This window comes from Martes martes (assembly GCF_963455335.1).
Source record: "Martes martes genome assembly, chromosome: 13".
Lineage (NCBI taxonomy): Eukaryota > Metazoa > Chordata > Mammalia > Carnivora > Mustelidae > Martes > Martes martes.
In genome coordinates, this window is record NC_137901.1 from 588,674 (window position 1) to 714,270 (window position 125,597).

General features: G+C 63.5%; 1 protein-coding gene across 2 annotated transcripts; it reads right to left on the minus strand.

Moving 5' to 3' along the window:
* Positions 1-14,577: 14,577 nt before the first annotated feature.
* NFATC1 (nuclear factor of activated T cells 1) lies at positions 14,578-107,475 on the minus strand. 2 transcript variants are annotated; one of them, XM_080821717.1, is made up of 11 exons: positions 107,383-107,475; positions 97,397-98,489; positions 85,597-85,756; positions 69,739-69,941; positions 68,980-69,152; positions 67,256-67,396; positions 59,725-59,780; positions 55,433-55,565; positions 42,633-43,006; positions 42,326-42,521; positions 14,578-16,261 (listed from the first exon to the last, which is right to left on the minus strand). In XM_080821717.1, exons 1-11 carry the CDS (start codon positions 107,465-107,467, stop codon positions 16,212-16,214), a joined length of 2,664 nt encoding a protein of 887 aa, XP_080677843.1. In that variant the 5' UTR covers positions 107,468-107,475; the 3' UTR covers positions 14,578-16,211. The 2 variants fall into 2 exon arrangements, with proteins under 2 accessions (XP_080677843.1, XP_080677842.1); XM_080821716.1 differs by having other exon boundaries at positions 14,579-16,261; positions 42,326-43,006.
* Between the last annotated feature and the right edge of the window lie 18,122 nt (positions 107,476-125,597).

Consider the following 125,597-nt stretch of genomic DNA (forward strand, 5'->3'; position numbering starts at 1 on the left):
TAACGGCCTTTGGCGAAAGTGACCCAGATTTCCCACGTCTCGCTCCCACGTCCCAGGTGTCGCCGCGAGTGTCCCTCCGGTCCTCCAGGGGCCCTTAGAGTCCGGTCGGAGGGGCCGCCCGCTCGTCCCGGCCCCTGCGGTCCCTTCCCGTGGCTTGACCCCTGCCCCGGCCACAGTCCTTGGGGGCCGGCCTCAGACGGAAGCAGAAGGTCAGCAGGGTAGCTTTGCCTGGACGGTGCACGGAGGAGACGTGTTGATGCCGGCCCTCCCTTTGGGGGCCAAGGAGCCCATTCCTGCCCGGCCGAGTCACGGGCAGCCAGCGTTCTCCGGAGCCCCCTGACCCGCATGGGGCGCCCCGGGAGCTCTGGGGCCGCCAGCTCAGTACCCAGAGGCAGGGGTGGTGCGGCCGGGAGATGCCGGGAGCCCGGGGCGGCCTGGGTGCCGGGCAGCTCACCCGCGCGGCCCATGCTGGTGGGCTGGGTGACGGGAGCCCAGGCCCCGGGACCAAAGCCACCGTCTCTTTGGGCTTTTCCATTCTTGGACTTGGTGAGCCAACTGCAGGCCTGGGCAGGGAAGCCAGTCCTGCACGGCCCGGGACGGCGGGCCCGGCTGGCTCCTCGGACTTCTGGGGCTGGACGTGGAGTCGGGGCTGACTGGCCCAGGGGACGCAGGACGCCTCAGGCCGTGTCCCCTCGTGAGGTGCACGGGGGTTTAGAGCACAACTTGGGCTGCACGCCGCCCCCCCGTTGCTCCTTCAGCCCTAGTGGGAGCGACCGGGCTCCGCCCCTGTGCTCACCTGCTCCTGGAGGGCCCTGGCCCAGGCGCCGGGGCCGCACAGAGGTGGTGGGGACCCACCTGAGGTGGCCCGCAGCCAGGCAGTGTTTCTGGACTTTTTGAGCAAAGTCCTGTCTCACTAGTCACTTTTCTTAGAACAAACGAGGATTTTAAAGAAAGATCGTATTACAGAATAAACTCACGTTCGATTGTCTTCCGTGTGAAGCTGACGAACTTCTTTGTGGTAAAAAGCCCCCTGGAGAGCAGCAAGGACAGAGAGGAAGGAAGGCGGCAGGACGGCCGGGACCCACGGGGGACTGGGTCTTGGGGCAGGAGAAGGCGCGGAAACTGCTGTGCGGGTCGAATCCAGCTGGGCCCATGGGAGCGGGGGGGGCCGCCAGCAGCGCATCCTGACCCACGGGCCATCAGCCCGGGGAGCAAACCGGCCTCAGACTGCCGCAGGGGTGTGATTGCATCTCCCCCAAGTGCACGTGCTGGTCCCGCGCCAGGACCTCACACGGGGCCCTTCCTTGGAGACGGGCCGACGCAGGTGCGACACGTGAAGACGTCGTGCCAGGGCTGGGGGCCTCTTCCAGTCGGGGTGCTGTCCTTAAGGGAAGGGGACATTTTCAGAAAGATGCACACACTGTGTGGGAAAAGGCCATGGGATGACACAGACAGGGATGGGGGCGCCCCGAGGGTTCCGGGCGAGCCCTGGACGCCGGGCGAGGCTGGACCACGTTCTCCCTCGCAGCCTGGGAAGGAACCAGCCACCCACACCCGGTCTCCACGTGTGGCCTCCAGACTGTGAGCTGATAGGCGTTCGCTCCGAAGCCGCCCAGGGTGGGGACTTCCGTGCGGCAGCCCCGGGACACTCACACGGTCTCCACTGAACCCTCTATCTCCCCGTCCTTTCCCTAGTGCCCTTCACAGCGCAGCAGGCACCTGGGCGTGGGCTGAGGCAGGGAGCCCACAGGGATTGCAACCGCGCTAATTGGAGCTAATTTGCCAAAGTTCCCGGGCAGGTCCCAACAGGAGGTGCTGGAAGAACAGTCAAGAGATTCTGGTGACAACCAACAGGCAAAGCAGAAGCGGAAAACATGAAAGAACGATGTTCGCCCCAAATCTGGGCGGCCTTCGGCACCCAGGACTTCCGGGCCCCGCGGTCGGAGGCGGGACCCTGGGTCAGGGAGAGTGCCAGGCCCCCAGGTACTCAGAGCCCGGCCGGAGCGCCGGGCAGAAGGGCCGGGCGGCCTCTCCCTCAGGCGGCAGCTGAGCCCACCGTCGGAAGAAGGCGGGAGCCCGGCTGCCTTGCGACCCGGGAGCTCCAGGCCCTGTCTCTGCGCCCGGATGGCATCGGTGCGTGGGCGTCGGCCGCCGCCAGGAGTCTGCCCTGGCGCCCAGGCACACTGAGCCTCGTTCAGCCCGTCCCGACATGCTTCTTCCTCCCCGAGACCCTCGGCGCCGGCCTGTGGCCACCTTCCTCCCAGAGTCCCCACCGCAGCCCGGCCTACGCAGCCCACGAGAAAAGCTCCACACACGGCTCACCCGGGCTCTCCGGGTGGGGAAGCCGCCCACCCTCGTCGTGAGCGCCGGCGCCCCGCATCCCGGCACCTGTCGCCCCCCCGTCGGCCTCCCTCGGCAACGGACCCGTGGCTCCGGGCTTCGGGGGCCGAGCCCTTGGGGCTGTGCCACTGGGAGCACCCGCAGGCTGGAGCGGCGAGCTGGGTCTGCCCGCGGGCCGCGTGCTCTTCCCCGCGGGACATGGCTCTGCGGATGGGGCGCCGAGGGGCCACCGCTTCCCCGGGCTGCGCCGGGCTGAGCTCAGGGCCGGGCCGCGGACACGCGAGGACTCACGCCCCGCGGACCCGGCGGGCTTCCCGGGTTCCCTCGGCCGGCGGAAGGCTCAGCGGGTGCCGGCTGGCGCTCCCGGCAGAGTCGGCTGTCCTTTCCTCCCGAGCTCGGAGGGACACGGCCCCTGGTGACCCCCCGCCACTTCCTCTCCTGGAGTCCCCCTTCCTCTGCGGGTCCATGGACCTGAGGGCGGGATCTCCCCTCCGCCTCTCTCTCTGGCAGCTGGGGGTGGCTCTCACCCAGAGGAGGGCCTTGAGGGGACGACCCTGAGGGAATGGACTTGGACGGGGACACGCCCCAGAGCACTGAAGCTCCTTGGGAGAGCGGCCACGTGGAGGGCGTGAGGGAGCCGAGACGGGCTCTCCTTCTGCAGGGTCAGGAGTGGAGCCGCAGGCGTCTCAGCAGCGTCCACGCCGACGCGGGTGCTCCCAAACCAGAGCCTGGCTCCCAGGCGGGGCCGCCTGGCACCGAGCTGCCGTGACACTGGGCCCCTCCGCCGGGACACACGGGCCCGTCCGTCCCCTCGATCCTTCAGCTCGTGTTTGCTGAGCACCTGCTGACCGTGCGGCTCCCGGGCCTCGTTCCTGAGGGACACACGGCATCCACGGAAGCCACGTGCAGCCGGCCAGCAGGTCGTGGTGACAAGTGTGAGGAGAACGGGTCACCAGGGCTCGTCGCAGAGGGATCGGCAGCCGAGCTGAGGCAGACGGCCACACACCCCAGCTCCACCGCCGAAAACTCTTGCCCTCGGCTGTGGGACCTTGGACATCACTTGTCCTTTCTGGGCCTTCTCTCCTTGCCCCAAGACAAAGCAGGGGGACATGTGTCTCCAGAGAGTGATCCCGAGTCCCTGGGCCGCGCTGGTGGGAGGAGTGTCCCTGACCTGCCGAGGGCGGCAGCATCTCTAGGCGGACACCTCGTGTCGTCGGAGCGCCGCTCCTGACAAGGTCCCGGGGAGGCCAGGAGTGTCCGAGGGGGAGACCTTCCTCCTCTCAGCTCGGCCACCTGCTCTCGCTGCACTTAGGCTCAGGGCACTCCGGGGCTTTACTACGGGGCTCGCAGTCAGCCCGGGAGCTCTGAGGACGTCCACTCCGAAACCCGCTTTTGGAGCGAAACCAAATGTGGCCTCCGGAGGCCGACGCCGCAGATCGTATGGGCGCGAGCCCGCCGGGGGCCGTGGCAGACCGTCCGCAAACCACAGCTTTCGCGCTGGGAAGAGCCGCCGGCGCGCCTCATCCCTCCCTGGAGCCGCGGGCAGGTCCAGTCAGGGCTCTCAACAGCGTGTCGCCGGGATCTCAACACCCGGCCACCAGCAGCCCCGGGCACTGGCGCTGCCGTGTTCCTGCCGCAACCCCGCCACCCCAGGCCCGGACTCGGCGGGGTCGGGCCTGTGCTCAGCGCGGCTCCCTCCGCTTGGCCCCGAGCGCCCCCACCCCAGGCGGCTCTTTCTCGGCCCACGGCTGCAGGCCTGTCTGGCTCTCGCCCCACGCGGCCGTCTCCCCGCTCCCTGGCTCTGCGCAGGCGACCGCGGCCCAGCGGGAGTCGCAGCGCACACAAGGCCTCGGCAACGTGAGCGAAGTCTCCGACCACCCGGGCTCAGAGGGAAGGGGTCGGCGGAGCGCGCGGGGCGGCCAGCAGGGCGGGTCTTTGAGACGCCACAGACATGCACGGTGACGCTACTGCGGCCCCACGGAACCGCGTGTCCACGGCTCCGCACCTGCAGCTCCAGGCCGGGCTTCGGCGGGGGGGCGGGGAGAGCGCCGGGGCGGGAAGGAGGGAGACGTCTGTCCCCGTCTAGGGCTGGCGACAGTTCTCGCTGCCCAGCCGGGAGCGGGAGCCGCTGCCCCGCGCCATCCCCTCCTTGGCTCTCTCCCTTGTGCCTCCCAGTGCCAGCGAGGACCCGGTGTACGCTTTCTTCTGTAACAACACCTCCCCAGCCGGGCCCCAGGCCGGCACTCAGACCCCACCCGGGATCGCCCCAAGTCTGAGCGAAGGTTCTGTTTGTCCAGCCGATGCCCCGGGGTCCTCTAAAGCCCTCCGTGCAGCCCTCGTGGTCCAGCCCCAGGCCCTGGGCTACAGAGCCAGGCGCCCAGCCGCGGGTGGTGATTTCTTTATGGAAGGAGGAGGAGGGGTCCCACAGGCTGAACAGAACTAGACTTTTCCCCTGGAGCCGAGGCGTCCTCCGCACAAACACAGATCGTCCTAATGGGAGTATCCTCTGATCTGCGCTCAGCTGGCGACCTGCGGCTGACCGCTGTCCACAGCCAGGCCGCTCCTGCTCTGGGGTCCAAACCTGACCCCTAGCTCAGTCCTCCGCCGGCCGCCTTCTCACCGCCAGCACCCCCTGGGCCTGCTCTCCGCAGCCAAGCATCCCCGGGGGCCACCCCATAGCCTGGGTGTGACTCCTTCGCGGCAGCCACCCTGCTCAGTCCACGAGGCTACAGGTCCTGCGTCGCAAGGGGCGGACCCCCACTCCCTCACGGAAGAACCGCCGGCCGGGGGTTCCATCCCAAGACACCAGAGCGTCTTCCAGGACGGTTTCAGTGATGGGTCATCAGGAGACGGACGGTCTGCTCGGTGGGCTTCCCGGTCAGCGGAGCTGAACACTCGGTCGTTGGGGGTTGTCCCCAAATGTCTCCCTGCGCTGCCACCTTCAAGCCTGCGGCCGTATCGCCCAACCTCGCCGACCCCAGCCGGGCCCCCGACAGAGACAGGCAGGGCTTCCCCAGTCCGGAGAAAAGACTGCGGCCGTTTTTTATTTGACAAAAATAAATCGGCACATTTCAGATCTGCGGGCGTGAGCGGCTCCCGCCTCTGAATTACAGGGAACGCTTGCTCGGCTCTGTCCCTGGGGCGCAGGGAGGCTGAGTGACGCTGACGGCCCGTGGCAGCGCATATGGGGAGCCCGCGGACGAAAGGGCTCCGTCTCCCCTCCAGGGCTGGGCGGGGGGCTCTTTGCTGGGAGCGGGGGTGGGGGGCGGGCCGGTGGGGCGGGGAGGCGGAGCCTGTGGGCCTCTCCCGGAGCCGGAGCCGCGGGCGCAAGGGGGTGAGGTTGCAAAGCTGATTCCGAAGGTGGCCCCACCCGCTGGAAAACCTCGAGGGCAGCTGGGAGAGGCTCCGCCCACCCTGCCCCGCCGCGGGAGTGACCCGCAGGGGACGGGGGGCCGTGACCACATGGGCAGTGGAGCCGGGGTCCGGGCCACCCCACACAGGACATGGCCTACTCTTGCCACTGTCCCTTCTTCTGAGCCTCTCTCCGGGACGCCCCGACCCGGGGGAGTCTCTCTGCTTCCGCCGTCGGCTGCCGCTCCCGCCGCCACGTCCCGAGGCAGGGGAAGGCAGGTGGCTGAAGCCCTGTCCCAGCCGGCTGGGCTCCCACCGGCTCCCCGAGGAGGAGTCACCTGGGAAAAAGCCCATGGGGGCTGACAGGCCACGGCTCTGCCTGCAGCTGCTTGGAGCCACTGGCCGGCCACCGCCTTTAGGACCGAGTGAGAGCTCCCATCTATTCAGCTCCTGCCCAGGCCCCCATCCGCACGGTCCCCTCAGCACGGACCCCGGGCCCCGGTGTGCCACAGGATGGAGTCGCCCAGGACAGAGTCGCCCGGGGGACGCCCCACCCCCCAGGACCCGCTGTCCCGGCCTCTGGTCTCGCGAAGCCCCAGGCGGGCCGGCTAGGTCTCCACCTCCTGCTTTGCTCTGGTCGAGGAATAAAAGGCGGTCCAAGCTGAGGGGACGGTGGCCGTCCATCACCCACATCCAGGACAAGAGGGCAGCACGGCCGAGGGCACCTGGTGGACAGACACGGGGAGGAAAGGACCAGGCCTGCGGGGCCGGCCGCCCTCCGCCGGGACTCGTACGGCCTGGAAACGACGACCGGCAGACCCGAGGAGACCTGAATCTCGCTGCCACGGGAAGGACAGCGGGAGGGGCCCCGGCTCCCAGCAGGGAGCAGTCACAGGGCCTGAGGAGGGGTGAGGTGTGCAGGGTGAGAGCAAGCTCGAGGGGCCCCTCTGGCTAAGGCAGCCTGTGGGGACAGGGGAGGACAGCGGGGTTCCCGAGACAGCCGAACCCAGAGCCTTCACCCCAGGCTGTCCTGGGCCCCTCCCCCTCTGGCTCAGCTCCCACTGCCGGACGTCCAGTGCCGTCTCGGTTCACTGACGGGGCCGCAGGCAGAGCCCGATTTACTTCAGTCAGCGGACGGCTCTCCGGGCCTGCCGGCCCCGCCACGGTGAGCCACAGCCCGACTGGGCCGTAACACGCCCGCTGGGGAACGATGGCAGAACCCCAGCGTCAGCCGTGTGGGGAGACGCCAGTGAGCAAACTCTCATGAAACACGTCAACTTAGTGGGGCTGGGCAGATGGGGGGTGGGCGAGTGGACGGACGGACGGACGGACGCATGGACGGACGGACGCGTGGATCGTGGAGGGTAAGAGGGCGGGAGGAGGAGTGGGCGGGTGGGTGCTGGGTGCTGGGTGGGTGGAGGGACGGATGGATGACGGACAGACGGACAGGGGATGAGTCGGCGAGTGAAGGTCACTTTCTCTCTTCCAAGCACCGTGCGAAAGCTCTGCAGGCCCAGGAGCCCCCGTGAGGCGCGCCCCGCCCTCCAGCCCAGTCTCGGGAACTCCTCTCTCGGGTGCGGTTTGGCCTCGCCTTGTCTGCCTCACGGGGCGGGTTTGAGGGTCAAATGAGGAGCAGCACCGGAGCCTCGAAAGCTGCGGCGGCCGACGTGCCCGGGCCTCCCGCGTTTATCATCCCGATGAAGCAGCGCCTCGATGCGTGAAAACCTCGGGCTGGGGCTTACACTTTCTTAAAAGTGCTTTATTCCTTTCAAGGATCAGCCGTTACAGAGACGAACGACTAATAGTGCACTTCCACGCTGAAGTCCTACTGGCCTGCTTCAGCGACGAGGAAAAAAGTCTCGTAACTGGCGGCCTCATCTGCCTGCAGACAATGGACGTCCCTGACGTCCATCAGACTGGTGGAGGACTGACTCTTACACCCTATTTTAAGTGATTAAATTGCCTGGCAAACCCGTTTCTCACTAAAAAGTGGAGAAGCGATCTTGAACCAGCCAAATACCATTAACGTCCCATCATCCCAGATTCTAAATTAAGGCAGTCTCGGCTCATAGTTTTCCGGGTACCATCCATGAAAACACGAAGGCAGAAGCAGCCACCAAATTCAGCGGTTCTCGTTCTCCGGCTACAGTTCACCTCGTTTCTGGGTTCGTGTTTTCAGCACGAGATGGTTCGTGGCCGTCCCGAGGGAGCGGCCTGACCTCCGAGAGGCTGCGGCGTGAGCCCGGTGCGCACGTGTGCCGTGGGGGACGGGGAGCTCAGCATGGGCAATCCCGTGACGTCAAAGCCATGAGGGGAACGTTCCCGCACACCTGAACACGGACGCATTTCCGCTGGTCGCTTGTGCGACGCCAGCAGACCCGCCTCCTCCTTGGGACCCTTCTGTCCTTCCTTCAGGTGAAAAGCACGTTTGGCAGCCGGAGTTGCTTTCTGGCCTCCGTTGGATGCTCCCCTGCCGATCAGAGTAAGTGGGGTCCGAAGGGTTCCCTCGTGATCACAAGCCGCTCCCTTCGCCCGACGTGCCGTGCACCGTTCTGTGGCCCGAATGCAGGGAACCTGGAAGGTGGGCTACGGCCCCAACGACCACGTGCCAGGGAGGCTGCGAGGGATCCGGCGCCACGACCTCGGCGTGTGGCCACGGCGCACTAGCAGGGACCAGCCTTCCCCCCTCCCCCAAACAAGCAGCGAGGGAAGCGACCCCAGACAGGGACAGACAAGGTGGGCCCGGCAGGTCGTGCTGGGAGTGCGGGTGGCCGGGGAGAGAGCCGCCCGGCGGGACAGCACCAACAGCTGCAGAGCGTGAGTGCGGGGGCATGTCCCTGGAAGACAGCCTCCCGGGGGACTTGGGGGCAGTCCTGGACCTCACACAGGGCCCCCCAAATGGAAAGCTGTGCAGTTCGCAGGGCACCCGGCCGTGTCCTCAGAAGGGTTTTTACCTTAATATGGGACAGATTAGCCTAAGACTGAACGTTGCTCTGGTCCTACCGAACAAAGCTGACAAGTTTCCAGTTCTCTCCAAATTGGTCTATAGGGTTAATGCGATTCCGATAACACCCAACATGGCTTCTCACAGACACAGGCAAGTTTACTGTAAAATGCACATGGGAAGACCCAGGACCTGGGATACTGGGGCAATTTTGGAGAAGGACGCGGTGGGAGAAATGACTCATCGGGATTTCGAGACTTGTAGGAGTGCAGACAGCGTGGGGCTCGGGGAGGGGCTTGATCCGTGGATCGGGGAACAGAAGACAAAACCCAGAAATAGACCCACAGCAATGGGTTCAAAACCACCGATGAGCCTTTTCCACAAATCAGGTGTGTGAGGGGAAAATGAAGCTCGATTTCATGACTCATACAGAAAATCAACTCAAAAGGGATCATGGACTTAAAGTAAAACACAAACCTGGAAAACTTCTAGGACAGAACACGGAAGGAAGTCTTCGGGGCACTAAGAGCGTGGCCCATCCAAGGGAGCGCGGCCCATCCAAGGGAGCGCGGCCCATCCAAGGGAGCGCTGACCAGCTGCGTCTCCACCGAATACCAAGTTTTCCTTTCCTAACGCTCTCTCCGGAGGCCAAGAGGACAAGCTGCCGACGCAGAGGAAACCCTTGCGAACTGCGGCCCTGACGGGGGCGCGTGCAGAGTGCGTCAGGAGCCGCGGCAGCAGAACCGAACAAAAGCGGTCCGGTGAGAAGATGGCAGAGACAGAAGGAGACTCTTCACGGACGAGGCCGCACGGGGCCGCAAAGGGCGGGAATGGCGGCCGCGGCAGCCCTGGGTGGGGTGGGGGGCTCGAGCGTGCCAGTGGGGCGGGAGACGGCGGAGCCACGTGGGCACACACTCGGGTGGCTCCACGCACGAGGCCCGTGACCCGGCGCTTGCTCCCCGGGGCCCGCATCCCGGGAACGGGACGCTCACCCGAACCCACGCCGAGGGCGCTCGGGCACCGGCCCGGGGCAGCTTCAGTCAGGCAGCCAAAGCCCCAGAGCCCGGACGCCCACCCACGCGCGCTCCCTGGACAACCGTGTCCCTCCTCCTGCTCAGCGATGACAAGGGATGGACGGGTGATACGAAAGCAATGTGCCGCACGACAAAGGCCACTCTGGGAAGGCGGCGCACGGCACATTCCATGGACGAGAGGAACAAGACCGTCGCTCTGTTGGGAGCAGGCGAGCGGACGCGGGGCAGGAAGGTGCTGGCGGGGCCACGACCGCGAGGCTCGGGGGGATGGTTGTGTCTTTACACTGGTGGCTACTCGGATCTCCAGGACAGCCGAGACTGCACGGGATCACACACACAGTCTCACTCACACACGCCTGTCAGACCCGCGGGCACACACCTACGCACGCGCACACTCACGCACACGCACCTGTCAAGCCCACGAAGTCTGAGTGTGTTCCACACATTGTGCCAATGCCGGTTTCCTATTTTGGGTGGAAATGTGAAACTCCAGTGGGACCTCTTTGTACATTTTTTGGGCAATTTCTTGGGAATCTATGATTATTACTTTTTAAAAGATTTTATTAATTTATTTGTCATAGAGAGAGAGAGAGAAGAGTACAGAGGGAGAAGCAGGCTCCCCGCTGAGCAGAGAGCCCGATGCGGGGCTCGACCCCAGGACCCTGGGATCACGACCTGAGCCGGAGGCAGATGCTCACTGACTGAGCCACGCAGGCCTCCCGGGAATCTATGATTATTTTAAAACAAAGTTTAAAAAAAGCAGACAAAATGAAAGTGTTCCACGTACACAGACTCTAACTTACCACCCAGAGAGCGGCCCTCCACGAGCCGCTAAAGGAAGCCATCGGGAAGAGGACGCCAGACGGAAGTCTCCGTCCGCGCTCAGGGACGGCCGGCACGGGGCTGGCAGCTATGTGGGGAAGCGCAAAATACTTATGATTTTTAATCATTTAAGTCTGTGTAAAGGCTAATTCACTCCTTGAAGGAAATGAATAGCGACACACTGTGGCGTTGGTGACACACAGAGGGAGGCGTCAGACGCTAACAGCACGGAGTCTGGGAGCCGGGAGGAGGTCCCACACACAGCAGCCGGCGGCTCGCCACGCGCCCAGGAAGGTGGACACCAGGTGCGTGGCAGGTTGCCCCTCGACCCAGACCGACCACGGAAGAAACAACAAAGAGCCGTAGCTTGTAAGCCCAAGAAGGAGAAAGAAGTGGGATCAGAGCAATCACTCGGCCGTAGCCAAGAGAGGCAGGAGAAAGGAGAGCGTGTGGCTCACACGGAAGACGGGTCCCACGTGGATGGGTTTAAATCCAACCGCGTCAGCAAGTCCATTAGCTGCCATGGTCTGAGAACCCCCCAGTTAGGAGACAAGGGGGATAGGATAGAATAAGTAAGCCCGTACTCCCTGCCTGCGAGAAACCTAGTGTCTGAAACCCACAAAGGGCTGGAAGTTCAAAAAATGAGAAACGTATACATGTTAACACTAAGCAGAGATTACTACCAGACCACGTAGATTTAGAGCAAAGAGTTTTCCAGAGATAAAGAGGGTTACATCCTGACAAGAAGTGGGTCCATTAAAGCAGAGCACAGGACTGTTCTAAATAACGTGGCCGCCCCCCGCCCCTGTCCGTGGGAGAGACGGACGCCGGCGTGAGGAGCGGCAGGTGAACCCACGCTGTGGGCCGTCGCGTCAGCCCTCGCCCTGGCCCACGGACACACCGGCACACAGACAGCCACGAGTGTCCAGCGCGACCGAAGCCCCCCGTGAGCCGCGGGACCTCATGTGCGTTTCCAGAACACGCCGCCCAGCAGCGTGGGACGCCCATGTGTATCCTGTGCTCAGGAGCTCGCACGGAGACAGCCCACATTCTGCAGCAAACAGTGAGGCTCCACGGGTATAAAACCGAAACAACAATGGCGTTTGGCCAGAACTCTGGAAAATCCCTCAGTATTGGAAAACTAAACAGTTCTCAGGGCCAGAAAGGTCAAGTGGAATTAGAAATTATTTGAATAAGCTCAGAAACCCGGGGATGTGGCCCGGGTGGCTCCTGTGGGACGGACTGACCCCCAGCCCGCGCGAGGGGAGGCCTCGGCGCCCACCTTCAGGAGCGGCTGAGCGAGAGCGAGGGCACCCAGCGTTGGAGCTCGTCTCGGAAACCAGAGGGGGACGGTCAGCCAACGACAAGCCCTGCGCCAACTGGGCAGGAAACAGGAGGAGAGAAGACACAGGGGCCAAGGCCAAGCAGGGCGACACAGAGCCACTGTGGGCACTACCGTGTGGAAAGGACAGTAGAGGGACATTGCGCCCAGCTTTACGCCAACAAACCCCACGACGCAGATGAAGCGGACAGATTCCCCGAAAGACACGAACGACCCAAGTTCAGCCAAATGACCAGTAAGCTAAGAGCCGCTCCGTCTGTAAAGGAAACGGAGTCTGTGTTCTTCCCACAGGGCGGCCGCGGGCCTGCATGGCCGTGGGGCCGAACCCACCCGCCTGCTCTCTGCCTCTCCCGGTGGGTGGGCTGGGGGAGCTTCCCAGCGCTTTCCCTGCGGCCGAGTTCACCCACCCACACCGACCCGGCTGCCGGCAGACAAGGGGGCTTGCGGTTTCAACGGCGTCACAGCCACGAGCAGTGGTGTCCCGGCTCGGAGCGGACATCCGGGAGGGCCCCGGGCGCGCACACACATCCTCTCGCCCCCTCGCACCACACAGGCTCCCGTGACCACCTCCCGGCACCGCCACGTCGGGGGTGGGGTGGGGTGGGGGGGAGGTTGGCGTTTCAGTGCCGGAACTCGGGACGCGCACGTGCGGCCCGGGACAGATGCGAGAAAATCTCAGCGCTGGGACGGAGGGCCCGTCCTTCGTTTACAGACTTAGTCAGCTGAGTCCCCGGGGACACGGTGCCGGGCAGACGCGTCCGACACCTACACCGTGTGAGCAGAGCGAGGCTCCCAAGTATGTGCGGCAGAGCAGGCCCAGGGTCTCCGCGCGGGGCCGCCCCAGCCGTGTCTCCTCTCCAGGCCGCCCCTGCATGGGTCCTGGACCGGACCCTCCCACCTTCACCAAACCGCCCTGGTTAGTGTGGCCTGGAGTCTTCTGATCCCACTGCTCGCGTCTGTGCTGTGCCTTCGTGATCGCTGGTGCCCTCACAGAACTGCCTGCTCCTTCTCCGTCTGTCTCCGCTGGTCTGTCCTCTCTTCCTCTCCCTCACACGTCTGTGGGTCTGTACCCCTCCCGGCCTCCCGTGAGCGGCAGGAGCAGCTGCCCGAGGACCTTTGCGCGGTTCTTTTTTTTTTTTTTTTAAAGATTTTATTTATTTATTTGACAGACAGAGATCAGAGGCAGGCAGAGAAGCAGGCAGAGAGAGAGGAGGAAGCAGGCTCCCCGCTGAGCAGAGAGCCTGATGTGGGGCTCGATCCCAGGACCCTGGGATCATGACCTGAGCTGAAGGCAGAGGCTTAACCCACTGAGCCACCCAGGTGCCCCAACCCCCACACGGTTCTAGGCGGCCCTTTAATCCGACTGAGCAGAGGCCTCCTCGTGATGTCATCGGCTGGTGCCCTGCACAGGGAGGCCGCAGGATCTGCAGAAGCCAAAGTCACTACGGGGTCCGTCCCTGAGGCCAGAGTGGGGGCCCCGGTGCTCAGGTCCGGGGACCCCGTGAAACAGAGACCAACATGCTTGAATTTTTAGGCCTGGCTGCCGTTGGCCGCAAGGAGGGACTGGACGCTTCCCGGGCTCTTCCCGGGACACACGGTCTCAGACGTGGGAGAGGCTGGAACCCCAGCAGCGGAGGGAGGACAAGCGAGCCAGGGTCTGCCACACGGCCCCGGGCTCGGCTGCTCCCATAGCACACGGTTTTGGGGGACGTGCTGCGCGATCCCGGCCGCTGAGGGAGGTGAGGGGAGGGCTGGCAAGGGGCCCCGAGGCTCCAGAGGCCCGGCCAGCTTGGGTTCGGCCGACCTCGACCCCGGCTCCCCGGGGGACGTTCTGGTCTCCGTGCACCCGCGCCTTGCTGGAGGTGAGCCTGATTACACGAGGTCCACCTAAAAGAAACGAAGCCACGTAAACGGTGTCCGCAGAAACACAGACTCTCTGCAGTGCTTTGTTTCTGGAATATAAACTTCTACGCTGAGAATGGGGGGGAAGGTTTAGAAAAACTCGCTTTGAAATTAATAGCTTGCCAGGTATTCTTGAGGGAGTCAAGCCCAGCTCCGGCGGCCCCGTGAGCCCGGGATGGACAGAGCTCCTGATTCCCTGTGTATCCGGCAGGCTCTGGGGTTCCCCGCAGGCGCCCTCTCTTCTCCACGGCCCCCGCCCGCCCCGCGACCCGCACTCCCCTCGGAGGCCCCTTGGCCGTGGCGGCTCTGCCTCCCACGGGGTCGGGCTCATGGCAGCCACACACGCTAGGTGATGAGGTTCCTCTAGAACTTTGCCTCAATCTTAGCAAAAGAAACAGGAAATCTCCCATTTTATAAAGTCCTAAAAGCAAAATACTATTTGACAATTCAACAGTAACTGCTGGAGAAGTTCTGGGTTTCGTCTGGTTTTATCAACACCGAACACCGTTTCCCTGCGTGAGCCTGAAGCGGCTCTGGGGGAGACAAGGGCCAAGCGGCTCCGAGGACCCAGTGGGAGGCGCGGACGCCCGCGGTGCCCTTCTGAGCAGACGTGCTGGAGCGTCCGGGCGCGCGGCCGCACGTCCCCTCCCCGGTGGCGGGCTTCTCCGCGCATGTCTAGGAGGAAGGCCAGCCCGCCGCAGGGGAGGTGCCGGGGACGCCAGTGCCGCTCCGGGACGCGACCCTCCACACAGACGGCAGGAGCACGAGGACCCGCAGCAGGAAATCACTTAGAACCCAGCAGCGTGTTCCACACAGGTAACAAATCGCCGGCAGACTAAGGTTGTCCAGCAACAAATATTGCTTTATTGGGTCTATCTCCTAACTAAAGGACAGCGGACACAAACACCAAACGGTTCCTTCCCACAGAAAGCCTACTGAGAAGAGTTTCATGCGAGTCCTAGGGCACTGAGGGCAGGCCGAGGTCCGGGCGACAGGCGGGCCGTGGCCGGGGAGCAGCCACACGCCGGCGTTCTCACGGTGGTGTGCGAGGGTACAGATACGGCTCTCAGGCTTGTGTCCTTCCCGGGAGTCCAAGAGAAACGGCCCGTGCTCGTACAGGAGGACGCTGCGCAGATCATCCTGCGGGAGCCTTTCCAGCCTCACATCGTGCTGCGAGGTCAGGACCCACGCCGCCCGCCCGCGGGTGCAGCTCAGGCGTGTCCCGCGAGGGGCAGGGACTCCTAAGGCACAATTTTCAGGTGAACCATGTTTTAATGAACCATGCTTTTTTGGTTACGTGGAACGACGGGTCCCGGCGAACAGTCACGTGGTATAGGCTGTTGCCGGTACAGATGCGGGAGAAGCAGCGGCATCTACGCTGACCTGTGTGTTCACAGCGGCTAGTCGGGCACACACGGCAGGCGCTGCCTAGGAACCCATTTCTGGTGACTGTTCCCTTAGATGAAGCGCGGTCGGAAGGCTTCCGTGCAGGGAAATCTCACAGCGGAACGAACACGTTACATCCTCCCGGACGCTTGGTACAGCCGCTTTCCACCTGCCATTCGGGCCCATCTGGGCACCGAGAACGCACCTCTCCTGGCTTTCCGACGAGCTCGGCCCGCCGCGCCCCGCAGGACGGTGCAGACCCGGCGGACGGGAGATGCGCCCCGGGGACGTAGCCAGAGAGCCGGGTTTTGTCTTAGATGCATCTTCCGGAACGGACATGGGATATGGCCAACATGGCAGCCCCTGCGGGGTGAGGGCCGCACGTCGCCCCCTCCGTCACTCTGCATTTGTGCGTAAATGCATGCTGCTGGCCGTACACACATGCAAACGCCAGGTCTGTCCTGGGCACACAGACCTCCTTCTCCGTCCCGCGGGGTATCCTGTGCTCTCATCTTACCTGCACCACGTTCAAAGCCAGATTAAAAACAAAACCCCAGCATGCTACGGTCAACAATCCTACTGTTTTGGTAACATGGGAGGGAGCAGGGGACGCGAAAGAGGACGACGGAAAAGATCCCGAAACGCGCTGAACGAGGCAGCAGGTTGCAGGGAAGCAGAGGGAGCTTGGAAGTGGGGCTGGGTCTCCTCGCAATGCCTCGCTGGCCGGGTTCTCCCAGCCCACACAGAAGAGACAGCCGCACGGCCACGTGTCTTTACAGCTTTCGCTCCTACACATGCTCTCCTGGCGGCAGCCGCCTCACTGTGCCCCGTGGCGGCCTGGCGCTGGGTCCGGTTAATAAGGCACTTCCAGCATGAAAGCCCGGGGCGGGGGCACCCAGGGCCCACGACAGGTGCACCGGTGGCCCCGCCCCCTTCGGTCCATCCTCCTGGGCACAGAACTACTTGGAGCACTCGAGGCAAATCTTGGGTTAGCGGGAGCCGGGCCGGCACCCGGTGTGTGTTGGGTGTCCCCGGAAGTCCTGGTGTGGGAGCGGGACCGTCGGTGGCCGAGCGGGCTCCAAGCAGCCAGCTACGATCGGATGTTGGTGCTGGAGAGATCGTTCCGTATTATTTCATTTACTGCAAGAAAACACAATAGAGTGACCGTTAGGGAAACACCGCTCTGCCCAGAACTGTTTGTAAGAACCAGAAATCCCATCAGCCACGCCTTCAGCCCATGAGGAGGAGCCTTCGCCCCGAGGGACGGGACTCCTTCCCGCGCCCCACCGTGGGCCCAGGGTGGCCTGAGCCGGCAGCACGTGGCTGCCCGGGGCCCCTGCTCTGCGGCTGCTGGGGCTCGAGGCGGTCAAGTTGGCGACACACTGACGCCTGGATCGTGGGCCCCGGGAAAAGGCTCCCGGTGCTGGTCGGGGGCCGTGAGCATGTCTTCCCCCCGCGGGCGTCTCCACGGGCTGGGCCAGCAGGGGCGGCGGAGGCACGTCCTGGAGGCCCAGGCCCAGGAGAGCCTCTCTCTTTGGTCTCATGGTCGGACAGACCCCGTCCAAGAGGTGGACCCACCACGAGGCGGCCGGGGCCTCCCTTTGTTCAGGCTCTTCCTCCATTCCTGCGTCCTCGCCCGTGACCACTATCTGCATGTGGCTTTTGGCAGCGGGAGAGGAAATGAGCGAAGCTGGCACAGGCCGCCGTAAGCAGGCCGCACAACATCCCTCTCTCCACCCCCAGGTCGGCCCCCAGACAGGGCATGCGTCCCCACGGCCCACTTTCCCAACAGAACTGGGAGGTGGGGGACAAGTGCTCACGTCACGGAACTGCCCAGGCTTCCCTTTGCCGCCCAGATAAACTCCCTGTGTCTCTGCAGAGGCCCCGGCATGTCCCGGGGCAGCTTCCTGCAGCGACCGGCTGGCACACCTGTCGTCACCCGCACGACCCCCCCCCGAATGCCCTTTCAACACCCCCTGCTACTGTGAAGAATAACAATAACAAAACGTGGCCAGGAATTGTGTCCCCGCTGCTGATAACGGAGTCCACTGGCACCAGCTTCACAAGCAGGAGCCCGGCGGCAGAGCCCCAGGCCCGCCCGCCCCCCAGCCCAGCCCGGGTGGAGGGCGGTGAGTCACGGCGCGCAAACACCAGGAGCGCACGGTGGGCCGGGGTGGGCACCAGGCCAGCCAGCCTGCGGAGGACACATCTGCCGGGGACACGGATGGGAGGCACGACCCCGGTCATGCAGCCACACCTGCTCTGAGGACACCACTGACGCACAAGCGGAAACAACGGGAGGGGCTGGGGCTCGCCGGCCGGCCCGGGGTCCCCTCCGAGCGACCGCTTATGAGGCAACAGTGAGGCCTGGCGCGCAGACCCGCTCTCGGGACGACACCCGTCCCAGGAGGGTCCTGTGGGCAGCTTGTCAGCGGCCGCTTTTCTGTGATACTCTGGCAGCCCGCTAGAGACCCTGACCAGTGCCTGGCCACGGCCCACCGGAAGGCAGGGCACGTTGGATCCCCTCCTGGGCACCGCGCAGCTACCGTCTCCGCTGACCACACGGCATGCCCTGCCACCCGACCTGGCGTGCACCCTTGGCCTCGGGCGCCGCGCTCTGCCGGGGTCCCAGGGCACAGTGGGAAGGGGGCAGGCCTGGGCCCACGCTCCTTCCCACGTCACTGTTTGCCTCCAATTTTCACTCTGCAGAGCCGCTGTATCAAAGAACGTGGTGACAAGGACAAAGAACAAATCTGAGCATCCCTAGGACACTGTCTCCCCGAGGAGAGGCTTCCCGGCAGAGCGGGCTGGACATCCTTACGACCATGCGCGGCGGGCACCGCGGACGCGGCGGGGACAGCAGATTCCCCACAGCTGTGGCCGGTGTGGCGCGTGGCCCCTTCAAGCTGCCTCACGGTGACCCTTCTCATTTCCTCCTGAGCCCTCGCCGGGCCACAGGCACGGCAGGTCTCCCTAACCTCCTTCAGATTCAGCAGGAGGTCCGAGGGCACACGTGGCCACTGGGGCCCTGGCCCAGCGGGTGGGGGTCTGGGGGGAGGTGGCCCAGTCGCCACCGCCACCCCCGAGTCCAGGGCTGCAATACTCAGCCGTGACACCGAGGGACGAGGCCTCCAGCACAGTCACCACTGAGGGTCGGGGCCTCCCAAGGACATACACCAACACCGGGTCGCCACGCTCGCTCCACCAGCAAGGACAGTGGTTCCCAGACCAGAAACCCCATCCAGCAGGGGCAGACCCCGGGTGGTGGGAAAGTTCTCATGGGTGCTAACGTCAGGGGAAAGGGGGGCCGGAGGGCAACAGTGATGGGAGGTCATAGAGCTGCGGAATCAGGGAGGCTTAAGCAAGGCGGCCCAGAGCCTCCCAGTTCCTCGGGGTTGTAGAGACCACGGGACAAATAGCACACGTCTGACAAGATAAAAGGGGAAGAAGGGTCAGAAGTGGGCTTCCCCTCACTGCCCACAGGGGCAGCTGGGCCTGGCGGGGGAGCCCGTGGTGGGTGGGAACGGGGAAAACCCCGAGCCATCTGGGGCCCTCCTGTGTGCCGGCACCTGACGGGCTCCCTGTGACCCCCCGCCTGGCCACCAGGAGGATCTCGGGAGAGCGGGCAGCACTCCTGCTCCGTCACTGCGATCTGCCGGGTCCTGATGAGCCACCAGGACTGCCTGCCGCCCAGCAAAGGTCAGCGGGACACAGCAGGTCGTCGGACGGCCCTTTGGTCCAGGCCTGGCACCGGGACGGAGGGTCAGGGTGGGTCAGACATCTCGGGAGCACAGTCAGAACCAGCACACATGCGCGAACCCCGTCAGACCTGCCCCAGGTCCCCTAGGACTGTGTGGGGCAGCTGACAGGAGGGGCGGGTGGCCGGCGTGACCCGCACAGCAGACACGCCCGACTGCGCACACGACCGAGGACGGCACGGCCAGAGAGCCACGCTCTCCGGGCAGACACAGACCGCGCCGCGGCCCTGCAGAGAGCCGCGAGGGTTCCCGTCCCCAGACAGACGGCGAGCAGGGCGCGCGCATCGGGGCCCCGCCGGCCCTGGCCTCGCCCTGCTCACGGCCTCCCACGTCCCTTCCATGAGGTCACGGTTCCAGGTCCCTGTGAGAGCGTGGCCGCCCCCAGGGGGCTGTGCTGGTTATTTCGGGGGTGGCTTTCTCTGGGACGGTTTCCCACAGTGTCTTCTCTCGGCCGATACTTTCCATCCTCTTATTCAGCTTTTCCACCGACAGTCAGGGTTTTTCTTAGTCAAAGTATTTTGAACTGCAGGTAACATGTGACCCTTGGAGCTCGTCGGAGACCCGAAAGAGGAACCTTCGCTTTGCCGAGTGTCAGATGTCCCTGCGACAGGATGTGGTGAGCTGTTACACCACAATTTAATTTAATGAGAAAGGTTTTTCCCCTTATATTTCAGTTTTCTCTAAAATGCTCCCAAGGTGGAAACTACTGTTTTTTTCCTAAAACTTATGTGGCCACTTGAGTTTTGGTTTTCACCTGGGATCCGTACGCAGGACACACAGACACAGGCCTACACCACCTCTTTGCGTGTAGCTGGAACGGAGTGAAGAGAAAACTAGTCTTTTATGACATTTAAAAACTCAAACGTGAGCCGCACAGGCACAGCCCTTCGCGGGCGCTCACGGCATCTGCGGACACGCACTATACCGTTCCGACCACGCAAACGGCTCGCGGCTATTTATAAAGAAGCAAATTTACTAATCAGGTGGATGGTCCTTTTTTAAAGCAAAATTTCGGCACTTTCACATAATGAGTTTCTTTTTCATCACCATTTTGAAAAAATTGAGCTTAAAACTTCATGTCGGGGGCACCTGGGTGGCTCAGTTGGTTGAGCGTCTGCCTCCGGCTCGGGTCATGATCCCAGGGTCCTGGGATCGAGTCCCACATCGGGCTCCCTGCTCTGCAGAAGCCTGCCTCTGCCTCTCCCGCTCCCCCTGCTTGTGTTCCCTCTCTCGCTGTCCTCCCTCTCTGTCAAATAAATAAATAAAATCTTTAAAAAACAAAAACAAAAACAAAACTCCGTGTCGTAGTGAAATGCCTCACCTCATCCTCCGGCTTCGCTCACGGGCTCTTGCCGGACCCTCCTGAGACCGTGGGACTCCAGGGGGTGGGGAGGGCCCGGATCTCATTTTTAGACATTCTGCTTTTAAGCCAAGTTTCCCCATGTTTCTGAACTCTTGGTTCCCAAAAGCGGCTAAGGTTCTCAAATCAAAATTTCAGGAATGAGCCGCTCCCCTTGGTGGCCCAGCATGTTCACGGCCCCCGTGGGTCCTAAGCAGGGGACCCAGGGACTGTCGTCAGCAGCCCCACGAGGGAGGGAAGGCAGACTTTGTCGTTACGGGTTTTGTAAACAGAGGGTCCACGGGAGGGTCGGGGAGGGGAGACACGGGCCCTCGGGCTCACAGGGGAGGGGAGCGCGCTCCGCCAGCCCAGGGCCGGCACCTGCACCCACCAGTCCCCCTCCTCCCGCCCCTCCCCTGCACTCTGTCCCTCTGTGTCCGGCCCCGGGCTGGCCTGCGGGGCCGCTCAGCACACAGAACCTGGTGTCCGCAGCGGAGAAAGGCTGAAGGCAGAGCCCACACGTCCCCTGCAGGGCCGCGTGCGTCTTCAAAGCCAACACCCGCCCTGCACCCGCCCCGCACACCCAAACACGGCGTTCTCTTCTGCTGGAGCTAAAACGACGATGTTTTCAGTCATTTCTCCTGGACTAGCCATTGCCTTAAACGTACGTGTATTTCCATATGGAGGAGAGACAAGTGAGCAGGGGACACACGGGGTCCGTCTGGCCACCTGCGGTCCAGGGAAGCTCCTCTGCACGTGACAACGAGGGGGTCCGGCCGTCCTTGTCCGACGCGGGGCCAACGGCAAAGCCAGAGGAGACCCGCGGACACGCGACATCAGAACCCTCCTTCAAAAGTCCCAGCAGCATGGCCCGGCTGTCCCAAGGGCCACACACACGTGAGGGCTCTGAGAGGGCACCCGGCGCTCACGACGCACAGACGCCCGTGGCTCAGAGTCCGCGTTTCGGAGCTGACACTGAGAGCACCTGGGCCGCCTGCCGGGAGCTCTCGGCCTCGGAGGGCGCCTGCTCGTGGCCGTCGTGATGATGAGGGCACCGGGCCTCTTCGCGGCGCCCTGACGTCGTCATCCGGTGTCCTCCTTCTGACTCCAAGGGGAGAGGCGGCAGAGTGGACGTGCCCGCGGGACTCTGAATGACGGGGCGGGAGGAGCGTGACCCTGCGTCACTGGGACTAGAAAGGAAGCCTGACACGAAGTGTGTCTCTGAGGACGTCACATGGTCAGCGTGAGCACATCAACAGACTCTGGGAGGAGAAGCAGATCCTAGAAAGAGCCAGAAATGATGAAGAGAAGATCCGGCCGGACCTCCTAGTCTCCAGAGGGGCCCGGCGGTGAGCGGACCCACGTCAGAGCCGACCACCCTGACGATCGGCAACCTTCTGACTTTCCCAAACCTCAGTTCTCCCACGTTCACACCACGTCACTCAAACGATCGATCAGATCCGTGGACTACGGGAGGCCGTGACCTTCCTCTAGAAAACCGACGGGAGCCGTGCGCGGCCCGGACCCGTGCTGTCGGGGGTGAGGGGGGGCCGGCGCGGCTGGGGGCTGGGGGGCGGGCAGAGACCTGGGTCCTGCCCTCACCCCACCTCCGCACCAGGCTACAGCCTGAGGGTGTCCTCGTGCAAATGACGGCCCGGCCACTATCCCTTTCTGCTCCCCGAGTCGGGGGTCTTCCGTCATCTCGAAGGGAGAAACACAGCCTCCCGCCTGGGGTTCTGGGTGCCGAGCGTTATCCACGGCAGGAGCCTCCCAGCGGCACCCCCCGTCCGCCGGGGAGCTGGACACCGTTCCTGTTCCTCACTTGAAGACAGGCCCGGGGAAGGCAGGAGACAGGTCTGTCACGGAGCGCCGACGGCGCGGCTGGCCTCCCCCCGGGCGCAGCAGCCCAGGTGCCGCCCAGGGCACAGCGAGGGGAAGAAGGGCCTGGGGCCGCACGGGGGTCTCTGTCTCTGTCCCTCGGCGGGAACCCGCCAGGGTCGCGGAGCCCACATGCGGGCTTTGGGAAGGGAAGGCACAGGAGGGAGGCACAGGAGGGAAGGCACAGGAGGGGCGGGCTCCGGCTGTCCACACCGAGGCCGATCCTACGTTCTCAGGAGCCGGGTCTTGGCCTGGGAGTGAGGGATCTAGTTCAGCAATGTTACCCCAGCCACACTGCATCATCCTCGCTAAAGAAGTTTACTGAGGATGGGTGAGGGCCCTACTTTGCTAATCATACACGTGTGCCGGTTTTTTAAAAAAACACAGTGACAGGGCGCCTGGGTGGCTCAGTGGGTTGGGCTGCTGCCTTCGGCTCGGGTCATGGTCTCAGGGTCCTGGGATCGAGCCCCGCGTCGGGCTCTCTGCTCAGCGGGGACCCTGCTTCTCCCTCTCTCTCTGCCTACTTGTGATCTCCGTCTGTCAAATAAATACATAAATAAATCCTTAAAAAAACACAGTGACTGCTGCAGGCGCATGTCAGCCCGGCCACACAGCCCAGCTCCGAAGCGTCGCCTCCTTTCCGGCAGGTCAGCTCTCGTGAGGGGACCCCGGCCTGCAGATTGTGAAAGATCAACCACCCTCTGCTCCTTGGCCCACTGCCGGCTGCACAGGGATACTGTCAGCTTTTCACCTCCGTTTGTTTGTTTGCTTGTTTGTGGGCCTTTTTACATTTTATAAAAATTTAGATTCACTTAGTTTCTGACATAGTGTCCAAGGACCCATCAGTTGCGAATAACACCCAGGGCTCATCACGACTGGATACCACGTCACCTTTTCACGAAGAGAACCACTTTCTAAAAGCCGCCTTCGTCCTTTAAACAAGCAACGTGGGTGACAAAGAGGCCGGAATGATCCACGGGGACTGCGTTCCCGGGCGGGTTCCTGCAGCCACATCCGCGCTGCGTCCTGCCCGTGGGCCCCTCAGCACTCACGGTCACACGAAGGACCGCGTGTAAAGACATACAGAAGAGTCATGGGCTTACTCGGTGTTCCTGTGAGGGCCAGAAAAACCCATGTTCCTCACACAAAACAAACCATCAGAAACCTTTTTATTTTTAAGGGAAAGCCAAAATAGCTCTGTGAAGAGCAGAACAAAACAGGACGACCATTCTTTCCCATTCCTATAACTAAAAGATAATTTTAAAGAAGTATTTGCTAACTTTCCCAGAAAATACACCTTTAGCTAAAGTTAGTGTTGTAACCCGAGAGCATAATCATTCAGGCAGACGGTCGTTGAACCAGAAATATCCGCGACCAGGTCGCGTCTGTCGTGCTCACCCCTTACAACGGGCAGGGATCCGGGCCAGGGAGGGGTGCGGACTGTCTCACTGGCACGCCCTTTGCAGGGGTGCGAGCTGTGGGCTTCCCGTGGTGCATAGTTCCTGCCGACCGGGGTGCGCGGGGTTCACGTGCCGGAGCACGAGCTTCCTCGGTCACGTAAAGCACCTGGCGCAGGGGGGACACACGTGAGAACACCACGATGAAAGCCGCGATTCAGAAACCAGGAAGCAAAGCAGAGAAAACGTGCTTTTGTGCTCCTGGAGCAGGTGCGGCTCTGGGCAGCGACGCCCGGGCTGTGGGCACCGGGGGAAACTGAGGCAGTCTCCCAGGTGGGGGGGTGTTATTTTTTGGAAGAGGCAAGCGTCTCACCAAGTCTGCTGTCCACATGCCCCCGTTCGCAGGCCGGCGCTGTGTCCACGGCCCGGCAGGGACGGCGGGCTGGGCGCCCACATGGCCCCGAGTGGCCCCCCGGACGACAGCAGGCCTGTCGCGACCACGCTGACTCTGAAAATGCAGAGCTGCGACCTCGCCAAAGCCCCTGCTTTACTTTTCTGACTTTTTCAAAGACACTTTGTGAGGTGGCGGGAAATGAGGCCGTCTCTCAAGTTCCATTAAGAAGCGAGTTCTGCGCCACCTCGGGTGTCCGGGACCCATTTCAGCCTTCACTTATTTTTATCTTTTTAATCATAATAAGCCACTGCCACGGGGCCTGCTATTTTTGGAAAGAGGGAACGGGACGGTGGAGTCTGAATGACAACAAGTCACGGTTTAAATAAAACATGACCCTCCCGAGTGCGTGTGGGGCTGTCACTGATGGGCACTGTTGTCACACGGGACTGTCAGCCATTAAAACAGAATAATTTTCCTGCCTTCAGCGCCTGCTTCCTTATTTAGCCTGAATCCTCCAAATAATGCGAAGGCCTGTGTGGAAACTCCAGCCTCCACGGGGACCGGCCGGCCACGTGACGGGGCTCCGCGGGCCGCCCGGCTCCTTCCGCACTGTGGCCGGCCTGGGCTCCCGCAGCATCGGGCCCATTTTTTCATCTACCCAAACGCATCCCACAGTCGCTAAACCATCAGCAAGCATTTTCCCAGGGCTTTCCTTGTGCTGCTAAAAAACACATTCCCCCCAAATGAAGACATTTCTATTCACACAGAATTAACAGAATTGAAAAAAAAATAGATGAAAAATGCCCCTTAATTAAAAAGTAACAATGTCACGTGGACAGAGGGAGGGGTGGGGTGAGTGGCCGTGCAGGCCAGCCAGGCTGCGGCCTCCAATCACTCCGTCTGGGGACACGCGTCGGGGCTAACGACACGGGTCCTTCCCCTCCACGGGCAGCGGAGGACACCGTCACGCTCCTGGGCTGGTGGCGGGAAGGGCCACGATCCGTCAGCTCAGCCTGCCCGTCCACCGGGCACAGGCCAGGTGCCCACCACCCCCAGCAGCTGCCCGGTTTGCCCGGAAGAAGCTGCTCATTATGGAGGCAAAGGAGAGGCTCGAGCTGCCTGTTCCTGGCTTCAGGGGAAGTGAAACCTTCTGACAGGTTCACGTGAGTTTGAAGTAAATCCTCACCTTACCAGAGGACCACTAGCAATTTTCTTAGGTGTGACTGTCACGCTGAGATCACGAAAGAAAGCGGCCACTTAATAAGGCGTCCGTACCGAGGGACGGCGGGACTCAGATGCAAGGTCCGGGACCTGGTCCCTCACCATCCCAGCAACAACCAGCACGCGGGCGGCTGAGGGGACGGCGCCCCGTCTCACCCGCCCTGACTGTGGACCTTGGCGGGGGCACGTGGGAACCGCCTGTACCGTTTACTACGCTCTTGGGCGCATCTGACTTTGCCGTCGTTAAAAACCCACACCGCCTTCAGAGAGAGGCTGGAGCCCAGGAGAAGCTGGTGGCGGCCGGGCAGCCTCGGCCTCTGGCCTGCATTCCGGCAGCTGCTAGGAGGCCGGGCCCATCCCACGGCAAGGCGAGGACCACCCCCCGCTGTCCAGCTGTGCACCTGTGCCCAGAGCGCGGCCGGGATGCTGCCGCCCAGGGCACCCGTGCCCTACTCCTGGCTCTGCCGGCCGCTTCAGGAAAGGCCAGAGGGTACTTCGCCCGTGCACACGGGAAAGATCTGGACAGAAAGATCACAGGAGGCCAGGGACTCCCAGACACTCCCAGTTCGGGGAGCGACAGAGCAGAGGAGGGGCAGAGCCACAAAATGCAGGCCGGGGAGGCGGGTCTCCTGGTTTCTAGGACATACGGACCCTGGAATGGAAAAGCACCCAAGATTGAATTTTTGTATCGATTATCCAATTACTAATCTTTACAGAAGCTATTGCAGCGCCGCACACAATGAGTAATTCATCACAGAGCACGAGATGCCGCAGGAGCTGAACTCCCCGCAGAAGGCCATTAAGTTTCTCGTAATTGCCTGTTACTGGAGCCTTCGCGAGTCCTAATCAAATCAGCACGGCCGGCACGAAGGCGCTCTAATTGACTTTATGTCATAAGCACACGCCCCTGGCGGTCACCAAAATGGGCGGCCTGGCCGGATCACCACGGTCCCAAAGACCGCGTCCCAGCCCGAGCTGGAGCGGCCATTTCCAACGGTGCCTGAAGGGACAGGTGCGAGTGGTCCCCTGAGTGTGGGAGGGGAGCACGTGGCCGGACCCGTGACCACGGAGGGGGGGCAGGGCTGCCGTCTGGGGCAGAGCCGAGCGCTCCCACCGGCAGACGGAGCCCACGGCCTGCCCACGGTCCCGTCCCCCGGAGCCCGCCCACCGTGCGAGGTGGCGTTTCCCATGAGGAGCGGAGACTTGCCGTCGGGGACCCAGGACGGATCGCCATTGAAACTCAGCTCCTGTCCTTTTCCTCCAAGAAGTCCTCCCTGAAACACGGCCTGGGTCCTCAGACTCCGGGCGCAGGTGCTGTCCACGTGGCAGCCGGCCGCTGCCCGCCGGGAGCACAGCCCTGTCGGCTCGAGCGTCACTCACTCTGGCACCATGCCCCGCTGCCCTCGGGGCTTTCCAGCGGCCAGAGAATGGACGCGTGCGCGGGTCCCAGGGGCCCTGCGACGCCGGGACAACGTGAGAGTCTGCAAATACTGACCGCTACGGCCTCTCCTGAGAGCCGCGTCGACCCTCCCAGGGGGTTTCCAAGAGACTGAGCACAAGGAGGACAGAGCCGAGGCCATGGCTTAGGCTGCGGCCACGTCGATGCCATGTCGGCGGGGCGGCCTCCTGCCTGTGGGATTTCTCCGGCTCCGTCCACGCCATGGACCATCGTGTGGAAAACCTCGCATCAACTCTCTGTTCCACTGACTCTGAAGGAGGCTTAAAATGTGTCCTCCAGGGGCGCTGGGGCAGCTGTGTCTCCTGGGCGTCGACTCTTGGTTTTGGCTCCAGCCGTGATCTCGGGGTCGTAGGACGGAGCCCGCGTTGGCTCCACAGTCAGCGGGGAGCGGACAGTCTCTCTCCCTCCGACCCTCCCCCGACCCGCCTGCGCGTGCTCTTTCTCAAATAAATTCACAAATACAAATAAAGACGATGTCCTCACAAGAAGGCAGTACATGGGGAATGAGCGGTTTACATGCATTTGTTCACAACAGGTGGCGACCCACACCCGACGGGGGCTGCAGACTTCCCAGCGAAGCCGCGTCCGACTTTGCCGAGCTCCTCCTTGCACGGAGGTGAGGCTGCGGCCATGCCCGCAGCACAGAGCGCTCCCGACCGCCCCCCCACGATGGGAACGGGGGTCCCCAAGCACCGTCCAGGGCTGGGCCCGAGGCCAGCCCGGCACCACAATGCCAGGACGCACGCCGTCCGCACAAGCTGCCGGAGGCCCGGAGACCCCCCCGTGCACGGGGCACAATGAGACGACTCATCAAAAAGCTGAGCTCGGGGGGCCCTGGTCAAGGGGACCCAAGATGCTTGAAGAATCCCCCAAGAGTGTAAAGACGCTCCCGGTGCCCGGGGCCGCCATCGGCAGGGATGAGCGGATGTTTCCAAACCCACAGCTCGGCTCCACACGGCCGGGGACACTGAGGGCTTGGGAAGAAGCCACCCAGAGGGTTGTGCCCTTTTTTTTTTTTTTTTTTTAAAGATTTTATTTACTTATTTGACAAACAGAGATCACAAGTAGGCAGAGAGGCAGGCAGAGAGAGAGAGGAAGGGAAACAGGCTCCGTGCTGAGCAGGGAGCCCGACGCGGGGCTCGATCCCAGGACCCTGGGATCATGACCGGAGCTGAAGGCAGAGGCTTTAACCCACTGAGCCACCCAGGCGCCCCGGGTCGTGCCCTTTTAAGCTCTCCTCACCTTCCCGTCATTGAATGAACGTGCTGGGTGTCCCTGCTGAGTGAGGCTCCTACCCCAGGGCCCTGGCTCCTCCCAGGGCAGAGGGGCTCTTCCCGGCTCTAGGAGCCGCCGCCGTGCCCGGCCCCCCCAGGGCTCCCCAACAGCAGGCCGGGACGGCCGCTTACGGTGGGCGCCAGAGCTCCCCGACCCCGCTGCCCACCTGGCCTCGAAAACCCAGAAGCAGGAAACAGAGCAGAGGAGGAAGTGTCAGGCCAGCGAAGGGCTGGGTCCAGTAAAGGCCTCGCGCAAAAGCCCAGGTCAGAGCTCACCCCTAGGGAGCCCAGCACACCTCCGGAGAAACGCCCGTCAAGGTCATCCATCACCCGGCTTCCCTGCCCCCTGCCCGCTGCGCTATCGGGACAGGAAGCTGCACGCGGGGCGGAAAGCCGGCGCTCGTCCCGTGGAAACCACCGTTTCCATCTCCGCGGGGAACAGAACGTCAACACCGCGGTTAACGGTGATGAGAGATAAGGACCAGCGAGCAGAGGGGGGCACGGACACCCTTGCCGGCGTTCGGACGAGTTCGGAAGGACAGTCCAACGTGCGCTTTCCGTTCTCTGCATCCAGAGAAACAGCCAATGAGCAGGCAGACCCTGACGCAGCGTTTGAGCTCGTTCCTGAAATCAGAGCGCGTATAGCACCGTGGGCCAGCCCCAGCCCCGCCACAGACGCGCTGGCCTGCACCTGCTTTCCCGAGCGTGGCCGCAGACCTTCCCGCCGGAGCCAGAGGAAGCCCGCGGTGACGGATGGGCCGGGCCCGGCGCTGCCGCCTCCCTCCCCCGCGCCCCCCTCTGTCCGCCAGCCTTTCTCTGTCCAGCCATCTGCCAAGAGGAAATAACTCTGCTGTGCTGGGAGTCTGGGGATCCCAGAAAACAATCTCAAATCCACAAAAAATAACTGTTCACTTCTACTGCACTGCTCAGCTCCTTTCTGATTTTTACTACAATGTCAACAAGAGTTTGATTTGTGTTAAAGTTTAGGTTCTTAAATCTGAGTGATATACAGTAATTTACAGCTTGCTGGCAACAGCTACTGTGGAAAAAAACGGAAAGTGCATATAAAGGCGATTCTAAGTTTGACATTGGGAAGACGGGGAGCCAAAAGCAGCGGCCTGCGTGGCGTCCCCCAGGGCACGGCAGCCACGCCACGGGCCAGGGGCACACTCCCTGCCACCAGCCTGGTCCGGGGACGGCAAGTGAGAGGAAATGTCCTAAAATGCACTTTCTCGAGCGAAATGCTCTCGGATGTCAGCCAGGTCACACGTGGCACCACCGTCTCATCTGGGGTCTCTTCTGGAAAGCAGGTCCTGCAAAATGGCCTGAAATGCCCCGAAATGCCCCGAAATGCCCTGCTGGGGAAGAGAGGCGCTGCCCCCACCCCTGAGGTCGTGCCTCTCAGCTGCCCAAAGGGTGTGGATGCGGACGGTGGGCTGAGACACTCCCCGGTGTCCAGCCTCGCTGTCGCTGGGCTGGAGCCCCATTAGAACCGTCCGCACAGACACACAGGACCGCACACCGGCAAACTAGCCCGTTTGATGGGCACAGAAGACAGAGGGCAGACCAGGCCATCCCCCAGCACTGACTTTGAAACCGCCGCCTGTGGGCCCCACCTCGGCTCTGGGCCCCGCTGCCTGCTCTGCGTGACCAGACGAGGCTCCAGGGGCCGGCAGAGCTCGCCCACGCCTGCGGCACCTGCCCCTTCCTCCTGCCACGGGCTCGGGCTGGAGGCAGACCTCGGGCAAATCACAGGCCGGTTTCTGGATGTTGCTGAGGCCCTGAGCTGCCACCGTCCTCCAGGCCCACTTCCTGCCCTATCTACAGTAACAGCAGCTGTGGGGCCTGATAGGGCCAGTCCCAGGGAAGCCTGCACCCTTGGGTGGGAGAGAGGACGGCCGGGGCTGATAAGGCCGCCCCAGGCTCCCGGGCCTGATGACCGCATCCTGCGCTGTCTGCCTGCTTCCGAACAAAAGAGAGCCGGTGGCGGGCTCTGGGAGCGATAGCGCTGGGAGGGGAGTGGTCTGGCTGACTGGCCTATTGTGCAGAGTATCAGGCTCTGATTAGCGGGGGTCCCCTGGGCCCGATAAGGGCGGATGCATCAGAAGGGAATAGACCCGCTTTGTTCTTTACTGTGTGCCGGCGTCCACGCTGTAATCGGGAAGGAAGGGCCCTGCTTTAAAATTCAAGCTAAAAATCAAGGCAAAGGGACTCACAGCTCCACGCGCCCAACCGAGAACCCGCGTCGCTCGTGGCCAGAAAACGTGGCCCCCACCATGTGGCCAGAGGCGGAGGGGCTCCCGCTACACTGTCCGTGTCTCCCACGCAGTCCTTAATTCAGCAAAACAGGAGATAACGCAGAAGCGCACGTATTTTCGTTCCCTCAGAGCAAGTCTACTGTCGGCGTCATGTCTGCGCCACAGAAAAACGGGACTTTTCTCCTCACGCTGCTTGGAGAAGGGGTCCGGGGGCTGTACATGTGGCACAGGGGACACCTGGCAGGACACACACAAGCCTCGCACCAGGGCAGCGGGGTCTCTCCTCCCGCGCCGAGTGATTAGCCCTGAACGCTTGTGAAGGGAAGCCCCTCGAGCTACAGCAAAGACGCAGACGCCCCCTCCCAGGGGACAGTCCCACGCCAGGGCACTGCTGCCTTCTGAGGTCGGGTTCTGGGGACGCTTTCACGTAGACGGAGCCGTGGAGGACGAGCGGCTCGTGTCTGGCTACTCTGACTCCGCCTCGGTTTCCGAGGTCCGTCCCTGGCGCGGCGTGGCCAGCACCGCTCTCCTCCTCCTGTCTGTGTGCGGCCTTCGTGTGGACGTGGGTGTGGACTTCTTGTGGGCCGACACCTAAGAGTGGGATGGACGGGTCACACGACGCCGTCACGGCCCTCCGAAGACACCGCCACGCGGCCGTGGCACCCAACGTGTCTGCTGGTGACGGCGGGGCTCCCGCCCGCCCCACCTTCTCGCAAGAGGGCTCCCGTCCCTTCTGCCGCCTGCGGCCGCGCGGACAGGTGGGGGCGGAGCTCTGCGCTGCCGTCACACCTGCTTTCCCGGATGACTGATGCTGCGGAGTCTGCGTCTGTGTGTTTAGGAACATTCACACACCTTCTTTGGAGAAGTGTTTGCTGGCATCTTAAAGCCCGGTTTCTGACTAGGTTGTCTTCTTAGCATTGAGATCAAAGGTTTTGGTATATTCTGGATATAAGCCCTTTATCAGACCCGTACTTTGAAAATATATCCTTTTGGTTCATATACTCTTTTGTTCATCTTCTCACTATCATAACAGTTCTTTCGAAGCAGGAAAAATGTGAATTTTGATGGGGTCTCGTTTGCCAGTGTTTTGATATTGGACTATGTTTTTGGTACCATACCTAAAAAATCTTTGCCTAATCTAAGGTCTGGAAGATGTTTCTCATGTGCTATCCACTGCATGTTTTACGGTTTTAGGCTTCACATTTAATTCTATGACCAATTTTGAGATTCTTGTGTACGGTGTGGGGTTAAAGGTGCAAGTTCATTCTTCTACGTGTGGACACCCAGTTGTTACGTCCTCGTTTGTTAAAAGGATATTCTTTGCCCTGGTTAAATGGCTCGGCATTTTTGTTAAAAATCAATTTACCATAAATAGAAGGATTTCTGAACTCCAGATTCTGTCCATCGATCTAGATGTCTTCTGCTAATATGACACTGTCTTGATTATTGTAGATTTATAGCAAGTCTTGAATCGGGAAGTATGTCTTCCTGCTTTGTTCGTTGTTTTCAAAATTGTTCTGGCTACTCTGGGAACCTTTGAAATTCCATATGAACTTTAGGATCATTTTATCATTTGTCATGTTCCTGAAAAGTGCAAACCCAAAAAACCTGCTTGAATTTTGATAGGGATTGCATCGAATCTATTCATTAATTCCATTAATTCCATTGTGATCAGAATTAATTCTTTAAAATTATTCAGGCTTGTTCTATGACCTACTAGAAAGTCCGTCCTGGAGAACGTTCCACAAGCACCGCATTCTGTGGAGGGTTTCATACATGGCTTCCAGGTCGGTCTAGCTGCCTGACGGTGCCGTTCAACTGTTATACTCTTGCTGGCTTGGTGTCTAGTTGTTGTATTACTGACTGTTCTGTCTGTTACTGACAGTTTGTAGCGAGATCTCCAGATACTATTTTTTTTAACTGTCTTTCAGTTTATCCCTTCAAATCTGGATATTTTTGTTTCATGTATTACGTGGTTCTATCTTTTTAGGTGCAAAAATATTTATAGTTATTATGTCTGCCTGCTCAATTTACATTCTAGTCATTATAAAATATCCCTTTTTGCCTCCAGCAACACTTTCTTTGGTCTTAAATTGATTTTGTCTGATATTAGTATAGAAACTCCAGATCTCTTTTGTTCACTCTTTCCCTTGTACAATTATCCATCCGTTTAATTTCAACTATTTGTGTCTTTAAATGTAAAGTAAGTCCTCTGTAGATAGTGTATAGTTGGATCTTAATTTGTTTGTTTTTTCCCCTAATCCAGTCTGACAACCGTCACCTTTTTTTATTGGAGTGTTTGGTTCATTTACATTTAATGTAATTTTGTTGTAGGATTTACATTTGCCACTTTGTTTTTTGTTTTCCGTTTCTTACGGGGTTTTGTTTGTTGTTTGGTGGTTTCTATCATCTTTCATTATTGCCTTCTTCTGTGTTAAACAGATGTTCTAACATATCACTTAAATATGGGTTTGGTGGGTTGGTTGGTTTGTTTGTTTTACTCTGTATATTTTTAAGTTAGTTTCTTTATGGTTCCTCTAGAGATTACGATACGCATCTTAACTTAAAAATTCTATTTCAGCTAATAACACATGGAAGTTTGTTTTACTACGGCTTCCTTCCCTACCCTTTCCTTTCTGCTGTTGCTACCACACCAATGACATCTTGATATAAACCCATCAAACATTTTTGTCATTTTTGTCTCATGTATTTTCTTTTAAATGAGTTAGGAGGAAAAAGGAGTTTAAAAATATGTATCTGTCTTTATCTACATAATTACTTTTTATCGATGCTTTTTATTTCTTTGTGTGGATCTGAGTTGCCAACAGCCAAGAGGACTCCTTTTAATACTGCTTGTAAAAAAAAAAAAATACTGCTTGTAGGTCAGGTCTGCTGGCAACAAAGTTCCTGACCCAGCAATGGTTTTATTTCTCCTTCTTTTTTAAAGCTAGTTTTGCTAGATACAGGCTTCTTGATCAACGGGCTTTTTCTTTCTTTCAATAGTCTTTTTCTTTGCAGCCTCTGTGATTGCTAATGAGGTCAGCTGTTAATCCTACTGAAGGTGCCACATATCTGATGACTTACTTTTTCTCTTGCTGCTTTCAGGACTGTTTTTCCTTGACTTTCGACAGTATGGTTATAATGTATTTAGATGTGAATCTAAGGGTTTATTCTACTTGGAATTTGTTGATTTGGGGGGATGTGTACAATTTTTTTTAAAACAAATTTGGGAAGATTTTAACCAATATTTCTTCAGATGAGTTTTCTACCCTTCTCCCCCCTCTTTCTGCATTCCCAGTATGCCTGTGTTGGCACGTTTTACAGTGTCACACATGCTCAGTTTTATTCTTCTTCTTTTCTATTCCTCAGACTGGATGAGCTGTAGACATTTCTTCAAGTTTGTTGATTTTCTTTCTCTACCAACTCCAATCTGCTGTTCAGCCCCTATAATGAATTCTTCATCAGTTTCTGTACTTTGCAAGGCTAGAATGTCTACTTAACCCTTTTAAAAACTTTCAATCTCGTTATTGATATTCTCCATCTGGTGAGCCATTGCTGTCCTACTTTCCTTTACTTCTTTAAACACACTTTCCTTTGGTTCTTTGAACGTATCTACAGCAGCTGATTTAAAGGCAGTCCTGCTACGTCCCACACCTGAGCCCTCGCAGGGACATGCAATCTATGCCTTTGGGTTGTTTCTTTCTCTTTGGCAGGGACATGTTTTCATCTTTCTTTGCGTGTTTTGTAATTTTTTAGTTGAAAACTAGACAGTGCAGACGATACATATTGTAGCAACTTTGGAATTAGACTCCTCCCCCAGTAGGGTTTGCTATTATTGCTTGGCTATTTTTTTTCTTCCCTTGATGCTGGATGTTTGATGAGTGACTTTTCTGGACTCATTCTGTAGGGGGTCCTGTGTTCTCTGCAGTGTGTGGCCACAAAGTCCTCTATTCCTCTTTTAAAAATCCTTGTTTTTATTTTTCAGTCTGGCTTCCCCAGGGTCAACCTTAGGGTGAGCAGCGCTAACGGTCAGCTATCCGTCAGGAGGTTTCTCTAAATGCCTGAAGTCTCCATCTTCTGTCAATGAGATCGAAATGCAGGTGAGCCACGAGTCAGCCCTAGCTCCCACTTCTGTTTTTGTGCAGGTCTCCAGGCCGGCCGGAGGTGACGGACCTGGCCCTTCCTTTTCCCATGTCTTTCCTGAGCATGTGCACGTCCATATGCAGCCTCGCAATTCCCAGGAATGTGCTGGGGCTTTTCCAACCCCCCTGCAGGCACTGAGGATGGCTAGGCTCCCGTCTGCCCAGCTGAGATCACAGCCTTGGCTGCTCCCGCAAGCATGAGTCAAGCCACTTGCTGTTTTGGTCATGGCCTGGGAAGACGACTTTTCCGGGGAGGTTCAACGTCAGTCAGATACTGTTTGCACGTTGGACAGGGTTTTTAACAGAGCCCCAAAAGAGGCCAGTCTCCTTCACTGTCAGCGAAGCTGCTGGCTTTCTACAGCTGCGCTCTGGGGGCTGGGCAAGGCGGACGGGAGTGGCCCCCCTGAGACCACTGCAGATCCCACTCTTCTTAGCAGGATCTAGTTTTTCTTGAATAAATGCTTTTCAGTTTGTTCTGCCTCTTTGGTGAATTTCCAGATTGTGAAATGATTGATTTGATAGATCTCAGTATTTCTGTTGCTTTTTGGGGGAGTGCTGGCTCCCCGAGGTCCTTCCCCTCACACTCTAGAAGTCCTGCCTGTCTTTCTTCCTGTCCTTCCTGAGCCACCAGAAAGTGCCTCGGGTAATGACCAGGCGTTCTCCGACCCAGAAGAAAATACACGGCAGTCCCCTTGAGCTTGCAAGGCCAACTCATACTTGAAAGCCGGAATCTGAAGCAGGGATCTTTGCATATCACACGTCTAGAAGAGGAAGAAATCCTCAATAATGGAGCCGAACCCTGGGAGAGCAGAGAGACTGTTTAAGTCAGAGTCGGCAGATCCCCACGGTGCTTCTGACCCGTCCCGTGTTCAGTGTGGTTGTGAGCAGGTCAGCCAACCCTCGTCTGCAAGCCCGTCTCCTCTGTCTGTGGGGTCCACGCCGCCCGTTCTGGCCACGGGACTGCTCCAAGGTTGAAAATGTAAATTGAGAAGATATACGTAAGGTCACTTTGACAAGCACCAGAGGCCACCCATCCAGTGCTGTGACTGGCACTCGGGGTTTCTATTTGTCAACAGGATGCGTCACACCAGACTGGGAATGGTTCTCCCAGCTCTGGCGGGAAGAGAATTCCTACGATTCCAAGTGCCCATGTTCTTCTCTGCCTGGGCTTGGTCGACATCTGTGAGCCAACGGCCCTGTGCTCCTCAGGGATCCATAGGGAAGAATACAGTTTTGTATCCGGGAGGTCACTTGAAAGTGTCCGTGCCTAGCTGGCTCTGTGCCGGAGCTCCAGGGGCAGGGGAGCTGAGTGCCTGGCTTGAGTTACAGGGCCCCGGCCGCTCTTGTGAAAACACAGTTGTCTGACAGCTGTGGGCAGAGCCCTCCACTGCCCTGGTCCCCACTCTCCCCAAAGAGGTGTCTGGCTCGGACGGTCTGGCTCCCACTGTGCTTTCTGAATGTGGCCGTTGTGTTTGCAAACACCGGGCCTTATGGCTTCACGCTTGAGTGACGAGACACAGTGGTGTTATCTGCGGGCTCACGGACCTGCGGGCGTCTGGGAAGAGCACTCCTTCTCAAGTAAGAAAGCCCCACGAGCATCGGAGAAGGAGAAGGTGCAACGCCCAGGCCAGCGTCGCACGACTTCACCTGTGGGGAGACAGAGCCGTTCTAAGAACTGTTGGAAACAGGCTCACTTCTTCGCAGAAGAAACCAGCATTCCAGTCACGAAACGTCCACACACGGACACTCCAGGCTACTCCGAGCTTGCCTGCGACCCAGGACAGAAACACGCGAGCGCGTCCCCGGCGCACAGCCCCGTCCGCACGTCCGGGCGGCCGCTCTCGGGCCCTCTGCACTCCCGCCGCGACGAGTGCCGTTCGGTCGCGAGCAGACCCGAGGGCGCCGGAGGTTTCAGGCTCTTCCTGCGGGCCTCCCCCGGACGCCGCCTCCTCGTCTCCGATTAATACTCACGGGGAAGCAAGCTAGTGCCTGTGACGGGGCGGGCACGGCCGGCTGACACCCGCGGGGAGCAACGGAACTCAGGCCCCCCCCAGGACACAGAAAACACCCGGGCCGCACGACTGGAAACACAGCGCGGCCCGAAGCCCTTCCCGCGTGCGGCTGACATCCCCACGAGGCACGATGAACAAGGGCGCCCAGAACAGACACCTCAGCTCCGGGGTCCCGGGAGCGGAAGGCCCCCTCCTCCCGCTCCCCCTGCTGCCCGTCGGAAGGGACAGCAGGGGCTCCGATGTCACAGCCCCACAGCTTACGGGGCTGGGCGCTGGGGGCAGCACCGGCGTGTCTGCGCCCTACACCGCCCTCCGGGAGCCACGGCTGCCCTCCCCCTTCCTTCCTCTCGGAGGGCGGCCTCCTGAGCGCTGCCCTCCTGGCCGTGCAGAGGACGCGGGCCTCCTGCAGGGTCTCCAGATAAGCCGCTCACAGAGCCCGCGGCCCCCGTGCCCGCAGTGCTCTGTCCCCGGGGGCGTGCGGTGGGATTTTCACGCTGGAGACCGGCACGCGGACACGCCGGTGCGTGCAGGACAGGCCCTGAGGAGCTCCCCGCGTGGCTGCGTCCGTCCAGCCGTCTCGCGGCAGCCGCCGTCGTAATATTAACGACTCCACACGTCTGGTCACCGCGACGCAGACGCTTCCCATGTCGTGAGGAACGGGGAAGGCCCCAGCCCTGGGCGCCAGGCCAGGTCAGTAACACTTTCCATGAGGAGAGATTGTGTTCTCTCCCGGAGCAGCCTGGGCTCAGGGACGAGGGGGAGCAGAGCGGGGCACACACGGCCCAGACTCCTGCAGACGCGATCCCGGCCGCCGGGTCCACCTGCTCGTCATGCTAACGACACAGAGACTTCCGGAAGCCTGAGCGCTCCTGGCAGGGCTGAAAGGGCTGACTGTAGTCCAGGCGGCTGGGCGGGTGGGGTGACCACGCGGCTAAAGCACGGACGGACCCACGCCTGGCCCGCAAGCGCGTCCCTTGAGAAGCCCCGCGGAGCTGTGACTCAGTAGCACAGCCGCTCCGTCCGCGGGGGTCCCCTCGCACGAAGCCCGGGACAGCCCGTGGCTCCAGAGGTGTCGAGAGCGCCTTTCCTGCAAACGCCGCGTGCGAGACCGTGCCCCGTGACACGTAATCGTGTGTGTGCACGCGTGAATGGCCCACATTTGCACATCAGCGAATGAAAGGATGGCCTATGGCGGCCGGGGCAGCGTGGCTCCGGTGCACACACGGGCCCCACAGAATCACGGCAGCGAATCGCTCATGTGTGGCGTTCACGGCCCGGTTCAGAAATCTACATTTAAAATAACACGAGGCCCGTAAAATGACTCTTTTAAAAACGTACCCCCGTGGTTCTGCCCCAACTGAGAAGTCTGAATTGAGAGTTTAAGTCTTGTGAGTGTTGCTGGACCGAAGAGAAAACTACAATTCGTTTATTTATGGACCAAATACTTGTGAAACGAAACCAGAGAGCAGACTCAACCGAGAAACAGAACCCAAGAGAAAGCGGGATTCGTCTTCCGGCAAGTCGTCGTGTGCCCCCACTGAAGAGCGAGAGAGGTCTGGCAGGTGTAGGCACGGCTGCACACGATGGCTCGCGCACCCGCACGCCCCCGCTCTCGGCCACCGCACGGAACACCCCATTCTCGATTTTCTCATTCTACGTTCCTGGAAAACAAAACGCCCAATGAAACTCCACCGGGGAGCTCAAACGGCCGCCCCCGACTTCTGAACAGGATCTTGCTCTTAAAAGCAGCAGTGGCTGCCGTTAGGCAAGCGGACGGGCTCCCAAAAACGCTGCTGCCGTGCAGGGAAAGGCCAGGGGGAGCACCTTTGCGCTCCCCGGCATCGAGCGGCTCACCACGGGGGCCCGCCTGCCACTGACCGGGCCCTGCGTCCCTCCCCATGGTGGCTGGAGAGCTGTGTGTGGATCCTGGCGTGCAGCCTCAGCCCCTGGGGACCCGGGGGGAGAAAGCCTCACCGCCACCAGGTTGTCACGGGGCCTGTGGTCCCGCTGCCCCACCACCGACCGGTCTTTCCGGGAAGTGGGCACCGACCCCCCAACGCGAAGCCGCCCCAGCCTCCCGCCCCTGCCGGCTGAGCCGTGTGCGGAAAGCCTTCCCGTCAAGGCCACTTTGCGTCCATGCCGTCTCACGTTCTAACCGGTTTTCGCCGTTGTTTCCGTTTCCAGGCCGCAGTTTCCGACCTGAGACACAAAGGGAAGACCCGTGCCCTGCAGGGGGTCCCAACGCCCCCGTCCCATGCCACCGGCCACCACCATTGCCTGCCGTGGATCCCGAGACATGGCCTCACATGCCAGGAACGACCCTCCAAGCTCGCCGATCACACCGAGCCCGACGGGTGAGGGGGATGGGAGAGGCTGAGACACGGGTCGGCAGAAGGCTACAGCTCCAGCAGGGGACGCGCACCCCGCTCCAGAAAGGCTCCTGCGGGGGCTGGGCAGGGGGCGCACCTGGACGGCTCAGACACGCAACCGCAGGGGCAGGCCCTCCACGCCGTCCCCTCCCCCGCCCCCCCCAAAATGGGTGGTTTGTAGATATTCTCCACAAACTTCCTCTGCCCCAGAACAAGCAGGAGCTTTGACATTGCCCTGGTTTGGCAAGTTCATTTCCAAAAACCCCGATCACGCAGACCATTAAAACGGGGGGCTGGCAAAGGACCACATTGTTGGTGCCGACTCAAGTCCCGCAGGGTTTCCAGGAGCATCCCGAGGTCAGGCCACACGACCACGACACTTGCGAACCCCTCCCATCAGCCCCCTCGGGAGAGCACCAGTTAGAGCCAGTTCCCCGGCCCCCCGGGGTTCAGGTGGGAAGCTCGGGGCTCAGGGCCCCGTGTGCACGACGGAAGCCTTTAACCTGCACTGACCAGTCTTCGGGGACTGACTGACTAACTTGGCGCAGGCCACATCCGCATCAGCGCTCTGCCAGAGGCGGGGTTCCAGGGCACCAGGGTCAGCGGACGGTCCCCCAGCCTCTCAGGAGGGAGCCTCTCTTGCTCCCCTTCGAGAAACAGCCAGGCCCAGTCTGCGTCCTGCCTGCGGACCCGGGGTCTCCAGCTGCGTAGACACGGCAACGAACGCCCCGTCCGTTCTCCTGCCAGCAGAGAGACGCCCGTCCGGCCCACGTGTATGTTCTGGTGGCTGGGAGAGAAATCCCAGCGCCCGCCAGTCTCCGCGGTCCCCTCCTGTGCACGGCCATGCAGCCTCCGGGCCTGGGAGACGTACAGCAGGGAAGCCTGAGCCGGGGCAGGCTGTGCGCTCCCCACCGGCCTCCCTCAGCCTCAGGAAAGGCCACTCGCGGGGGCATGCTGGCCGTGTCCATCACATCAGCTCCGGAAAGACGCACGGAGGACACAGGACAGCCACTCCCGTAAGGGGTCCACGGCCAGCACGTGCTCCCCGGCTGCTCGGGGCTCTGGCTGGGCCCCCCAGAGCGGCAATGGAACAGCACGCGTGGGTGTGTGTGCAAGAAAACGTGCGCACGTCCATATAAACCCGTCGTCCGCCTCCTACGGGGCCTCCTGCTGCGCCGCCCGTGTTCTGACCAAAAAATTAAAAAAGCAAATAAAGAACAACGAGTGTCTTGTAAATGCTGTTGTCAGCTAAAGCTGAAAACCTTTCTTCACACCTGGCCTGGGGTTATCGGGCCCATATTTCCAGCCCCAGAGGCAGAGAGAACATATTGCACACCGGGCCGGGCTCAGAACCTCAACCTGGGGAGGCGCTAGGGCCACAGGCATGGCCGGGAAGCGCCCGCGGGCCCACGGGTGGCTGTCAGGGGGGCGGGGCCCGAAGCTCAGAGCAGGAGGGGAGGCGCCAGGAGCTCCCAGGAGACCATGGCAACGTGGCTGGGGGGCGTGGGACCCTCCAACGCAGGCAGCAGCTAGTGAACACGGGTGTTCACGATATCGGGGGTAGTAACGCCAGGGCTGCCGTTGGCAGGTGCCCGGGAGGAAGTCTGAGCTGGGGGCCGGCAGGGAGGCGGTGGTTCCTGGCAGAGAGCAGCCCCACAGCCCTGCTCCCCAAGCCTGCACGGGGCTGCTGCACCATGAGGCTGGTGGCCGGAGCCCTGCCGATGCGCGTCCACACGGTGGGTTTGCGGCCGGCAGCCCACAGCGACGAAGGGTCTGCAGGGGGACCGTCGCGTGGAGGTTTGCCCTCCGGACCAAATCCTTGCCCACGCAGGTGAGCTCCGGTGCCGCACGGTTCAGAGACGCGCTGGGGCCACGGCACCTTCGAGGGCAGACTGGCAGCTATGGGCTCCCCTGGGGCAGGACACCCCCTTCACACGTCACCTTTCCCCACCCTCACGAGGCTGCCTCTTAGCACGACACCCTTGGGGCAGCAAGACAGACGAGGAGGCTTGCCCGGTCGGTCACCCGAGCTCCCCTGAAAACACCGGAGGCCGCGACCTGGAGGGGAGCAGTGCACATGCCTCAGGCCCTCCCCGCTGCTCACAGGGCCACCCCACAACCCCCTGGGGCACAGCCGAGCTCACGGGGGAGCCAGGCAGGGAGCACGGCCACCATGGGCCTCATGGGCCTCGGGAGACAGAATCCAGAAAGAGGCTGCTGCCACTGAGTTCTGGGGTGTCTCCGACAGCCCCCCGGGGCCTGCACCTCAGGGAGGGAGGACAGGGACCCACACCATAGGCTCCAAGGACATCCCCAGGCTCAGGGACTGACCGTCTACGGAACAAAACTATGTGGGAGCTTGCAGCCCTGAGTTAGGGACGGAGGAACCCGGGGCCAGCCCCGTGTTCACTCCTGTAGAGCAGAGTGTGGGCAACCCCGAAGCCCGGGAGCCCCGTCCAGCCTGGGGGCGATGGCTGGCGGCCAGACGCTGTGGCAGAGAAGGCTCCCGTGTCCCCCGGCCACCCTGCCCTGCAGCCTGGGAGAGATGAGCCCGGTCGTGCCACTCCCTCTGGAACGGTAGCCGTAGGTGCGAACACCCTTCCAGAAACACTCCTCGCCGGCCTGGCCCCAGGGGAGCACACGGAGCACGAACGCGGAAGAACTGCGATGTCTGCGGAGACAGCGGTGCTGGGAGAAATGAGCCTTCCTCGCTTGGCTGTGACTTTCAAGGAAAACAGCTAAAGGAGGCTGCAAGGCGCCGACCCCAGAGACAGAGGAGGCCAGGGTGGTGTGCCGGGGAGGCGGGGGGCCGTGGGCCCACACCGTCCCGAGCTCACACCCCCACCTGAGTCCAGCAGCCAGGGAGATGGGCATCCGGCCCTGGAAAGGCTCACGCTCAGAAGACATGAACTGCCAGTGACGGGGGCCTCGGCACCCACATACACCACCCACGCAGGGCTGCGAAGGCGCGGACTGGCCTGACCGTCCTGGCCAGCCCACGGGGTCTCCGGTCACAGAGCTGACCCACGAGCAGTCAGGGAACCAGCACACAAGAGGGCCGCCCACCTCCACGCGGCTCAGGTGGCGCCTCGGCCCCAAGGAGCGCGACCCTGCAGGGTCGGCGCACCCGGAACAACGCAGCGTCATCCCCTGATGCGGGGGGGATCCGGGCTCTGGATTCCAGCACGCGGCCCACCAGCCGGTGCGGAGAGCTCGTCCTCCAGCACCCTGACCCGGCACCTGCAGCCACGGTCCCGCCCCGAGGGCCGTGTGCTCCGTGGGTGGGGCCCCCCGGGGAGGCTCTAGTCCCGGTTCCGAGCGCCCCAGCCTTACTCTCCCGCCCGGGGGCACCTGATGGGCGTCCCGGCGCCGCACGTGAAAACGCTAACCACCCTCAGTCTGTGTCCGCAAATCGCTTCCTCAACCAGTGACGCTCTCACGATGACCCCAAACAGGAGGCCGGCCCCGGAGTCCCGCTGCCGACGGTGCCTCGAAGCGACCGTGGCCTCGTGTGAGGCCATACCGTGCAGCTTCTGTCCTGTGGGACCCCCGCCACGGGCTCCGTGGAGCCTCCGGCTGAGGCGACACGGCCCGGGGCCGCAAGACACACTGCCTGCACGGACGTGTGCGCCGGTGCACACTCCTCGTCACGCACGCACATACAGCGCCAGGCGGCGTGTGCACCTAAGGCCCCGGCACTTACCGTCGTCCAGGTACAGCTGGTCCAAGTCCTGAGGCTCTCGCTTGACCGTTACGGGAATGGGGGCCAGACTACGACTACCGTCCTCACACACCTCGGGCGGCGGCAGAGGCCGGGGGGCTGCGGACTCGCTCCTCGGAGCCTTCGGCCGTTGGGGCAGCTGGTGGCCCGTCGCGGACGGGCGGGCAGGGCTGCGGGACTGCAAACAGGTCGGCGCTTGGGTACCGGGCGGTGCTGAGGAGCAGGGGCCGTCGGGACACAGAGCGGGCCGGCGGCCTGGGGGACGGCGGACACTGAGCTGGGGACTCACCTGTGGTCGCAGAAGGGCAGGGGGCGGCGGCTGGGGGGGTCCGGGGTGCACGCCCACGAGTCTCGGCGTCTCCTCGACGGTGAGGACCCCTCCGGCCGGCCCCGGAAGTCCGAGGCCCGGGCCGGCCACGCCCTTGCTGTAGGCGGCGGCAGAGAGGTCATGGAGCTTGGGGCTGGCGCTGGGGGGCGGAGACACCATGGTGCTCCTCGAGGGACACGGCAGGAAGCCGGGCAGCAGGCAGGAGCCCGGGTCTGGCGGCACGGCCAGCGGCTGGCTGTAGCAGGGCTTCGGGAGCGGGCTGAGGCCCTGGCTCATTGGTCCGCAGGCCAGGGCAGGCTCGTAGTCGTCGGTGGGCTCTGTCTTGATGGCTGGAGCTGTAAGAAGCAAGACACGGGCGTGAACACGGGCTGCGGACGGGCGTGATGGACGGGCGGGCTGCGGCGGGGGCACCCCCGGAAAACCAACAGCGTCTTGACTGAGTCCCGGTGTGTCCGCCTGGGTCTCCCACCCAATTAGGAGGAGGCGTGAGTCACCGTCTCCAGGAAGTAGCAGCTGGTCCTAATACTGAGAACACTGTTGTCCTTGGAACCCCCCCAGCACTCATGTGCTATAAAAACCCATTTGCAAACTGCAGTAGAAGCTCCAGACCCAAGGGCCCACGGATTTGTAGGAATCAAAGCAAAAATGTTAACTTGGACGTACGGCTGCGTTCCTCCCGCTACTGATGCCCTGAGGAACGTCTGCCCCCTCGGTGATCCCGCACACGCGCTGGGATGGCACAGGGCATCCGTGAAACCCAAGAGAAGCTGTGGGCGGCGATCACGGTTGGGGAACACACCCTCCCAGGCTCTACGTCGCAGCGACAGGCCGTCCCCGACACACAGCCCCGCACAGCTCTGGGGTCCTCCCGTCCCACCCTCGCCAGGAATCGGGGCCATGAGGCCGACAGCCGCGGGGGGCCTGTCCGACTCTGCGCCGGGCAGAACACAGGCAGGCGTGCTGAGGGGTGTTTGCAGGGCACGCGGTCTCCCCAGGCGGCCCCTCCTGACCCCGCGCACGCTCTGGGCCCCACCTGCTCGCCACGGTGCCCGGCACGGGGGGCCCCGTGCCGGGCACCCGTGCTGAAGGCCTCGTGGGTACCTCCCGCCCCGCATCCACCTCTCTGTGGTGTAGACGGATGCGTGGCAGCCTGGGGGCCTCGTCCATGGGGCCCCAGCCTTCACCTGACACAGAGCAGGGCACGGCTACGTCGTGAGTGCCGCCGGAGCCACGTCAAGGACGGGGCGTGTCCTGCCCAAATGCGAGTGGCACTGGCGTCCCCTCACCTCCCGCTTGCGGGTGCTGCCGGCGCTCCGTGAGCAGCTCCCGGGGGCTGTGGCTGTCTCAGGGCCCAGCACCCAGCTCCCGGGGTTCTCCACGGCTCCCAGGGGCTGTGACTGTCCTAGCACCCAGCTCCCGGGGTTCTCCACGGCATCGCTCTCCTTTGCTTTCCTTCTTGGGGCAGGTGAGCCCCACAGGGAGCAGCACAGTGAAGGGGGTCCTCACGCCAGGCCCCCGCGGGGCACGGGGCTGGTCGGCACCCCCACACGGCCCCCGCTGTGTCCGCTGTCAGGAGGGGTCAGTGCACCCGCACCACTCTCCCGCCCCTTCGCTGGGAAAGCGGTTTCTCTCTCTTTCCCGGAACTGGGGGTCAGGGCTCTGGCTGAGGGCGAGCCCCAGCAGAGGAGTGTCTAGAGGAAAGTCCCACCGGTTGCAGAAGGGACCTGAGGAGAGCTGGCCCTTCCCTGCGTGGCGTCTATCACGCACGCCCTGGGTCAGGTGACAGGTGCCCGGGAGAAGCCAGAGCCACGGAGGGCCCAAGCGCATGTCCAGAGGAGCCTGCCACTCTCCTTATGGAGGCCACAGTGTCCCCTGGCTCCAGCAGACAGTGTGCAGCTCGGGCAGCAGGGCACCGGGGACCACGGAGACCCCCGGGCTTGTCCACACCCGGGACGCAGCACGTCCCTGGGCAATGGCGTTCCCATGCAGAAACACGGCAGCTGTGTCAGGTCGCCCCTCAGGTAGCCCCCGTGCCCCAAGGGACTTTCTGCCCACTTACAGGCCACCAGCAGCGACCACCCCTGGCCCTGAAGCTACTGAGCCCTCTGCCCCTCCCCCCAGGCCATGGCCTCCAGCTGGGCAGCCCCCTGGGAGAGACTGGGCAGCGCAACCTGACGCGCCCCTATCCCAGAGGTCCGCGTCCACAGACCAGCGGGGTAGACAGCTGGACCCCGGGGTTGCTGGCACGGAGCGGGTGTCCCCACGCTGAGCAGAGCACAGAGCTGGGCCCTGCTCCTCTTACGTGGAGAGAGGGAGCTGTGCGGCAGCCGGACATGTCACCCAGCGGGGGGACCGTCCCACCCACTTCCAGTACGTTGACAATCCAGAAACGGCAGAGGGGATGAAGTCAGCCCGAGAGGCAGACGTCACCTTCTGATGTGGCCCCGAGGACACCGACCCCACGAGACGCCGGGCTGAACGGAACGGTGAAGGTCGACTTCTACATCAGTTCGGTAATTCTCAGAGTTCGTGACCTCAGGAGTATTGACGTAGGTCTGGCAGATTAAACTGAAACCCACCTGGGACTCGGCCTTTGCTGTGCTGATTTCCACCACACGTGGGGGCCAACTTGTCTCTCCCATGAGGTGTCCCGAGCTCCTTAAAAAACTCCCACCCGTCTCCACTGGGAAACGCCAGCGCGCGTGACGCCCCTGCCGCGGAGGGACGGCACGCAGCGAGCGGCCGGGACCAGCGGTTTCAGGAGGCGGGTCGGAGGCTGCCCGCCCTCGGTGGTAGGAGCGAGCTGGCGCCGGCCCCCTTGCGCACGACCGGCGGCCTCTGTCGTTATGACCTGTTTAAGGCTGCCCGGTGGCACCGGCAAGAAGCAGTCCGCCACCGGGCTCCCCGAGGCCCCTTCTGGGAGAGACCCCGCAGCGGCGTCTTGCAGGGCCTCCGTGCGGGCCCACGCCCACCGCCGCCAGGGGACACAGGACGCGCATCACCTTCTGACGGCCGGCGTGGGGGCCCAGGGCAGGGTCACGGCAGGGCCGGCGCGGTGAGGCCGGACCCGCCCGGCACAGCGCTCCGGACCCCACCCGGCTGGGCCTTGTCTGAACAGACGTGCTCCCTCCCTTTGTTTGCAGCCGCTGCCGCCTGCCGGGGTGGGCCTGACCTCTGCCTGCGGCCCCGGGGACAGGCGCCTTCGGGGGAGAGACGCGGGGGCCCTTAACTGACGCAGTGATCCCTCCGCAGGACGACGGGTCTGGAGCAGCAGCGCAGGCAGACCCCAGGGGCTCCGGCTGGGTGGTGGGCTCACAGGATGAGCCCGCGGACCACAGGCCAAGGGCAGCAGACACAGGAGCCCTGGGGCCCCAGGGACATGGCACAGCCTGGAAAACAGCACCCGCTGCCCCCGTGGCCCCCAGAGGAGCTCAAGGGCGCGGACACGCGGCATCTAAATTGCATTTCTCGCGTGGACTCAAAGGAAACGAGCCCCGTCTGTAAACGGGAGCCGGGAGAAGGCTCCTCCTGTCTCCTATTAGCGGGGGACGAGGAGGCTGCGTCCCGCGCGGGGGCCTGGCGTGGTGCAGAAGGCTGCCGGCGGCCTCGTCCGCGGCCCAGAGCCACTTCCTTCCAGACCGGCGCTTGGCGTGACGCAATGTCTGGTTCCCTCCCGGCGTCCACCTCGCTGGTCGGGGCGGGAGGGCAGTGACAGGAGCCCCCGCCCCTGCGCCAGCCGTGAGCTTACGATCCAGATTTATTGCGGCACGCAAACGTGTGAAAGATTAATGCTAATCTTGAGGGCGGCTGCCACGTACAAAGCCTGTTCTCATGGAAAAGGTGCGGTGCCCTCTGTGCCGAGCTGGCGTTCACACCCTGGAGGGCTCGCTTAGCACAGCGGCTGCGTCCCGTGGAGACAGCATGTGTGCAGGAGACCGGGGAGATGTCCCCTCGGCTCCCAAAGCGACGTGCCCTGTCCTCAGTCAAGGAGCAGCTGCTTCAGGGAGGGGCCTTGTCCCTGAGCAGGGACCCCAGGCCCCCAGAGCCAGGCGGCAGCACCTTCTCTCCTGGGCCACGGGCGGACAGAGCATCCGGCAGCAGATGCAGGGCACGGCAGGTGGGACAGGCCTCTCCCCGAGGGGCCCCACGCCACCCAGAGCACCCACGAAGGCTGGCTGTGGGCCAGAGAGCATTCCAGAACAGCCCGGCCGGCCTCGAGGAAGCCCCACGTCGGCACTTGGGCTCCGTCCCGCACGGCAGGGACTCCCGTTCCCGTGAGCACGGCAGAGCCCCTCCTAGGAGCCCCAGCTGGGGTCGGGGGGCTCACGGCAGAACAAGCCCCTTTCCAAATCGCACAGATTTAGGCTCAGGGGCCTTGCAGTTCACAGATTTGGGCTGTGCGGCCTCGACTCACAGACGTGATCAAGAAGCATGTGCCTTGGGGTGCCTGGGTGGCTCAGTGGGTTAAGCTTCTGCCTTGTGCTTGAGTCATGATCTCAGGGTCCTGGGATCGAGCCCCGAGTCGGGATCTCTGCTCAGCGGGGAGCCCGCTTCCCCCTCTCTCTCTCTCTCTGCCTGCCTCTCTGCCTACTTGTGATCCCTGTCAAACAAATAAATAAAATCTTAAAAAAAAAAAAAAAAAGAAGCGTGTGTCTTGTGACACCCTATCCCACCTCCTTTACACGTCGCTTGACACCGAGTGTGCAGCACACAACCCGGCCAGGCTCAGGGGCTCCCAGGACAACCAGCGTCTGGGTCACAGCTGCCTGGTTACGCAGGGATACGACACACGTGCTGAATGTCCACCACTGGCTGCTTCCACAGGGGAGGTGAACGGAGACAGCCAGGGACCCCGGGCTGACGCTGACGCAGCCCCAGGCCAATAGTGGGACCCAGGAGTAGGGCCTTGACCCCCAGGGCCCCGCCTGGATGCAGATGGCAGCGGTGGCCAGGACTAGCTCCCGCAGGCGGCTCGGAGTGACGTGACGGGATTCCTGCCGGGCAGCGCTCAGACTGCCCCAAGGCCTATGGGACCGCCATCCCCAAGCACGCACGGGGACACCATCCCCTCTTACATGTATCCATCCCTCCCGTGTGTTCCCTGTGTCCTGCCCGTCGTCGGGCGCAACCTGTCTTCTAGCTGAAGGGCCAAGTTGAGCAACTCACTCTCGAAGTGCTGTTCAGGCCGACGCTCTGGCCCAGGGGCCGCCCGAGGCCTGAGGTGGGGGGAGACAGACGTTCTTCCCGCTCGTAAGGGAGACGTCTGGGGACTGGGTCACACTGAGCACCAGCACCTCACGCACCCCGCTCTTTTCTCCAGAAAATCACGATGGCACCCAGCAGACACGGACTGCCGAGCCGTTCCGCGCATCCGTGATCTCGCGCCCAGCGCCCAGCGCGGAGCCCAGATGCGAATCACACAGGGGCGCACGACTGAAGGGTTCTCCGGCTCCGGAGCGGCGTGAACAAGGACACGCCTCCGCCTGCGCCTCTTCTTTCAGACGCTCCCTCTCAAGCGCGCCGTGTCTGCACACGCGGACGGGTCGCGGCCACAGCTAGGGTGAGAAGTCCGTCCCTCGGGGACAGTCACCAGCCCGTCGCCCTGAGCGTTCCGCCCAGAGGCCCCAGTCCTGTAGGGAGCCGCAGACTGCAGGGCGCTGAGGCTGTGGACCCCCGTGGGCCTGTGTCCCTGGCCCCACGACAGATTCCCATCTACCCAGCAGATGGCAAGGGCCACCCACAAGCAGTCCATGTGTCTCCATGTCCAAATCATTGCCTCTAGCCGGCACGGGGAGAAGCTGGGGACCAAGAGTTGGGGTCCTCCTCCTTGGTCTCAGACAAGCCAGGGATGTTGCTACCGACTGAGTCCTGTTCCCCGAACCCAGAGACGGAAAGCCCGACTTCGCTGTGGCTTTATCTCGAGATAAGGCTTTGGGGGTGGTTATAACTAAACGAGGTTCTGGGGGTCCCTGATCCTACAGGGACGTGCTCTGAGAAGAGAAAGAGAGAGATCTCTGTCCGCTGTGTAAGGATCGGTGGGAAGGTGGCGTCGTCCCCTGGAAGCCGTCCTTCCCAGATCTGAGCCGCCGGCCCTGAGCCCCCAGGACGTCCAGCCCCAGACCCGAGCGTGGCGGACATCCTGGCAGACTGCCCTTCTTCTGCACAAGCCCGGGGTCCGTGGGTGGTGGCGCACGCCGAGGAGCCCGGGATGCTGCAGGGACCTGCGGCAGGAGCCGCCCCGGCCACGCCCTTCTCCCTGCGCACACCCGCCGGCCCCTCCCAGGGACGCTGCACGGTCCCGCACAAAAGGTGTTTTGTCCTAAGCCCCCGAGAACAAAGCTCAGATTGTTTTCTGTTTGTTGCATGACATTAAAGGCCCAGTTTACCATCGGTATAAACACCCACGACGAGAACTTCAGGGCCTTTTTCAAATAACGAGAACGGAGAGGCAGTAACGAGCCACGGGAAGTACCAGCCCGAGGCGCAAGGCTGCGCCGTCTCTCCACGCCTACGGCCCACAGTGAATTCCGGGGCGGTTGGGGGCGCAGACACCAGCAGGCGAGCGAGTGCACACAGAGGACACTTTACCTCGGATCCCGTCTGTCTTCCTTTGGGGACCTGCTCCCTGTCCTTCCCACAACAGCTTCACCAGCGTCCACGCCCAACACGCCAGGTTTCCAGCAAGGGCCGGGCCTTGGGGGTCAGGTTGTGACAGTGTGGCCGTCCCCACTCCACTCCAGTGACAGAGGGCTGGCAGGTGTCAGGGATGGGGCTGGCTCCCCGACGGGGCACCAGCCCCCACCTCCCCCGGACTCCCAACCATGGAAGCTACGACCTGCTCAGGCCGACGGCAGACCACGGTGAGAACGGGCCACACACGCCAGGAGATGCGTCGAGCGTTCTCATCCGAGAGTCGCCAAAACTGCCTTTGCAGGGCACAAGATGCGCAGTGCTGGGTGCCGCCCCGCAGCCGCTCCGAGGCGGGGTTCCGGGCAGAGCCCCGAGACCGCACCTCCCTGACCGCTGGCGGGAGCAGCTCCCGGGAGACCGGACGCCCACGTGCATCATGCAGTGTCAAGTTTTCTCCACGCACGTCCCTCTGTGTTCGGAGGCCCGTGCCCCCCCCCCCGCCCCCTCGGCCCCCATTTCCTGGCCTCCAGTGTCCCCTAGACGTGTTCCCAGAGCTCTGTGCCACTCCACTGTTCCACGGACGGGCCGGATCCCCGCTCTTCCGCGTGGCTCAGACCCAGGCTCCCCGTCCCGCAGTCGCTCTGGTGCAAGTTCCAAGTCTTCTCCCCGTGGCTGGGACGCCAGGCAGCCTGAAGTTAAACGCGGTCCACGTCCGCTTGCCGGGAGCCCACAGCCGACAGCAAGGTGAGCGCCCTACAGACCAGGGGGAGAAGCCGCGTCCCGAAGGTGGTGCAGGACGTGGTCCCCACACCCGCGCCACGGAGCTGCGCCCACGCGGGAGGAAGCCGGCCCACCTTCCCGAGCCCAGGGACGGTTCCCGAACCCTCGCGGCCCGCCAGCGGCCCCCTCACCGCTACACATCTGGCTGAAAACGGGAAAGGGACATTAGGGTACAGGCCCCCCATTTTCTGGCTAAAATAGCAAGAGAGTCAGACTTACTAAAAACAGCGTCACGCCGGTCGTGAGAAGCGCTGAGGAGGAACGCTGGAGTGTCCCACCTGACCGCACGCACTGCTATGCGCTGACCCTGTCCCACCGCTGGCAGGCTCGCTCCCGCTGAGCTCACCACGTGGCGGAGCTGACGTGGGGAGAACGTTCCAGAATGTCCATGACCGCGGCCACAGCAGGCCTGCAGGCGGGCGTCCCGTGTGGGCCAGGGCCGTGCTCTCTCTGCCCAGCACCTCCTGCCTGCCTCCCACCGCCAAGGCCAGCTGTTTTGCCTTTAGGAGGGAGTCCCTGGGATGGACAGCCCCTCAGCCACCCGGGCTGACCTGACCCTCCACACCGGTGGTCAGAAATGTGGCATCATCTGCTTTATTCGGAACCTGCAGGTCTCCTGGGCCAGGTGAAACTCCGGAGGAGCCTGTCCAAGGGCGCGCTCCCACCCAGCCCGGGCAGGGGGGCCGCGCGGTCCCCGAGGCGTCTCCCGATGGTCTCCCCCACCCAGCTTCTACATGGACCGTGTGGAGGCCATAGCTCTGGGATGAGGCTTTAATGCCGAGGTCTGGGGGGTCCCTGTGAAGGCAAAGGCCCCGGGGGAACCAGCGCGGCCCCAGCCACACGCCCAGCCGCCCCCGAGAGCCGCGCGTGCGCAGAGCTGGAGCAAGGACGGTCCTGGCCGTCCGGCCCGTGGGCCCCTCCAGGCTGGCTCTTCCCGCCGGCAGCCGCGGCTCTGGGGTCCACTGCCCAGGATACCCGGAGCTGCCTGCTGGGCCCGACACCTCGACGCTGAGGGTTTCTGGACTACACGACGCAAACAGAAAACAGAACCGACCCCCTCTTCCACCCGTCCCCGTCTCACGAGGGCCACGGACGACTGGAGGCGCACGTCCGTCTGGCGGCGAGCAGGGAAGCGTGGTGCTCCGCTCCTCGTGCGGCTCGCGATGGGCCTGCAGAGCCCGTCCCCGCCACCTGGGCACCTTCCCTCCCGGCGGGCGGAGGCGGTTTCCTTCCCACAGTCCCGAGAGGGTTTGTGAGAGCAGCAGCCCCACACTGAGGACCGTGTGTCCTGCCCACGAAGGTCAGGCAGGCCCCGGACCTCCGACTAAGGTGTGTCCCCAAAGCCGTCCCCGGCCAGGGGCCCCAGGATCCCCACCTGCTCTGCTGCCCGCCGACAGGGCCCGGGGGCCATCACAGGGCCCTGCTGGGAGACCCCCTGAAAACACCTCAGACGCAGAGACGTGCACACCAAGACTCGATCACGGGTCAGGATTCATCTTCTCATTTTAGAGACAGACGGACTCTGGAAGGTACGCGGGGCCCTCCTTGGAACGTCCCATTCCTTCCCGTCCGAGCCCCCGCCCCCGGCACCGGGGGGCCGTCGGGAACTAAGCCCAGGGCCAGGAACCGCGGCGGCAGCGCCGGCTCTCTCAGCCCTCCCTCCGGGCGGGGCGCGGGGACAGCTGTGGACCGGACCCGCTGGGGCAGGGTCTGTCTCCAGGACGGGACCAGGGCGCCCTTGGCTCACAAGGCCCGACCGCAGATGGGACCCTCCCCTTCCGCGAGACCGCACTTGGGCACGAACGACAGCGGCGGACGAGCCACAGGAAGACGGCTCTGGCTCCGTGTGCCGCGTGCCGTGTCTTCCGGAACCGCACGGAAGCTTTCCACTGTTGCCGTCAGCAGCCGCCCCGGGGATGCCACGCGGGCAGAGACTCTGCTCTGTCCTCATTCAGCCGGAAACGTGCCCCCATCAACACTGGGCCAACCCCGAGGGGCGAGGGAGCAGACCAGCCGCCCCAGACGCGGGCCGACCGGAGCCCGCCTCCCTGCTGGGCCGTGCCCAGGCCCACCGCGGACAACCGCACCGACGCGGGGTCCCCTCGGGCGGCTGAGGGTATGGGTGGAGGGTGAGGTGGGTGCCATCCCGGGCAACGGAGCTCAGTTTGCCTGCTGTGACCAGAAGCGAGGAAGGCGACGAGAGGGGGACACGGGGGGCCCCCATGTGCCCCCAAGCCACGAGCACTTTGATCCTCGGCCTTCCCTGTGCTCCCACGGGCCGCACGGGGGCAGCGAGGGTCCCTGCCGCTCCGTGCGAGGATGGCCTCCCGGGGGCACTGCCTCTTGGGGTCCCAGCTGTGAGAGCCCACAGTGTGTCTCCCACCATGGGGAGACGTGGGGCCCCACCACCCCCTGCGCCCACGGCTAATTCTGGTGGAAAACCTGGGATGGCACTTGATTTTACATATCTGCTCGTGAGAGTGACCTTGACAGGTTTAAGTGAATTTACTTCCCAGGCCTTGCACATCTCAACAGCAGATTCAATGACCTTGAAAAGCCTGTGCCGTTGAAATACGCCGCTGGAATATGGCCAGGGCTCGGCTGTACCCCCCGCCAGACGCCAGCACGCCTGTGAAAGGACCCACCGCCCACGGGAGCACAGCGGCACCTCACAAACGGGGTCGCGGAGGAGAAGGAGCGACCGCGAGGAACTCAGAATCCGCTGGGGGTCTTCTGGCTAAGTGTCCCTGCAAAGCTCTCGTCCGCACGGCACGTGTCGCCCGAGGTGACGGTCCGCTGTCGGGGGGCTCGGCCTGGCGCGGCGAGGCGGGGACACTCTCTGAGCAGCACGCCCGGACGCAGACGCGCTGGGGCTGAGCACGCGGCCTCCGCGCCTGCCATCACCCGGGCGGGCCTGCCGAGCGCGGCGGGGAGGAACCCCAGACAGCGCGGTGGCCGGGAGGAACACCAGACACACGAGCTCCAGTTTTCTGTTCGTTCTCTTGTTTATTTTCAAAACCACAGAAGGGTCGCCCCCTGCGAGTCAGCCACGAAGTCAGGTGCTGGCCGACATCCCTGCTCTCGGGAGCTTACAGTCTAGTGGCCCGTGGGCGTGGTCCCAACGCCCCAGGCGGGCCAGAGACGAGACCAGCCACCCCGGGAGGCCAGGGCCAGGCCGGGGTGTTCCCAGGGGCCGGCAGCGTGGATGCCTCGGGCTCTCAGGGGCTGTGGCGAATCTCAGGGACAGAAACGTGGGAGACGCTGACACGTGATGGAGGCAGACAGGCCACCACGACGGCAGGGGTGTGCGCAGCCCAGACAGACCGGCCACCGCTCCAGGGACGGACTCTGTCTAGGATGGTGCATCGGCTACAGATGGGGGTCCACGTGGGCTACGTTTTAGAGCACGGGTGTGAGAAGCAGGGCAGATGACAGCATGGTGACAAGGGTCCGGGGGTGCACAGAGAGGGCAGTGATGGGGGTCTGGGAGTGGACAGAAAGGGTGCTGACGGGGGTCCTGGAGCAGAGGGAGAGGATGGTGACAGGGGTCTGGGGGCAGACGGAGCGGATGGTGATGGTCCGAGGGGCAGACAAGAGGGTGGTGACGGTGGTCTGGGGGTGGACAGAGCGGGTGATGATGGGGGCCCGGGGCGGATGGAGAGGGCAGTTATGAGGGTCCTGAGCAGAGGGAGAGGGCGTGACAGGGGTCTGGGGGCAGGCGGAGAGAGCAGTGATGTTGGGGTCCGGCCCCAGGGGTAGAGGGTTGTCAGGATGGGATTCCCACTGCAGGGTGGACAGACAGGATGGCACACGCACAGCCCTCCAAACCCCCTTGTCTTAGTAACGTGTCCTCGGGGGCTCGGCACCCCCACCTGTAGGAAGGGCGTGCAGGTCACGGGCACGGGCCCTCTCCCACTGCCCCTGGAGCAGGGACTGCAGAAAACATCGACGTGAAAGATATCGTCTGACCTGCCTTAAAAGGCAATTTTTCTTATAAAGCGTGGTTTTCTTTAAAACTTCAATTTTTGGTCAACCGTGCTTGAAGTTTAATGAGGATAAAATCATTACATTCTCAAAAATTGACTAAATATTTTGTCTTGTACGATGCACTGCCCCTGAGGCCGCAGAGCACGCAAACCCGGGCGGGTCACGGAACATGAGAGCGCACAACCCCGGCGGGGCAGCTCACGGGCACACACCCCTTTTCGGCAGTCCCAGCCGACGGCCCCTCAGGAGGGGGTGACTTTACAAGAGCCTATCATCACTCAATCTTGAAAGGCACGGCTATCATTTGCCCAAAAAAACAGCTAATTCTAACTGAGATCAACACAGATATTCTAAGCTTTGCTACGATCTAGTCTATTTCGTAAACGACATGTTATGGTTAAAGAGAACTAAACCCTCAGAGAAGCTTGATTTTACTGGGAAAACAAGGTGGCTGCTTTCGCAATAGTTTTAAGCACTTAGCTATTGTCCCTCTTAAATTATACGAATCTCCTAAGTTTTTAGAGCAACTACTGTACAAAAAGACTGGGCAGAGGGGAGCGGACACAGAACACGATTGAATTGAGGAGGACAAGCGACACTGCGCTCTCTGAGCACACGGCCGACCCGGCCCGCAGAGCACCAGCCGGTGCCTCGAGGACAATGCCCGGCACATTTACTTTCTCCTAGTTCGGGGGGAAAAAACACCGCAGTGTTTTCTTTAAGGAAACACCTTAAGCTGAAAAGGCAAACTGATTTTCCTAAGTCCTAAGCGTCTCTCCTGCAAGCAGAAACGTCCCAGTGAGGAGCGTTTTCAGTCGAGTGACAGGCGCTCGGCCCGAAGGCCTCCCGCGCCCCGGGAACGCGATCACTCACGAAGGAGCGTGACTCGGGGCGCGGGCGCGAGCACAGACCATTCATGTTAGTTAATGACCACATCAAGCACGGGCCTTTGGGCTCAAGACCGTAGGGTTATTTCTAACGGCACCTGCAAAATAATTTTAACTATTTGCTTCTCCACCGTAAGCATCTGCAGGATTTAAAGGCGCGCCCAGACCGCCTCGGCCTCAGCACGGAAGGCTGCACGGTTTCTCCCCCGGGGCTGTTCTATATTTGCAGGCAGCAAAACCATCAGTAATCACCCCAATATGCAGCTCCCGCCTACAGCAGTAATGAGGAAAAATACACCGAAAGCTTCACTTTTTTCTTTAAGTATCGAGGACATGCTCTGGCTAATGGGACAAAACACCGCTGAAACGCACAACCACACTGTTTCATGGCGGCAGCGTCTCGGCCTTTCTGGGTCTCTCAGAAAAAGTGCCCCCTTGGTTCGCTTTCGGCGCGTAAGGCTAGCAAGAGCGTGTTACCGTCCGCGGGGAGGTAGGTGAAGCGCTGGCTCTGGCTCCTCTTCCTCTTCCCGTTGCAGACGTAGAAACTGACTTGGACGGGGCTGGTTATTCTCTGGTTGCGAAACGGCGGGATCTCGACCACCAGCGAGTTCTGGTGAGAAACGGCAGAGGAGGGGGACGGTGAGCATCTCACAGACACGACGCACCCACACGGGCCCCTCCAGAGCTCCGAGCGGCCCCGGCGGCCCGCGAGAAGGGGCCCGCACAGAGCCCGCCTGGGACGCAGGCGCACGCGTGTGGATCGAAGCCGCCCGGTCCATGCGGGCGGCCTGCGCATCCGAAGCCGACCGGCGGTGTATGCGGGGGAGGCCGGCGGGGGCCTCGGCTCAGACGCTGCCGACTCGTCCCGGCGTGAGGCCGCCGGGGCTCCTCTGAGCAGAACGGCCCCACGGCAGCAGAGGTCCTCGAAAGACCCCTGCATCTGCCGGCCCGAACCAAAAGGGCCAGCGACCTTTGGCAACGAAAGCAGCCTCCCAGCGGGCTTGCAGATGGCGCTGCGGGCACCTGTTCAGGGAACGCGATGACAGGCCGGGGCAGGAGCTTCCCGGACACAGGCCCGGGGCAGGTTCTGTGATGAAGGCCCAGCGCCCACCAGGGCCTCCCAGACGCCCTCCGACAGAAGGTGGGCGAGCTCAACTCGAGCAGGCTGGGGGGCGGGGGGACACTTAGCAAGCAAGGCACAAATGCGGACAGGACAGCTCACGGTGGGGGCCATTAACCTCTCCCAGAAGAAGTTATGCTCCTTCGAGTGCGGATCTGAAACAGTCCGGGGGGGGTGCACGGCGTGATGGGAGACACAGGCCGCCCAGTCCCCACCCACGTCCGTGTCGGTGTGCGCGGGCGCACCACTCAGTGCCCGACCCTGGGCCCAACGCCAGTCAGGGGACGGGTCCTCCCAGGCGCCCATGCTGGGCTCGACTCGCTGGTGGGGGGTGGGGACAGAAACAAAATGTTTCTCTCATTTTTTTTGGTCAAGTGATGTAAGTTAGCAAGTGGAGAGCAAGAAGGAGAAAAACCCACTGTATCAGGTTTTTGTTAAACTGCAGCTTGTCACCCGGTTTCACAGCAAAATTGACTGAATTGTGTTAGCGATGGAATCTTAAAATGAAACCAAAGAGAACTTTAGGCCCAACCTTTCCCTTTTACAGACAAGGGAACCCAGGCTCAGAAGCCTGCTGCCGCGGGCGGGCGCCGAGAGCAGGGCCCCTGCGGGCTCCATCCCAGGGCCACGCTGGCCCCGAAGTGTTTGACGGCCTCAGTGTCCACGTCCCACTGGGAAGAGGCAACGAGCAGCATCTCCTTCTGCCTGAGACCTTGTCCCCTTAGCAAAGAGAACCCTGCAGACGTGGGGCTGATGGGGCCAAGGGTGGGTCCCCGGGGGGCGGACGAGGGTGCCGTGGGGGGTGGAGAATGCGTGGCCGGGGCCCGGCTCTGGGCCGCACCGAGTCTCGGCCTCGCTGCCGGCACAGGAAGCATAAGAACAGAGACGCTGCGTCCAAGGACTGGACTATGTGGCCGGGGACACGGCAGCGGATGCTGTCCCCCCGACCCGAGCTACTGCGGAGCACAGAGCGGGTCTGACCCCACAGAAGAGAAGACACAGGGACGAGGAGGTCCTCCTGACGCGGTAGCTCGGGATAAACTGAGCCGTGTGGGGCCACGGGAGGAGCATCCACGGAGGGTCCCCCAGGGCAGATGCAGGCGTCCAGGTAGGACAGTGCGGCCCCTGGGCCAGGCTCGACTTTGTGGGCTTGGTTTTTATGGGTTCCAAGAGACCGGGGGCCTGTTCTGACGCAACAGAGGCAGAGGCTCTCCGCACACATAAGCTGCGCACAGCACCGTCCTCGCGGGAGCGGTGCAGGACTGGCAGCTGCGAAGGTGCGGCAAGAGGACATCCGTCGTCCCCAGAAAAGCGGGGTCACAAGCGGCACGCGGACCACCCGCCGCACTCGCTTTGAAAAACCCCACCGTCTGCTGGGCACGGCAGCACCTAAACCCAGCCGGCCTTGCTCGCGCGGCTCACAAAGTGCACACGACATAGTGAACGCGTGTGTGTCGATGTGTGCACATGCGCACACACGTACTCACACTGCCATGCGCATGTACAAGCTCACACACACACACACCCCCAGACCCACACATACACGCCCACACGTTCACACACATGCACACGTCCACCCACACCCACACGCACGCACACACATACACGTACACACACGTCCACGCGCACCCACGCCACGGAAAGCCAGGCAGGACCAAACGGTAGCAGTGGTGAAATTGCGTGAGGTGCCTGCGTTTTTCACTCCTTCTTACGTTTTCCAAATTTCCACAATGAATACCCTGTTCCTTCATGATGTAAAAGCCTCGATGAAGAGGTGAGAAGCTTGATGTGCAGAGCGAAAGCACACCCTCGTTCACACGCACCGTTAACGTCAACGTCTCTCTCACACCCGTTTTTACCTGCTGACCTTCCTTCCAAGGACGCAAACGCTCCAGCCAAACAGCAAAGTCAACGACACTAAACCTGACTGTGGAAACTTGGCAGGAATTGTCTGGAAACGAAAAGCCGTAGGATTCCTGCAGCTTCTTCCCTGCTTGGGGGAGAGGGGGCCGGGGGGCCCTCACAGGCCTGGGCGCACAGGGAGGTGCTGGAGGCGGCCGGCGGCGGCGTCCCGCGGCCAGGTGTCTGCTTACGACAAACCCGGGAGCCATCTGCACCTGGAGGCCCTGCTGAGCCAGGAGTGCCCGGCGGGGAACCGCGCTGCCCGCAGCACGCGGGGCGTCCTCGGGCTTCTCGGGCAGGCGGGAAATGGGACGGGGCCTGCAGGGGCCCGTGTGCTCGTGGGAGGTCCCGAGGGCGGGAGGAGGCCTGGACATCATGGGAGGGGACTGAGCTCCCGGGCACAGGTTTCCCCTGGGGCCAGGGAGGAACCTTTTCCATCCGACACCAGTTGTAGAGGCTTCTGGTAAACGGATTAGAGCTTTGGAAAGGGAGGCTGAAATCATAGGTAACCTACTGGGTTCTGATGCAGCCGCCTGCGGGGGACCCGGGCTGCCTGGGCTCGCCGTGCGCAGCCGTCAGACGACCGCCTCCACGGCGTCAGACGACCACCTCCACGGCGGCCAGGGCTCCCCTCCTGACTCGGGAGTCCCTCCAGCCGCAGGGCAGAGAGGATGACCTAACAGCTTCAGAAATCCCCCCACCCAAAGGCTCCCTGGGAAGCCTGCTGTAACAGCCGGGCCCCCGGAGCCCCAGGAACATAGTACACTCCCTCCCGAAGCACTGAATAAGCCGACTTCCCTCTTCCCTGCACTGTCAGAACGGCCACACAGCCTGCCCGCGGCCAGCAGGGTGAGCGAGGGGCCGCACGCGCCCATCCATGGGCAGGACGGTGAGCTACGGAGCTTGGGAGAACTTTGAATTTCTTCCCCCAGCCACCGGCTGGGCACAGTGGACGTCAGGTGAGCCCGAAGACGCCTGCTGCCTCTCTAGGACCAAGCAGCGCACACACGCTGCGCGGGAGACCTTAGTCCCACCGCACCGAGAATCCCTTCCGACCTGGACAGGCGGACCATCGGACCCAGCTAGCCACTGTCTCAAAGCAGCCCACGTTCAACCCCAAGGCCCCGGTGAAGGGGATGGTGGGCAGAACGGCGTGCCGGCCAGCACGAGCCACAGAAAGCCGGCGTAGGGCACCATCCATCGGCACCCGTGGGGGTACCTGCAGGTGCAAACCGTACCGAGGGGCCGTGGGCAGCCGAGCGTCGGGTGGGGCGTGTGTGGCGGGTGTCTGCGGGCCTCACCTCCGCGGCCTGCCAGCGCCTACACGAGATCTGACCACACCTAGTTCCCGTGCGGAACGATAGCCTGCTGGGTGACGGGTGCCAAGAACGCCGGTGGGACCTCGTGCGGCCCGGCATGCAGGGGCAGGTGAGGGGCCCACTCATGCTCACAGCAGCGGGCTTCCCGTGGGACCACCAGGAGGGGCACCCGGTGCGAGCCCCCGGCCCCCGCAGGAGCCGGCAGCCCTCAGTGCTGGGTGCTTCCCGGGCCGGGGTCCTGCCTCCAGCAGGTCCTGTGTCCCCAGAGCACGAGCTCCCAGAAGCGCTTCACCGTAGTTTCTGCTTTATGCTCCGGGATTCTGTGTGGTGGTTCTCATGGCTCCTGCTTCGCACACAGCCTGGCACCCCCAGCGCAGCCTCCAGAGCCGCCCCGCGCCACCGTGGGCTGCGTGTCCGGCCGTACTCACCGGCTTGCACAGCTCTCTGTCCGTCTTCGCCTCCATCTCCCAGATGTGGTGACCGTCTAGAAGAAAGGGGCAGAGGGAAGCGCATCACTCCGGGGGCTGACTGAGCCCACCGCCCAAACCGAGGGACTTCGCCAAGCACAGGGGACCCCGGAGACCGCCGCCCTCTGACTAGCTCGGGCCCCACTGGCTGTTAGCTTGTAAGAACGAACAGTCGCGTGCGGGTCAACAGCAGAGAGGATGTGCCCGGCCCAGACGTGCGGCAGGGAGCCTGGTGAAAAAGGCCCTGGGCCGTGTGGGAGGGAACCTCATGCAGGGAGCACCCCAGAAATCTGCCCCCACCCCGCCTACATCCACAGGCACAAGCTTGGTCACGGGAGTGTGAGGCCAGGAGAAACGCCAGGACCCAGGAAGACGCGCGGCCCTCAGACCTGGACCCGGGTGTGCGTCCCGCCCGCCCCCTCCCCCTCCCCCCTCCCGGTCCCTTCACCGGGGAGTGCGGGCCGAATGGCCTGGGCCTGCAACGCCTGTGCATGTCCCAGGAGCAGAGCGCTTCTAACGAGTGAGGGCCCAGGACCCACAGTCCGGCCTCTGCTCATGGGAGCCGCCAGCTAAACGAGAAAGTCCTTTCTGTGACAACTTCTCGCCACATCAGGATACAGAAATGCAAAACATGGTATTTTTATCCTTACCCCAGCGGCCGTTTGCATGTTTAAAAAAAAGTAAAAAGCCTCCCAACCGGCCTTGAAAGGCTCAGTGTCCCGCAGGCCCAGGCCGGCGAGGGAGGGAGCCCCGAGAAGCCCGCTGGCGGGAATGTCAGCAAACCAAGTTCTTGGCCTTTGGAAACCCTCTACCGCTGGCCAACTGTGTGGGGACTGGCGGGTAGCTAATCTGAATGGGCAGGGGTCAGTCTCCTGCCAAGGTGTCCCCCCTCCCCATCTTCTATCAACTCTGTCCCCTGTGAACAATGACAGTGAAACATACTTAGTTTCTGCTCCTGCTCTGTTTGCAAAAAAGACATGTGTGCATCTCACAGACCCTAAACTATATAAACGAAGTAGACAAAATCTGTTTGTGCCTGACAGTGCGGGCGGGCAGGGGTGGAGGGTGGGGACAGAGAGAGGAAATGTGAGTCACCCAGAGCCCGGAGCAGGGTCAGCTTGCCAGGACCACACCAGCCTCTCGGGACGCCCGAGGTCCCAGCACACATTACCCACCAGATGAACCCACTCAGTGATAAAATGCAGACCAGCAGCCCAAGGGATCAGCGTCCACATCTCCTCCAGCAAAACAGAATCAGAAATAAAACTACCCCGGGCCGTTCTCCACGGCACCAAGACTTGCACAAAGCTGCTCACTTCCCAGAGGGCAGAAGCACCCCCACCCCCGGCTCCCAGAGCTGATGGACGACCCCGAGCCGTGGGAACTGGCGATGCTGCCCTGCGTGTGGACCAGACAAGCCGTCCGGGCCACACAGGCCAGACTGGCCTCGGGCTCGTGGGCAGGAGCCCCGCCCACCACTGGCCGAAGGAAATCGAAGTTGTTCTTCCTGCAAGCAAGTTCCTCGTGTTTGGTGCCTCTTAAAACAACTTTAGAGAAACAGAACTTTCAGCGTTACGGCCTGGACGGCGGGGGCAGCCCTGGCCGCTGCTGGCTCTCGTCTGTCGGTGGAAAGCGTGGCTCGGGTTTCCCTGAGGAAATCCCAAGAGTGTCCGGGCCTCCCGGTGGGGGACCACAGCCAGCATGCGGGGGTGGGAGGGAAACTGAGGCCCACAAGGGGCAGGGAGAGGGCGTTTGGCAACAAGGGGACCCCACGCCCACCATCTGCCCTCCAGGAGGGGTCAGAGCAGACCCGGCCTTCCTGTGAACACGTCATCCACGTCGCGAAGCTGACGGAGTCCCCGTGGGCCGCAGCCCGTGCGCCAGCAGAGCCCCTCCTGGGCCTGTGGGTGCCCGTCCTCGACCGAGTGTCAGCCCAGGGCCAACAAGCCACACAGGCCCCGTGTGCACGCCACGTTCAGCTTCCCCAACACCAGCCCTGCCAGGCGCGGGTCAACGGACCCTCAGCACCGCCGCTAACCGCCAGCTTCAGGAAGGCCGTGCAGGGGCTGGTTGTCTGCACCTTCCTGCCCACCTGAGGCCTGGGAACCGGTCCTGGGTGCCGGCCCTATTGGCCCCGACTCTCTGTATCCACAGTTGAGACATAGCACACAGGGACAGCCACGTGGCCCGTTCTTACTGAGGATCCTGTCTGAGCTGCTGTCCACTTACGCAGACACAGAAGTGTGTACAGACTGCCCAAAGCCATTCAAGGTGGCTCATCATCGTGGACTCTAGGCAATTACAAAACCGCTTCCCACGTGCACCAGCACCAGAGGCACGTGGCTGCTGGTCTCCCCGGGAGCTGGTGGTACCCGGGGCCCGCCGTCCAGCCTCTGGGCGTCCAGTCTCTGGGCCAAGTAAAGCCTCAGCCTCTGCGGGGACAGGAAGGGCCAGCCCCAAACAAGCTTGGAGCTCCAGCCCTATCTAGAGCTCCTGGGGTCCTCGGTAGGAAACTATGCGCAAGCCCAGAAGTAAAACTATTCGGAATCATTAGGGAATTCCCTGCAGCGTGAGTCATCGGAAAGGCTTCCCCACCACACCCGCCGCCGGGAGGATTCCACGCTGGGCTGCGGCTGGCGGCTGGCGCAGCCTCCAGCCCAGCTCTTAGTCACACAGCTCCCGGGCGGGCTCTGGGCCCAGCGGGGCCACACGTGGGGGCCCCCAGTCTCTGCGCAAGCGGCGGCAGCCTTCTGGACTCGGTTACTCCAGCCCCCCGCGAGAGGGGGCGCAGACACCCGGGGACTGGCTTCCTACCGAGTCACAGCATCCGCCGAAGGGGTGTGCCGGTCGCGCAGCGGACAGGCAGGACAGAGACAGCAGAGGCGGGATCAGACAGAAGCACTCGGCCCTGTGGCGGGACGCGCTCCCGGCTGTGGTCTCCTCCCCACCCGTCGGCGAGCCCCGGAGCAGGCCGCACGCTGTCACCAGCTGCGGGCGGTCAGGGAAGGCAGCGGGAGATGCACAAACGGGGCCCCTCCACCCTCCCGTGGGGCCACGGAGGAGACAACTCTGGGGCGGGGGGTGCTCTGGGGCTGTTCTGGTGAGGTGGGTCCTACCCGGGGGGGGGACGCCCCCACATTCACGCCCCTTAATCTCCGAAACTCCCCAGGCCACAGACTCAGGGGCCCCCCAGCGCCGCTCAGAGCAGCCTGTTTCCTGCAGAAGATACTCCCGAGCAAGAAAGAAATGCGCCTCCTGCCGCGGCTCAGCCTGGCCGTTCCCCACACGGCCAAACACCGCATTCCTCAACCGGGACCCCGCGCCCGGGCAACACCCAGGGAAGGGCACACGTATCCACACGGAAGCCTGTGTATCAGTGCGCGTGGGCACACCACAGCCAAGAGGTGGGCGCAGGTCCTGTCCACACCGCAAGTAGGTAGTACCACACAGTCCGTCCACATGATGGAACACTACCAGCCTTGAGAGGGACGAAGTCCACCCACACCCTTGCCCGGGGCGCCTGAGACGCTCTCTTGGGGAAGCCGCCTGAGGCCGCGGGACCCACAGCGCGGTTTCCAGGAGCTGTCCCCACTGGTGGAGCCACACGGACAGATGCGGCTCGAAGCCGCCAGGTGGGGAGGACGGGGTGGATGGGGCATGAGTGCGAGGGCCGCCCGGCTCTGAAGGGACCAACCACCCCTGAGCCTTAAACGTCTGAGCTGCACAGGACGTGAGTTTAATCTCAACAAAGTGACACAAAACCTGAGTTCTCCAACCGGAGCGTGTGTGGTCCGCACGTCCGTGGCCTGGAGACAGAAGCAAGGGGCAGCCCGTGTGACCTTGTCCGGCAGCGGCCTCTCCACAGCCGCCCTCTCCCGCGCCCCTCCCCTTCCCATTAAGACTGATGGGTGCAAGAGGGTGGGGTCTGGAACAGAAAACCCTCCCCGCTGGGGTGGGACCCGCACCTGCTTTCCGGATGTCCCCTCGGTGCTGACCCGGGAGGACCCGGGCGTGGCTTGGAAAGACTGGCCACCAGCCCAGAGAAAGGAAATTTCGGGGACAAGCCTCTCTCGGCAACGGTGCACGGCCTGACTCGGGAAGCCCCGCAGAGGCCCCCCGCCACGCTGGGTCCTCCACACCCCCAGCACGGGACACCGTGCCCCAGGAAGGACCGGGGGTCCAAGGTCACACTGAACCCTCAGGGGCCACGCCTGTGCCTCAAATGGAGGGTCTGGAGAGCATCTGGGGAGCACAGGACAGCCCAACGAGGGGCCGGAATTCCCACCGGGCCGGGCTGAGGCCACACCTCCCCAGGGGGCACCAGAGCGTCCTGGGGCGTCAGTAAGCCGGGGAGGAGCGGGGGGCTCGGCGACACGCGCTGACCCCGCAGGGCCTCTGTACGGCACCCACCCACCCCCTCAACGATCCTGCCGGCTGGGCTGCCCCTGAGACGCCCTAGAATGCCCCGGAGTTCCCGGCTGTGGGGGAGCGTCGGGTCCGAGGCCACAGTGTGAGAAGAAGCCTTGTCCAGACCACACACTGGCCTGCTGCCCCCTTCTGCTCCCTGGAAACAAGCACGGCTTCTAGCACCATGGGTCCTGTACGTGGTCCCAGGTGACACCGTCCAAGAGGCCCCAGCTGTTTCCACCCCGCGGGGCCAGGCCCCGGCGGGATGCACCTGCTGCCTGTGAAGCCTGTGGGTCACCCGAAAACACTGCCCGTGGGCGTCACCTCGGGGCACGCGGATGCGGGAGGGCCAGGGGCAGCGGCCGTCCTTATGGACCCCCTCCCACAACCACGCCAGGGACCTCCGCGCCATGTGAGGACCTGCACGTGTGGGAATCACTCCCCCCTAGCTGGCCGTGTCCGCGTCCACAGGATCTCGAGAAACCTCTCAGAGCCCGCATGCCACGGCCCTGGACCAGGCCGGGAGGGGAGGCATGGGCACCCGCCAGACTGCCGCTGTGTCCTCGTTGCCAGGCCACCACCAGGTGACCATCGTCCGCAGCCCTGCCCCGCCATGCCCAGGCTGGAGCACAGAGATCACAGGGCACCTGGGGCTCCTGTACACACTGTCCCTGCCGCACAATGTGGCCGCACCCCTGCACAACAGAGGAGTCCTCACAGACACAGACCGTACGTATCCGTTCACACACGCCCTGACACGCACACCTGCTCTCACTCACTTCACTCTCGCGAGGTCCCCACAGTCCCTCCTCCCACCTGAGCTGGCCCACGGGGACTCACCAACGCCCACCAGCGGGGCCAGGGCTGCCACTACGAGGACACCGAACGGGGCTCTCGGCGCAGGTGCCAGGCGTCCCTCCCTCTCCGACCCGCTCCCCCAGGAGGGCAGGCGCACCGGTCACGGGAGCGCAGCAGGCGCGGCCAGGCCCCCAGGCCTGAGGCCCTCACCAAGCCGCAGGCCACGAGTGTGCGAGTCCGGAGCGGCGGCAGGGAGGCCCAGACACGGGGTGGTGGGTGCCCCCGAGACACCCAGAGCAGCCCGAGGGACAGGGACCACATGGGCCTTTCGGTGGGACTCCCGGTCGGGGCTTCCGCGAAGAGGGTCTCCCTGCTCATGTTCTGGCCTTGGCGCCAAACAGCAGTTTAAAGACTGACCTTTGCAACAGACCGATGACCTCACCTAAAGCCTATGGGACGACTGTAACCCAAAGTGACTTCTGCGGTTTCTCCAAAAAATTGACTAGGAAAAGCCTTGTGACGGTTTCGGGGCGCAGCAGGACGCATTGGTTGGCGCAGAGTGACCCTGTGCCGGGGTCAAAGCTGACACAGGGTCCCTTCTTTTGGAAACATGACTTGTTTGTGCGTGTGTGTGTGTAAACACGCCAACCACCTCATTTAAATACAAACACACCCCAGCGACGGCATCCAGACGCGTAACCACGGCGTTCACACTCACTTGTGACGGGCACAGCCTGCGACCACATCGCCACACATGCCCGCGTCTTGTCAGCTGTGCACGGGGCTCAGGGCTGCCGCAGGAGGGGGGCCGGAGGGCCCCCAGAGGAGGATGGCGCCGGGCACGCACCCGTGGACTAAGTACCCACACCGTGGGCTCGCGGCCAACCTCTGCGTGGCACCACCAGGCCATGGAGCAAAGATCTGGGACCGGGCGGGCCAGCCGGGCTGGGAGAGCCCACCCTACAGAAGGAGCCCCACGGCACCCACCGAGCGGGAGCATCCAGGAGGCGCCCCACAGTCCCAACCCAGGACCAAGATGATGCCGGGTCAGGGAAGACAGGGAAGAAAGCTACGGGGACTCCCCCTTCGTGCCACCGCCCGAAAAGCAGCGACTTGGGCCACGTCCCGGCACATCGCCTGGCTGCGCGGCCACCAGAGCACCGCCTCGTGGCCCCTCCCCCATACTCTTACTCACGTTTAAAGCTCGAAAGGTTAAATCTTTCAAAATTAGGCTCCTTCAAAGAAGAATGTTGCAGTAACACAAACTCTCCTGATCATTACGCCTGCTGGGTTTTCCTTGTCAGTCACGTTACCAGTCGCGTCTGTGATTACACAGCGCGGGCACACTGAACGCACAGGACTTTCAAGTCCATTTTGATGGAGGCACTTAAGCTTCCCGCTCTCGGCACAAAATCAAGACCCTGTTGTGGAGGCCGAACCCCGCCGTGGTCTCCGGTGGCGAGCGCGCGTCCTGCACCCGTACCCTCCATTAATGCGGAGGAGGAAATGCAGGCCTGTGGCCGGGGGCAGGGCCTCGTGCCCGCGGGCCACGCTCAGCGGGGACCTGGCTCGAAATCGAAGCCGCGGAGAGCTTCGGCGAGCCCCGCACATGCTGTCGCCCGCCCTAGTCTGCTCCGCACACGAGTGCCCGCTGGCCTCTCCCCGGACGGGTCGGGCGTCCCGGGGGGGTGGGAAGCTGTGTGCACAGCCAGGGGCTTATCACCCAAACATCAGAGAAGAGGGACCGTTCACCTCGCACATGCAGCAGCCCAGCTGTACCGCTGAGCACCCAGGTCTACACCTGCACCGAGAGCCCCGGGGGCCACAGGCCTCAGAGGACAGCAGCACCCGCTCTACATCCCGGGGCGGCACCAAGAACGGGGCCAGAAGGACGCCAAGGGCCGTGGGGAGGCCTCCCGTGCAAGTGCGGGTCCACCGCCTACCACGGCCGCTCTGCGTCCACACACCTGCCACCAAGGAGGCTGTGGTCCCGAGTGGCGAGAAGCTCTCGTCCACGCAGAGCAGAATGGCACTGCCCAACTCAGCCCGTGTAGTGGCCGCGACCGGGGGCTGCTCAGAGCCAAGAAGCATAGGTCCGTCCGGCCTGGGCAAAGGGTAAGGGGCCACAGGCAGCCGGCGGCAGGCCTAGAACCACGGCAGAGCCAGAGGGTCTGCTCTCGCTGCCCAGCGCACACAGACCCAGCGAGCGGCTGTGCTCCGCCTCTAGGAACCGACCCCCGGCGCCCAAGGCGGCAAGCATGCCCCGGTCCGTCGGTAAGGGACGTACCTGGAGCTTTCTCCACGAAGATGACTTTGGAGTCTTGCAGGAAGTTGTGGCCGGACAGGACCATCATCTTCCCACCACGGACGGGGCAGCTGGCCGCGCTCTGTTTCTCCACAAGGGGCAGCTCCTGGGCCGAGCGCTGGGCTGTGTGGGGTCAGAACAGGGAGAGTGAGCATGTGTCCCCGGCCCCACCTCATGCCGTGACCTGAGAGGGCACCCCAGGTTGGCCGGTCTGTCGGCAACGGGCACCTCCCAGCAGCATCTCGGGCTCTGGTGGGGGGCACGGTGCGCCCACGGACAGCATGAGACTCGGGTTCGCGGCACCATGCGGACACACACGGCAGGCGGACGTCTGATCTGTGCTGGCGGGGACGTCAAGTCACGAGGGCGAGAGCAACGCGCAGATCTGGGCATGAACAGGCCACCCCAGGGGAACCCTCGGCCTCTAGGGTGACGCAGGTGCTCCTTGCGGACGGGACACACGGCTCCAGGTGAGAAGCACCCGTCCGGACGCCGCGTCCACAGGCTCTTGCCCCCCTGGGAGCCACGGTGAGGCCCCGTGGAAGGGGTGGGGTCTCGGGGCCCTGGGTCCTGTCAGCGGAGCCGTGGGACCAGAGGGTCTGGGACAAGGCCAGCAGCCACCGGGCAGCAAGGCGCGGAACGCAGGGAAGTGGGGTCACCTGGGGAGGATGGGGCACCGCGAGGCCATCAACCCGAAGTCCCCGTGGCCATCAACCCGAAGTCCCCGTGGCCATCAACCCGAAGTCCCCGTGGCCATCAACCCGAAGTCCCCGTGGCCGGCTGCACATGCGCAGTTCTCACCCAGCCAGCGGGTCTGCAGGGAGGAGGCCGCGCCTCGGGCACGTGCAGTGGTCTGTGGCAGAGCCCTGGGCCACGCTGAGGCGTGGGGACGGGTGTCTGTGGGGCTCCCCGTGGGGGCCATGGGACAGACACTGCGGGGAAGGAGTCCTAGGCGCTGAGGTAGGTCAGACAGTCAGGTCAGAGGTGAGGGAACCAAACCCTGCCCTTCCACTGAGACAAGGGACAGCGAGCCGCGGGGGCAGCCACACCCTACGAGGGAAGGAAGAGGGGTCGCCGGACAGGAGGCACTCGACAGTGGCCAGGGGGTGGGCGGGCCAGCCACACTTCCTACAAGAACACGGAGAGACCTCCGGGGCGTCCCGCTCAAGGCCTGGGCACGGGCAGCTTGTGAGATCTCCACCAAGAGCCTCACGGGCTGACAAAAGTCAGCACGGTCACGCCCAGGGGACGCTGCGCCCTTGCCGCGGCCGCCGCCCCGCAGGAGCAGAGCGCTCAGGCCCGAGGCCAGATGCCCCTGAATCACACGCACGACAAGAGAAGAGAAAACCGGGGGCTGGGAGGGAAGGTGAACGAGTCACACACGGGCCGCCGAGCTTAGCTCCGCGCAACCCCACGGACTGGACGCCGGGATCCCGCCGGGTTTCTGAAATGTGAGGGATTAGCTCACGGGTGACGAGTGCAAGCTTCTGGGCGTTTTGGAACAAGCTCTCCGCTTTTCCCCGCAGGTGCCAGGAGCACAGAGCCTGTGTCCACAGAGCCTGTGGACCCGAACCCAGCACGGTGAGCTTTCGGGGGCCGCTCCGAGTGACGCACACGTTGAGGACAGCTCACAAGTCTCCACGCACAAGGACAGGGAAGGTGCCGTGAAACAGAGCGTGGGACACGGGGCCGGCTCCGGTACTCACAGCACTCGATGGGGTTCGAGGCCACTTGCAGGGACAGCGTCCGGCCGCTGGGCTGCGGGATGTGGACCCGGAAGACCAGCCTGACTCTGGTGTTCTTCCTCCCGATGTCTGTCTCCCCTTTCCGCAGCTCGATGTCCGAGTTTCTGAGCTTCAGGATCCCAGCACAGTCCACGCTGCTCGGAACAAGGGTCCACGCCTGCCCTTCAGTCCCTGACGTGCCACACCGGGCGTCTCCGCTCCGCCCCCCGCCGAGCCCACCGGGCCCACGCGACAGCCCACGAGGGAGACGGCCCGCTCCTCACACCCTGGGAGCGGAGCACGAGGCGCCCGACAGTCGTCGGGAGGAGGGGAGGAGGCCGCGGGTACGGGCCTCTTAAGGTCAGTCGTCAGCCCAGAGACGGCTTCCTTGGAGCCACGAGGGCAGTCCAAATGCACATCGGCGACGCAGAGCCCCCCCCAGAGAGAACTCTGCACCCCACCCACCGTCAGTGTCGCTGTGTGGTCACCCCCGAACTCAGAAATGAACTGGTGTCGTGTTCAGGAGGTGAACGCAGGCACGAGGGGGACTGGCCACAGGGACCGAGCTGCTCAAGTGCCACGTGCCCAGAGGCAGAGGCCCGAAAACAACCCATCCCCCTACGGATCTGTGGCTTCCACGGGTGTGGAGCCCAGGCCAGAGGCCGGGGGAGGCCAAGGCTGGCACACAGGCCACGCGGCCCAGCGCCCGCCCCGAGCGCCCCGGCCACGCGCACAGCTTACGTGGCTCGCATGTTGTTCTCCGGCAGCAGCGGGATCTCCAGGACTTTGGTGTTGGAGAGGATGGCTTCGTGGCTGGTGGTGGAGACAGTCTTGCCTGTGATCCGGTGCACCTGGTAGAAGGCGTGGGGTCTCAGCAGGCGGTCGTCGGCCGTCCCGATGAACAGCTGTAGTGTGAGTGGCTCGTTCTCCAAGTAGCCGTGAAGCTGGCAAGAGAATGAGAAGCCTCCATAAGCGCGCCGGCCCACGGCTCCGAGCCCGCCTGGCGTTCGCCAGCAGAGGCCGATTCACGGGGGAAACGCGCGGCAGGTGCTCCGTGCGAAGGCCCCCCGCGGCCCGGTCCCCGTGCGCGTCTCTGTGACAGACTCGTAGTCCCATGCTGGCTGGGAGCACTCCTGTCGTCTCCGTTCCAACACGCACACCCACGTGTGCCATCCACCCACCCACACGTGCCACGCAGCACATGCATCACACACTCACCCAGTGCCCCATGTACCCACGGGGCACACACACGTGCACATCTTGCACACGTGCCGTGCCACCACCGTTGAGTAGCACCCAGGGCACGGACGGTGGTGATGCGTGGCTGTGCTCGGCTCCTCCCGCCTCCCCCTGCGGTCCACCTCCTCCCTCGGAGCGCCTCCCTGGCAGCTTCTGACAACACCGTCCGCTCTCCGCCCGGCACGTGTCCGCTGAAAGGACAGCGTCCGGCAGTTGCCAACCACGAACCCAGGGCCACACCAAGCCGTTCACAGCAACCTCCCCTAACCGATTTGGACGCGCCGGGCAGGGCAAGGTCCCCCTTCTCACTCACAAACCGTCCGAACAGCAAAGAGGACACGTGCAGACAGCCATCCACACTCGGACCCTCGGTCTCTCCGCTCAGGGCCCGTCCCCTCCAGGGGCAGGTGACGGCCGCAGGCAGCACCACGCCCGCCAGCCCGCACCCCCTGAGCACCACCCGGAGCCTAGGAAGGGCCCCGAATCCCCACGCCCTTTCACTTCTTCTACTTTCTGTTTTTGTGCTCGCTTCCCTTGACAACAGGTAGTCGTTCAACCACCACAGCCCAACGCACCAAGTGACATTCTGCCATGAGGACGGCATCTGGGTAGGAATGCCACCAGTGCCACCAGGAGGCCATGGCCGCCCGCCCGCAGCCGGAATGTGCTCTCCGAGGAGCTACAGAAGGAGGACCCTCGCTGCGGACACACATCCTCGCCATCCCACCCACTGGCCACGGTTGCAAGGGCTGGACACCCCATGAGCCGCCCCCAGCAGCCTCCTCTGTGCTCAAGGCAGGTAAGATGCAGGCGGCGGGGCCGGGAGGCGCAGGGACACCCACGGGGACACCTGGGCTCTGCCTCTGTGCCGCAAGGAGGCCACCCCAGGGTCGCCTCGCCCACCCGGGGTCGCCTCGCCCACCCCGAGGAGGCAGGTACAGGGGCACAAGGACCTGCTGGTCGATGCAGGCCCGGACCATGGCGGCTGGGCAGGTGGTCCCGTGCCCTCGGCGGCCAGTGCAGACAGCAAACCCCAACGGGAACGGATGGACGGCGTCCCCAGGAGCGGGGCAGCTGGGAGGGCACGAGGCAAAGGCCGTGACGGGGTGTCACGGAGACACGGAGCTCCGACGTGACAGACAAGGATTTCTCTGCAGGCAGGAGGGCTGTGAGGCGGCGTCCAGAGCCAACCCTCGCACACGCGTCTCCAGGCAGCTGGGTTTGTGCAGGTCGGTAAATGCCCGTTCACGTCCCAGTCTGAGAACCACAAACTTCGGAAACAGGAGCGACAGCCCGGACGGAGGATGTGGGGCCGGGGCTGGTCTCCGCTGTCCTTCTGGGCACAGTGGCGGCTTCCAGTGGGGCGCAGGCTGGCCGCTCGCAGTCACTGTCGTTGCCAAGCACCAGGTGCTGGTCAGCGAGATGCCATGGGAACTCAAAAGGCCCGTGGGCTGAGCGCTCCCTTCTGAAGGCTCCTGGCTGCACCCCTCGCGTGGCCCCCGGCCTCGGAAGGAGCCCACTCTGTCCTGAATCGCGGCTGCGCGCTTGCCAGCGGCTGTGAGGAGGGAAGAGTGTAGGCTCCTCCCCAGCGTCGGGCAGCAAACGTCTCGCTCCCTGGAAAATGCAGGTGTCCACGCGCGAAGGGCACGCACGTTGACTTCCACGTGGGCTGAGCGCCGAGGCCTCTCCAGGGGGCCCCGGCGTGGGGAGGAGGACACAGCCGCGCCGGGCCCCGCCACCCGGGGCCGAGTGAGACCAGCTCCAGTGCGTCACGACATCCGTCCCAAGCGCATGAATGTCTTCGTCTTCAACACCGTCAGAGTGCCGGTCGAGAGCGGAGACCGAGCCCCAGCATCTGTTAACCCGAGGAGCACGCCTGCCGCTCCGAGTGGGACTCGAGTCAGCGCGAGCCTTTAATCAAAGCCAGGCCCGGAGGAGACTCGTTTACTTACTGTTGGAGTCAGTCAGAAAATGAGCCCCTTAAAAGCTCCCATGAGAGCATCTGCACAATGACAGGCTGTCCACGGCACAGATCCGCTCAGTCAGCAATCGGAGTGCCAAGGCCAGGCCTGCCACCCGCCAGGGCAGAGAACTGGGTGCTTGTGTGGGAAGTCCCCGGGAGGGGCTGAGGGCCAGGGCACCCGTGTGCTCGAGGTACGGTACGAGAGACCCTGACATCACCCGGGCAACCTCCGAAGATGGGTGCTCAGTGCAGGAGGGGGCACGGCTGGGGACGCAGAAGTGTTCCCAAGTGTCCCACTCACGCAGCACACACCTGTGCAACACACACACTCAGACCTCAAGTGCACACAGATACACTCAGACTCCACGTGCTCACACGCACACTCGGACCCCACACACGAACACTTAGACCCCACGTGCACACACGCACACTCGGACCCCCCCACTCAGACAGCGCACGCACACTCAGACCCCACACACGCAGAGACCCCACATGCACACACGCAGCAAACACCTGTATGCTCACATTCGATACACAGCAGGCACGACTCGTATGCATGCACACACAGGCATGCATGTACTCACACTGTGACCCCATGGGCATGTGCACACACCCCCACACTCACATCTGGGCTTTCTAGACACAGCATGGAGCATTGTGCTCGGTTGGGAAGTCGGGAAAAGACATGCACGTTGGGCTGTTGGCGTCATTTTTTGCCTGTGACAGGCTCCCACGCATCTGTGGACGTGGTCTCGTCCACGCGGCTTTTCCATATTAACGCAGAGTCACTTCCATCCAGACCCACAGGTGCCTGACCTACGCAGACTCCACATGGGTCCGACAGGCGTGTGCCCGCGGCAGGGTCTCCGCAGGGGGCCCGGACATGCCGCAGCCAGGTGGTCGGCAGATGGAGAGGCCACAGGACGGCTTCTCTCAGCCCTGCACACGCACGCGCCATCCCGTGACCCCGTGCACACGAGTCCCTCACTGAGCCACGGAGAGCCCACACACAGTGCCCGTTTCGACGCGGTTCTCGCGGGTGTTGCTTCCGTCCCACAGAAACAAAACGCGTCTCCTCTCCCAGCTGAGACGCTTTCTTCCCACGTGAACACACAAGTGTGCCCCAGGAACGGTGCCGGGCAGGGTCGGAGCCAAGACCAGCTTGTCCGCTGCCCGACTTCCCGCAGCCTCACTGGGGAGGGCACTCGGCCTTTTGTCCACGAACAAGCTCAGAAAACTGAATGCCGAGCTAGACGCAAATCAACGTTTCTGTAACAGGAAATGCAAAAGTAAAATCAGAGCCTGATTAAGGGACCATTTCTGCCACTCGCTCTTTCACTCTACGGCATTTAACACAGTAAGACGTAAATGAGTCTTCGGCCAAAACGGTCTCTCGCGTGGCTGAGGCGTGCTCCAGACGGTGAGGAGGCAGCCCCACGGGCTCGACCGCGGCCCCGCTGCAGTCACACGCTTTGGAAACGACAGCCTCCACGTCCCCCGGGACCGCCCTGTGGCGCCTCTGATAGCCGGCGGGACGCGGCGGATTCTGGGTACAGCTCGTCCCTTTAAAAACATGCCATTTCAGTGAAAACGGGAATATTTAAGGTTTATCCTGGGAGATAAACATCTATTATTTAAAACACGAAGTTCGTTTTCAGGAAAGTCATTTGAATACTTCACACGTTCCCCACCTGGGCTTCCTGCCTCTGGCACGTTTAGTGTCTGTCAAAACAATATTTATACAATTACCTGTCACAACAATGACCTCTCTTTGCTTCAACTAAACTAAACAAAACGCAGGATTCCGTTTCCAAGGTGTAAGAACCACTAAGTTTTCCACACGTAAAAATGTTTGTTTTTAGCTCCGGTGCTGAACTCAGCACTTACGGGGAGGTGACAGACGAGTGACAAGTGGGCCAAGTCCTCTGGAGCAGGGCGGCCGGCGCACGTGCGGCCGGCGGGGGGAGGGGACATGGCCGGCCCAGGGCCACTGCCCACCGCTCACGGGCCATCCGTTCATGGGGAAATTGTGCATTTCACACCGTGTGAGATTCGTGTCTTCCCACGAGGCCCAAACGAGCCACGCAGAGAGGGAAGCGTAGCTCAACGACGCCTTTTTAACGCCAAACTTGCGGTGACCACAGGGACTTGCAAACCCGAGTAGCTCGAGTGCTGCTGCCGCAGCAGGTCCCGAACCCTCACCGGGCAGAGGGGCCGCGCCCATGCCTACGAGGGGTCCCGCCCCCAGAAAGGTCTCCTGCACCCACACGCGCTCCCTCCCAGAGAAGGAGAGTGGCCTGGTCCCCAGACGTGGAGGTGATGGCGCTACGGCAGCAGGACTGGGGACGGTGTCTGCGTGGGCTGTGGCCTGTGGATTAGCTGTCACGCCAACTCGTGCCTGTGACACCGCAGGACACAGACATATAACATGTCGCCAGATGCCGACCCACTGCCCTAGAGACCCCATTAAGAGGGACAGAAAACGAGAAGACCAGGAACGAGAACACGGGGACCAGCAGTCGGAGGACAGCACCTGATCCGTCTGAGAACACAGACATGACAGGTCCACACGGGCCTTCACGGGTCACGCCCCCAGGCACCTGCCAGTCACCGCGTGGGCCTTCACTGGGGGCTCCGGGCTCCGTTGCTGAGGAGTGAGTGTGCGAGAGGCCCCGCTTTGTGACAATGCCTGCGCTCACGCCGCCCAGTAAGGACACTGAGGACGACCTCGGGAAGCCGGCCACGCTGTGTGGGCATATGTGTGCACGAGTGTGCACGTGGGCCTGTGCGAGACAGCGTGAGAGCAGATACGGACGGAGGTGCAAGTGTGCGTCTCGGTGGACGCGGGCAGAGAGTCACCGGCGCGTGGCCCGCGGTCGGGAAGCAGCTCCTGGGCAGGCGGGCACTGGGAGCCCCAGGCAGGCCGAGGAGCCGGGCACCAGCTGCAGGCCTCGCCCCCAAAGCACCTGCAGGAAATCCCGACGGCGTCCGCGGAGCAGAGATCCGGGCCCCACGAGACACCACGCCAAGTCATTTTCAACAGCATCACTGAGCTGACATTTTCCGTGGCAGAAAATCCCCCGATTTTGAACCGTGGAACTTGAGATGTGACGTCTTTCCTGTTAGCGACCTGTGGACCAGGAGGACGGCAGGAGAAACAGGCTTGTTTTCCAGGTGAACGTCGGCGTCGTGCTGTCTTCTCAAGAAGGTGAAGGGAGATCCAGTCCTGGGAGGACGTGTGCCGCCTCAGCTCTGCCGGCGTCCGGGAGCCGCTGCCCACGGGTGGCCGAGTGAGGACACACAGCGCATCGTCCCCACAAGTCCCAGCTTCTCCGAGGCAGGAACGTCCGGAGAGCCTCCATCACCCGTGACGGCCGTCCACACGCCCGCAGGGTCGTCTGTGCAGCCGACCCGCCTGGACTGGTGCCGTGTGCCGGCTGCCAGCCAAGCCCTGGCCAGGCGGGTCCACCAGCCCGTCTGTCCCACACCCGGACCCTGCCCTCTCTCAAAGACGAGACTCCCACAAGGCCAGTACCGGCCCCTTGGCTGGCCGGAGCTAGGTCCAAGTGACCAAGAGTCACGACAGAGTGGGTCATGGCTCCCTCTTGAGGGACACAGAAGACGGCGAGGTGTCGCTCTCCTCAGAGCATCAGATGGCCGCGATGGCAAGTCGAGCGGTTGCCATGACAGCAGCCATTGGAAAAGGACGAAGGATGGCCTCGTGTTCAACCAAAGCGGAAGGGGGACCTCGGGACGGGTCCCGTGTCTGTCCTGAGCCCTGAGCCTCTCTGACAGACTGCAGAGGCAGGCCTGGCTGCCCTGGGCCCCACGGCCTCGATGGCTTCGGTCTCGGTCCAAGTCTCTGTCCCCTCTCTTCTCAGGCTGCGCCCAGAGTGTCTGTCTGAGCGGCGCCGGCCGTGAGAGCTGGTCTGGGCTGTGGTCAGCAGCACCCCACGTGGGAGAGTGTGGAAGGGGGACTGGCCACGTCGCAGTAAGGCCAAGCACGCCATCCTCACGGCCACGCTTCGCTGACACTGGACACACGGAGCACGAGCGGAGTATCCACCGCAGGGAAAGTAGCTCACACGCCCCGGACCGAGGCCCTAAAACACTGGAGCCCAGGCGTAGCCTCCAGAAGGGAGGAGATAAAGGACCTCAGTGCGGAAGCCCCGTACCCCGTGTCACGGCCAGAGAGCCAGGAGAGCGACATCACGCCCCCCACATGTACACACGCACACACACGTGTGCACGCGCAAAGTACACAAAGGCTCACTTGTGTGCACACTTGCCTATCTGTGTGCGCAGGTGTGTGTGCCCGTGTGCCTGTGTGTGCACATGTGTTCCTGCAGGTGTGTGTGTGCACGTGTGTGCGAGCATGGCTGTGTACCCGTGGGGGGTGCGCAGGTGCACGTCTGTGTGCATGCATGGCTGTACGTGTGCGGTGCCTCTGGGTGTGTGTGTGCACGTGTGTGACCACGCGTGTGCAGGGGTGTGCACTACAGCCAGCAGTCACTTAAGTTGAGAATCCCTCCCGGAAGCAAAGGGTCTGAGGAAGGCCCTAGACCAGGTTCGCCCTCGGGTGACAGCAGGTTTGTGCGGTGCACGTCGCCCTCTCGCCACGGGTCTGATCTGCACTTAGTCACGGACGGCAAACGGCTTGAGGGAGTTACACGCTGCTCCTTTCAGGAAAACGAGCTCATTTCTAGAGTTTCCTGCATTTTGACAGAAATTTTCTCTCTGAATGGTGAAAAGTAAGTGGGGAAGGGTCTGTCGTGTAAGCATTTGGGAAGCACAGACGTCCGGAGGCTGCCCCTAAGGACCACCCGCCAGGGCCCATGCGTGGCTCGGGGACACGGTCTGCCTCTGGACTTACACTCACTTCGCCAACAGGACAGTTCAAGTTAACAAGGGACGTGAAACTTGTCAAGGACTTTAACAACTGTCCACTCAACTGTCCACTCAGTGTATTTTATCTCACTAGACGCCGGACGCCCATCTCAAACGAAACGCAGACAGAGCACAGGTGGCCAAGAGGCTCAGGGCTCGACGTTCCCGTGGCCACACCTGCTCCCAGGTGCGGCGCCCGGGCCCAAGCGCCGTCGGCGTGTCCGCTCTCGCTGCTGGACGTGCCACGTCAGGGATGCTCCAGTGGGGCTGGCGTCACACGTCTCCAGCTGCCCCCGAGGCCCGGGACTAGCACGACACCTCCCAGAGGAAGGTCCTCGGGTGCTGAGAGCAGGTGTGCAGCGTTGGGCGGAGGCCGGAGGCGGCCTGGTTTCCAGTCGTGACCGAGGGAAACGGAGGCCCCGTCCTCGCCCACGACTCAGCCCCACAGACGCCCTGCCGGCGAACTTGCCCGAACGCGTGAGTCCTGGGGCTCCAAGAGCCGGACGGGCCTCGTTCTCTGGCCCTGGCAAAGGGAACCTGCCGGAACGCGGAATCTCGTGTTCCCAGCGGTCAGGGGCCAGGTGCGCGTGGCTCAGGTGGCCCGGGAGAGCCCGCCGCTCGCCGCCGGCTTGCCCTCCTCATCGTCGAGACCACAGACCTGCGCCCACCGACAAGGGGAGCCGGACGACACGTGGAAGGGTTCGCGCGCGCGGAGCAGATGAAGGCGGCGGAGCACGGTCAGTGCGTGGGAGCCCTTCCTTCTGCGGCCTCTGCCCCTCAACCCGCACGTGTCTGTGCATCAGGGACGGGTCAGGCTCCGGTCCAGCGTGGCCCTGCCCTCCGAGCGCAAGGAAATGGGCAGGAGCCCCCGACGCCAGAGCGGCCATGCTGCGGCAGTGCCCTAAGCGTCTTCGTGGAGGGCTTCCGGCCACACGCCATGAGGGCAGAGCAGAGACTCTACAGACTGGCTCCCACTGTAGCAGAGGGCGACGGGCAGAGGCCAGACGGGCGGAGGGAAGCTGGGGAGCACCACCAGCCGTGGCCATGGCGGGACAGCTCCCTGCGGGCAACAGGCACTTGGACCCGCCACCCGCTGGCTCATGGCGCACAGGGGTCCCGTCCCACAGCAGGAGCAAAGCTCCCGGACCACCCCCCCGGGCCGCCCAGCCCGACCCCTGTGGGCTGACCCTGTGCACGGACGGCGCATCTTCAGACGTGCCCGCGGAGCTGGTGTGTGGGGTGCTGCGGACAACGGGGAAACCACACAGACACGCACGGAAACCACGGAAAAGAAGTTACATTAACTTCGAAGCAAAGAATGTTTTGCACGGAAACACTACATTTAGCATTTCTAATTAAAAACATGCTGAGAAGCCTCGACTTTCTGCTGAGAAAAAAATGATCTAGAAACAGTGCCAAAGGGCCCCAGAAACCATGAGGAAACACTAAGGTGAACCACAGCGGCAAACACACCTTCGGTGATTCCAGACCCCAGAGCAACCCGGGAGCCTGGCCGCAGGGCAGAGACAGCAAACTTCTAGAAACATCTATCTTCAAGGAAAGCCCCATCCACCATGTGGCAGGTGTGACTCGGCACAGGTGTGGGGCTCCCACAGGGACACATCCAGGGCTCCCAGGAGCTCCTGGGACCTGCCCCCAGAGACCCGGACACGCGGGAATGCCCGGCCCCCCGAGGTGGCGTCCCTACAGAGGCCACTCACCTGATGCCCAAAACCTCCCACCCGCTTGCCACACAGACGTCCACGGTACGTGGGCTTGCACGGTGGGGAGCACCCACCACGCAGCCCTGGTCGCACAAAGCTTGCGTCTGTTACCTCCCCCGACCTCTTGCCACCCGGGGACCCGCACGCGGGGTCGGTCAGAGACCCCTGAGGCTGTGCTCCAGGACCCTCTTCTAGGGCAGTGCCTAGGAGTCCTGGCAGGACAACATCTGGTCGGTTTAACTGTTACTACAGTACGAGGAGGAGGTGTGGACAGAGCGGCAGCCGCAGGCGAGCCTTCCAGAAGCCATGCATGGCCTCGGTGTCAGCCGTCAGTGACCCAGGGAACGTGGGGACAGGGCCCCAGCACAAAGGCTGACGGCAGTGGCACGCAGGCCGCACGATGGCCTGTGGCCCGGCTCGCACCTCTCCTGGCAGCCAGGGCCCCGGGGCCGGTCAAGGCATGATTATGCGTCCCGCCTCGGCACAGACGGGCCCACGGGCGGGCCGAGCGGTGTCTGTGCTGACACAGAGCAGATGCGCCGTCACAGACAAGAGCCCAGTGTTCTCCTGGAGGACGGGGGCCCGGGGGGAGCGCCCTTCGTCCAGAGAACCCCCCTCAAAGACGCGACAGCCTTCAGCAGGCACAGCTGGACAAAGGGTGAAAACCGGAGCACCTGGAAAGGGGGTCACCATCCCCGGCCCGTGTCGGCTCCCAGGACCCACGTGCAGGAGACGGGGCCCCACGGAGCTGTCGCCCGCGGCCTGTACATCATCTCCCTGCCTTTCTGCAAGCACGAGGCTGCGTCAGGGCTGCGCCTCTTCCCACGCCGGCCTGTGCTCAGCGAGGCCCCGGGGGGACGACGCCCAGCGTTTCCTCCTCGGGGGGAGAGCTCTGCTCATGGGCCAAACACCGGGCCGTGCCGGGCGCCCACGCGGAGGGCCAGCCGATGGGAAGGAGGCCCAGCCTCGGAGGACATGGCAGAGACTTTCCAGCCGGTCTGGCCCTGTGGGCCCCGGCACCTGTGGCTCGGTGCCCCTGGACAGGGAGAGCTAGGGGTGTGGGTTTCCCCGCTCTGACGTTTTTATTAAGGACGCTTGCTCCTCACCACTGTCCCAGTGGAAACCCCTGACGCCCCCGTCCCGCCCGCACCTGACCTGACGTTTCGGATGCTCGGCCACAGTGCGCACAGACACCCTCCTGTGCCTGGAAAACGGTCCCTCCGAGGACGGCTCAGGAACCCGCCGGTGCTAATTAGAACACCGGGCGCGATCACGGGCCAGTGGCAGAGCTTCTGAGTCTGGAACCACCTTATTCTGAAGTCTGGGCAGACCGCAACGAGGAGGCCGGAGCCTCGCATCAGAGGGTTGCTGGCGGCCTCCACGGCTTCGCGACTCATGGACTTTACTCCCAAGGGGGCATCTGGGGCCGCGAGGAAAACCCGAGCCACACTTCCACCAGCTCTGCTAAATGACGAAACGCACACAGTTGTTTAAAACCCACAGTTAGGGACCTGCCTGAGGTCACGTGCCGCTGCCACGTGTCCACAGACAGCAGCACGACCCCACGTGCTCCCACACAAAGACGACGTTTGGTCTGCTGGACGCCACGATGTTAGAGGGGCGCGCAGAGTGGACTATGTCTCTCCATGGCCCCAGGAAGCCCCTCGGGCTTTCGTCAGGGGACAAGTCCTCACTGGCCGTAAAAGCTGACGGCTCTCTGCACACGTGCCGGGCAGGCGCACCGGTCGTGGTCCGGCGGCGTGGGGGGCGCAGCTGGCGCCGGCAGAAGCCTGTGTGCTCGGCAGACGCGCCGCTTGGATGCGGTGGCAAAGGGAGGGGCAGCCCTGTGAGACACGAGTCCACGTCCCGTGCAGGTCGGCCATGCTGGCCACGGCTGGCCACGGCTGGTGGGGGGGTGTCAAACCTGCATTTTACCTCCCTTGGTGTGGTTCTCGGCTGCTATTCGGCCGTGGGATCTAGGGATCCTGACGCTCACACCCAGACGCCCCTGCACAATTGCCATCAGGTAAGAATGTCGTCCGGGAACACCCACCTGTCTGTCTTTCGTGGAAATCCTGGGTTTCCGGGTGAACAGCCCTGTCCTGCGAGTAGGAGGCAACACCCACTAGGACAACTCAATTAAGAACCTTTAGGCCAGACCCCGGAGTGATGGAAACGAGCTGGGAGCGCACATGCCCACCTTCGAACCCCAGGACGGTTTCCGGGGGTGCTGGAACCCCCACTCTGGGGCCACGAGCTGCGTGAAACAATGAGTCACCATGGTGGCCACGGTCCCTGCCAGCTTCCCTGCTATGTCCATGCCCTCGGGGCTTCTGCCCTCACGTGGCAGCAAATACCATGTTCTGTGGCGGCCCAGGTAAGGCAAGAAGCCAGGTGCCAGGGAGACACTGGCACCCCAGGGCACAGACACACTACCTGCACCCGCGGCCGGACCCCCCGCTGACCACACCTGCGCCTGCGGCCAGGACCCCCCGCTGACCACACCTGCGCCCGCGGCCGGACCCCCCGCTGACCACACCTGCGCCTGCGGCCAGGACCCCCCGCTGACCACACCTGCGCCCGCGGCCGGACCCCCCGCTGACCACACCTGCGCCTGCGGCCAGGACCCCCCGCTGACCCGCGGCCGGACCCCCCGCTGACCACACCTGCGCCCGCGGCCGGACCCCCCGCTGACCACACCTGCGCCTGCGGCCAGGACCCCCCGCTGACCACACCTGCGCCTGCGGCCAGGACCCCCCGCTGACCACACCTGCGCCCGCGGCCGGACCCCCCGCTGACCACACCTGCGCCCGCGGCCGGACCCCCCGCTGACCACACCTGCACCCGCGGCCGGACCCCCCGCTGACCACAGGACCCACACCCCAGCACCCCCCATGCCTGCGCACACGGCCGGGGGCCCCCCACATCCCGCAGAGGGTCCATAGCCAATTCCACCATCACCAGAAGGGGCCTCACTGCCCCTCACAGGGACCAGCAGCCGAACTGGCGGCCCCCGCTGCGGCCCGACACGGTGCGTCCAACTTCACGAGACCTTCCCCGGGTTTCCGGTTTCCCTTTGAATTATTCACACACACAAGCCTCCCGTGAGGTGGGCTGGACGCTGTCGAGCACTTGTTTGGGTGACTCGGTAAGCAGAGCTGGGTGGCTTCACCCCGGGTCAGAGGTCAGCAATGTCCCCCAGGTCGCTGCGGGGGCCCCTGCAGGGCTGGTGGGAACCGGGGACCCTGACCTGGGGACGGCGCCCAGGGAAACCAGAACGAGCAGGGTGCTGGTGGCGACGCGGTCGGCCCGGCGAGGGGACCCTGCGGCACGAGGCCATGGCATGTCAGCGGCAGCCCTGGAAGAGGACCGGCCTTCCCGCACCGCCCACTCCCCCCACCCCCGAAAGGTGAGGCCCACAGCAGGCCCGCCCTCCCCGCCCAGGACCCAGGGGCCGGGCATCTGAGAACCCAGCTGGCCTTGCTCTCGGGCACACCAAGGTGCCGGCCCCTGGACAGGCGCAGACTGACCTCCTGGGCTTGGGACGACACCCAGAGTGCAGGGTGGACAGCCTGGGAGGGCCCAGGAGCACTGACTGCTGTCATCCTTCCCGGCTGTGGGTATGAACACAGGAGCTCAGGAGAAACAATGCGGGCCGGGGTCCCACGGGCCCGCGCCAGCACCCGCCCGCTGAGACGCGTTCGGGCCGCACGCGGGAGCGGGGAGGGACCACAAGAGCACGGAAAGGCCCTCCCCACCCTGCAGCCCTGCTCTGTGTCTGGGAAGGACGCCGCACGTGTCGCCGTGCGTCCTGGATGCGGGCTGGGCAGCTCCTTCCTGCGGTCACTGACGCTCCGGAAAAGGAGCTGGTCCTCCCTCTGGGGCCCAGCGGGAGCACTTCCGTCTGCAGAAAATGAGTGCTGTGACGGAGAGGCCCGGGGCTGAAAGTCTGGTTCCCGGCGGCAGGTGTGGGCACCGCATGTTTCTATCGGGCTCCCCGGTGCCTGTGACGGCTTCCGTCCGTCCGGACCAGAGCCCACCTGCCGCAGACCCACCAGCCACAGGGCAGCTGGTGGGCTACGTGGCTTCCAGGAACTGCCCGTGGCGTGGCGTGGCCCCTGCAGAGGCAGCAGCGGGCGTGGCGCGGGAGACCGCGTCAGAGGATACGCGAAAATAGCTCAGCACAGAATAAAACCTTGTGGTTAGTGTGCTTTCGCGGCAGCGGGAGGCTTTTCTATTTTCATTTGTTTTATAATTGTGCACAGTTTCTATTTTTATCCAATTTGTGGTCCACCAACTGAAAAAGAAAGCAAGCCCCCAAAGCCCCCTCTTCGTAACTGCTTACCTCACCCTGCACAGACACACACCCGCTCCTCCGCAGGTCCGTCAGAAAGCCCCAGATCACCGATTTCCCAGGACAAGCGCTGACAGCACCTGACCAGCTCTGGTGACCACCGTTTACTTCTTGCATTTCACGTGCCAGGCGGGGGGTTCAGCCCCTTTAAACACACAACCCGCCTCTTTCGTTTGCCTTCGCTTAATCTGAAATAATCCGTAACGTATTTTAAATACTGTTTCAAGTTGTTAATTTCTCCAAAATGTCTCAATTCTCTCCGTAATGTCTACACTGACAGATGAACACCATCCTGAGGCTGGGGCGGGGGGGCGGGGTGCGGGTCCAGGAAGGCGTGAGCGGCAACAGCAGCCCCCAGGGCCCGGGGGCCCCCTTCCCTCGTCCTCCAGGAGCCCCCCTCGCAGGAGCCCAGAGGCGGTCCCCAAGGATCCAGAGCTTTGCATTTCAACACAAAAGGTAATGTTTGCAGGGGGCTCCCCCCAGGGCAGGACCCAGGCCCCCTGCCGCTGTAATTTCAAGAAATGCGGCCATTGGCCATTATTCCTCTGAGGCGCAATTCTCTCCTCTCCTGGAGCTGCTTTATCCCCACCCTCACCGGCCCACGCTGCTCCGAGCAGCAGCAGCGGGAAAGGGACTCAAGTGTCCAGTTACGGAGCTCGGCTAATGCGGCATTGTTCGTCCTCCGTCCCCCGGGGAGGCGGGGCTGAGATCGTCCAGCTGGCTGCCGTGTGCGGACGGTCCCCGGCCAAGCAAGCAGGTACTAATTGGCACCAAGCACGCGGCCACAAACACCGCCCCACGCCCTCCCACCGATCCCACGCTGCTGACTGCCGCCTGGGCGGACGGCTCTCCCGCTGGGGCTCCATCCCCGGCAGGATTTCTTCTTTTCTAAATGGCATAAAATAAAGACACAGGTGCCCTGCCGAGCACCCTTCTACCCGCCTCATTCCCCCAATGACAGGTTGGGACCCACGGGTCGGCGGGGGGAATGGGGGGGGCAAAATTGCCCCACCCACCGCCTGGAGCTCTGAGCAGGAGAGTAAAGCCGTCCGCACGTAGCCACCGAGAGTCCCGCCACGGGGCCGGGCAGGAGGGTCAAAGCTTGTCGGCGACGTGTCAAAGTCCACTGACGTCCACACAGCAGCCAAGCTCCGTGCCCACACGTCCTCCCCCCGGGTGAAGGGTGACACCTTTGGGCAGCAGACACTACCTGTGTCTTGGCTAGCAAGGGGTCCCCAGGAGACCAATGACAAATGTTCCGACTCGAAAGCCAAGAACCTTATTCCCCTCCAAGTGTCCGGGGTGGGAGATCTGCTCCCGGGATCGCCCCCCGCACGTGGGCAGGAGACCCCACCCCGGTCCCAACTGCGTGTGGCTTCTCTTCCCTTGAATGCTCCCCGATGCCCGGCGCCTCCCGGCAGGTCCTCTATCCCTCCCACGTCTTGCTTGAGGAATCCCAAAGCAGGGAAAGGGACAGACGCCACGCCGGGAAGCCGACGGGACCAGCCCATGGGCCCACCCAGGAGCTCCGGGCCCCGTGGTCTGTGTGGGGCAGAGAGCGCTCCTGGGCCAGGGACCACACCCGGAAAACTCCACCTTCTCCAAGGAAGGAGTCTTTAAATCAACCTTCCAAACCGAAGGCAGGGTCACGTCCACGGAACTCCCGCAAACGCTGGCCAATGCTCTTCGGGACTGGCTGTTAGGAGACATCTGGGACGCGGGGCGGCTGACGGCCATCCCAGGCTGAGCAGAGGAGGGGAGGGGAGGACACGGGCGTGAGACCCTGGGCAGCGAGCTCTGTGAAGCCACATGGGCGGCCCTCCTTGCCTCTGACCACACGTATCTCCTCAAAAATAAAACATCTTTGTTTCAAGGTTATATTTATTTTCTTTTAAAACCGCTCTTCCAGAATACCTTAAAAAAAAGAAAAACCCCAGGGCTGAGTCTCCTCAGACTGGTGGAAGGTGCCCCCATCCCCACGGCCCACCCGCGCTACCAGGGACGTGCGGCAGACCTTTGGGTTGTTTCCCAGCTGTCCCATCCCGTCTGAACCAGCCTGCCCCGGGGGAGACAAGGGACAGGCAGCGTCTGTGCGGACGCGGCAACAGCACACCCTCAGCCGCCCATGCGAGGCCCAGGCCACGGCCCCGCGGACCACGGCCTGGTGCACGGCCTGCCCCCTGCAGCCTTCGGGACTCACTGGAGAGGGTTCCCGTTTTCAGACAAAGCTAAGAGTCGGTGACGGCGGCTACAGGGTCCCTGCGCTACGCCACCACGCACGGAGAAGCACAGACCGCGGGGGCCCACGCCACGGAGCTCACGGGCCTGGCCGAGGACGGGAGAAGCCACGCCGGCTGCTGCCACGGGGGCCGCTTCAGCCGCAGCTCCCGCCTCCGGGCTCGGACACGTCCCCCAGGGGAAGACCCCGGTACCTGCACGCTGGGGTGTCCTCCGGCCGACGCCTTCACGGCCCCCCGGCTCCCCTCCGTCTCGTAGTGGGCTCTGTGGTGGGGCTTGGGCTGCACCTCGATCCTCAGCTCGTAGGGTCCCGAGCGCGACGGCAGCTGCCAGTCCAGGGCTGGGAGTGACGGGCTGGAAGGGAACACACAGGGCGTTATAGACGACGCCAAGCGCGCCCCAGCACCACACCCCGTTAACGTCCCCGTCAGCGAGGACAAGGTAGAGCCACGGGCTATGGGAGGATGATGATGCCACAGCCCGTCGGGTCTTCGGGACGATGTTCTGGAACAAGAGGGAAACACTCTCCACGCGTGACCCTTCCCTCGTGATAACAACGCGAATCATGAACTCCTTGTCGGACGGGTTCCAGAACTGAAGACCTTTCCAAAACCACCGAAGTAAGAGACTGACCTGAGAGCCAGGAGCCCGCCCCGATGCCCCCGCGCGCAGGACCTCACGGTCTGGGCTCGGCTGGTCCCTTCTGCTCGGTGTGACCCCAGCCCCTCAGCCCCGCAATCCGTGCGCGACGCAGGACAATTCTAGTCAAGACCACGAGGACACGGGGAAACCACGGTGCCACACACTGTCACCCGTGTGAGCTGGTTTATCGTCCTGGCGCTGGGGAGGGGACAGGGACGGTGTGTGGCAGGTGCCAGTGCCGGTGTGACCAGCCCACAGGAAGCACATTGGCCTGTCGCGGCGTAGACGATGAATGTGAGATTTTGCAAAAGGAGGCACTCGGCCGCTTGAACCAGGTCCCACTCTCCCTACAGAGGATGCCTCTGGGTCTCACCCTGCAAACTGCTAAGGGTCGGCCATAAGGAGCTGCAGACGGTGATGTCCCCACAGGACCGGGGTCTGGCCCAGCGGCCGCCTCTCTCCCCAGAGCCTGTGTCTACGCTCGGCCGTCCTGCCTGCCATGCCCGTTTTGATTTGGTTTCAATGAGACGAAACCTGAGGCCTGGGGTCTGGCTGGCGTGTTTCTCACTGTGTAGACAAACCTCAGGGATCCCTAGAGAAACTGACCCAGCACCGCGACCAATTAAAAGTGGGACAAAGACACGTGTGTGTGGAGAACCCGTGTCTGCCCAGGACAGGGCCGAAGTCCACGGGAGACACCAGGGTCCTGAGCAACTTACAGAGCCGCCAAACGGGACTTCCTGACGACGGGAAAGCCACGGTGCGGTCGTGGGCATTTTCCAGGCGCGGTATCGGCCACTCGCCTGACTTCCGGGGACACTGCCACGCGGAAGGAGAAGCACCTTGGGAGGGGGCACGGCGGTCAGAGGCCGGGCACAGGGACGCCTGACCGCGGCCCGTCGGAGTGCCCCTGGCCCCGGCTCTGCGCTGCGCGATCTCACACACACTGTCCACCTCGGCCAAGACCGTCTGACGCCGTCCACGGCCAAGACAAAAAAGCATAGGTCTGTCCGCCTCCTGAGAGAGAAAGAGCCGAAGGCGGGGTGGCAACCAGTCCCCAAAGTTTGGGTGGAGGGCACGTGCGCTCGAACGTGACAGAGGACGACGTCCACGGCGCTCACGGGCTCTCAGGCCTTGGACAGAGTCTGCACACACTGTGCGTGGCCCGACGGTGCGGTGACAGGCGATGGAAGCGACCGTTCGAGTGAATTCAGCGGCTGGGAGGCGAGGCCCGAGCCTGGAGAGACGGCGGGGTCCCACGGCCTCGGCCCCGTTTTCCCCCCTGAGGAGCACCTGTGGGTGCTGCAGCCTCGGCCCAGCTCCGGGCTTCCTGCTGGGCGTCACGGAGCCGTGCGTACCCAGAACCCCCGCGGGGATGTGGCTCTTCCAGAAGCCACACGGTCAGCGCGATCAGGAAACCTCGGGCCGCGGACCACGGACGCTGTCTGCGGTGGCCGACGTGTGCACACTCCTGCGTCTCCACAGCTGGGAGCGCGTGCGTGAGCGTTCTCACGGGGAAGGGGACACACTGTGACAAAATGACATGCAGAACTGGATACCCCAACTCCAACTTTTTCTTAAACTAAAGACGTCTCCAGCATCCAAGCGTTTCGTTAAAAGAACACGAGCATCACGACACCCCTCCCACCGTCACTGATCAGCACCGCACCGGCCGCTGCGAGAGGTGCCGGTCCCCAGTGAGATCTGGGCCGCCCTCCTGGTCACTGCTGTAGCCCAGACGCAGGCTCCGTCCAAGAGGCCACACACTCGAGGCTCCCCACACGTCTGCAGACGGTGGCCGGGGACACCGGGGCCCCCGTGACCTCGCGGACGCCACTTCCCCGCAGGCGCAAGCTGCGGGAACAAGACCACCCCGAGCTTTGGCAACGCCTCCGAAGCGCCGCAAAACCTCCGGCCCGGCCCCGAGAGCCGGCTCCCGCCCGGCTGACCGCCAGCGTCAGGGTCGCCCGCTGCCACAGACCGTACTCACCCCTCCCAGCCCGCTCAGCACGCGCGTCTCACAGGTAACGATTTATGCTTTCTCGGGCGGCGGGGCGTGGTCTGGGGAACTCCGCGCGAAACACTAAATCACAGCACACGACCCAGGAAGAGCGCTTGGCGGGGCGACAGGCGCCGGCCCGAGCCGCCTTGACTTGAGGCGCCAACGCATCTCGTCCCCAAAGCCAATGGGTTCGGGTGCAGCCACCCGGCCTGGCGCAGAGGGGCCTCTGGGAGGTCTGCAGCCACGAAGGCGCACGTCCCGTGGACACTCTCCCAGGTTTTCTTCCAGAAGCGTCTGTTCCAGGAAGAGCCGAGCAACCCCTACAAGCCCCACGGTTCCCCTGAATTCTGGAAGGGCTCACGCCCATAACAAGACGAGCATGATGCCGCCTCGCTCAGCAGCACGGACGGTTACTGAGGGGCAAAGCAGAGACCCCACGCAGCCCCTTGTCCCCCAGAACCCACCAGGGTCCGGGCACTCACGTCGCAGACAGGCTTGGGGATGGCGGCTGGGGGGGCGCTCGGCAACTTTCTGTGAATCTGGAATTCTTACAAAACCCAGAGTTTTGGAAATGCCTGTTCCTGCGGCCTGGCCGGCTCGGGGGTCTCCGGTTGTGAGCTCGAGCCCCAGCCAGAGCCTGCAGTTGGCGCAGGAGGATCCTTCAGAGTCTCTCCCTCTGCCTCTGCCCCTCCCCCCAAATAACAGAAGAAATAAATTAATTTTTAAAATCCTCATCCTCGTGCTTGGGAAACAGAAGTTCAAGCCCTGTGCCCATTACTATTGTCACCACCCCCAGAAGAGGCGTCAGCGAGGGTCGCCCGTGGGCCCCTGCCTCCCACCCTCTGAGTCAGTGCTGAGGGCCTGCTGGGTGCAGCCCCAGAGAAGGCATCACTCCCCACCCGGGGCGGGGGCTCCCGCGCCAGCCGCCCACCCTCCCCGTCCGCCGGGAGCTCTGGGCCCTGCAGGTGGGAGACCGGCTGACCCTGCCCTGGGTGCTGGGGCAGCCCGTGGGACAGCACGAGGGGAGCGGGTCACAGTCTCCCCGGCGCCTCTTCTGTGCGTGGGCGAGGCCTCCTGCGGGGAAGAAGGGGCCCCGCACTCCCAGTCTGAATCAGCCCTGCTCGCGGGGCCGCTGCCGCCGCCCATTTCCCACGAGAAAAGCCTTTCAACTTTTACTGAACCTCTGTGTTCCCTCCCCATAGGAAAAGCACAAAGGGATTTTTTTAAACGCTCAGCTTACGGCACCTCAACACCGATGCGCTGCGATCTGAAGTAGAGAACACCTAGAGTTCCGCCCCGTTGGCCCGGCCTGGTGGCGGCCCCGGAGCGGCTGTCCCGCGTCCCCCGCGAGGCCCTTCCGTGTGCCGCTGCGGGCTGCCTGCTCCCCGCCTCACCCCGACGCTGAACTCAACGGCCGACCCTCCCGGACGCTCCGTGACCAGCTCGTGGCCAAAGTCGGACACCACGTGGTGTCTGCGGTTCCCTCCAGCGTTTCTACGTGGGGGACCCAGCAAGCCCGGGGGCCCGACCACTGGGAGAAATGCTGAGCCGTGGGCGACCGTCTGCACCCGGAGCCCCAAACCAATGTGATCCTCACGACACCGGCCCAGGGCTCGCAAATCGCCTCCAGACCTCAGCTCAGTCCCACGGCGCAGCGGCCGCCCTGGCCAGCAGCCGGTGACCGTGGCTGACCGGGCCAAGGCAGGACTTGGGATTTACACCATCTCAACAGTGACCCCCGACACCCGAGCGGGACAACAGACGTCTTCCTCCAGAGGGAGGCGCACGCGCCGTTTTGCCAAAACCTGAGGCCAGAATTCCGGCAAACACCCAGATTCAGCAGCAGCTGGAAAAAACAAAGCAAATCAAAACAGGGCATCCCCAGGGCAGAAGGGCACGCCAAGCAACACCACGGGGGCGGCTGTGGGGATCCAGCCCGGGTGGGGGACCCGATGGCTCACGGTCCAGCGATTCTAAACACAAGTCCCCAGTTTGAAAGACACGCACCGTGTCTGTAGGAGCCACAACAGGACAGCGGGGCCGCGCGCTGAGACAGCCTGGGGGGGGACAGCGGCGGACAAGTGCCCGCGAGTCAGGGGACCCCGTTCTGAGGGTCGCCCACGGCTTTTTGCAGTAGGAAGTGGACTGTGGTTGTCGCCGATCAGGCGAGGCGCGCGACCTCGGCCGCCGCGGCCGTCGGGGCGGGGGGCTGCCGCGGCTCGCTCTGCTTCTCGTCTACCCAGAGTTTCAGTGTCTGCGGCCGAGAGCATTACTTGGAGAGCCGGAAACACGACCCAGTCTCCAAGGCCCAGTTCCTCCTGCCCCTCGCCGGCGCGGTGAGGCGCCCAGTCTGGAAAGCGCCTTGAGCCACGGTGCCGGACGGTCCTCCTGGGATTCCCTGGGATGCCACGGCCACGGGGTCTGAAAACCGTGCACGAGTCGGCTGGATCCAGGAATCCGGGGGAGCTTTCCTGCTGCGGCTGGAGCCCAGAGGCGAGGCGGGCCTTCTGCCTCAACAGTCCGGGCAAAATCCCTTCGCTTCTGAAGTTTCCAGGTCTCCAGGCCCACACAGACTCATCCCTCAGAGGAAGCTGTAGAGGCTTTCATGAGTCCTATTTTCCTGAAGTAGCCGAGACTGCACACTCGGGACTCGGCAGACTCAGACCCGCCCAAAGGAAGGACATTAGAAACCGAAGGAAAGTGATGTTATCGGAGTGGCACCGTGCGCTTTCTCAGGGTCGGCCGCCGGAGGCCTGCTCGCCGCCGCCGCTCCTTGTTTATTTTGGTTCCCCTCTCCTTTTGAGCAGGGGTTATCGCTGTTCTCAGGCCCTCAGGCAGGGGCTCTGGGCACAGAGGCTGCGGGGCAGGGGTGCGCCGGGACCACACAGGAGCGTGGCCTGGGCCCGCCCACCTCCAACCCCAGCTCTGGGCTGAGAAAGTGCCTCCCACACACGGGAGGTCGACCTTCCTGGAGCCCGGCCCCGAGTCTTGTCCTGAGGGGACAGGTGGGTCCACCCAGGACAAGTGCTTGGCCAACAACCCAGCAGCGGTTCCCAGGGCTGCGGGCAGGCACCCCTCCCTGGGCTCATCCTCCTCGCGGGGCCCACCCTCCGGGGCGCCTCCCTCCCGCCTCCCCGCAGAACGCCCGGGGAGGAACAGACTCTCCCTTCAGTGAAGGGGCGGCGGGGACAGGAGTGGGGAACAGACCCCCCGTAGGACGTCACTCCCAGGAGCCCTGGAAACTCTTGGGCCCTCTAGGCTGTCACCTCACTCACAGTCCCCTCTGCTCTGCCACCAAAGGTGACACTGAGCAGGGCCTAGGACAGGCCGACGGCAGGGAACGCGGCAGCCAGGAGGAGGCAGGAGGCACGAGGAGGCCAGGGAGGCTGTCCGCCGCAGGCTCCTGAGTGAGGAGCGGGGAGAGGCCCTGCAGCCACTGGTCGTCCCCGCCCCCCCCAGCCCCCAGCCCTCCCCTGTGGCCGGTGACCCGTCCTGGGATACCACGACCCTGCCAGGAGGCCTCTGGCCCCGCATGCCCCCTCCCCGGGCCCCATGTGCGGGCTCAGAAGCGGGGAGCCCAGAGAGAGCCCCTGCCCGCCTTCCCCCGGCTCCCGGAGGCCCGGCCAGGCCCGTGTCTGTCCCGTCAGGAGCGCAGCTCAAACTCAGCCACAAACCGAGAGCACAGGGAGAGAGGACAGCAAGGCCTCCGCGCAGGGGCGGTTCTGACGACTGGGCCCCATCCGCGCAAGGAGACCTCCAAGGAGGCAGCGGCTGTCTTCCAGCTCTGGGACCCCCACGGCACCCTCGTTCAGCACCTCTACTGCAAGGACACGTCTCCAAGCCACCATGACCCCGTGACCCCAGATCTGCGTCCCGCCTGCGGGCTGCCCTGCACCCAGACAGGCGGGGGGGGCTTCCCGTCCACCCGCCTCAGGGCCGCAGCCTGCCGTACCTCTGCCCTCCAGAGACGCGGGCCCCTCCTCACCCCACACACAGATCTACCAACCCCAGATGGTCCCTACATTCACCTGGGCGGGCGACTCGGTGAGACACAGAGAAGGAGCCTTTGTCTGGAAACCCAGACGCAGACAGAACAGCCGAGAGGGAGCCGCCAGCCGGGGGGGCTCCAGCCTCACCCGCGAGAGGGGGACTCTGCGTTCAAACCTCGTTCCTGCCTCACTGCGCGCCCGCCCCCCGCCCCGGGACTGTGGATGCGGCAGGGGTGGGGGCACTTGGGGAGGAGCACCGCGGGCACAGGGCATGGCGGAGCGGGACAGCGGGCTGGGGCCTGTGGGGGACGGCGTTCCGCCCGTCCCTGTGATGTGCCACAGCCCTCGGCTCCCGGGGCAGATGCCTGCGCGCCCCTGACCGTCCGCCCAGGCTCCGAGCACCGCCAGTGCCGTTTGGCAGACGGCACCCCCCAGATCACTTAAAGAAGCCGAGCAATCCGGAATCTCCAAGTTCTTGCAAGACGGGGCACAAAGGAGGCGTGAAGCCTGCAGAGCGGCTCCAAGACAGCCGCTCGGTAACGCCCCGGTCACTCGATCCCCTTCGCTCCAACGGGGGACCCGCGGCACAGCCCAGACGGCTCAGATGCTGGGCTCTGAGACTGCGGGGCTCAGGGCCTGTGCTGGCCATCGAGCTCCTCACCCTCGAGGCACACACTGCCTTCCCTGGCACCAAGCTCCTTGGCCCCCACACCCAGGCCCCTGGGAAGGGACACGCGAGGCTCTCGGGCCCCGGTGCTCACCCCTGATGGCACCGCAGGGCTCTGGGCTGGGAGCAGCGCACCCATCGCAGCAAACCTGCCCCAGGGACAGCCATAGTCACCGTGGACGGTGATGCCAGGAGAAAATCGGCGTTTTCCAGCGGCACGCGGCCCCTCTGCGCGTGACCACGCCCCGTGTTATCCTACTGACCGGTCACAGGCTCTGGCCGCAGCCTGCTTCGACCTACAAGCACCGGAGAGTAGCTGGGCCATCTGCCTCGGCAGCCTGCGAAGCCGCCGCTGGACAGAGCTGCAGGGCCCCCGAGCCTCCCTGACCCCGCGGCGGGAAAGGCTGTGCACGGTTACCCGCTTCTCAGCTCCGTGTGCGCTTCTGCGTTCCCGAGGGGAGCTGCTCCCGGGCTGGAGGGAGTCAGTGCCGCCCCCGGTGGGGTCCAGAGGCACCCTGATGCCTGGGCCCTCGCAGCGCTGGGCCGAACGCACCGGCACACGTGGGGCTCGGGGCACACACCCTCTTGGGACACCTGCCCCCCCAGCCCGTGTGGGGGCGGCATGCGGACCCCACACCTGCCGCGTGAGAAGGCGGACCTGAGGCAAGTTGCTCTCTTACTGAAAACCAGCCCAATCCTGTGACTCGAACGCCAGCTCCCAGACGACGGTTCAGAACAATTTATAAACGAGCAAACCCCGGCACGATGTGTAAACGCCCGAGAAACACAGGCAAGTCAGCCCCCGCTTTGCGTGGAGGGTCCGGTCTGGAACGGGGACAGTCAGTCTCCTGACTCGGTGCGAGCCCCGGGGCAGACGCTCGGCAGCGCACACGCGGTGGGGGTGGGGGGTGCACGACCCCCTCACACACACTTTCCTCAGAGGAAAACGTCTGAGCAGAAATGATTTCTGACTTGTCTGTGGTCACGGACAGCGTCTCTGGATCCTCCCAGCCAGGGCTCCTCACGGTCTGCGAAACCTCGGCGCGGGGCACACGTGACGGCCCCGGGGACGCGGCACGCCCGAGCACAGCCCGGGCCCCGTGCACAGGATGGACGTGAGGGGGACGTGGACGGGCGTGGGTCAGACGGACAGCGGAACCTCCCGCGCTCCGAGTTTCTGCGGAACGACCCGCGGCTCACGTCTCAGTGGCTGGACTTCAAAATTCCACCGTGGAGCCGTAAAGATCCAAACTATCTTTCTGCTCCAGGAGCACACGAGTACGCGAGTTCCTTTCTCCTCGTGAGCCATTAACAGACACTCACGACATCACATCAAAAGGAGAAGGAAGGGCCACGTCCTGCGCACACATCCTGGGAAAGGCACCGGAGAGGTCGGGCAGACGCTCCCCAGCCTCCGCCCGCGGCCGGCGTCACCGACCGGAGTGCAGACCCCGGGCTCAGCTCAAGCTGGGAGTCAGGGCTCACCGCAAGGAACCTTCTCAGAGCGTCAGCCACGAGCTCAGAGAAACCGGAAAGAAGGGCCACAAGACGGAAAGTCGTCCAAGGCTCTGAAAAGCGGCTCAGAGCTGACCTCTCACATCACGCCTTCCGTGGCAAGCAGCGCACACGTGGCCCTCCCCAGCCCCGCCCTGCACACGCGGTTCTCCCCAGCCCCCGCCTCTGCACACGCAGCCCTCCCCGGCACCAACCGCACTCCCAGCACCCCCGGCCTCGCACGCACACCAGCGGCCCCAGCAGGGCACCGAGGCTGACCTGTGAAGCTGGTCGTCCCCACTGGCAACCTCATCCCAGAAACCCTCTCTTCTGAACGAACTTAAAACAGAGAGTTTACAATTCCGGGTTTTCGGGGGGCGGGGCGACTCTAACAGGTCATTGCGATTTCTGTGCCTGTCCCAAGCTTTAAGAACAGATGTGTCATTCGTTAAACTCTACAAGAAATTTAAACTGTAAGACCACGAAGTTCTATCAAATACTGTTGTTAGTTTCACCGACAGAACGTAATTTCTTCAACGGCAGTGAGAAGGCTCGTCTCCGACTGCTGCAGGCCGATCACGATGCTCTGCACGGGGGGTCACCGTAAAGGCCGTTACGCCCCCAGGTAAAAGATCCCAAAGCACCCAAAGTCCTTGGGAAAGGCTAGTGCGCACACTTTCCATTAAAAAGCTCCTTTTCCTGGCAGGACGGAGCTAAAACCACACGCAGGGACAGGGAAGGCGGACGGATGGCAAATCCTCCGTCCCAGACTCTAGAGACGGTGCAAAACGCGGCCCTGGGGTCGCACAGCGGAGACGCTGCTGACGTCCTCGGAGCGGGAGCGGGCGGGAGCGTGACAGGAAGTCTGGCCGGGCCACCCTCGCCTGCGGGGACAACGCCCTGACCTCTTGTTTGGCCCCGGCCCCAGCTGCCCCGGGGCGCCAGCTGACAGGACCAGCGGAACAGAACAGGGACCAGGAAACACATTTTGATGTGGAACCAACACAGGGGGAAAGGTTAGCTTCCCACCTCCTGAGGGGAGCTGGGGGCCTCCACGGGTTTTGTTTGCCGGCTGAGCTCACCGGAAGGTCGGGCGCCCGCTCCCCCCACCTCACCCCACCAGAGAGCTCTGCGACGGGGGATCTGCGCCCCACCCCCCCGGGGACCGCGCGATCCCTGCTGCAGGTCTGGACACAACGGCGGCAGCGCGCGTCCCGACTGCGCGGTCAGACTCGGCTGGTCTGCACCCACGGTGACCCACCCGGAGCCCCGATCCCCGCAGACGCCCCCGGCCCAGTGAGCCTCCGGAGAGAAGGCAGCGGGCCACGGTTAGAGGATTCAGGGCCTGGAGTCCTCACCCCGGGACCTCAGAACGTGACCGTGTTTGGACACAGGTCACGTTCTCACGCGGTCCCTGGCTGGGTCCTGGTCCAGTGGCTGGCGTCCTCATAAATTGGGGACATGTGGGCACAGAGGCGAGCACAGAAGAGGCGTAGCCATCTGAGCCTCAGAAGGAGCTGCCCCCCACCGGCGCCCGAACCTCTGGCCCCAGAAAACCAACGTGTGTTGGGAAGCCGCCGGCCAGTGGCGCTGTGATCAGAGCCCGAGCACGGACCGACACACGCGGCTGAGCGACACGGCCATGCGGCCCTGTGCCTTGGAGACCAAACCGCCTGCAGTCCGGACCGCAGGGTCCAGAGAGGGCCCCAGAGTCACGAGACTGTGGTCTCCACGGTCCACGAAAACGCAGGCGGTCGTGAACTGCACTGTGGGACCCCAGTGTCGAGCTAGTTAGCTTGGAACTAATCTTATTTTTACTTAATAATTATAGAGAGAGTACAGTGGGCATAACCTGTTCTTAAAATTTTTTAAACACCTCCAAACAGGTTTTTAAAAATTCCCATGTCGTGCATTAAAGCCTGGTGCCGAGATACGCTTGTTCGATGAGACCCGTGCCCACGCTGGGGTAGAAACGTGGACACATCCTAACACCAGTCAGGAGAAATGAGGGGAAGTCCCGCGTCTCATTTTGTCTTGACTGACGCCTCATCTACACCGCACACCACTAGAAAGGCGGCGCTGACCGTCTCAGTGTCCTAGGGACTGTCTGTGTCCTGCTGGGGCTTTGCCACAGGCTTTCAGAAGGTGCAGCTGGGCCTGCCCGGAGCCTACAGCTCGACGACCCCCTTGCAGCCGCAGCCGGGTCCCAGGCCCTTACCCCGACAGGGCTCTCAGCAGAGCCGCCCACACGCGCTACCGCGTCACCCCGCCGGTGGCCTTCCTCACCGCAGGGCGCGCGCTGCCGGAACCGCGGGTCCCTCTCCCTGGGGCTGCTTCCAGAAAGCCCTTCAGCAGAAGAGCGACAGGGAACAGGACGGCGGAGCCCAGGACGCCGGGCCCCACGCGAGCAGCTGCGCTTCCCGGGGAGGGGGCACACACGCGAGGGAGGCACGTTTTCGTGCCTGATAACAATCCCGCAGCAGAAAGCATTCTGCCAGGGGTCATTAGCGGCCCACCTGTCGGGAAAGCTGTTTAGTTAAAAATAAAAACGGGGGCCGAGGGAGTGGGCCCAGCGGAGGGGCGGCCGCCCGCACCCCGCCAGGAAGACAGTCAACAGCCCCGGCGGCTGCGCTGGGAGCGCCGCTGAGCTCCTCGTCGCCAGACCGCCAGGGAGCGGGCGCCTGTCTCCTGGGACCCGGCACCGTGCGTGCTGCCGGCTGCGGGGAGCGGGGCTCGCCGCTCTGGGGAACCGCCGAGCCGAGGCCCCATCTGCGCGCTCGCCGCGGCGGCAATTAGGAGGGAGAAGGAAGCGGGTGCGGCGGAGGCCGACACACAAGCAGGAAAGCGTCATTTGGTTTTAGTAAAAGAAAAAACAACTCGAAACAGCGAGTGCGCGGCTGTGCCTGTCTCTGTCAGGGACAGGCCTGTCCCACCAGAATTCTCCCGCTGCGGCCCGACCCCCCGCCCGGGGAACACGGCCTGAGGAGGACGCGGGACCTTGAAGGAGGCTATTCCGTGAGGACGAGGCCTTCCGGGCGTCCTCGTGAGAAGGGGGCTTGGACGCAGACGCGGGCGGGGGGTGGGGGGCGCCGGGCGCCCGTGGAGGCGGACGGCGTCTCCACAGCCAGAGCAGGTGAGCCGCGAGCCCCGCGCCCGCCCCCGGACCCCCGCCCCCCGCCCGAGAAGCCGGCCGCGCTCACCTGCTGTAGGCTGTCGGGGACCGGGGCCGGGCCCACGGGTACGGGTGCTGCGGCACCGACAGGTACTGGTCGCAGAAGGCGCCCTTGCGGATGTGCTGGAAGGAAGGGAACTCCTCGGGCAGGAACTCGGGTGTGGGCGGCGTGGTCCCCAGGTCCTCGCCGGCCGGCTCCACCTTGAGCGCCACCGAGGGACAGTGGTCCAGGGCGGTCTTGCGCGCCTTCACGGGGACGCCGTCCAGCTCCAGGCTGCCGTCGGTGCTGAGGGCGTTGATGGCGGCCACGATGGCCGAGCTGGTGTACTGCGTGCTAGTGCCCAGCCACGTGTCGTCGGTGACGCTGACCCGCGGCGAGCTGCGTGGGGACGGCGTGGGCGAGTGGTGCGGGGAGCAGGACGGCTGCCGGCCGTTGAGGCCGTACTTCCTCTTGCTGCAGGGGGACGAGGGCCGGGACGTGCGGGCCCCCAGCCAGCTCTCCTCCGTGACGCTCGTGCGGGGCGAGGTGGAGGGTGAGTGTCGGGGGGAGCCGAGCAAGCCGCAGGCCCCCAGGCCACGGGGGAAGCCCTCCTCGGGGTCCGTGGTCTTGGGGGACACGCAGGGCGACTGCCACGGGGACGTCTGTGGGGACGCGTAGGGGTACGAGAAGTTGGACTCGTAGGACGAGGCCTCGGAGTTGCAGCTGCGGGAGGACAGGCTGCTGGCCGGGCTCAGGCACGAGGGGTCCCGGTAGGCCTCCAGGTTGGGCAGACTCAGGGTGGCTGTGGAGGGGGGCCGCTTGGAGCCGGGAAGGACGTCTTCCGCCTCCACGTCGTGGAAAAACTGGTTGTTGCCGTGGTGCAGTCCCATGTACGAGGTGATCTCGATGCGGGGACTCTCCAGCGCGGGGGGCCCGTTGGGCCTGACGTGGCCAGAGGAGAGGAAGTAGCCCGAGGGCCCGCTGTCCACTGCCCCCCCGTAGCCCGGGGGCTGACTGGCCGCGGTGGCCGGCATGCCCGGGGCCGAGGTCTGCAGGTCGTGGCCTGGAGCGGGCAGCGAGGGCTGAGCCGAGCCGGGAAGCAGAGCAGAGCTGACGCCAGGGGAGGCATAACTATAGTGCTCTAGAACGGGGACAGAAAAGAAGACGGCGTGAGGGCCGGTCGTCAGAAAACACGCCCACAGCGTGGTGAGCCCGTCGGCCCCGCACAGGCCCAGGCCCGTCCCCCGGGACACGGCTGTGGAACGCCCCTCGGCTCGCACTGCTCCGGGGGCCCCTCCTGGCCCGCGAGGCCCAGACCCGTCCTCCCTTCTCTGCTCTCCAGCGCGAGGGCACCCACGGCCCACCCCACCCGCCTCAGGCCTCCGCCGGCTTCCCTCTGCCCCAAGGGCCCTGACTTTACAGAGCCGCCTCCTTCCTTCCCTTTCGGAAGCTGCCTTCCCTGGCCGCCTTCCGGGTCTGTCCCCAGCCCAAAGCCCGAGTCACCCTCCCAGCTCCTCTCTTCCTCAACACTCGGCATCATCTCATCCATCGTCTCTTTCACCAGGAGAGCGCGAGCTCCGTGAGGGCAGGAGCCCCCGCCCGCGTGAGTCCGCTTCGCTTCACGGCTGTCTCCGGAGCCTAAGACTGTGCCCGGCGCAGAAAAGCTGCCCATGTGTTACACAGACAGACGGGAGGGCGGCGGGTGGGTGGGCTTCAGCTACAGGAACCTGAACATTTAAAGAGACGTGAGCTCATCACCGTCACGGTGCCTCGACCCGTAGCCGCAGAGACCCCCCAGGGATCAGGAAGCAACACGGATTCCCGGGTCTCTCCCGCATAAGTGCGGACGGCAGTTCATGGCCTAGAAACCCGTGTTTAAAATAAAAAAAGCAGAGCACATTGACGCACAGCTAGATTGAAGAATCACTACGTATTAATTATAACCTCAATACGCTATGTTTTGAAAATCATTACTAGTGTAATTAGTAATTTTTCAGAAAAACCACATTTCTGGATTTCCTATCTGAAAAGACATCTTACAACATCTTGTCCCTCGTTACTGCGCACCTAGAGGGGAGCGTTCCAAGCCTCTAAATAATGGAAGCGTCCAGGAAACCGGACACGAGCCTGGGTTAGCGCTCGGCCCTGAAGGCACACGGTTCTGGGCAGGGCTCCCTTCCGTGGGGCTGTGGACCGGAGACCCACGAGGGACCAACCGCGGGACATCAAGGGTCTGGGAGAACTGATCCAAGCCGCACCATGTTGACGGGCAGAAACGGTCCGGCCCCGGAACAGACGGGCGTCACGTCTGCTGTTACTTCTCTCCAGGAGGAGCCGTCCGGCCACTCCCTGTGGCAACCGGGCTCTCACCGTCCCTGCTGCCAAGAAGGTCTTGCTTCTGCTGTTCGGAAAGCCCCAGGGAAACCTGTTTGCTATTCCCCAAACGGCCTTTCCCCCTCCAGCCCCCTCACAGGCGGCCTGGGGAGCGTGCACAGGCCCGGCCCCTTTCCAAGAGGGTATCAGCATCCCAGATGCCAGGGTCAGTGCCAAGATGACCCGGGGGACAGAGCCGTGCCCAGGAAGAGGGAGCGGACCAGAAGCCTCCCGGGACAGAAAGGGGCCCCGTCAGGACCACCGTGCCCGGACGAGGCCGCGAGCCACGCACCCAGCCGCCCACCTCCAGTCGCGCTCCCCCCTCCGCTCCCACAGACCGCAGGGCGAGCAGGGTCCCTGCCACGGGGCGTGAGGGAAGGCCTGGGCCCTCGTTTCCCCAGGGTGGGAGGCGGCGCGCCGGGCCGCCCCCCGCCCGCCCGGGGCCGCCTTCCTGAGACCCTGCCCCGTGTCTGCCGGTGCTCGCGGCGCCCCCACCATGCCACGTGCTTGCGGACGGCCCCGACACGGACACCGCCACCCGCAGTTTAAAACGACAGTCCTTGCAAAAATCAAACAAGGAGGTAAGAACCCAGGAAAGGTGCTTCGCAGAGAAGGTTCCTCAGGAAGAGGCGGCCTGGGGGCCACAGGCATCACCTGGGCGCGTGGCCTTCCACACCACACCTGACAGACCGCGGCCCAGTGGCCTGGCGGGGTGTCGTCCAAGGGGACCCAGAGGGACCGGGCAGTGGGCAGGGTGGGGGGCCAGCCCCGCAGAAGGCAGGCTGGTCCACAGACGGTCTGCCCGGCACACAGGACCCGTCAGGAGCGCAGGGGAGCAAACGCCAGGCGGTGCTCCCTCCGTGAAGCCGCCGGGGACACTCCCTCCACCAGGCGGCTCCTTTCCCGCGTGAGCGCGTCCCGCGTGAGCGCGTCCCAGCACGGCTTTGCCCGTACCATACACAAGGTACTTCCACACCCACGCGCATCTCCGCGCGCTCCATTCGTGCACAAGCACACACGTGCGTCCAGGCCCGGCTCACACACACCCGCAGGCGTCCACAGTCCAAGCGGCACAAGGGCCACAGGCCAAGCTGACAGCCGAGCTCACCAAGGGACCGACACCGACGGTGTTAGTAAAGCCAGTGTGAGTTCGTTTTACACACTTAGAGGGCAGGCTTTTAGGACGTAGATGTCCACAAGGAACTTTACGACGTCCAACATGCACTTGAGCCCGAGTCACACGGACGTGTGTCCTCCGGCCTCCCTGGCATCTGGCTCACGACCGGCACAGACTCCCGCCTTCTGGGCCACCGCATGTGCCGGGACACCTCGACCACGAGCTGGCACAGGCCGGACACACACCCCTTTGTGGCCGTCGCCACCCCCCGGCCCCTGGGAGAGTGCAGGTCGCCTGACGTCCCACCCCAGCCCCTCCTGCTCTGTGTCCGCCCCCGGACACACCACCGGGCCGCCCTCCCCCTGGGCCGGCCACGCGTACTTTCTGGGCTCCACCCGGAGAGAACCGCGGTGCCGCTCTGCTGTGGTCTCAGCTCCCCTTTGGCTTTCGGGGTGGACGACACAGCACGGCGGGGGGGCGCCCGAAGAGCCCGTAGGCACCAGGGGCTGTGCTTTCCCGGAGGTCTCCAAGCAGCAGCTGGGAGTGGCCAGCCGGCCTGCCCCCTGAACACCTCCGACCTCCCGGGGCCACCATCCCAACCACAGGGAAAACCCTGCCAGACCCTCCCAAACGGAGGAGGCCCCCCAGGCCCTGGCCCGCCCGCGGCTGGTGTGCACACGCTTCCTGCGGGCCCTGCGTTCAAGCGCTTGTCCCCGCGTGGGGGCGAGGACCTGGCACCCAGGGAAGAACGAGTTTCCCCGTTAGAGAGGGACCCGCAAGTACGGCGGACGGAGTACGCAGCGCGAGGGTGGCGGGCAGTGTTAGACGTCCTTTTCGTGACAACAAACGTGTGCCATGAAGCCACGCCCGTGAGGAGTCTGTGAGGCCCCTTGTGAGGGGCTCGAGGGGCTCCTGGGCCTCCCTGGCCCCCAGGACTCTCCCAGCTTGTCTGGGCCTCCAAGGAGGTTTAATGGACCAGGCCCCGCATTTCCTGCCCCAGGGAAAACAATATTATGTGCGTCTGCAATTTATTTTAGAGACGGGGTGCCTCGCTGGCCCAGTGGGAAGAACGTGCAACTCTCGATCTCAGGATCGTGGTTTTGAGCCCACATCGGGAGTAAAGACTAGTTAAAAAATCAACTTAGAAGAAAAAGAGAAGGAGAGAGAGTGCGCGAACCTCCGCTGGCAGGAAGGCGATCCCAAGATTTAAAAACGAATCTGCCATCAGCAGAGCAGGTCCAGGGGCCTCCCCACCGGCCCGGGGGACTCAGCCCTGCTCCTGGGTGCCCGGAGCCCGAGGCTCCGACTGCACAGGGCGCTGGGCGGGGGGACTTGGGGTTCTGGGAGAAACGGCAGAGTGAGGCGGGTCTGCCCGGCCTGTGTGTGAGCGCTGCCTTCTCTCAGGGTCCGGAAGACAAGGGCCGTAGGAGAGGAATGGCCCCCGCCCCCGACTCCCAGAATATCCTAAGAGGAGCCTTTATGGAACCCAGTCTGTCAGTAATCATAAGTCAATGAGAAAAGAAAAAACATAAAGCTTTTATTTTTTAAAAAAAGAGTCACCTAAAGCGTAACTTTTCCTTAATTAAACAAATTACAAAATGGAAGGCTTAAATGCCTGAGGTTCATTAGGAATGCTCAAAGAGTTGGGGGACGCTGGGTAATAAAGGTCCCTCTTCTAGAACAAACATACAAGCAAGGGGGAGGGGCCAGCTCGCCCCCCACCACCCGGCCCCGGGTGCTGCCTCCGGGGGCATCTGTCCCTGCTCCTCCCTCCTCTCTCCCACCTGGTTCACTTTGCTTTCCTTACCCTCTAAACCGTATTCAAATCCCAATTGTTCCACTATTCAAAGGACTACATTTACATGCAATGAAGACATTTCCAGCAACTTTCTTAACAATCCCGAGATATTCAGGCTGATTCAGGTCCCATCGAGACCCACTAAAGCTCCCATTAGGGTCACTTTCTGCCTCGTGTTCAGAACCTGACTGTGGGCCAAGAACCGGCCATTAAATGACAGCGCAGGTGAGCGCGGGAGAAACCAGCCTGGTTCAAGCAAGCACCCCCGAGAGCCCGTTCAAACGCTCCACAGCGCCAGCGGGAACTCTCTGAAGCCAGGCCTGCCCCCCGCCTCCTGGTTCTCACATGTCCACCCTGCAGCCGCAAAGCCCTGGGCAAGGTGCTCTGGGGACATGAGGAGGGACACCAGGGTGGGCGGAGGACGCGTGCCACGCTCAGGCTGGCCCAGCGCTCAGCCAGTGCACGCCAGTTCTCAGAAGGACTTCGTCTCATCGTGGGAAAGGACTGACTTCAGAACCAGACGACGCTGTCACATTTCGCATGTCCTTCACACCGAAGGCAACAGCATCTGCGCCCGCACCTGCCCGCTGAGGGCCCAGGGCGACAGGCAGACACAGTGGCCCGGGCTCCCCTCGTCGCCCACAGACCGGGACGCCCCGGCCCAGCATCTGCTGGGGTCGAACCCAGGACGTGACGCTGGGCGGAGAAGCTGCCGGGCTGTGGAAACAAAACGCCACCGAACCGAACCCCACTCCTGCCCACCGCCTGCCTCTGGGCGCTGTCCACACTGCACACCCGGGAGGCACTGGTCAGCGGCCCGGGTGGCCGTGGGGGACACGCAGGAACCTGGGGGTGTCACTAACCCGCCAGGAGAAGGGGCACGCGGGCCAGAACGGTTCATCCCGGCAGCACACGCTCTTGCGCGTTCCAGAAACAAGCCCACCTCGCCCTCTGTCGGGTCCTGGGTCCAGCCCGGTGCCCCCGCGGACCACCCCTCGTGGGGTGCGCTGCAGCATCCCCCTGTGCCCCGCGCGCCTCACGGCTCGCGGGGGGCCCTGACGACGCCCCCCGCACCTCGAGGATCGTGGGGGGCCCTGGCGACACCTGCACGGATCTTTCTACTCGGGCCTCGACTTTCTCACTCCCTGCTTTTAAGAAACTAAAAAACAACCATGTCCTTTATCAGCTACAACGTTCCTTTGCTAAAGACACAGAATGAAAATGTCCTACAAACAACCGTCTGGGGGGAACGTCTGTGACAAACCGTGAGGGCCGCGCGGCCCAGAGGACGCGAGTGGACAGCCGTCCCGCAAGCAGAGGGAGCCCCCTGAGACCGCTGCGTGGGAGCAGGGCCCACACCCTGCGAGCCCCCGGCACCGGAGACCCCGGGTGACCCCCCGTCACCCGCCGGCTGCAGAGCAGGGACTCGGGGACACGGGTCCCCCCAGGAACGTCCCCCTTCTGCGCGAGCTTGGGGGTCCGCCCGGCGCCCGGCTGCAGACCTGCCTCCTCGGCCGCCGGGGGAACGCTCCGGCTCCGGCCCAGAGGCCTGGCGACTTCCTCCCGAGTTGCCAGGGCGACAGCACCGGCAGCTTTGGGGCCGAAATAACTTAGACCAGGGGAGCCCGGGTGGGAAGCAGGGCCACACCCGCCTCCCAGCGCACAGCCGAGAGGGCTATTTCCTGAGACCGAAGGGACGGGCCTCCCCGTCCCGCCCCCGGCCCCCCCCCGCCCCCGCGAAGAGGGACGCCCTCTGCCCAGCCAGCCTTCTGCCCACGGGGGCCGGGCCGGTGGCCTCAGGGACACGAGGAGACCCTGGGAATGCAAATAATGCTCGGGTCGGGCCTGGGAGAGTTTCTGTGAAAACTCTCTCCTTTCTCTCCAGGAATGGTCACTATCCCGCCTGCCCAGCCAAGGAGCTCCAGCCCCGAAGCACCAGCAAAGACGCGCCCCTGTGAGGTGGGCAGCAGTGACAGGAGTCCCCCCACCGACTCCCCGGGGGGAACCGTGACGTGACAGACGCCCGTGGCCGTGGACAGAGTGCCTGTCCCCGTGCGTGCTGGAACCCGTAAGGCCGTGCTGCCACCTCGCTTCACGGCCCGACTCTGTGTGAGTCACGCGTTCCCTTATTCACATCCAGGCTCATTCCAGAAACGGTGGGACGCCGTTCCTATCATCCGTTAAGGGCTGGGGAATGTAACGTAACAATTTAATACGGCAACATGATAACTAACGTAATATTTAATAATTTCAATATCATAATTAAAAACAAACAAAAACTTTACTAATAATTGCCAAACCCCGGGAGCACCCCACACGTCCCTCGGAAGGCTGGGGGTCACGCACTGCGCTCCACCCAGACGACGGGGTGTCGCTCGGCACCGGACAGAAACGAGTGCAAGCCACCGAAACCTCGCACGCGTCGCGTAAGTGCAGGGACCGGTCTGAAAAGGCGACGTCCTCTAGGACTCCAGCTCTGAGACGCCGTGGAGAAGGCGGAGCCATGGACTCAGTGGGGACCCGCGGTGGCCGGGAGCTGGAGGGGAAGGAGGGGCGCGCGGGCCGAGCACGGACGGTCTCCAGGGCCGTGAGGCTCCTCCGTCCGCAGAGCTACGGGGCACGCGTGACCTCGTGCACTCGGGAAAGCCCCCACGCACGCGCAGCACCCAGTGAGCCCGAGTGTCCGCCGTGGGCCGTGGGGGAGAATGACATGTCCGTGGAGGTCCACGGGGCCCCACTCCGGGCGGGTGTTAAATGAAGCGGCAGTGGAGGTGTGTCGGGGCAGGGGGTCGGGGGGAAAGGCTCTGCCTTCCTCTCCACTCTGCTGTGAAGCTAAAGCTGCTCTGAGAAAATGATCTTATTAAAATGAAGGAAGAAAACACAAATATCTCTCACGAAAATACGTCAAAAAAAATGAATGTGTTCTAGAAAGTTCTAACACATGACAAAGGCAAAGAGGCCTTTCTCTCTCTGCCTGGCCTCCTCTGCCCAGTCTCCAAGCTGCCGCAGCCCTCCCTTCCCCAAAGCCTGGTGAATGCCGGGCCCCAGACGCCCACACCCTGGAGGACTTCCTGCAGGAGGTGCTCCCTGGACTGTGCTCCCCAGGGAGCCTGGGGCTGAGGCACCGATTTTGCCAAGATGATTAGAAGCAGCCTTGAGAGTGTCACCGGCTCACGGTCAGTTACTGGCTCGGAGCAGACATTCCGGAAGGCACAAGGAGGTGGTGGGGCCTCGGGGAGGCCCCCGTCACAGAAGCCACAGGGAGCCCGCGCCCTGTACGAGGCAGCCTTCTTGCACAGCAACAACCCTGAGGATGTGGGAACGGTCCCCAAAAGCCACAGGTTCCAGGATGGCAGAGGGAGGCCCGTCCAGACGGCTGTCACACCCTACGGAGGTCCCAAGCACGGCCCACACTTCACCGCGCCCCTCTCACGACAAGACACCGGCTTCTGGCTAAGAGGAGGGGAGGAAGAGCTTCGGACGGCTCCTGGGGAGCAGCACGGGGCGGGGGGGGCAGGCCCAGGCAGGGCAGCGAGAAGGCCTCTGGGACCGTCTCTCCAAGTCCATCCCGACCGCTTCCAGACAACTGCCTGGGCTCCCGCCGCGCCCCCGGCCTGGATACCCGCAGCCGCAGAAGACCAAGTCGGGGCAGGGACAGCAAAGCCCGGGCAGCCTCTGCCTCGTCATAAACGAACAGGACGTTACAGGTTTGAAAAAAAGGGTGGTGAGCGACATGGAAAACATTCTACAGTCAACGGAGCCTCCCCGCCACGTGGGCAGGACAGAAAGGAGAGGCGGGGGCCAGCGCCGGGGGCGCCCCCATCCGGACCCACCCTTGCAGGCACCGCGAGGCCGCCCGAGCCGGCTGGGGCTACTCAGTGGCTCACAACCATATCCAAGAGCACCCACTCCAAAGGCCGGAGGTTTCGCTGACTCGTTTAACTGAAACCTTTATTTCTGCAGAGAAAAGAAAATGAAAGAGACAAAGGCTCTGAGCCCCTGAAGGCTGGTTCCACTCCGTGGCTTCTGGGAGGGGCCGGGGCGGGAGGGTGCTCAGGGACAGGTCTGGAGGGGCTCCATGGCCCCCTGCCCTCTGGCAATGGCTGCTCACCACCTGTCCCTCGACAGCGTCCAAGTCCAGGGCCTTGGACATTTGTGTCCCCTGGCGTCAGCAGCACACCAGCACCCTGGAGACACCCCTCGAGCAGGACCACTGGACAGACCCCACACACTCGTGACCCACAGGCGGGGGGGCCTGGCCTGTCTGGCGCCCAGAGTCCGCACCGTGGGCTTCTGAGCAACACGCCTGAGCGCTGGCCTTTCCCACCACCCGCAACCCCCTCTATTCCCCAGTGCCCCGGGGGCAGGGCACCCCCTCAAGCCAGCCACTCCTGTCTTCAGTCTCTTTCCTATACCCCCAGGCCCAGACCCCTGCACGCCCCTGGGGCGCCTGCACCTCCGAACTCTGCACCCCTGTACCTCAGGCCCCTGCATGCCAACCCCAGACGCCCCCCACGCCCCTGCACCCCCAGATCCTGCACTGTGGAACCTCACCCCACCCCCCACATCCCAGGTAGGAGGCTGCACCCCCACACCTGGCGCCACCCACCGTCTCCATACTCCACCCCGGGGCTCTGCACCCCCGGGGCGTGCACCTCCGGCCCTGCATCCTCAAACACAGCTCCCAGAGGGCCCCGCGCCCCTTGTCCGCGCCCCATGCCCTTCCCAGGCCCCGCGCGGACCCACCTGGGGCGGTGGCACCTTCGTCACTCTGGTTAAACTCGAAAAGGAAATCGAAGTCGAACTCCTGGTCCTCCTCCAGCCCCGTCATGTTGGGACCCCCCCGGGTCGGGGTTGGGGTCCGCGCAGGGGCTCGGGGTCCAGGGTCTGGGGTCAAGGTCTCGGCCGGTCAGGTGGGGTCTGGGGTTCGGGGGCCGGGGTCCTGGCCCAGTCAGGGACCGGGCCCCGTCGACCCGGGTCGGAGTCGGGGTCGGGGTCGGCGCCTGGGTCGCGGCCCTGGCGGCGGGCACCTGTGGTCGCGCCGCTCCCAGCTCGGCTGCGCCGGGCGTCCGGCCCCGCGTCCCCGGGTAACGTGACTCCCGCCCGCGCCCCTCCCCCGCCCCCGCCCCCGCGCCCCTCCCCCGCCCCCCCGCTGTTTCCGGGTTGACATAAACAAGCCGCTCGCCGGCCGCCGGCTTCCGAGTTTTAAATAAACTCTCAGGGCAGCCCGGGCGCACGCGGCTCGCTCGTGTCCCCCGCCCCCCGCCCGCCCCGGGGGTCCACGTGCGCCCCGGCCCGCGCCCCGGCGCGGCGCGCGGGGAGCGGGGCGGAGAGCCCGCGGGTGGGACCCCGGTCCGCGCCCCGCACACCCGCGCCGTCCCGAGTGGCGCAAAGATCAAGACTGAGTCCCCAAAAAAGGGCGCGCCGCCCCCGAGCCACCGAATTTGTGCAAAGACGACGACGACGAAGAAGAAAGCAAACTCTCGAGCCGCCAGGCCTCTCGTGGGGTGAGGGTTAGGGCGTCCTGGTTGCTGCCGGAGTCCACAACACGCACGTCCTGCGGGGGCCAGTGCGCCATCCCCTGGACAGCCGGACTTGCTTCCTACGCCGCTCTGCCACTTGGAACAAGCACACCCCCCCCCCCAGTACCACTTCCCAGCCCCCACAGCTAACCCTATTCCCTGAAAGTGCCGAGGAGATGGGAGTTTCCCCCTCGGGGCTGGAGACGCTCCCCTCGGTGTGGGGGAGCTCTGCGGATGCGCTCACAGGCTGCCCACAGTCCCGGTGCTGGCTGCCCCACAGCAGCCCTTTGAGCTCTGCTGCCTTCCCGCAATGCAAACGCCCACCTGCCACGAGGCCTCCTTGGAACAGTGTTCGCTTAAGTCCCCCGACTCCTTAAACTACCGTCCACCAGCCACTGCACAGCTCTCCACGGCTGAGTACATGGGGATCCAGACCCAAGGCTCAGTCCCAGCAGCCCAGCCGCAGCAGGCACAAGCTGGAGGCCCGTGTGGGCACCGTTCTTGCCTGATGTGCCTTCTCCCAGCTGTGTGCGCTGACTGTCCCCAGTGTCTCGGTGCCACGGGCAACCAGCATCTGGTACAGCAAGGGAACTTCATAGGAGACTGAGAATCACCCGTGGAGGGGACGTCAAGCCGGGGAAAGGCTGGGTGGCACCCCTGCAGCCCCGCTGCGAACCAGCACCCTCCTTTCTGCCCTGCGGGCCCTCTGGGGGGCCTTTTTCCAGAAGCAAATAACCTGCAAATCACGTGCCCCCCCCATGCGTCTCTCCCGTGACCCTTTGCAATGGCTGCTTTTCTCCAGTGATAAACTATGGTTCACTTTGGCCTGATTTTGCTTCTAATAATAGTCCTCACTTTGAGATGTACGTTGGAGGGTTGTTGTGTTTTAGCTTTTTCTGCTGACCTTCGAGCAAATGGAGTCTGTTTCTGTCGAGAAGCAACACTTCATTTTCTCTTTCCAGTTGTTTTCCCCGAAGCCGCCTTCTAACACCCACCGAGAACGTTGGTGGAAGCAACCGCCCTTACTGTCGGCGTGGACGACAGCTTTTCGTTGGAGGTTCGAGAGAAAGAGGGTTGGCGCTTCCGCACGCACAGGTGTCCACCCAGTTCCCACCTGGCCACGGGGACGGGGACTCAGCCCCGCTCTGCCCAAGGCTGAGCGCGCCCCCCTCCACCCCAGGTTTCGGATCCCCAACCAAAGTAGCCAGATGCGCAGGCCAGTTTTCTAAAGGCTCCTCTCACCAGCAACACCCCCCCTTCCGCCCACCCCGCCGTGCCTTTCAACTGGTACATGGTTTGGAGCTATTTGCCAATTCAGCAGACACTCCTGTCCCGATGGAAATGTTTAGCTTGGCACTTCCTCTCCGGCTGCGCGTGCTCGCGGCGCACCGAGCTCCAGCCCTGGGTGTGATGGAGCCGAGCGCCGGGCCAGGGCCTCTTCTAATCTGGATTAGGAAACAAGGCCGCGAAGTGAAGTATGGGGAGAACAGAGCCGCTTTGTTCCGCCCCGGAGAGCCCGGGGCGTTCAGTGTGGAGCAACCTCGGGGTGGGTGGGTAGGCGGCTACCGAGCGTCTCCCTGCATTCTCCACGCGGAAAAACAGGCACGGGGCCTTCGGAAACAACAGGGCTCGGCGAGGTGCAGCCCAGAGGCTCATCAGACCAGAGGGAAGTGCTGGGGCACCGAGCCGCTCCTCACAGGGGCCACGGGCGCCTCCCTCGGGGCTCGGGTGGGGGACCGGTTGCGTCCTCCAGCACCCGCCGGAGCTGGAGCCCCGCGCCTGCCTCTCATCCCCGCGGCCTGGGTCGGGGAAGGACCCCGTTGCACTTTCTGGTCGCCTAACGCCAAAGAGGCACCACCACCCCGGGGTGCGACCTCCCCAAAGGCCCTTTTCAAATGCACTTTCTGAAGCAGGAAACAGGAAGAATCACCCGCACCCACGGATGGGGTTTCTTGTTGAAGCAAAAAAAGAAGAGAGGCCTGCGGGATGGACCACCTCGGCTCAGGTCAAGAAAATGAAACCGCGAAAGTCCTGCATTTTTAAAAAAACAGTTAAAAAACACACGTGGGCAGACTTTGAAAAAGGTGTCCAAGAAGTTACGACCAAAACCTTAGCACATTTGTCAGAAATTGTTCTAATAGCAAGAGTTTGTCCCATAAATACTACCCGATGCTTACGTTTAAATATTTCCTAATCTGGGATGAAAAGGTGAGGAACACACCTCTTCCTTCCCGGGTACAGAAAATAACTGATCTCTTTTACCGAGGGCACCGCCTAGGGTGCCTCCGGGTTGGAGACCGGGACCTTCCTGCAGGAGAGCGCTTCTGGCCGGGTCGGGGCCTCTGCTGGTGCCCGAAGGCGCTGCCTCTCAGAAGCACCTCTGCCGTCTGAACGGAGTCACCTCTGCCGTCTGAACGGAGTCCGTGCTACACCGCGGCAAGTGGGCCGCTTTCTGAAAATCGTCTACGTGAAACGCTCCGAAGAGGCATTTGGAAATGTGTCTCCCAGTTGCCGGGGCGCCCTTGCTGTCCTGATCCCTAAGCAGGATGCCCGGGGCCGTTCTGGAGGCCCTTTCCAGACACCTGCGGGAGCTCACCCCAGGGGGGCCTCCATTCTGCGCCAGGGGCGTCGGGGCGAAGGCCCCCGCCGACTCCCTCTCCCCAGTGGCTTCCGGACCGGCGCTTAGGCAGCTCCGTGGCTATAAACCTGGAGGTCCCTTTTCGCACCGTCCAGAACCACTTCCCACGGTTGGAACTCCCGTGGGTGGGCTGCACAATGGCTTGAATGAGGGGCTGTGTCCGGGTGTCCAGGCAGCACATCGGGTGCCCTTTCGTCCTGCGGGCGCAGCGCAGGGCAGGGGAGAGGCTCTGCCACCAGCGGTGCTCGGAAGGGGCGCGGACCCCGCCTCACGTCCCGCGGCTGGTCCCCGAAGCCGCAGGGTGGCCTTGGCCCACGAGGGAAGCACCCGGCGCGGCTCCGTTCCCAGGGAAACCTCCCTTCACGCAACGCGCTTCTTGCGGTCGCGGCGGCCCGCGCCCGGCCCGACCCGCCCGCGCCCGGGCTGAGCTCCGGCCGCGGACTCGCCGCGAGGCTGCGCTCAGCGCCGGGCGAGAGGAGACACCTATTGGCAAGACGGCGCGCGCGAAGCCAGGGCTGCTCCGGGGAAACACCAGGGGGACACCGCTTCCCGGCCTGCGCCCCGCGCCCGCCGCCCGCGCCCCTCCCGGCGGCGGACCCCGGCTGCGCCTGCTCGCCCCGCCCGGGCCGGGACCCCGCGGGGCGCGGGCGGCGGGCGCGGGGCTGGGGGCGCGGGGGCCCCGCGCCGGGGGCGGCCGCGCCGGCTTACCTTCCTCGGCCGACTTCATGGTGCCGCCGGAGGGCGGCGCGGGCCCCAAAGTTTCTCCGCTCCCGCAGACCGCAGCCGGAGGGCCGAGTGGAAACTTGGAAGGGGCCGGGAAACTGGTACTTGGCATCCACGCGGCGGCGGCGGCGGCGGGAGCGGGAGGAGCAGGAAGAGCGAGAGGAGGAGCGGGAGGAGCGGGCGCTCGGCGCCGCCGCCCCGGCCGGGGCTCCCGGGAAGGCAGACCTCTCCCCCGGCGGACGTGCGCCGGCCCGGCTCAGCGCCGCCCGCCCCGGAGAGATGTCACTGAGGGGCGTGTGCGCGCGTGGCGGGCCCGGCCGCGGCCCCGGGACCCGGGCTGGGGGGCGGGGGGGCGGGGGGGTGGCGGGGTGCCGGGGGCTCGGAGGTGTGTTCCCGCGCCCCGGTGCCCGCGCCCGGCCGCCGGATCCGGCGCGGTGAGTGTGCCGGCGAGTTCGGAGTCCTCTAAGCCTCGCTCTGACGCAGGGCCGCGCTCTGCCTCCTGCCTTTTTAAAGCTGGAAAACACCTCCCCCGCCTCCCCGCCGGCCCGGCCGCTCCCGCGCCCCCTCCCTGCCGTGACATCACGCCCCCGCCCGAGCCGGCGCAGGGCCCGAGGACGAGTCGCCGAGCGCCAGCCCTCCCCGCGCCGGGCCGCCGTTCGCCCGGCCCGCGGGGCGCACGGGGGGCGGGCAGGGGCGCACGGTGCCGGCGGGGGCGCACGGGGGGCGACCGGGGGCGCACGCGGAGGGCAGGGGCGCGCGGGGGTCGGCGGGGGCGCACGCGGAGGGCAGGGGCGCACGGGGTGCGGCCCGGGCGCGCCCGGAGAAGGAACGGTCCCAGACGCCGGGGTCCGGCCCGGGTCCTCCGGGAGTCCCACTCTGCTTTAATGAGGGGGCGGAGGGAGCAGGAGAGGAGGGCGCCGAGAGAGCCCTGCATGCTGAAGTCATTATGTAAAAGCGCAGGCTTCCCCGGCTGTGGAAATTTGGAAAAGTGCTTCCACGGGCAGGCCCGAGAAAGGAAATTCCCGTCCCGCTAAATTACTAACAGATTGCATGGCAGTCCCGGGACGGGGAGTTATTGTCATTTTTTACTCTAAATATCTGAGCGACCCAGATTGCCTGTTGCGTGAGCTGGCGCGGGGAGGTCGGGGAGAACTGCGGGCGCAGCGCCCCCGCCTCCCAGGGCCGGCCCGGCCGTCCGGGGAGGGCCGGGGCGCTCGAAGGCGCGACTTTGGGGTTTCTAACCCGTGGGGGAGGGGTCCGAGACTGGGGGCTGGTTTCGGGAAAGCCTCCCAGCGCCGCCGGTTCACTTGACACTTTCTTCTCAAAACCTTCTGCCTCTGCCCGGCGCCGCTCGGCTGCCAAACCGGGACCGAATTTTCGCGTTGGCCTTGGACGCGAGGGGCTGGCGCGTTCGGGCGCTGGGGTGCCGGTGCCGGCGAGTCTCCCACGCGCCGCACGACGCCCTCGCGTACTTTCAAATAACCCCAAAGGCGAAGCGGTGGCTGCCGCGGGGACCCGGGACAACTGAGGGACTCCAGTGGGTGCCCCCGATGCCTCCGCGCCCCGGGGGCCGGGGGGGCCGGCGCAGCGCTGACCCACCCGCGGGGGCTCGCCGGCTCGTCGGCGCCACGTCGACAGCAGGACGAGGACGGTGCCCGGCGGAAGCGGCCCCCGCGCCCCCGCGCCCCCGCGCCCCCGCGCCGTCTGCAGGGCTAGACCGAGACCCCGCGTTCCGCCCGCGTGTGCGGCCGGGCGGCGTGGAGGGGCGGGCCGTGCGCCCAGCGCGTCTGGGGGGCTGTGAGGACGCTGTCTGGGTGACCCCACCTGTAGCTCGCCCACGCGGTGCCCCCGGCCCTGGGAGACCCCGGGGGGAACCCCACGAGGGCGCTGAGGCCAGGGGACCCCACGAGGATGCCCGAGGCCGCGGGGACCCCACGAGGATGCGGGAGGGGAGGGACCCCTTCGGGACGCCCGAGGCTGGGGGCCCCGCGAAGAAGCCGAGGCTGGGAGGGGGAGGGGCGCGCGTCCTGCGGGGGGGGCCGCCAGGGGGCGCCAGGGCCGCGCCGCGCCGCCCCGCCCCGCCCCGTCCCGCCTCGTCCCGCCCCGCCCCGCCCCGCCCTTTGCAAAGACGGTGCCGCGGCGGGTCCCGGTGACCCCGCAGCTGGGGCGGGGCGGGGCGGGGCGGCCGCGGCGGCCAGTGACCCCGCGCCCTCCGGTGCGCCTCTCCCGCACTGCCACGCGCGCCGCCGGAACCCGGAGCCCGCCCGGCCCGCCGGCTCCTCCCCTCCTCCCTCCTCCCATCTCCTTCCTCTGCCTCCCCCTCCTCCCGCGCCTCCCCTCCCCCCTTCCTCCCCCTCCTCCTCCGTTTCCTCGTCTCTTCCCCGCCTCCCCCTCCTCCCTCGCCTCCTCTTTAATAAATAATTTTCACTCCGTCCAGAAAGGCTCTTTTCCTGTCCGCGCTCAATGCCCTCCTTCTTCCCCCGCCCGGTGACGGAATCCCCGTCTGTTTCCCTGTGTTTAATGCCGTTGCCGGGACCACGGTGGCGGCGCGCCAGGGCGCAGGGAGTTCCGGAGGCGGCGGCGGCCCCGCGGCCAGCGCGCCCCCGTGTCCGCCTCGGGCGGCTCCTGCGGCCACCGCGGGGCCCCGGGCCTCCGTCCCCGGCCGCGGCCCCTGCGCGCCCCTGCGGCCCCTCTCGGCCGTCGGCCTCCCCTCGGGGTGTGTTTACAGGCGCTACCAGGAGAGACGTTACACGGGTTTTATTTTAAGGGCTGGTGATGACTAACGAAGTTAAAAGGAGCTTAGGACAGAAAACAAGACTATTTTTAGGTCACTGTTGTTTCTGCGGATTATTGGGGCGAATACACCCGGAGAAGCTCACCGTTTTCGAAGTCCCTTTGCAAGCCAACCCCCCTCTCCGGGAGCGCCCTGGAGTGTCGCGCACCCGGCTCAGTACTTTCTAGAGCCCCGGGGCGGTCCCCGTGCTCTGGGTTCTGTGTTCAAGCATCGGAGCTAAGGAGCCCTGGGCCTCTGATGCCGGCGCCGGGGCGGGGTCAGGAGGACCCCTGAGAGCTCGGCCTGCTGGAGCGGCCGGCCTCCAGCCTGGGAGACCCGCGGGCCGCTGGGCCCACCTGGCCCCGGGGGGAATCCACCCTCTGGGATCTGGGGCAGCTTGGGCACAGGCTGCCCTGGGCAGAGAGGCTCCTGGGCCAGTCTTCCAGCCAGCACCCCCGCCCCCCCTCTTCCTGCTCGGCAGCTGGCAACCGGGTGCCTTCTTGCCCCCGAATGTCACCTCCGACATCCCCAGTGAGGCTGAGGGCTCTGTCCTTGCCGGTGCGCCCTCGGAAGGAGCAGGGGCTGCACGTCGTCCGTCGTCCGGCGAGGACCGGGGAGCCTCTGGCCTCCCTCCGCGGGCAGGTGTGGGCTCTTCTCGGCAGCACCGTCTAACCCGCGGGAAGGACACCCCAGGCTGATCAGAGATGCCGGGAAGTGTACGTGGGGAATGGACAGCAGGAACATTGGCTTATTAAGAAATCAGAACTAAGGAGGGGTTGTTTACTTTCAAGTACACCACTGAGATTTTTAGAAGCGCCAGCGCGGCTAAGTCTCACAGGGGTCACTGCAGTTGAGAGAGAAGGGGTTCCCTTTGATGAGACACCTGTGCCAGCACATTCAGACTCCCAGGCGTAGGGTGTTCTTAGAGACCCGGGAACTCGGGGTTCTGGGAGTCTACACCAGCTGTGACTTGCAAAGTAGCTCTGTAATCCCCCCTTCCCACGGGACATGGCAGAAGCCTTTTCTTGTTGGTCTCCCAGCCCAAACTCAGCCTGCCCACCCAGTCCGGGCACTGCCATCAGATCTAAAATCTCAATCACCAATGAATCAGTCCACTTCCCTTCCCTGGACACTTGCCCAGGGCACCAGGGTCAAAGCCAAACTGCCCAGCGTGGCACCTGATGACCGTCTCCGTCCACAACTGGAGCTACCACGCGGGGACCTCCTCACAGAAACCAGTCTCTGCTCCTGGTGCCCACCTCCAAGAACCAGGAGTCCTCTCTCTCCACATGTATTTAGCCAATATCCAGAACCTTCCTGTAACGCTCCTGCCCTGTCTGCCCCGTCCCCCCCCAACTCCCCCCCATCATGAGCTGTGGCCCCGCTGCGATGCCTTAGGTGTCTTCCGTGGCCTTGAAAAGCGCGAGCATCCTGCTATCTTGGTGCAGCTCACGTCTGCGGGGCTTGCCGGCCTGTGCGGCGGGTTGGGTCTCCCGCCCCCTCGATGCATGGGGTCTGTTGGCTACAGCCACGTGCGTGCGAACCGGGCTCTTGGCTCCCGGCACAGGCCGCTCTGCTCCTCCCTTCTTTCCCTCAGCTTTGTTGCACATAGCCGAGCTCTGTTGCTGCCCCTCTCATCATCATCAAACGTCCCCCTTCGTCTTTGAATGCACTTTGTGTTAAAATCCATTTTGTCTGACATCGGTATGAGCCTCTGCGGGCCCCGTCCGGCCGCTTCGTCGGGTGCACTGTCTCCTCCCTGCTGGTCCCTTTGTGCCTTTGAATCCGAAGTGCACCTCCTGTCTCCTGCTTAGGGCTGGCTCGCCGGGGCTTGTTTGCTTGCTTTTGTCCATTTGACGGTCTCTGCCTTTTGACTGGCTCGTGGGATCAATCTACGCTCGATGTCCTTATTGCTAGAGTTGGATTTACATCTGCAGTGTCACTGTTTGGTTTCAGCTTATGTCTTTTTTGTTCTTTGTTCCCCCTTTATTGCTTTTTTAAAATGTCAAGGGACTGTTTTTTTTAAAAAGTTTCATTTATTATTTGAGAGAGAGAGCACCCACATGCAAGGGGGGAGGGGCTGAGGGGGAGGGAGATAATTTATTAAATAATAATTATAATAATAATACATAATTTATTTATTATTTGAGAGAGAATCTCGAGCAGATCACCCGCTGAGCACAGAGCCCAACTTGGGCTTGATCTCACGACCCTGAGGTCACCACCTGAGCCAAAATCCAGACCCAGATACTTAGGCAACTGCCCACCCCCCACCCCGAAGTCCGTGACTCTTTTCTGGTCCAGCATTTTAACCACAATCAGCTTGACACTTCCAGCAGCTCAGCCCCCGTGGTGGCGCGGACCTGAGTCCTGGGCCGGGGTCCCTGCCCCTCTGCCGCGACTGCTCGTGCAGCGCAAGGGGGACCGGCAGGGACCTGAGAGCGCGCTGTGTCGCTTTCCCGCCTGCACGCATTTCCGTAGCGGGACACGGCTTTGCTGCACCCACTGCCTAGTGTGATTACCGGCAAAGACGTTACACGCATGTCACGTTCCCGTCCACTCCGGGCCCAGTGCTCTGCTACAGACACACTGTTCTATACAACCGCTTTCTAAGTAGGTTATAGAAGGAAGGAGAACCAGTCACCACTTGTCGCGTTATAGAAGCACCCTTGACTCCGTCGGGGGCACCTGCTTTCAGCCTGAAGACGTCCCTTTCGTGTCTGCCGAATGCAAATTCTGTGTTGTTGTTGTTGGGTTTTTAAGCTGGGAAAGCCTTCATTCCCTTCATTTCTGAAAGACAGTTTCGCTGACTGCAGCATTCTTGGTCGGCAGGAGCGCGCTCCCTTCGAGTACACTGAATGCCGCACCCACGGCGCCGTCTGCCGAGAAGCCACTGTTGGTCCCTTGTAAGGGACACGTTTTTCTCTTGCTACTTTTAAGATCTTCTCTGTGTCTGGTTTTCAGCGTTTGTACAATGACATGTAAGCTTGTGGGTCTCTGTGTTTATCACCCAGCAAGTGTCCTGGGTACCTACTGTTGGCAATAGACATGTGACATCAGCCCCTAGTCCTGGCACAGCTCTCGTCGTCTCTCCCCGGCTGCCGCAGGTCGGCGCCACCGCCGCGGTCGCCCCCTCGGACTCCCCGTGTTCTTGCTCGTGCTCCTCCCTGTTCTCAGCCCCCGTAATCTCGGCTGATCTCCAAGTAAACCAGTTCTTTCTTCGGCCCGTTCGTGAATCTCTTCCTCTCGTTACGGTGCTTGTTGGCTCCAGAATCTTCCTTCGGCTCTTTTCCAGTTTCTGCCCCTTTACGGACAGCACCGCTCGTGTGACGTCCCCATCGTGCATCCCTCCACTCTCGGAGTCTAGCTCTCCCCCCGCTCTGTGCACACGCTCGCAGGGGGCACTTCGGGGGGCGTGAAGCCCAGCGTCGGAGACTCTCCCAGGCCGCTCCTCTGCTCTGCTTTCCCCCGGTGCGCGTCCCGCTGTCCTGCTTTTTTGCGTGCCTCACAGTTGTCTTGTAGAAACTGGGCGTTTCGGTGGCGCATTGTAGCAACTTTGGATTCTGCCCCGCCCCCCCCCTCCAGTCTAGGGCTTGTTACCGTTTTCCCTGTTTGTTTAGCGGCTGGCTGGAGTACTTCAGGGAGGTCCGCTCCTCCCCACAAGTGTCCGGCCTCTGGCCTTGCCCCCAGGAGCCCAGCGCAGGGAAGCCCGAGGCCCGGCCTGTCCTGGGAGGAAAGCCCTCGGGGCGGGGGCGGGGGCGGGGGCGGGGCGCCCAGCGCACCTGGAGCACCCCAGCCTCCGGAGGGGTCTCCTCGAGGAGCTGGGGGAGCCGGTTGGGTTCCGATACCAGTGCCTCTGGCCTTTCCTAATGGGTTTGTGTAGATTTTCTTGAATAGACGTTTCATTTGCTGTTTGCTCTTAGGAAGGCTTCTCCAAGTTTGAAAGGGTTGTTTTGTTTTAAAGGACGTCCTTCCGTTTCACCAGGAGCGGGTCCTCGGGCTCCCATGCTGGCAGCTTCTCGGCTACGGCCTGGATGAACCCCCCCCCCCAGCCCCACACACCCCTGGGAGCCGCCAGGAGGGTTTTCAGCTCCGCGAAGGTCCCTCTGCACGTTGGTCGTAGGTTGGACTGTGTCGTCCAAAAAGATGCACTGGAGTCCTAGCCCTGGTCTCCGTGCACAAGACCTTGTTTGGAAACAGGGTCTTTGCAGATGAGATTAGTTAAGAGCACGGCGCTCGGGTGGCCCTCATGTGTCACCATGGTGCTTGTCACAGAAGAGACCCGGAGGGAGACCACACAAGGAACCGGGGCTGGAGTGACGGATGCAGAGGCCACGAGTGCGAGGGGGGCCTGCAGGCGGGCCGCGAAGAGCCGGGGAGGGTCCTCCCCACAGCCGTGCGGGCCGCGACGGGGGCTGCTGGAAGCATGACAGGCGGACATCACTGCTGGTCCGTGGTCATCTGTCATCACGTCCTCGGGGAACCAGCACAAACGCCACGTGCTTTTTATTTTCTTCAGGGTGCCATCCCACGCCCTGCTGGGCTGCCCCCATCCCTTCAACACTGGTACCCTGCCCGGCCCTCCCCAGACACCCCAACTATGCACCTCTGCCTCCGCCGTGACCTTCATTGCCGGACCAGCCGGCGCCGCCAGCGCCACACCAGCACGGCCCTCTGCCCAGGGACCTGGAGGCCTGGCCCACAGTCCCTGTGGGGTCACGGGATCCCCTCTCCTGTTCCCTACAGGCTTCCTGCACCGACTGTAAAGATGTCCCGGTGGGGGGGCGGCGAGCCCGTGGCTCCGTGGTTCGTGGCTCCACGTCACCTCCTGTGGAAGGACCCGCCAGCCAAGGCCCATGTGCAGGAAAGCAAGTCCGGAGGTGGATTCACGCCGTTGGAGCATCCGGATTAAACGGGACCTGAAGGCCTACTCTCGAGTGTGTCCCCGGGGTTGAGAAGACAACGTCCCTTCTGCCCCGCCCGGTCCGATCCGGGCTCCTGTCACAGCCGCCGGAGCCCCAGACTGTGGAAGAGCCGCTGGCGAAAGACACAGCGAGTGACCGTGGCCGTGGCCGGGGCCGGGGGCCGAAGAGGAGGGCGAAGGATGCACAGTGCCCCAAAGCGGCAGGAGGCGGACGGCGTGGACGCCAGGCGCCCCTGCCCCACGGGGCTGTGCCCACCTGGGTCTGACGCAGCCCACTCAGCGAGGAGCGTGCCTCACGTGGCACCTGGACTTCTCTTGGGCAGAGCAGACACGTGGCTTCTGCGGGTCCGGCTGCACCGGTTGGTAAAGCACGGCCCGAGCTCCCGCGCCTGCGCGGAAACGTGGCTCCTGCCCTGAGCCCGCCCCGCTCCGCCCCGCGGTCCCCTAGCTCCTCTCCCTCCCGGCCAGCCTGGGCCCGCGGCTCCCGGAGGCGGCTCACTCCTGTGCTTGGCTTAAGTTCTAGGATGTCGGAGGCATCTGTGAGCAGCAGGGGGGAGGCGCTGGGCTCTGTGGGCCTCACCTTCTCTGTTCCGCGTGCCCCAGGGCCCTTGCGCTTCTGGCCGCGTCCAGGGAAAAGGCTCGGGTGGGCTTCCAAATCCCTCCCTCACGCAGCGGACCTGGTGGGTGGGAAATAGGTAACATCTTTGGTATCTGGCTGTACTTGGGGCTTACACCTGTGAATTCAGTGTTTTCTAGTGGCAACATTGTAACATTTTCCTTACCTTAGTTGGCTGCCTCCATTGGCTTAGGGAGCAGCAACCGAGGTGAGTCATTTTTGTACGCAGGCTGAGACAGGGAAGCTTGTCTTATTTTCCTTTTTTGATTGTAAATGGCTTCCTTTTTTGTGTGTGGGGCCGTCCTCATGAGGGAGGCTCTGCAGGACCCCCTCCCCCACGGGCAGAGCCCCTCCAGCGTCCTGGCTCCCATCCCCGCCCCCGGGGAACCGAGTGGAACCCTCCCAGCCTCTACTCGGGTTCACGCCGCTCCCCAAACTATTGTTAAAGTGTTTTTGGTTCAGTAAAGTTCTAAACAGGCTTTGCCAGGCACTTTTTTCCATGAATTTTTAAACCAGACCGAATTTTAAGGGAAATTTAATCCATGTGCATCTGACTCACCTACCGTAACTCCTCAAGACGCTGCGTGAGAGCCGCGGGATGCCCGGCCACAGCAGGTCTGCGCCAGCCTGCTTCGGCCGGTTCTCCCGGACACGAGCCCCTCAGGGCCAAAGCCATCTCACACCTGCCGCCGGCGAGCCTGGGGCTGTGGCCGTGGCCCCTGGCCGTGAGGGCCCTGGGGAGCCACCGGCGGTGGGTGGGCAGCGCCCGGGAGGCAGAAGCGATCCTTTCTGAGCCCCAGGGGGCTGGGCTCTGGGTGGGGGTGGGGGTGGGAGTGGGGCGGCCACGGGACCCTACCCCGTGGGGCCTCGGGCCACCACATACCCCTCAGGGGCTGTTTTCTAAAATGGTGGTAAAATGCACAGAAAACTGACCATCTTCACCATTTGGGGGTACAGCTCGGTGGCACTGAATACACGGGTGTTGCTGGGCAGGGGGCACAGAACCCCTGCCCTCTGCGAACCGACACTGTTCCCCGAACTCTGATGCCCTGCACTTCTTCCCCTCGACCCTCGTCTGCACGTCCTCCAGCCCCGCACCCTTATAGCGCTGACCCCCTCCTGTTTCAGGCTGCATCGGATTCCGCAGCCAGTGTGCGTCCCGCTGCTCCCACACTGGTCCGTGGAGGGAAGGAGGGCTGCGCGGAGCGTGGGGGCGCAGGTAGCCCTGAGACCCTGCTTTCAGCTCCTCCAGAGGACGTGCCCGCAGGCGGGACGCCAGTGGTCCGGGGCGTCGCTGGGCTCCCCGTGGGTCCTGGTCCTTGTTATTAGCCTCTTGTGGCCCCTGTCCTTTGGCCGGACTTCCGTGTTTGGGTCTCCCTGCACGCGGCCTCGCACCCACGCCCTGGGCTCCGTGTCAGCACCTTCCCGCCTCTCCCCCGCCCCCTTGACCCCGACACCCGATCTGGCTCATGGGGAAGCAGACACACGGTCACCTGCTCCTCTCCTGCTATTTTTGTTCCTTCCCATTTTGTCACAAATTGGGGTGGGGGATGCCTAAGGGGGGCCGAAGAGAGCATGAAAGTCACAGCGAGAATCCTGTGCATCAGGTGGTAGGAAGGGGTGAGGGTTTGGGGGAGACAGTGGACCGTGTCAGTCTCAGGCATTTCAGCAAGAGGGGGCAGAATCATAGGCCGCACAGCCGCCCCAACATGGCCACGGTGGTGACAGCCCCTCTGGCCCCCCAGAGTTGCGGAGTGCTCCGTGAGGGGCCACCCACCACAGCCCCTGCTGTCCCTGTGCCCTGGGTCCTCTCCTGCCCCCTCCCTGCTGGTGTGCAGGGATAGCTCCTGGCCTCATCCCACTCGGCAGACACCGAGTGCAGGGCTTGGGCTGAGTTTCTTCCCAGCAACAGCAGGTCCCTGGACAGGGTGTTCCCGGGGCTCCCCTCTGTCCCCACATGGGCTCTGTCCCAGCGCCCACATCCCTGCCATGCAGCCCATGCTGGTCTTGCTGCCGCTTCAACACCACTGGGGTGCTGGGTGGTCAACCGGGAGCCGTCCTGTGAGGGCGTCCCCAGCAGTCCCACGGCGGGACGCACTGCTGTCCCTTGGGAGGAAGGGCTGCTTCTTACGCGCAGTGGCCCCTGTCCCAGCAGCAGCGGCCCCTGTCCCAGCAGCAGCGGCTCCCCTGCTGACCGCGCGCTCCTGCGGGCAGGCCAGGAGCAGCCAGGCTCTGGCTTTGTGCCACGTGCTGTCCGAGGGGGAGGCCAAGCAGGCACCCCAGCTGGGGGTCTGTGGGACCCCGATACTCAGGGCTAAGGTGAGGCCTTACTGGCACACGCCGGGCGCTTGGGCAATGGTCCGTGGAAGTGTGAGGAGCAAAGCCCCAGGAGCCACGGTGGGGACTGACCTCGCCCTGGAGTCTTCGGGCAGGAGGACTGAGGCGGGCCCGGAGCTGGGAGTGTGCCACCAGGGTCCGGGACAGAGGGGGGGGGCAGCGTGGGGCCCCTGAGGACGGAGGCAGGCGGCTGGAGGATGCCATGGGTTGATGGGGAGGGTGGGGGCATCTGGGGTCTGGGGACACGGAGGCGGTGGGGACAGATTCTCCTCGGGAGCTTCTGGAAGGAACCTGACCTCCCCGCTCCTGGACTGTCACCCAGAGAAACCCATTCGGACCTCTGATGCCCGGGACGGACCGTGACTCTGTTCCCGCTGCAGGAGACTGAGAACCACCCGGCACGAGATCAGGACCTGCTTCTCCCCGGGGCTCGGTTAAACGTGTTTTCTGCAGTCGCCCTATCACAGCTGCTGGAAGGCCCAGGTCCACCTCCGACCTCCACGGGGTTGTGGGGAGGGGAGACGGCGAACCCCTCTGTTCTCCCGTGGGTCCGGCCCGCGTCTCCCCCGGGGCCTCCCTCCCCCCACCCTGCCAGGTTTCGTGGGCACCGGCTGAGGGGACCTGGCCCTTGCGAGTCTGGCCCAGGGCTCACGGCCCGAGGACACAGGTCGGCAGAGGGACAGGAGAGGTCTGGGGGGTCTATAGCTGGTGCGCTCGGCCCTCCGGAGCCCAGGGCACCTACACGTCCGAGCCCTGCGTGTGGGACTCCCACGGAGAAAGGGAAGCAGCCTGACCCAGGCCCGGCCGCGAGCACGGGACGGGTCTGGAGGGGGACGGCCGCGGAGCTCATGCCGGCGATGGTGCCGACTGTGCACTTATCAATAACCACTTCACGTAGGGAAACTGGCGGCCTCCCCTCCAGCACCTACGGGCGGGTAACGTTAGCTTCCCAACTCGGGGGACGACAAATGGGCTGTTTAGAGAAACACAGAGAAGTACAATTAGAAGCACACCAGAGGGATGTCGGAGGGGGATGCGTAATTGGAAGGCGATGGTGTGGGTCTCATGACACGAGGCGGACCTTCTCCACAGAACCTGCCCTGGATGCAGGGCGCCTGGACGGGAGTAGGTGCGCCTGGCCCACGACCGCGGCCGCGCGGGGCCCTCCAGGCGGGGGGGGGGGGGGCCCTACCCCAGGGTTTTGCTCAGGGGACCCAGGAAAGGTGAGCTCTGTGGTGTGGCCAGTTTCAGCTCTACTTCGAGGAAAACAGTAACCATCACAGTGTCCCCTTCTGGGCAAATTGTTCGCATGACAACAGCCTTCAGATACTCAGAGAATCCTGCCCGCACCCCGGGAGCCATGGGGAGAAACCGAGTCACGGCGACAAGACAGTGCGACTCAGGACAGAAAGATGCCTGAGACCCTGTCCAGGCGCCCCAGAGCCAGGTGGACGCCACGTCACGAAAATCGTGTGTGTGTGGATGGCGTCGTGCAGGTGCTACCCACCGATCCGGGTTCACCCAAACAACACCGACGATGTCCGAGCACCAACACTTTAAATCTGTGACTCCACGTAAATGTGCAAACGTTTTACTTTTCTCAAAGGCCTGAACCCTGGGGGCAGGTGGCCCGGCTGAGCTCCAGGCAGGGGGACGGACACAGCCGGAGCACGGCAAGCCATGTCCCGTCGTGACACGGAGACCATCCTCCTGCTGGGCTGGTGGCATCTCCACCCCTTCAGGTACAGGAGGGAGGGAGCCGCCGGCTGACATGAGTTATTATCTAAGCAGTTCTGTTGAGGATCCTACCCCTAACCCCACTATACGGGGCCATGTGGTGTCCCCACACATTCGTGTCTCCCAGAACCTCGGGACAGGATGGTTTTGGAAGAGGAACTTTGCAGATTGAATTTGCTAAGATGGGTCCGTCCTGGGTCCTCCTGCCAGTGACTGGTGTCCCCGTCTACTGGGAAGACCGGACACAGGTACTCAGGAGACCACGCGCATGAGGACAGAGACACGGAGTGGAGCTATGAGGCCACAAGCCCGCGAAGGCCCCTCGCACCAGAGCTTGAAGCTGCAGGACAGGTGTGGCCTGGGCCTCCTGAGGGAGCGTGGCCCTGGGCACCTTAACCTCAGACGTCTGGGACCCAGAACTGAGTGGACGAGTCTGCTGCTTCCTAGGCCTGGCTTGTGGGACAGCATTTTGGCGGCCCTGGCAGGATGGTGGGGGGGCCCACACGGGGAACCGGGGCTTCTGGCTCTGGGCTACGCTGAGGGCAGGTGCTCAGCACTGCTGATAGCTCAGCCGTGTGTGGATGCGGTGAGGGGACCCGTCTGCTGCACCCAGTGAGCCGGGATCTTCTCCGGCAGGGCCCTGAGTACTCTGGTCCCCGAGGGTGCCCGGGGCACATATCTGCAGGTCCTGGAACCCATGCCTGCACCCCTAGTGGGTCTGGGGCTTCTGTCCTCTTCGCTTGGAGCACGTGTGCCGCCCGTTGGCTCTGAAGGCCCAGGACCCACCATGAGCCCCGGGCGCCCCTCCAGCCCCAACGGGCCGTCTGCCTGCTTCGACGGGTGGTGGAGCCCAGAGACAGGCGTGGCCTCCTGCTGGGGTGCTTGCTTTTGACAGAGTGGACACAGAGTGCCCCAGGACGGCCAGTGATGGCAGCGTCCTGAGAGCGTTGGAGCCAGGCGCTTCCCCACCTCCAGTGGGTCGGTGTGGGCTCCCGGCCCCAGCCAGGTCTGCAGGGGGAGGACTGAGCAGGGGAGGGCCGCAGGGCTGGGGTTGGACGGCTCGGCTCTCACCAGTGCCCCGGGCCCTGCCTGGCCCCCGAGTCCGCCGCCCCAGGCGTTCCTGTCTCAGCTGCACTCGGTTCAGAGCGCGGAGCCCGCGGGAATTTCCGTGTTGCTGTTCCCAGCTCAGTGTTTGCAGAGCTGGTGCCCATGGGTGCGCGCCCGCTGGGACCGCAGGTGACCTGGAAAGCGGGTGGGGAGCCGCAGCTGTGGGAGCGTGGGACCCCGGAGAGAGCGAAGCAACGGCTCCGGCGCTCCTGGGTCCTCTCTAGCGGCCGGGTTACGAAACCCAGAACATTCTGCAATTACTTCAGAGTGTTTTCAGGACTCAGAAGAAAGGGTGCAGGCCCGCTCTGGTCCGTCACATCTGAGGGCCGCAGACCCTGGAGGGCAGCTGGGCCTCCAGAGCCTTCCGGGCCCTGCAGGAGGTTTTGTCCGTGGGGAGGGGCTGCGGGCCTGGGTGAGCCCTCACGGGGGCCTCCGTGGGACCCAGGGACCCCTGCCTCTCACCTACGAAGAGGGGTCCGTGGCTTCCCATTCAGGCCAAATAGGCGCCACATGTACACAGACGTCCATGGGCCGCGGCAGGAGTTCTTCAGTTCTGGAATTGGGTCCCTGTTCCAAGAGCTGTG

What these genes read in the sequence shown, in the direction of transcription:
- NFATC1 (XM_080821716.1), bottom strand. Translation starts at nt 107,467, where the DNA reads ATGACGGGGCTGGAGGAGGACCAGGAGTTCGACTTCGATTTCCTTTTC. An exon ending in CACCTACCTCCCCGCGGACG is followed by an intron (nt 43,007 to 55,432) that starts GTAACACGCTCT and finishes TGCTTCTTACAG; the next exon opens with CTCCAGCCATCAAGACAGAG. An exon ending in CCAGCTGTACCTGGACGACG is followed by an intron (nt 16,262 to 42,325) that starts GTAAGTGCCGGG and finishes GTTTTCTTGCAG; the next exon opens with TAAATGAAATAATACGGAAC.